At 37.3% G+C, this 144,179-nt stretch overlaps 1 protein-coding gene across 9 annotated transcripts; it reads left to right on the forward strand.

The window, feature by feature from the left end:
- Positions 1 to 4,733: 4,733 nt before the first annotated feature.
- On the forward strand, positions 4,734 to 111,768 carry UBE3A (ubiquitin protein ligase E3A). 9 transcript variants are annotated; one of them, XM_043998794.1, is made up of 14 exons: positions 4,824 to 4,901; positions 34,519 to 34,583; positions 37,559 to 37,678; positions 38,119 to 38,179; positions 39,394 to 39,602; positions 40,936 to 40,980; positions 85,334 to 86,583; positions 96,238 to 96,382; positions 100,498 to 100,703; positions 101,098 to 101,262; positions 103,652 to 103,807; positions 104,075 to 104,148; positions 109,154 to 109,297; positions 110,090 to 111,768. In XM_043998794.1, the coding sequence occupies exons 5-14, from the start codon at positions 39,455 to 39,457 to the stop codon at positions 110,208 to 110,210; spliced, it is 2,454 nt and encodes an 817-aa protein (XP_043854729.1). In that variant the 5' UTR covers positions 4,824 to 4,901; positions 34,519 to 34,583; positions 37,559 to 37,678; positions 38,119 to 38,179; positions 39,394 to 39,454; the 3' UTR covers positions 110,211 to 111,768. The 9 variants fall into 9 exon arrangements, with proteins under 9 accessions (XP_043854732.1, XP_043854729.1, XP_043854724.1 ...); XM_043998789.1 differs by lacking the exon at positions 38,119 to 38,179 and adding an exon at positions 59,032 to 59,342; XM_043998793.1 differs by lacking the exon at positions 38,119 to 38,179.
- Positions 111,769 to 144,179: the final 32,411 nt, after the last annotated feature.

A 144,179-nucleotide genomic window follows, 5' to 3' on the forward strand; every position in this document is an offset into this window, starting at 1 on the left:
TTCAGCTCAATCACCACCTTCTGTACTGTGCTGCTCAGTTGTCAGTGTACTCCTCCACACACAACATTACTTTGTATTTATCTGTGTAGACACTGCATCCTGTTTATATGTTTTGTCTTTTCATTTTCTTCACCTAAGACAATGTCTTGAACATAATATAATATTTTATAGATATATCTATTCTAAAGTTTTGCCACAGGATAGAATCAACCCTGGGTAACTGAAGGTTATAAGAGGCAGCCAAGGGGCTCTGTGGCTAGAGTGCTGGGCCTGGAGTCAGGAAGACCTGAGTTCAGATGCTGCCTCAGACACCTACTGGCTATTCGACCCTGGGCAAGTCACTTAACCTTTGTTTACCTTAATCCACTGGAGCAGGAATGGCAAACCACTCCAGCATCTCTGCCAAGAAAACCCCAAGGACAGTATTGGCATGCTATGGTTCATGGGATCATAAAGAATTGGACATGACTGAACAATAGTACTACAAAACATAATCAGAAAGCTGGGCACCAAGATAGTTGTCTATATGCATATATCATGACAACTAACCAACATATATATATATATATATATATATATATATATATATATATATATATATATATATATATATATATATATATATATATATGTGTGTGTGTGTGTGTATATAATATGCATATTCATTATATATACACATATGTTTACATATATACATATATGAACATACATATATCTAATACAACAACATAAGAAGAGGCTGTGATTTATTTCTGTTGTTAGGAGTACTTACATATAAATCATTTCTCAAATTGGGAATCTTTTAAGTATGAAATCATGTACAAAGTAGTACACATAAACTCATAGATTTAGACCTAAAAGGAACCTTAGATGTTACCAAATCCAATCCTTATTTTACAGATGAACCTGAAGCCCAGAAAGGTGAAGAGATTTGCCCAGTCACATAGTTATTAAATATCTGAGCTTGGATTTTAAATTGGGCTTTCCTGACTCCAGCTTCAATACTCAGTGCACTATACCATCCCCTTGCTTTCTTTTCTTTTTCTTTCTTTATTTCTTTCATCTCCTTGCTTTCTACAGCAGGAAATGGAGGCTCAAAGTGCTTAACTGACTAAAACATAGGGTTAGAAATTGTTTAGCTATTCCACGTATACTAAAAATGAAAATAACCCTTGACCTGGTTTAGATAGCTCAAACAAATAATTTTTAAGTGTTTGCTACATTCCAGGAACTATGTTGAGTTGGAGATTAAAAAAAAAAAGAACCTCCTGCAAAATAAAGAGATGAAATTCTAAGAGAGTAGAAATATACAGAGAATATTTACAAAATGGATACAACGTAGTTTTAGGAGAGAAGGCATTAGCAGATGGAGGATTAGGGAAGGTTTCATGTAAAAGGTGGTTGAGTAGAACTTTAAAGAAAGCAAGTTGTGGAGGTCAAGAGGGGACATTCTAGGCATGGATACAGAAGAAACAAATAGGTAAGTATAGCTGGATAGCAGAATGAGCAGCAGGGAATAATTTCCAAGACTCTAAAGGTAAGAGGGGATAGGTTATGAAGAACTTGAAGTCCAAACAACAGAGTTCATATTTGCTCCCACAGGTAATAGGGGTAATAGGGAGCCACTGGTGCTTATTGAGTTCTTGAGGGTGGCATGCTCAGACCTGTAGGAAAATCACTTTATTGGCTGTGTGGAGACTTGAAGTAGGGAGACCAACCAGGAAGATACTGCAATAGTCCAGGTGAAGATTGCTTAAATTAGGGTGGTGGCTGTAAGAGTAGAGAGAAGAGTAAATAGAACAAAGTTGTTGTGGAGCCAGAAATGGCAAGATTTGGCAACTGATTGGATTGGTGGGATTAGTGAGAGTGAGGCATCTAGGACGACAAAGTAGTTGATCTGTGTTAGATGTCAGCTCTTCCTGACTTGAAGCCCAATGCTCTGCACCACTTAGCTGCCTCAAGAGGGGTGGGTTTTGGGGAAAAAGATACTGGAGCTTATGTTCAGTAAGTTTTGTTTTAAATAGGATTCCATTATTCTGATCAAGATCTCTTTTAAACCACTAGCCTCATCTTTAAAATGAGGGGATTGGACTCTATAACCTCCAAGGTCCTCTTTCAGCTTTAATTCTATGTTCTTGGCTAGAGGTTCATCTACTTCTCCATCTTTTTTTTTTTTTTTTTTTGCGGGGCAATGAGGGTTAAGTGACTTGCTCAGGGTCACATAGCTAGTAAGTGCAAGTGTCTGAGGCTGGATTTGAACTCAGGTCCTTCTAAATCCAGGGCCTGTGCTTTATCCACTGCACTATCTAGCTGCCTCGGTTTATTTACTTCTGTAGTGATTTTCTAATGAAGTACTGGACAGCATACCTGATGAATTAAGATTTTGAGGAGTTCCAAGAGACAGTGTCTTTACCTTCTACTTTTAGTAAGCCTGAATCCTATCCTGCCATGATGAGGGAAGATAACTTATTTCTCTCTTCCATGTCACCTTCATCAAGTCTCAGCAAACCTTCTAAGTCAACAATTCAACAAGCATTTATAAAGTGCTTAATATGCACCAAGTGGGACAGTGGATAGAGCACAGTGCCTGGAGTCAGGAAGATCTGAGTTCAAATACAACCTCAGGCACTTGTTTAACTGTGGCTGGGCAAGTCACAACTCCTATTTGCCTCAGTTCCTCATCTGGAAAATGGAGACATACAGGAGAAAAAATGGCAAACCGCTCCAGTATCTTTGCCAAGAAAACCCTATGTACATATGTCCATGGGGTCAAGTAGAATCAGAGACAACAGAACAACTGTGCCAAGCACTGTGCTAAATGCTGGAGATAAAAAGAAAGAGAAAAGATACCGTTTGCCTTTAAAGACCTCCGAATCTAATGGTGGGAGATAACCTGAAAACGACAGTGTACAAATAAGATATATACAGGAAAAATTAGAAGTTATCTCAGAGGAAAGGTACTAACTTTTAGAGGAACTAGGAAAGGTTTCTCCAAGATGGGATTTTAGCTGAGACTTCAAGACTTGTGTTAGCCAGGGAGGCATGGAAAGAGAGTGTACTATTAGCCTCCTCTTTGTAAGGGACGAAGGCAGACATACAGTTCTTCAGGAAAAAAAGCTTTGCAGCCCTACCCTAGGGGGTCGCTTGTGCCTTCGTGGGCCGGGCGGGCAGAGACTTCAAAAGCCTTTAAAGCAGAGGTTAGCCATTTTTGTAGGTCGTGGCTCCCCCTGGTCGCCTGTTGGAGCCCATGGACCCTTTCCCAGAGTAAACATTAAGTACTTACTATGACCCTGTCTGTACCGTATACATTGTCTGGTGTAGATCTTATTTGTACCCAGTTGTTTGCAAGTTGTCTCCCACCACTAGCTCGTGAATCTAGGAGGGCAGGCTGGGCTAAAGCGCTGGGGAAACAAAGTCCACTTAAAGGGCAGTCCGGCTTTACGGGAGCTCACGGTCTAAAGCGGGAGACCCTGGGCAAACACCTCTATAGAATAGCCATTCACGAGATAAATCCGAAACGATCAATAGAGGAAGGGCATTAGCGTTAAGGGGAACGAGGACAGGCTTCGGGCTGAAGGTGGGATGGTAGCCTGGGCTAGATGATGTGCTGCCTACATTCATAATGGAAGGAAATGCAAACTCTCACTTAGAGGTCAGTGAAAAATCATGATGTCATTTTCCCCCCATCCAAGTTCAAGGAACACCCCCCCCCCCCTTCGGGAATCTATCCTGGGTTAAGAATCCCTGCTTGAGGAGGAGGGGATTGATTCCCCACAGGGTTTTTGGCAGGGGGGCCTCCGGGGCTTAACATTGCTCAAGGCTCCCCAGATCCTAGTGTGCCGGCCTGGTCCCCGGGGCCCCCTCTTTGCCCGACTCCAAGATGGCCGCGGGGTGCGGAGGGGCTCGGGGCTGCCCCTAAGTGGGCACCCTTTCCCAGCCGCCTCTGCACCCGGCGGTGACGACAGCGAGCCGGAGGGCAATGGGCCGGGTGAGGGAGAGAAAAGGGGAGGAACCCAGAGACTCTATGGTCCGTCCCCGCCCCCTCCGCGACTCCTCTCCTCCTCCTCCTCCTCCTCTCCCCCCTCCCCCCCCACCCTGTCCCAAGCTGCCACCGCCGCCCCGCCCCCTCCCTTTCCTCTGGGCTTCCCCCACTTTGTCCCCACCCCTCAGCTTTCCCAGGCCTGAGCCCCTGCACCCAGCCAGGCCCCGGTGGCGCACGCGTTGCCTGCCGGGATACTCCGCCCGCCCAGCCAGTCCTCCCAGCTTGCGCCGCGGCCGTGATATCCGTGTTTCTCCCAAGATGGTGGCGCTGGGTTCGGGGTGACTATAGGAGACGACAGGGCCCCTTGCCCGCCCCGACTTCCCCCCTCCCCCGACACACACCGCTGTCCTCTCCTCTCCACCTGCCCGTCCCCTCCGCCGCTGCCGCCTCCTCCACCTCCACCTCCCCCCAAGGCCGGCTCCGCCGGGCGCCAGACCCCCTCGGGCGGCGGCGGCGCTTCCTCCTCCTCTGGCTCCGGGCCCCCAGCGCGGAGCCGCCCGTCCGTCCGCTGCCCAGCACCGGCCGAGCGGACCCCTGAGCCCCCCGGGTTGGGGGAGCGGCGGCGGCTGCGGCTGGAGAAGAGCGAGGGGGCCCCGGCGGCCCCGCGGGCTCCTTTCCGTCCCCCGGGCCCCGGAGAAGGAAGCGCGGGTCCCGCATGAGCCCCGGAGGTGGCGGCAGCGAAGGGGAAAGAGGAGGCGGCGGCGGCGGGAGGAGGAGGAGGAGGAGGAGCGGGGCGGCGGCGGCGCCTGCTGCTGCTACCAGCACCACCACCACCGCTGCTGCTGCTGCTGCTGCTGCTGCTACTGCTACTGCTACTGCTACTGCGAGGGCCGCGGCCCAGCCGGGGGCACCACCACAGGTCGGTGTTGGCGGGACCGGGGCCTCTTCCCTGGGCTCCCCGGGTGGGCGGGCGGGGTGCTGGGCCCAAGGCCGCGTCCGAGCTCAGCCGGGGTTGCGTCCCCGCCGGCAGGCCCGGGCCTAACTGTCAGTTTGGGAGGCGTCCCCCCCCCCATCCCCCCGCCGCTGCCACCGCCTGGAGGGTTTTAACAGCCCCGGGCCGTGAGCCGTGGCGGCAGGGGGGGGGGGTGGCGGGAGGCGCGCACCCCAGCCTGGGTTCGCGGGGCCGGGGACTAATCAGTTGCTCAGTCCCAGGAGGAGCTGGTCCTCTTTCTCCCAAACTGTCAGATTCTTGCTTCCTTCTTCCTTCGCCGTGTTTTTAGGGTCTAATACCTGCTAAAGCAGAGTGCCAGTTTGCTTCTTGGTGGGAGGGGAGGAAAAGAGCTGTTAGATTTGATTGGGATCGGGCTCGAAACCTTGCTTTTGGACAACGTGTTTTTAGGCTCCCGCTGGTGCCCCCCCAATCCCCCCCCCCCCCAGCCCAAGTTGCGCCAGAGTTCGTGTCATTTGCTAGCGGGAGGAGCGTGTGAAATTTAGACCGGGAGATAGTTCTGACCCCCCCCCCCCAAGCTGAGTGTGAGCGCACACGCACACACTCGGAAATAGTTCTACCCCTTCACCCCCCAACTGAGTGAATGAGAGAGGACAGAATACACACACACACTCACAAAAACACACCTGGAAATAGTTCTGCTGCCTTCCCCTCCCCCAGTGGAGTGAATGAAAGAGGGAAGAAAACACGCACACAAACCAGTGCCAGGCTCTTGGCCTGTGCCTTAGACTTCGTCCCTATGGATGAAGCTGCTCTTCCGTAGGCGAAACAGGTTTAGATGAAAAGCAGACAGATAACATTCTTTCCTCTGGATTTATTTGATCGGAGAGACAGGTGTTGTCTCTTTTTTTTTTTCCTGCAAAGCTTAGAATCCTAGAAAGATGATTCATGGTCCTATTTTGTTTTCTTTTTATGACATCCTATGGGAGGACAAAAATAGAAGAGGTGTAGAACCTTATCAGGACCACATTTATTAGGTGGCCAGCAAGCAAAAATTTTAAATAGTAACACTTAGTCCCTTGTCGAATGGGAATCTAAAGTTGTGTTTGGGACAGGAAACTCTCCTTTAGCAATGAAGTTGAGGCAACTTGTCAGTGATAGATTTTGGTGACACAACTATTAATGAAACCACTTATAGGCAATCAGTGGGTAGCACCTAGACATTGCAAAACCTTAATAATTTTGAAAAAACTGGCTTCAGGGGCAGCAACTTAAACTTAAGAACTTCTAAAATATAAACTTTTGCCAAAAAAAGTTCATGATAGCGTTATATTGTCATTGTTAATGATTGCATTATGCTACATAGAACAACCACATTGCAAAAGGGCAGCTCCAGGAGTTTTCATTATCAGGTTTGAGAGATGCAAAAATTGAGTATATTTTGATCACTTGTTAAGTTTTCTTAATAGACAAAAAATAATTTCATAGCCAAAAGTAATGGTCATGGATTTGAGAACAAATCAGGCCCTATTAATCCTGCTTAGTCAGTCGAATTCAACAGATAATTTATCCAGCACCTACTGTGTGATAAGCATTGTGTGAGGATTTATGGGGTTACAAAAGAGAAGTTCTTTCCTCAGGAAGCTTAAATTATTTTAGGGAGACAAAACATAAACATGAAACATTTGAAGATAATATAATGCAGTTGAAGTGAGAATCAGAATTACAATTCTATATCACTATTTAAACTATGGTTTTTCATCAGTGTGGATACTCTTCTTGTGCAGCACATAATCCAAACTTTAGGAGACTTGTTCCTCATCTGAAGTTGAGGTTGAGATATTTCATTAGTGTAGTGATGTTTCTCCAAAGAGGTAGAACGGTCCTCATGCAACAGTTATACATCAATATACATCAATGACAAGAAGAGTAAGTATTGAAAGCCTTTTCAGACCTTCTGCTGCCCTTGCATAGCCTTCAAAAATGCGGGTCCAACTTCATGCCTAGGAGACGGCATCAGAATAGGACTATAGTGGAAATTCAGCTAATATAGACAGAAATTTTAAAGATGATTTTAAAGGATTACAACTTAAAGAGTAACCATACAGTCATCTTGTGCAGTCGACATGATGCTGGTGTATAGAGGATGCCCTAAGTTTTTGTTCAGTTTTTTGTTAATCAAAGCTTGAAACTCTTCAAGACTTTTGGGCTACGCTGTATCTGACATTGTAACCCCTTGGATCCTTAGTGGATGAGAACACACTTTTGATTGGCTTCTGCTGATCTCCTGAGATTAATAGCAGACAAGTAGTTCTGCTTTACTGTTTTAGTTCAGATTCACTCATTTGATGCTACTTGTTGGGTCTATCAGAGGTTGAATAAACCCTTAGCAAGGTGTGCACTTCAACTTTATTCTCAGAGAACTAAAATCATTATCCTATGCGTTTCAGTGGGATATAAAACACTGATGATCATGCTCCAATTTCTAATTGGTTACAGCACAGTAATTCCTTGTCATCATTTCAGTTGTAGCATAAATGTTAACACATTATAAAATATACTCTTTAGTTAATATGATACTGTGGTAACCCTTGAATAACATCCATATAGAATACTGTCTTTCACCAGTTACTTAGTTAATTACTTGAAAATTTTGTATTTGCCCAGTGATAATTTGCTATATAAACTTCCCTTCAAGTATCTGGTACAGACTCATCCTTATCCCACTTGAACATTTTCAAATTCATCAAGAACTTCTCTCATTGCTGATTAACTCTCCTCAAGCTCCTTTCCTCAAAATTTCCCCCTTCATCTCAGTAAGTACCTCACACTTCATAAACTTTAAAGGTGCTGTATAAATTTGAGTTATTATTCTTGGCATTACTTGTCCTTATTACTATATTTTAATATGCTCTATTCTTGAAGTAATACGACAGGAAAATCAGTTGAATTGTAAGATAAGGTATAAGAAGTATAAGAATATTAAATAAATATATAGTCCTTCTTCTGAAGTCTTAGACTCTAATTCCTAATTATTATGTGAAGTGACTTTGGGTTCTCTTTTGCAAGCTCTTTTAGGTCTTACTAAGGTGAAAAGGGTCCTGTGACAAACTGGCCTTGTGGTTTGAGTACCAGTTTAGTTCAGTCTAAAGAGGCTCATTAACAGAGTATTGGCCAATACGTGATGAATTTTTCAGCCACACCATCTCATGAAACATGCAAAGGTTGAGATCTTTGTCTATGGAGGGAGTACCTGAACTGATAAAATTACAGATCTTTCAGAGTATCAGAGTAAGGTACTATGTAACTACTTCAAAAGTACTGTGATTTCACTGGTATTGGTTACTGCCTCTACTGATATTTCACGAAACTTCCTAGTGACTTAGGTAGTTTACATGAGTTTCTGTGGCCAAAATCGTCCCTTGGTAGCCTGGTCGAAAAACCTTTGCTGATAAGCTTCTCTAGGCTTAGTTAGGTTGAATGATCTTTAGAGTCCTTAATTAGGGCCATATTCAGTGCCTTTCCATTGTGGTAGGCTCTGACAAAACTTCAAGCCCTGCCCTTAAGCACCGCGTCTCTACCCCCCACTCCCCAGCTTTCCCCAAGTCTTCAAGAACCCAGGGTCACCTTTGCTTCTTGGGAATAAAACTTTAGAATAATATCCAGCATTTCTGTTAAAATAATTGTGATACTTTTTTAGTCCTATGGCATTGTGACAGTTCTCTTATCTTGACTTAGAGGTATACCAATTTTTTTCCCTTGAAAATTTGGAGAATTTTTCTGATTTTACTCATATTGTAGGCAGTGGAAGTTTCCAAAACTGCTGGTCATGTTTAAATTTTAGCCTGAAACAATAGTATTTCCAGATGTTTACTTAAAAAGTTGTTGGATATGTTCTCTAGCAGCTTTCCAGGCGTATTCAGAACCATTAACATTTGCTATTTACACAAGCAGTTTCTTGTGTAAATGAACAGTTCTGTTTTCCAGTATATAGAAATGATTCCAGTATATAGAAAAGTATATAGAAATGATTTTTGAGTTAAAGTACTTGAGTAAAACCATAAAAACAATATAGGTGCAGATTTGTGGCTTTTTTCATAGTGCTTTTTATTTTTCAAAATGCAGCAACATCGCTTTCCTTTTTTTTTTTTTTTTTTTGCGCAGGGTGGTGAGGGTTAAGTGACTTGCCCAGGGTCACACAGCTAGTTTGGTATCAAGTGTCTTGAGGTTGGATTTGAACTCAAGCCCTCTGAATCCAGGGCAGATGCTTTATCCACTGTGCCACCTAGCTGCCCCTGCCTCAACACATCTTAAGAAGTTGGCATAGATTGCTGGAGGGGAGGGAATATTCCACATAAATTAATACCTAGCATATTCCAGGTACTGTGCTAAGGGCTTTTTAAAGAAAGAGACAATTGGGGTTTAGTGATTTGCCCAAGGTTACACAGCTAGTAAACTGCTGAGGCTTGATTTGAATTCTGGGCCTCCTGACTCCAAGACCTATGCTCTATCTCTTGTGCCACCTAGCTGCCTGACTAAGTATTTTTACAAATATCTCACATGATACTCAAAACAAATCCGGAGTAGGTGTTGTTAATTATCCCCATTGTACATTTGAGGAAACTGAAGCAAATTGAGTTTAAATGATTTACCCAATACCCTACAGCTAGTATGTGCCTGAGGCTGGATTTGAAGTTAGATAATTCTGACTCCAGACCCAGTGCTCTCTCTGTTGTACCACCAGCTACAAATCCAACTTTAGATAACTTACTAGCCCTGTGTATCTCTTAACCTGTCGGCCTCATGTTCCTCATCTGTAAAATGGGATATCTCTTACTTCCACTGTTGTTGCAAGGATAAAATGACATATTTTCAAAGCTCTGTGCAAACTTAAAGCAAATATTTTATCCTTTCCACCATATATACAGTGGAGAAGTGTTTTGAGACTTCTTGAAAGTTATGCCAGATCTCCTTACTTTCTACCAAGGGTTCTTTTATACTTGACTATGCTACAGGTTAAGTTTTTTCTTCCTTCTGCTTTGTTTTATCCTCTTTTGGGGGAAAGGTGGGTCAGTGTAGGGCTATGTGTGAGAAACTCCAAGTTCAGTTCAGCTATATGTTCCCATGGGAAAAGCCAACGTTGAATTTGTGTGATTACAGAGTTGCCTGGAACACTGAGAGGAAAAGTAATTTATTTAAGGTCATATGATTAGTGTCTGTTATATTTAAGCATGATTTGAACCTAGATCTTCTTGATTCACTTTGTACACGTTTCCTCTCTTGTCTTCATAGACCGTAGAATCTTCCCTTTTTTTCCCTGTACTTTAGAAAATTAAACATACGTAATTTTCAATCAATAAATTTACTGATTGTTTACTGTTATCTGCAGGACATAGTGATGGATACTAAAAGGAATATAAAGTATAAGACTGATCTCCACCTCCAAGGAGCTGGAAGACTAGTTGGAAAAACAGTCTTTCATGCTTGGCACTGTGTAAGCCTAAAATGTTATGTAGTATATAATACATTTTCAGTGAACTAGGAGATCTAGAAATAAAGGTTTTTATGTGATAGAAATGTTAATATTAGTGATGTTTGATAATCCTGTTCAAAACAGTTTTTGCCAATTCCAGTCACTCCTACCTACTTAATGAGGTCACAGTTAGTTTGATTTGGTACAGTACTTCCCAGATGTTTCACTTTGAAGGAATAATTGAAGTAGCTTGGTGTTGTGAATAGGGCTTGAGGTCAGGAAAACCTGACATTCTGACTAGTTGTGTGGTGTTTCTCAAGTCATTAAAGACCTCTGTCACCTCCGTGCCTCGGTTTCCTCATCTGTAAAAAGGGTGTTGGGACTTGATTACCTTTGAGGTCTTTTCTAATTTAAATCTAGATCATAGAACATTTATGAATTGTTTACTTGGCCAGGCTCACAAGGAATTGTGCTAAGTACTTGAAATGGAAATCAAAGCAGAAAGAAAGAAAGCCCCTGCCTTTGAAGAGCTTATATTCAGATTGCTTGACCAACTTGCTACTATTAAAAACAAAATTCTTTAAGGGCAGCCAGCATGCTTGAATTTAAGTCTAGGCTTAGTCACGTGATGCATGTCATTTTGCCCTGTGGAAGAAGCCTCAGAAGTGGAGATTAGATAGAGTTTGGGGTTTTTATTCCTGTCTGAGTTACAGAAAAGGGTGTTTTTTGTTTTTTAATGCTTTGTCCTCTAACATTACCTTTTTCCATACCTTACTCCTGATCAAAGAGTTGTAAAAACAATTTGGTTAGTTCAGCCCAGTTAAATATTTATCATCCACCTATTCTGTTATACTCTGGGTAGTTTTAGGTAGTATGTCTCCCTTCACGAGACTCACAACATACCCCAGAAAAATGACACAGTATATACATAAGTTCAAAACAAAGTCCTTTGTGATGTCTGAAAGGGAAATGCTACTTTGCCAGGGGGTGATCAAAGAAACTTAGTGGAGGAACTAGTATTTAAATTGGACATGAATTTAAGGGGAGGGAAAGGGAGCAGCATAAGCAAAAGCATCAGGTGAAAAAAGTATATGTTTCCTAGGGATAGAGTAGTACAATTTGTAGAATGTATATTACTGAATGAGTATTAATAATGAGATTAGGTTGGAAGGTTAGGGTGGCACCTCATCGTGGAGTCCCTTGAGTGCCAGGTAAAGGGGCTACTTGGATGTATTAGCTTCATGTAATAGGCAATATAGAGATACTGAAGGTAACAATTACATGTTTGACCTTGTGAATCTCTCTGGGCCTCAGTTTCTTCATCTGTAAAATGGAGGAAGGTTATCATAAGGACTAAATGAGATGTAAAGTACTTTTCATACCTTAAAGCACTATATAAATATTAGCTATTATTAAAATGAAGACTAGATGACTGCAACGATCCCCTTTAGCTTTTAGCAGAGGAATGACATGATTAGTTCTATGCATTAGGAAGATTAACCTGGCCACAGTATGAAGGGTAGATTGGAATGGGAGATGGTTGGAGGAGGCAAAACTTATTAGGGAACTATTGTAATAGTCTGGCTGAATAAGGGACTATACACTAGGGCTTTGGAGGTGTAGGATTAGAGAGGAAGGACATGATAGCATACAGAGGCAAAATCTGGAGGATTTGGGAACAGTGCTACCAGTTTATTAAATGACATTTGTGGCATCAGCATAGTCTAATACTTTCTTGATGAAATTGGTAAATTCTTTGTGGTAACCTTACTCAGAAAGCAGCATAAGCCTACTTTGGATTTTTTTTCTTTTTAAATACTTTACTGATCTTTAAAACAAAAAAAAGGACTGATAACTCCCCAAAGATTCCCCTTAACACACCTTAAGAGGTATTTTTCCTCTCCTCTATTTATCCTGTCAATAAATAAATAATCCAAAAAAACTTACACCTCCTCTTTGTAGTCAGAAGGAGGGCATGTTTTACCATATGTCCTTGAAGACATAATTTGTCACTCTGTTGATCAGACTTTTGAAGACTTTGAATATTATTTTCTTTACATTAGTGTAAGTATCCGATACATGGTTCTACTTCCCTCTGAATGATTTCATACAATATTCCATTACATTTGTATATCATCATTTACTTAACTCTCCCCCAGTTGATTGGGTACCCACTTCCTAGTTCTTTGTTCTTGCAAAAAAATTTGCTATATTTGCTATATTTTAGTATCTAAGAGTACTTTCTTTTCCTCTATCCTTATGATCAAAGTTTACTGACTTCAAGTTGGGATAGAGGCTGGACTCATGATTTCATTTAACAGGCAGCTGCTGCCAGATGAGAAGACTTCCTTTACCAATCAGTGCTGGTCATTACTTTAAAAAATTAAGTGACTGGTCCATGGTCTTCCAGAGAATATGTGTCAGAAGTGACCCAGGTTTGAACCCAGCTTTTCCTGACTTGTAGATTGGCTCTCTATCCACTATACCATGCTTCTTCTGAATTTTTAAGTATAATTCCAAATAGTTTCCCAGAATACTTAGCGCTTCCTAACCTGGCCCCTCTGCAATTCAGTGAAATTGCTCTCTGCTATTCTTCATACAAGATGCTCCAAATTCTTATTTAGGGACATTTTCAGTGGTTATTTATCATTTCTAGAACTATCTACTCATTTTACCTCCTAGCTTCCTGGGCTTCCTTCAAGTCTCAGCTAATAGCCCACCTTTTCCAAGAAGCCTTTTCCCTATTCTCCTTAATTCTGGTTCTTTCTCTCTGTGATTATCTCCAATGTAGCCTCTATATATCTTGTTGGTACGTAGTTGTTTGCATGTTGTCTCCCATTAAACTGTGTGCTAGTTCCTTGGGATCATGGACTGTTAATTTTTTTCCCCTTTCTTTGTATTCCCAGTACTTAGGACAGTGCCTGGCTCAGATTCGGTGCTTAAATTCTAGTTGACTGACTAATTCACAGGTGCACAACAGAGTTCAGTAGTGTGCCTGTCTTCCCATATCTCCTTAAATATTTCAGTATTAACATTTTCTTTTCATTTTTGTCAATCTAATGAGTGTGAGGTGAGACCTCAATGGTATTTTAATCTGCATTTTCTTATTGGTGAGTATTCTTTTGTATGATTGTTGATAGCTTGCTTTTTTTTCTCTTATAAACTGTTCATCTTCTTTGGCCACTTAATCTCTTTTAGATGACTTCTTTATATATGTATATATGCCTTCTTTATGTACTTTAGATGACTTCTTTTTATATATATGACTTCTTTATATACTTCATCAGAATTAGTTGCTATAAAGATTTTTTTAGCAATTTCCCTTCCAGTTCTAGCTGCAATGATTTTGTTTGTGCAGAACCTTTTCAATTTTGCATAATTGATATTGTCTGTTTTACTTTTTTATGATTGTTTTCTATGTCCTGTTTAGTTAAGACTTCTCCACTATTAAACCTGTGCAAAGTACTGCCTTCTATTTTCCTCTTTTCTTAATGCTGTACCTTTTTTTTTTCTTTTTTGGCTTTATAAACTACTTTCCAGTTTTCTCATTAGTTTTTGCTGAATCATGAAGGGAGTCTTTAACCCAGCATTTTTTTCCTACAGCAAGGAACCAGAAAATGAGTATCCATTGGTGTCCTTGGATTTATCAAACAGTAGGCCACGATGTTCCAGAGTTTCTGTGTCTTGCTCTCCTAATCTGTTCCAGTAATCAGAGTTAAACATTTTTTTTTTAAACCAATAATAAGTAGTGGGTTTTTGTAGGTTTGTTTTTGGTTTTTGGTGCGGTAATAAGGGTTAAATGACCTGCCCAGGGTCACACAGCTAGTAAGTGTCAAGTGTCTGGGGCCATATTTGAACTCAGGTCCTCCTGAATCCAGGGCTGGTGCTTTATCCACTGTGCCACCAAGCTGCCCCAAAGAGTGACTTTTTTTTTAATAGAAAAGTATCTCATAAACCTTAGGGATAGTTTATTTAAAATAAGATTGATTCAAACTTACTGAAAAATATTACACATTTGTACTTCTTGCTGTAAAACAATGTTTCATGATCCAGTTTTCTCTGTTTGCTTCCTCATAGTGAACAAAAGTATGAAAAAAGTTATCTTGAATTGAAACTTTTTCCTTTGAAATGAATGTGATTGTTTCCACCCTTCTTAAAGAAGCTGCTTTTGTTATCTGTGTATATTGAGTAAATTTTGGTTGCTTTTGATAGGCTTACTTAATCTTCCAATGAAAATATATATATGATGGGGAATTTGAGGAAGGGACTTTTATGGATAAGCTAGACCTCTCTCATTTTATGTTGTAAAAGGAAACTAAATCATGAATTATTTTTCCAGGCACACATCTAGTGTGCCTGTAACTGGTACTCAAATGCCAGATTATAAATACAGGTTTAATGTTTTCTAGGAATTTTACTTTCTAAAATATTGCTTTTATACATTAACTTTCCACCTAAATTTGGATCATTTGAAAGACTTAGCTTAACTAATGAACAAATGATGCATTATTTTTTATGGATTTGCAACAGGCCCCCAGTTTTTCAGTCACTTTGTTGATATGAGTTGTGTTCATCCTGCTTATAATTTACCCTGCTTATTTTAGAAAAATGGCAAGTTGGATACTTCATTGAACTGACAGGCTTAACAGGGCATAGACCCCCTTCATAGAAAAGGCAATGGCCCCATTTCCAGACTTCATTTCTAGGACCTTTGAACAGGAACTTATTGTATTTCAAATGCCATCCAGAGGAAGAAGACTGTATGTAAGACTTTGTTGCTTAGAGTCAACATTTTGGATTAGGTTATGAAATTGTTTATAGAATCAGTGTTTTGAATTAGGTTATAAAATAAATATGAAATAAATCAATGTTGGAAAATATAGAGTACTTCTGAGTTGCTTATTTCTTTAGCCAGTGAAAATATCCAATGTGGAGCCTGTTGGTATTTCTAATAGCTCAATACATTCTGAAGTTGTTACAGTTTATTCTTTAAATCTGTTGGGTGCAGCCTGGTGCAGAATTTCTCCTAATATACTCAGCAAGTTAAGAGAGCATTATCAATTAACAGGTGCTTTATTGGACTGACTCTGTATAGGTCCAAGTTCCTTTTCTGGAAGAAACTCCAGAATGGTTATGCATTTTCTTCATTCTCACAAAAGACATCACTCTTATCTGGACTAAACAGGCACTTGGTTCTGCACATCCTAAATAAAGCTCACTCTTGCCCAAACCCTTCCCTTCAGCTTAATTCCTTTGAAATTGATGAACCTGCTGCTTTTTTCCACTAGATGGGGTATTTAAATCATCAGTTACAAACCACCACGGGATCTCTTAAGGACATCAGCGTTCTCTAATTCATAAAGGGGATTTGAAGTGATTAATTGTATAGTAGTCTTTAGTCATTTTTCTAATATTCACTTCCCCATTTCTCTGCAGATTTCCAGATTTTACTGTGTTCATAGAAAATTCTACCTTTGTTGTTGTTGTTGAGTCATTTTAGTTGTGTCCGACTCTATGATCCATTTGCAGTTTTCTTGGAGAAGATACACTGGAGTGTTTGCCATTTCCTTTTCCAGCTCATTTTATAGATGAGGAAACTGAGGCAACCAGGGTGAAGTGACTTCCCCTGGGTCACATAGCCAGTAAATGTCAGAGGCCAGATTTGAACCTCAAAAAGATGAGTCTTTCTGACTCTAGGCCCCTCATTCTATCTACTTTACCTCCTAGTTGCCCTAATTCCACCATCCTGTTCTTTATAATCGGTACCCCTTTTTTTTGCATAACGTTGATTTCTTATTATTTCCTGTCTCCCCACTCCACTACCTCTATCCCCTTTCTAACTTTCACCTTTTAAAGAAAAATATAGTTCAGCAAAATCAAATCGTAGTGCATATGCCAAACTAAAATTCCATTTCCATAGGTTTCCTCCTACCCCCATCAGTGAAAGGAGGGAGGTACATTTTCTTAACTTCTCCAGTGGCAAACTTGACAGAATCACACACACTGTTTACATTTTTGTTTTTTCTTTTTCATTCAAGTTGGTGCCTTTGTCCTCTTTTCAGTGTTTCTGTGATTGAAGATTTTTTCAACCTGATAGTGAATGAACTTCTCTCAACTTAGCTAGGCTTGTACTAGGAAGGCAGGCAGACATACTGTTTCACTGGGCCTTTCAAGCTGGGCATTCCACTGACATAGTCTTTGTGAACCCAGGGTCATCCCTTCCCCCTTACATAGTAGAGTAATACATATACTTTTCTTTTTGGAGCCAGTCAAGGTTAAGTGACTTACCTAGGATCAACTGCAATACATATACTTGTGTGTGTGTGTGTGTGTGTGTGTGTGTGTGTGTGTGTGTGTGTGTGTGTGTGTGTGTAGCAATGGGGGTTAAGTGACTTGCCCAGGGTCACACAGCTAGTAAGTGTCAAGTGTCTGAGGCCAGATTTGAACTCAGGTACTCCTGAATCCAGGGCCGGTGCTTTAACCACTGTGCCATCTAGCTGCCCCCTTATACATATACTTCTTAATAAAATTTATCTATCTCCCCTTCTCCCATCTAACACAGAATACCATTGGCCCATTAGCTATCACTTCAAGAATTATTTCTCATGGGGCAGCTAGGTGGTGCAGTAGATAAAGCACCAACCCTGGATTCAGGAGGACCTGAGGTCAAATCTGGCCTCAAACACTTGACACTAGCTGTGTGACCCTGGGCAAGTCACTTAACCCTCATTCCCATCCCTCCCCCCCCCAAAAAAAAAGAATTATTTTTCTTTATACTGTTAGCATAATTATGTCTTTACAAGAGCAGACCACCCAGCTCCCATGTACTCCAACAAAACCTAAATCTGTACCATACTAAGTAATGATCAGAAAATCCATTAAGAAACTACAATAGGGGCAGCTAGGTGGCATAGTAGATAGAGCACTGGCCCTGGAGTCAGGAGTACCTGAGTTCAAAACCGGCCTCAGACACTTGACACTTACTAGCTGTGTGACCCTGGGCAAGTCACTTAACCCCAATTGCCTCACTAAAAAAAAAAAAAGAAGAAGAAGAAAAAAAAAGAAACTACAATAAATGACTTCTACCCCAGAACCAACCAAAAGTCATTCAGCTGTTGGTAGAAAAGGGGGGTGGTCAGCCAAAACCAGTGCCAGCATAGGCAGATAAACCCACCACTTCCTAGCATGATCAATGAGAGACACATATAGCCTAGAGATCTCTTTGTCTATAGGCAGCAAGAATATAGTGTTGTTCAGTTTAGGAATTCAGGCAACCCAAGATGAGACCAAGCAGGACTAAGCACCTCTTCAGTAGCAGGGGGGCTAGAACCTACTATGCCCCCTACCTCAAAGCCCAAGTTGAGGAATTAAAGCTGGAGGGATCCTTAAACCAAAGAAGATAATAACTCATAAAAAAATTATTATGGAACTAGAGATGCCAAAAATTATTGTCTAGAAGGAGAAAGTAACTCTTTAACAACTGCAAGAAGAGAGAGTTAAAGGAAAAAAAATTTTCTACAAGGACTACATGAATACTTAGAAGTGTGAGAATTAGAGCACTACTAACCTGTTGAGAAAGATACAGCAGGGAAACTCTGCCATGAAAAGAAAGCATGTGAGTTAGTGACCTTTCTGGGGTTTCAAAGGTCAGATCAGCCTCAGGAAGTGATGTCTGCCACCTGTGCATCCTGTCAATCAGTGTTACCAGCCAATTAGCTTGGAGAGGGGTGTGTGGGGGGGGCCCTGTTTCCTGTTTGAGAGGGGGCTTCTGGGAGAAGCCATGGAAGAGCTAGGTCTTTTTGTTTCCAGGCCTCTGCTTGGTGGGAGGACAAATGCTGGGCTCTCTTAGATAGTTAAATGAAGTTTGCTTTTTACATCTCTCTCTCTCTTCACTAACTTCACTTTAATAAATACTTAAAAGGCTAAACTCTTGCTAAAGCTTCTAATTTAAGGCAACCACTCATTAGATTTTGGACATAACAGTTAGAATTTTAGACCTTACAGAAGTGAAGCAGTAGATAAAAAGAAATTGTAAATCTGAAGGAAATAATTGAAAAGAAAATAGATTAGAAGGGAAAGTGATTAACCTTACCCAAGTAAGGATTCCCTGAAAAATAGATTTTAAAAAGTAAGAGAACTGATATAAAAAATGAACTGTAAAACAGTCTAAGAAGAGTTAAGTAAAAATCTTTGGAACCTCTGAAAACTATGATAATAAAGTCCAGAAACTATATTTCTGGAAATCATGAATGTAAACTGCCCATAACTATTAAAATCAGAGGGCAAGGTAAAGATAGAAAGAATATACTGAGCAGCTCTTGAAAGAAACCCCAAAAGGAAAAGTTTCTTCAGTGTCATAGCCAAAATTCAAACCTCCCATTGCAAAGAAAAAGTTTGAAAAGAAGTGAGCTGACCAGGGACTTTGAAATGCAAACATAAAAATTTAGAGAAACCTAGAGAGGTAAATTTATTCCAGTGATTTGAAGGGCTGTGTGATGATGTAGTTGCTGTTGTTGGAACATGACAGTGGGGTAATGCCATGACTTGCACTGAATTGGATTTAAGTGAGGGAGAGCTGTACAAGGTCACTGGCCTCACTCTCTCCTTCAGAGCCATCTGGGTCCAGTGGCAAGATATATATGTCAGGACAACTGAAGATGGCCTCAAATGTTTAAGGCAATTGGGGTCAAGTGATTTGCCCAGGATCACACAGCTGGTAAGTGTCTGAGGTGAGATATGGGTTTTTTGTTGTTGTTTTTTTTTTGGTGGGACAATGAAGGTTAAGTGACTTGCCCAGGGTCACACAGCTAGTAAGTGTCAAGTGTCTGAGCCCTGATTTGAACTCAGGTCCTCCTGAATCCAGGGTTGGTGCTTTATTCACTGTGCCACCTAGCTGCCCCCCCTGAGGTGAAATTTGAACTCAGGTCCTCTTGACTTCAGGGCCAGTGCTCTATCCACTGGGCCACCTAGCCGCCCTGATGATGTAGTGTTAACATTCAAATAGGGGAAGAAAAAACAAGTCTCCTTTCAGAATCTCAATATTTTCAAAGGATATTGAAGGTATTAAATAAGAAAAAAAGATATCTTAGCACTGGGTTGTATCTGTTCTGAGAGTATTAAGAGGGGAATTAGAAAGGGAAGGGGATGGATGGATAAAAGGATATACTGGTATAGAAAGGAGGAAGAAAGGCTTGATATTTATTTCTCATAATTGGGGTACATGCGAAGAGTATACAAACATGAAAGAAGGGATAGGAGGAGTGGTTGTGAGATGAATCTTACTCTGACCTGAAACACAAACACACACATACACAGGAACATAGGCACATACACACATATGCACATACGCACACCCCCTCACAACCATTGTTTGATTTAGGAAAACATCAAACTCATGTGGGAGACAAGCTGAGATAGAAGAAACGAGGAGGAAGAACGTTGGGTATGGTATAAACTTCTTGATACTAATGGAAGGATTAAAAGGACTTTGAAAAAGAACAGAGAAGCAAATAGAATCTGAGGGGTTGCCTTATATTACCTTTTAGATGATTGGAGAATGGCTGAAAAATTGTCATGAATGTAATGGTATATTATTATGCCAAATGAAAGAAAATTTCAGAATCCTTAGTATGAACTGATGTAGAGTGAATTGAGCAGAACTAGAACAGTTTATGGAAAGACAACATTGTTTAAAAAACCAACTCTGAAATATTTAATAACTGATTAATGCAACGATAAGCGACCATGGTCAGAGGGCCTGTGATAAGCGCGTCATCTCCTGACAAGAGAAGTAGAGAACACAGTGCTCAGAGATATAGATTCTTGGTCAGGGCCACTATGTAGATTCTTTTTGCCTGACTATTTGTTACAAAGTGTTTTTAATGTTGGGGGAGAGGTGTTGAACCAGACTGGGGTTAGCAGTAGTGGTGAGGACAATAGAAAGGCCAAAAAAACCCCAATAAAAGCTTAAAATAAAATATGAGCAGAAGAGAACAAGTTCAGAAGGGTCCACAGACAAGGATGACAGTGTTGAAAGTAGTGTGTAGAATTCATTATATATTTTTCAAAAAAGCAAGAGGTATGAAATAGAGATGCATTGTTTCATTATAATGTTCTCACGTGTAAATGGAAATGTTCTTTTTATTTTGATGTTTAAGTTTGGGAAAAAATTTTTTAAATGCTTCAGTGACTTAGTGATGTTCATAGCTTAACAGACAAAATTTCGTTAACAGCTAGCTAGAATTTGTAGTGCTTTTAGTGTTTTTTATTGTACTGTAGGTTTTCATAGTGCTTTAAGGTTTGCAAAGAGGAAACCATAAAATCTTGATCCTCATAAGGTAGATGATGGTATTATCCCCATTTTGCTGGGGATGATGAAATTGGGACTCAGGGAGGCTAAGACTTGCCTGAAGTCACATGTGGAGACACAAAAGCGTCATAGAACATGTAGGTAAGTAAAAAAGACAATCATCACATTAGCCATGTTGGGAAGAGGATCTTATTCTCCATCTCTGATCTTATCACCTTTGTGCTTATCTTTTGCAAACTGGTTTCTAATCTTATCACTCCTTATTGCTAAATCTTAGGGAATTTTAAAAAGTTTGTTTTATTGTACTCAAAAGTTTTGAATTATATTTCAAGTTTTATTGTATTTTAAAATGTAAAAACCATTTTTAGCTTGCACATCCTTCAGAAACAAGCCAAGGTGGATTTCACCCTCTGACCAGGTCTATGGTTTGCTTACTTTCAACCTAATTCCAATCTTACACATTACTCCCCTTCAGACAGTTTACAGTCCATTCGGTCTGACCTTCTTACTGTTTCTTGTATGTGGCACCCATTCCCATTTCTTTATCCATGTCTGTGCCTAGAATGTACATCCCCTTTGCTTTCACTTGTTGAAGTCTTCGGTTTCTTTCAGGATTGAGCTAGTGTTTATTCACCTTTACTAGTCCCCAGGTGGCTTATCTCTCTGCTCACCCCCCCCACCCCTACCATCTTGTATCTCTTTTGTATATGCCTGTATATATGTACCTGTACGTACAGTTTTCCATGAGAGAATATCACCTCCTTGAATGAAGTTAGAAACTTTTACTTTTATCTTTGTATCTGCAGTGATTAGTATTAGACCTGGCATCTTATGATTAATAAATATTTGAAGATTGATTGATGAAGCTTGGATAACTAAAGATCTTAGCACCAGAAGGCCAATTATTTTTCAAAGCTATTACTGAAACTTGGTGGGGTGGGAACTATAACTGCAATATTGTTCTGGTTGAGTATGTCTTATTCAAAAGGAATTGAGTAGGTAAAATAGAGATGAGGTGAATGGATCAAAATTGTATACACAACAGCAAGTACAATTAAGATGTTTAAGTGGTAACTTTTTAATGAATAGGGTACTGGGGTTGACATCATTAGAAATTACCTCAGACACCGACTAGCCGTTAAATGAACAAGTCATTTAACCTTTTCGGAGTTTAGGCAACTCCCTAGGATTTATTTATAAAAGTTGTTTGTGCTTGGATAGTTTTATTGATCAGTTCTTTGTGCTGAACAGCGCAGTTCCTTTCCAGAGTCATATATACTGAGACAGGAAAACCAGAAGGGGAGACCATTTGGGTGAAAATGAATTGTGGTAGAAACATAAGCAGTTATTACCATTGGTAATGTACCATTGGTGTATGCTATAGACACCCTGGATAGAAAGGTAAAGTCAAGAAATAGGTGACTGACTTGACCCAGAAGCATGAAAATATTTGTGATTTTATGTTTCAATTATCTGGACATATGATGGAGCTCTCTTTGCCAGAAGGAAAAGAGCTAATAATATCCTAGTTTATCTTAGTGATAATTTCATTCTTCCAAAGTTAGAAGAACCAGCAATTGAACATGCAGTCCTGGCTCTTATTCTTATAAACAAGGAATCATGATTGCTGAAGTAGAAATGAATTCATTGGAGTGGAAATGACCTTTTTATAATTTGTGGTAGCAGAAGAGAAAGTTGGCCATAGCCTGACATGTGATTTTGAAAAAGGTACAGAGAAAAGATAGGTTGTATCTTTTGAACTAAAATATCAGGGAGAAAACATAACTATTAGATCTCAAAAATCCTAATAAAGGCTATATGACTGCTTCTTGGGTATGTTGTATGTAGTTGGTTTTTTTATTCTGTTACAAATTAAACTAGAAGGCTTCTGAGGTTCCTCCCATCTCTAAGTTGAAAAACTAGGTTCAAAAACTTGTTCTGAAATGAATAAAATACTAGCATGGTTTACAACAATGCTGCCAATATTCAATATTTTGTGAAATGCTTTTGAAACTGTTGCCTTTATCTTTAACCTATTATCTAATTGCTTATCACTTTGGGGAGGGTAGATTGGAGGGAGGGAAGGTGGGATAGAATTTGGAACTTAAACCTTAAATAAAATATATAAAAATGTTTATTATTAATTAAAAAATGAAAATTATAACAATAGGTTCCCCAAATCTTTTTGAACAGGTTGGATTAACACTGGGAATGCAAGAATAGTCCATCATTTGGGGAACATGTAATAAATTATATTAATGAGAAAACTAAAACAATTAAGTGGAAAAAAAAAGAGAAAAACTGCTGCTTTATCTAGTTTGTGGGCCATACAAGAAGACAAATTATTATTTTGCTTTTGCATTTACAGAAGTCCAGGATATTATCATCTTATATGGGTTGAAGTGTGGGTATGGATTTTGTGGGGAGAAGTTTGTTGTTGAGGAAATTAATAAGTATACCTGATCATACTTTATTGAATGACTTATCAGGCTATAGGAATTTTATGGAAAATGATTGTTCCAATGTGTTATTTAGGTTTCTTTTTGGGCCTCAATTTCTTTATAAAATGAAAAGGTTCTATAAGTGACCTCTTAAGGATTCCTCTGGCCCTAAATGTAAATTAAATATTTGCCTTTTATACATTAGTCTCTGTCTTCTACTTTTTACGTATGATAATATTGCCTGACACATATGTTTCATTCATTTAATCTTTTTTCAAATCCCTGAAGAGAACAGATAATAATTTATGTTCTGTATTTTGTAGCAAAATAACATTATGAGAAATAATAGAAATTCATAGTTTAAAATTAAAATACTGTTGGGCTATAGATAACTTCTAATTTAAGAAAACTTGATATACTAAGCTCCATGTTTAAAATTGAAAATGGGGTGATTATTCATATTATTAATGAATTCTTTGTTTTGCAAAAAGATGAACCCTATGGATTCTTTACATAGCAAATGCTTATTTGTTTGACAGATATTTGATTTACACACTTTTATGAAACACCTCTACTGTGTAATAAGCAGTATATGTCTTCTTTTAACATTTTTTTATAAAATGTCCTCATCAAATAAACAAAGGAATGAGAACAAACTTTTTAAAAGTGCTCCTGTGTGCTGGGCACTCTGCTAAGTACTTTACAGATAGTATAGTATCTATCTCATTTGATAGACCCTTCTAACTAGACTGAGGAGATACAAAAGAGAAAGGAATCAAGTTGAAGTGATGACATTTTGCGGTTTTTTTTTGCTGTCAACTAAAAAAAGATGCAATTTGTTTTATAGACTTAAGATATTTCTTAAGTTTGCATAAAAGCTGTTAACTGTTACAAGATTAAGCGGGCAGCGTTTTGTGGTAGAAAAGACTCTGAAATCTCATGACCTGGTTTCTAGGACTGGTTTGGCCACTTTCTAGTTTTGTGACTTTGAGTAGGTCACTTAAACTTTTTAAATTTAAATTTATCTATGATTTGGTGATAATAATACTTCATTTGGTTCCTTCTCATAAGATTGTTCTAAGTATCAATCAATTTAATGTTATAAAGAACTTCCTGCACTATAAAGTGATATAAAAGGGTCCACATTTATTTTTAGGCTATTTGACCCAAAATAAAGAGTATGTGTGTATTAAAAGCACCATGTCCTTTCTTTCCTCCATTTGGTAAGGAATATGACAAAATATTATTGCCATATAAAAATTATCACATCTTATGATGTGTAAATTTACTTTTCAGAGAAAGTATCCATAAACCTCTAGTAAAGCCCTACTCCAATGCTCCATTATAGCCTTGAAATGACCCCGAGTTTTGAAAGGCTGTAACAGCAGATTACAAGCTCTGGCAAGTTGTGCCTAGCTTGAAAGGCATTTTGAGTGCAGTCCCAGAAATAGACTGTATCTGAACTCCAAAGACCAGCCTACCTTAGCATGGAAAGGCTCAGCACCAGCAAATTGGCCAGAAAATGAGTCTTTCAGCTGTGGTACTGTATGAAACATAAAATGCTATTTAGCTCACTTTCTGGTTCTTTTCCACTTCTTCAATGAAATAAGGTGGAAGACAGGCCACAGGATGGATGCTAAGAATCACATAGATTTAGACCATTGACAGGCACTGACTACCAGTACATAAAATATCAACTCCTTGTCTAGCATCCACTAAGTTGATTCAGTACTGCTCTTCTCATGTAAATGGACTGCAATACACTTAAGTGCCTACTATGTGCTACCTACTGTACACACACAAAAAAGCAAAGGAGTTATAGAGAGATGGCTCTCATGCTCTCACAGCTGCAAAAAAAAAAAAAAAAAGGAAATTTCATTTTGTTTCTAAGAAGCAGCATTCCATAATATATGTAATCATCTCTAATTGCATTGCTAATAATGAGCACAGGCAAGGGGGACCATCCAAATGAAGATAGTTGCATCTTATGTGCTATTATATGTTGCAGAGAATGAAGAAACAATAATTTTTTGAAGAACTTAAAAGATCATCCAAATTGAGTCAACATATCTTCAAACTTGGTTGCTTTAGTATTAAGGTAATCTTGTGGGAGGACACCTCCCCCTCCCTAAAGAAGGTTGATATGTATTTGACAATAATGCAAAATGAAAAGAAATGTAAAATAAAGCTGAATGCTGCATTATTTGTGATGTCTCAATTTGAGAACAGATTGATGATGTACCTCTTTTCAGTATAGAGGCCAGGGGACTTTGCATGGGGAATGTTGCATATAAGGTCAGATGTCACCAGGTTGTTTTTGCTCAACAACTTTTTACAAGGGGCTTGCTCTTCAGGGTGTATGTGTGTGTGGGGGGGGGAGGGGTACAGTGTAGAGTTATGTAGTGTAGTGTATTTCCAGAAATAATGGTACTGTTAAAGGGAAAAGCATGAACAAAACAATGAGAAAGTCATTGTTCAAAAGTACTTTTCTTGAATGATTAACGTATGTATATTTATATGGTATTTTACAAAGCATTGATTTGAGAAGTATAATAATAATAATAATAATAGTTCTTCACATGCTTTAAACTTTAGGATAAAAAAAATTCTTATAGTTAAGTGGAGTGAGCTATCTCAAGAAGTAAATGCATTTTTCATTCCTCAAGGTCTTGTCTCAGAGAATGAATGAATACTTGTTGGGAATGATCATGCAGGATCACAGATTTATAGCTATGTAGACAGAACTTACAGGCAATCTTGTCCAACTCACTCATTTTATAGATGATGAAACTGAGGCTCAATGAAGTTAAGTATCTTCCCAAAGGTTAACACAGGTAGTAAATGATGGATGTCATTCCAGTTACAACAGTTACATATTGTGTTAAGTAGATTACTTACTTTAAGGTTTTAATTTTGATTTATTTTAGCTCTCCTTGGTGTAGAAGGTTCAGCCTGTTCTTACAATTGAACTAATCTATGCTGACCCCCTCTGTGAGACTTAAATCAATAAATACATGCCAGAACAATGATAGAAAGTATATCTATTCAAAATTGGAGGGTGATTGTTACTGGATTTTGTTGGATAGGAGCCATCTATTCCAATCAGGAAGAATGCCCCTCACCAGTTAACTTAGATTAATAATAATACTACTAATGCTTTTTTGATTTTTGTAATTTGCCTCCTTTGGAGGGGTAATTGATTCTAGGAAAGTTGGCAGAAGACAAGTCTCAAAAATTATATTCTAAATATATTATGAGTTTATTTCATACAGGATCTAGCAGACACCTGTACTTGAGGGAAGTATAATTTTTAATAAAAATTGAATCCATGAAACACTTGTTAGGCTTTAGAAAATGGGTTTGAAGAATGCAGTAAAGGTCCACAAAACATAGGGAAACTGATGGGACATATTTGAACATTTCTAGAAAATTTTTCCTTGTGTGCAATTCTTTTTTTTTTTTTTTTTTTTTTGCAGGGCAATTGGGGTTAAGTGACTTGCCCAGGGTCACACAGCCAGTTAAGTGTCAAGTGTCTGAGGCCACATTTGAACTCAGGTCCTCCTGATTCCAGGGCCCGTGATCTATCCACTGTGCCATCTAGCTGCTCCTGTGTGCAATTCTTTACCCTTTATTTTCCTTTTTTCTCTTTAATGATCTCTATTAACAGGATTAAGCTTAAGGATTTTATAAGTGTGATCAGAATAATTAAAACAAATAATATTTTAGTATAATCAAGTGTAACTACCCAATTTAGTGTAACTAAAACTGGATGTGAGGGAAAAATAACATTTGCAAATATTTTAAATGTAATTTTTTTGTAAAATATTTTCTAGTCTTTTAGCTGTAACAATAGAGTTCACTTATAGTTAATTATTTTAAATCATTATCTTTAATTTCTTAGAGACTAATATTAATTGGAGTAAATAGGTTTTCCAAAAGAATATTTATTTCAAAGAGTGTCTGCTGGACATAGAGGTTTAAATGGATCTTGTGACAGTTATAAGATCTATTTTTATAAATTAAAGACTTAATGTCTCCACAGATATTTTGCAGGAAATTTAATTTTTACATGACAAAATCAGCAGAGAGATTTTCTTAAAGTGGAAAAACAAATTGGCATAATTTTGGATATAAGGGTTGGAACTCATGAAACATAAGGTAAAAAGAGCCTAAACTAATTTGAATTCTAACACTAAAATGCCCAGAGGATTATCTCAAAAAAATCATTCATCATTGTGACCAGATGGCATCCACACAATAATTTTGAAGGCACTGAAGGATGAAATTGTAGAACTTGCTGGCCAAAAACATATAACTTGTCATTGCACACTGTCACTGTACCAGAAAATTGTCATACTGCCAAAATGATTCTCATTTCTGGGGGAAAAAAAATGTTAACCCCTAGAATCTCAAAATATATTACCATGAATAAGCTTTAATATAAAGACTAATATTATGGAACAATTAAATCAGCATTAACCAACAGATGTAAGGCAACACTGTTGTAATGAGGGGAAGTAATGTTAATCTGTGAAATTCCTTGAAAGTATGAATAAAGGAAAAAAAATCAGTGGATTTGATTTATTTATACTTCCCGAAGACCTTTGACAAGTTTCCAGACCGATGGCTGTTTTGTTTTAAGAGACTGGTGATTTTATTGAGAGGACAAGTGTTTTGTCATGGAAAGGGAACAAATAGTAACTTATAAATCAGCATATTCCTGAATGGAGAAGAATTAAAGTAGTATTCTGTAGGTCAGAGGATCACAGGATAATAAATCCTAGGGCAGGAAGACATCTCTAGCCCAACTCCCTCATCTTAAACACAAGGAGACTGAGTCCCAGGGAGGTTTAAGGATTTACCCCAGCTCACTCAGGTAGTCCTGTCCAAGATGGGGTTAACCTAAACCCAGGGGCTCTGACTCCAGAGCAAATGACCTTTCTACCATATCATGCTGCCTACCTAAAAGATTTCAACATGAAAGATGGTTTATTGCTCAAGACCTTAGGATGGCTTTATGTTTTGTCAATTCTCTACTCCATTGCCTAACATCAAAGAGCATTCTCCACCAAACATCCATCTTCACTACAGCCTACCACTATTTCTAGCCTCATTACTTAACCAAGTCTCCACTAAATCCCTTCGATTCCAGCTAAATAGATCATCTTAGCTTCTGTTAACAACTTGCTGGTTTCTGACTGACTATACAGATACACCATTCTTAAATCTGGAATATATTCCTCACTCTTCTTTACCAATCCTTTTTCCTTCAACTTCAAAACATAGTTTAAAATTGATCTTGCCTTTCCTAAATGCCTTCTGTGATAAATCCCATCAAACTAATATCACTTTTACTTTTTATTCCTCAGCACTTAGTTTATACTTTATGATATAGTAAACCGTTATTCATCATGGTCGAGGAGTAGTATGTTCTTGTTCATCAAGTGGGCTGATTAACAGTGAAATAACAGATTTCCAGTTTTCAAAGAATTGACCTATAATCAAATGCACATGTTTTTCTTTTTTCTTTTCTTTTTTTTTGGGGGGGGTGGCGTGAGGCAATTGGGGTTAAGTGACTTGCCAGGGTCACACAGCTAGTAAGTGTTAAGTGTCTGAGGCAGGATTTGAACTCAGGTCCTCCTGAATCCAGGGCCAGTGCACTATCCACTGCGCCACCTAGCTGCCCCCCAAATGCACATGTTTTATTAGCAACAAGTAAACCAACTTGGATTTAAGTCCCACTTTTGACATATACTGGCCTTATGACCTTGGACATGGCACTTTGTGTGCCCCAACAAATTCTCTAAGACAACAACAAATGGCAGTAGAGTTTCTGATCAGCTTTGATAGAGGAAGTTCTTTACTATGAGCTCCCTACACCAATGAAATCATCCATATTTTAAAAATTGGAGTTATTGTTTGGTTCTCTGTTGGTTTGTTATAATTGAGAAGCATTTAATATTTTTGCAGTGTTCTGAGTTTTCCTAATAAAAATTAGGCGTAGTGTTGGTAAATTACATTCTAGTTGAGAAAACATTCTCATTAAAAGACTACTTGATAAGAAAGTCTACTGTACTTCAGTTATTGAACACAAGTGCCATTGGTAATATTCTTAATTCACTTCACAAGTGTACATTTCCAGGTAGCTCACTGAGGGTTACTATAATCACCTGCTCTTGGTTTCCCTATCTCTAGGCTTTACCCACTCCATTTCACACTACTGCTACATCAATTTTCCTAAAATGTCACTCTCGTGATCAGTTCTCTCCTTAAGAATTCACAATAGGTAATGTTTTGATGTGTTTTGCTTCATGCCTTCCTCTGGTTATGCAAATCCATCCAATAGATGGGCTCATTATTTTGAGTCTGCACTGGGTGTGTAATCTGCAGGTGTCCTCCCCCCAGCTTCTCCCAATCGGTGTTCTTTTTTTTTTTTTTTGATGGAAAATATAGCATAAGATATGCAGGTATGCATAGGTTGATATTACTTTATCTTTTTCTCAAAATTCATCCATCTTATGAATTTTGTTTTTTCCCTCTCCTCAGTCTTCTGTATTCTCTACCTCATTATTAGCCTTGCTTCCCACTTAACTAGAATTACTCTCCTAAAAGTTAGTAATGATCTCTTTATTGCCAAATCTGATGTTAAAGTATTTGACATTCTTAATCACATTCTTTTTCTAGAAAAATTAGTCTCTTTTCTCTGGGTTTTTGGGACACTTCTCTTATTCTTCTGCCTTTTGACATATTCCTTCTCTAAGTCTCCTTTGTTGGCTTATCATCCCTATCTCTTCCTCCTAACAATGAGTATAAAGTTCTGTCCTGGGCACTTTCCTCTCTTCACTTAACCTCCTGAGGGTGTATAAAGATCACCTCTGTGAAGAGGACTTACTGATCTGTATGTCCAGCTCTAATCTCCTCGGCTTTAGTCTCACATTTGGACATCTAAAATTTGATGCTATTTAGTTATCCCAACTCAGCATGTCCAAAGAACTCACCATCTTTTCTCCAAAACCCACCCTTTCTGCCTCCTCAATTTCTGTCTACTGAGGGCACCACTTTTCTTATAGTTATTCAGGTTGACAACCTTGTTGTTATCCTTGACTCCTCATTTTCCCTGACCCCACTTAGGCAATCTTGTGGTTTTGCCCTCCACAATCTTTCTTATCTGTTCCCTTCTCTACACACACAGCTACCATCCCATTTTATCTCTGGTTTGGACTAGAGGCTTCCTAATTTGTCTTTCTGCCTCAAGACTCTCCCTTCTCCAGTGCATCCTCCATACAACAGCCAAAATGATTTTTTTTAAAGCGGTCTTCTGACCATACCACTCCCCTAATCAGTAAACTCTAGTTGTGTCCTATTAATAACTCTAGGATAAAATATTATTTAATCTTTGTCTCATCCTTTTATAATTTCTGTTTCATGTAAGCTTAAAAATATACATCATTATTAGTACAGTATTACATGTATGTAATTTATAGATAAGTATATATATGTAAATTGAGGGTGTGCCCCCTAAAGTGTTTTTTTACTGGTGGGGTGTGATTTTAAAAAAATTGGGAAACCACTATAGATTATCCATTAGTTATCCCTCATTCTTGTTATCTTACCAGCCCACTTATTTTTCTGGGTGCCTTTAACTAGGACATGAAAGAAACCCAATTTAATATTTTTATCCCATTTCCTTGGTAAGATAGTTAGCTTTATTAGACTTATGTATATTATAAAATTAATTTATTTTATAATTTTTAAATTATGAAGAAAAATTCAGTTTGTTTTCACAAGTTAATTAGCAAAAATGTATTATGGACTGTTTGCGCTGTGAGGGACAAAAAGAAGTAGAAGATGTATTTTGGTATACGTTGGTATGGGTAACACTCATTTGCATATATCAGTTTGCAGATGTGTGTATAGTAAGTCATAGACTTATGCTGATTATCATACATTTATGTATGCAAAACCCACAGGAGCCATTAGATACTTTATCTGTAATTGGCTGAGCTTCATCAAATGAGGCTTAAGGTCTGAGTTTTTAGATCTCCTATAGGGTTGGTTAGTTGAAAGGAATTTGGGGAATATTTTTCCAGTCAATTTTGCTTTTAAAATGAGGATAAAAACCTTATTTAGAACATTTAAACATTATCATTAGGTAATGATATAAATTACCTTAAGAATAAACTGTTAAATAAAAACAAACACCAAGGTACCCTTTTCACTAATCCTAGGTGTTTTCATTCATCATTTGTTACTCCTAGATTTTCTCCTGCTTCAAGAAGGATATTTTAATTTATACGAAGTCTTGATACTTTGAATGATGCAGTATAATTTATAGTGTTGTCTCTCATCTGAGGATCTCTCCCAGAATCCCTTGGACAAATAACTAGCCTCTCTGAGCCTTAGTTTTACCCAGCTGCAAAATGTAGCACCAAATCTGTTGTTCAAAGCACGTCTGGAATGGTTATGCCCTTTTTTTTCTCATTAGGAGATCAGAAATGTAGGCATTACTTTGCTTCTTCAAAATCTTGTTCTTTCCACATTTGACTAGTATATGGGAAAGAAACTGACAAATGAGGAGATCCTTTAGTCTTCTGTATCTATATACAGTTGTTGCTATGAGAAGTTTGTTGAGCAGTGGTTAGAAGCTACTGACTTGTTTGTAAGAAACCCTGTGATATCTTTTCCTTAGATGATTTCTCAGCCCTTTTACTTGCTTTCTTCAGTCTTCCTCCCTTCTTCTGAATATTTTAGCTGGGAGTTATATGAAATGAAATTTACATTAATTTGTTACTATAGCTACCACTTTACTCACAAGATTAGGTGAAGTTTCTGCAAAACTACCATCTTTCTCAATTTGTTTAATTAACAAAAATCTCCCACTTTTTACCAGGACATCACACACCCTAATCAAACAGAACTTAAACATTTATTTTTTTTTAGAACTTAAACTGTGTGTGTGTGTGTGTGTGTGTGTGTGTGTGTGTGGCAGTTGGGGTTAAGTGACTTGCCTAGGGTCACACAGTAAGTGTTAAGTGTCCGAGGCTGTATTTGAACTCAGGTACTCCTGAATCTAGGGCTGTGCTCTATCCACTGCACCACCTGGCTGTCCCTAGAACTTAAAAATTTTTAAAGAGAAATATAAAAGTTGCTACCAGAGGAGTAATTTTAAAGAGATTTTTTAAAAATATATATGCCTCCCAAAGACATTTTAGTAAACTTTGTTAGAAATATATGATCATATGAAATTCTGGAAGTCTTTGCTGGTCAAGTGGACTGTGTAGTTTTCAAATTGTCATTATTTTAATTTGTAACTAATGCAGTCCAAATTTCAAAACCATGTCTATTTGCAAGTAGACAAGCATTATTTTTAGTTAAAATTTTTGAAAACATTTTTTATTATTCATGAGGAGGCAAGAAAAAGAAAAGCCAATACAAATATGTATATAGTTAAGCAAAGCAAGCTCCTCTATTAGGCATGTCAAAAACCCGTCAGTCTGTATTCTGAGTCCATCACCTCTCTTTCTAGCGGTAGACAGCATGTTTCATCATGTGTTCTCTGGAATCGTGGCTGGTCATTGTGTTGCTCAGAGTTCTTAAATTTTTAAAAGTTGTCTTTATAGTATTGTTATTGTATAAATTGTTCTGGTTCTGCTTATTTCACATTATATCAGTTCATACAAATCCTTCCCAGATTTCTATGAAACCATTCCTTTCCTCACAATCATATTCCATCATAATTCACTTACCATAACTTGTTCAACCATTCCCAAATTGATGGGTACCCCCTCAGATTTCAGTTCTTTGATGTAAATAGTGTCTATAAATATTTTTGTACATATGGATCCATTCCTTCTTTCTTTGCTCTCTAGGGTATAGACCTACTTAGCAGTATTTTTGGGTCAAAGGGTATACACAGTTTAATAGCTTTGGGGGCATAGTTTCAAATTGATTTCCAAAATGGCTGGATCAGTTCATAGTGCCATCATTAATGTATCAGTTTCCCACAGCTCCTCCAGCGTTTGTCATTTTCCTCTCTCTCTCTCTCTCTCTCTCTCTCTCTCTCTCTGCCAATCTTTTGGGTTTGAGGTAGTACTTTAGTTTTGGGTTTGTTTTTTTTTTTGGCAGGGCAATGGGGGTTAAGTGACTTGCCCAGGGTCACACAACTAGTAAGTGTCTGAGGCTGGGTTTGAACTCAGGTCCTCCTGAATCCAAGGCTGGTGCCTTATCCACTGCGCCACCTAGCTGCCCCCTGTTTTGTTTTAATTTACATTTAAATATTTAAAAATTCTATTGCTATTGATAACATAGATTTCTTCCTCTGGGAAAATGCCTATTTATATCCTTTGACCATTTATCAATTGGGAAGTGGCTCTTATTCTTATAAATTTTACCATATTCTATTTATATCTTAGAACTGGAACCTTTAACAGAGAAATTGCCCCAATTTTTCTTTGTTAGCTGCTTTTCTTCTAATTTTAGTTACATTGGTATTGTTTTACAAAACATTTTCAATTTTACATAATGAAACTTGTTCGTTGAACTTCTTCAAGAACTATTCCCTAGTCACAGATCAGACAGGTAATCTTTTCCAAAAATCATTACTTTTGAAGGGCCAGATAGTCCTTGCCCCATCAAAAAGAAGGATTTTAGGGTCAGAACAATTTTAGGGTTGTTCAAAAGCAGAGCATTCACCATACATGAATAGAATACTCCATGATGCCAATAAAAGTAGAGGGGGAAAAAGCCAATCAGTGAACTTGTGAGACATTTAAGCTCTGAGAAGTTTGCCTTAATGAGCTTAAAAAATAATGGCATTCACTTTGAAAGACAAGGAAAAAAAGTTTACATTCGAACCTGATTTTTTTTCTTCAAATTGTCCATAAATCTGTGTGTGTGTGTGTGTGTGTGTGTGTGTGTGTGTGTGTGTGTGTCCCATCTTACCACTTAGAGATAAAAATTTCTGTGTAAGAACTCTAACCATTATAAGAAATTGAGAATAAAAGACATTAAGAACATATTAGAAACAACTAAATTATTATTAGATATTATTAGATATTGTAGAATCTTTGAATAGTTTAATCATAAATTTAAAAATAATTCATCATGATGATTGAGGTAGTATATTTGAGGTCTTGTGTATTTTTATTCAGCAGCAGCAACAGCTAGAATTACTTCAACTTTTGTCATCATGCTGATTAGACAACTTAAGAAATAATAGGCTATATGGTACTCATTAAATGCATATTGCATACAATAAATGTGTATTAATAATTATTTTTATTTTAAAACATTTTATATAATGAAAATAAAGATCACATGGTTTATTGGTTAAAAATTTAAATAAGGCATGTTTTTGTATTATAGGTCAGGATTCTGTAGGAGCCTGATTTTAGAATTCACAAGATCACCTGAAGTACTAGAGAAATATGGTATGTTTGTATTTTATTTTTTTATATGCATATGAAAATGATGTCTCAATGTCAGCTTTTAACTACACTTGTGTCATTATTTGAAGATTGTTACAATCAACATGGGACACAGAAATAAAATATTTATTAAACCTATTTGGGACATAATGCTCAGACCCTTAGGGAACAGGAAGGGAGCAGTTTCTTTAATTAAAAAAATAAATACCTATAAAACGAGGAGGGAGATGTAACAGGTAATTGTCAGTAATATCCAAAATGTTTGTAACTATTAGTAAACCACTTACTCTTTAATAAATTAGTTTTATCTATCATTTTAATGTATATTTTTGTAGTAAGGTAATCCAGACTGAATAATGTAATTTCTAAGTCTAAAATGCTTTTTTGACACCACTCACTGGATCCTTTACATGAATAAAGACTGAAAAGGAGTATATTACTCCCTAGAAAATGTCTGACTACAGGGTATCCTTAAAAACCCTCAGGGTTTTGATTGGGAGATTTTTTGTAGTCTTCAGCTACTGTTGAGGTAAAACCCTAATGTAACTTCAAGAATACTTATAATAAGAAACCTACAAACCTTAGGAGGCTCAGTTCTCTCTGGGTGTGTAGATACCTATTTCTTGCCTGAATAGTATATTTGGTTGGTAATGCGTATACTGGTTAAATTTGGTAAATAGGTAGATTTGATTGGAAATTTCCTTCTAGCTGTAAATCTGTAATTCTTAGGTTTAGATTTCTTGAAGGACTAGGAATGATTCTTTGACCTCTCTTAGATAATTGTAGAGTAAAAGTTTTACATTCAGAATCCCTCTTGAAACATTAATGTTTTTTTCCCATTGTATTTTGTGAATTCATTACCTTATCATTTTACCCTGAGGCCCATACCATAAATTTCTGTCAAACTACTAGGTGTCAATTCTATTTGGCTAGAGGTGTTGGCTCTTTCTAGAGCTGTTTCCCATAGGCATGCTGTAAATTGTTGGGGCAGAGTAAAACTAGCAAACAAAGTATATATTCAAGTAGTATTTTGGACTTTATATATACTATCTGACCTAGCATGATGAGGACTCCTGGTAATTGTGAGCCCTGACATGACATCCATGGAAAGGTTGGTAATAAAGCCAACTATGGTAGTGAACAAGCAACACATTTGGAAGGAAGATCAATGTATATAAGAGGGGGGAGAGAGAGAGAGAGAGAGAGAGAGAGAGAGAGAGAGAGAGAGAGAGAGAGAGAGAGAGTGTGTGTGTGTGTGTGTGTGTGTGTGTACACATACATAGGTGTATTTTGATTAGCTTTTGGACAGTAACTTTATTAGTTTAATAAAGAATAAGGTAGCCTAAAGAGTTTGGTTCAATCCCCTTAAAGTAATCCAAGGTAGTCTTTAAGGGCTCCTGAGTGTGTCCTTAGTATTCTTTTTGGGGGGGGGGGGGCAGTGAGGGTTAAGAGACTTGCCCAGGGTCACACAGCTAGTAAGTGTTAAGAATTGAGGGCCGGATTTGAACCCAGGTCCTCCTGAATACAGGGCTGGTGCTTTATCTACTTTGACACCTAGCTGCCCCCTCAGTATTCATTTATATGTTTACATTGTTGCCTCAGGTATATGCCCAGTTAATGTTGGTCTCATTAAGCAACTACTCTAAATTTTGCTTATCTTATCTCCCACATACTCTGAACCTGTGTTCATATTCAAACATACAGGCTGTAAGCAAATTACAAATTGATAAGCTTAATTAAGAAGAAATGTAAGAAAAGAAGTTTTAAAAACCATAGCTTGAATTATCACCTCTATGCCTTTACTTTCTAAATCTCCTATAATCTATAATCTAAAATCTGTAATCTATAATCTACCTTCACCTTCCCCAAATCCCAGGCCTGTATTTCCAACTGCCTTTCATATGTCCCACCCCACCTCCAACTCAGCATGTCCCAAACTGAACTTGGTATCTTTTCCCCCAAAACTGCCACTTCTTCTAATTTACCTTTTTCTGTTGGTAGTATCCACTGATCAGTCATAGGTTCATAACCAGTCACCAGAGTCATTATTAACCATTGTTTCTCTTGCATCACTAACATCTAGTCACTTGCTAAATCCTATCAGTTTTACCTCTGCAATCTCTCCCATTCTTCACCTTATTCCCCATCTTACTGAGGGCAAGTTCAAGCCCTCTTTTCTTCTTACCTAAACTATTATATATTCCTCTCAGCAGTTCCTGCCTGTAATTTCTCCCCTCTTCAGCCTGTTCACCTTGCTGTACTAAAAAACCTTTCATTGAGTGCTGAGTAGTTGAACCTTCTTTTCCTTGCATTCAAGACCCTTCAGTATGGCTTCAATTCACTTTTCCAACCTTATCTCATATTTTCCTTTATGTATGCTGTTTCAGACAAACTAAACTGTTCTCCATTTCCCATTCAGCTCCTGCCCTCTCTGATCTCTATACCTATGCATATGGCTTTTCCCCATGGCTAGAATGGATCCCCCCCTCTCCTCAAAAGCCCTATATCTATCTCCCTTCCTTTGAAGCCCAGCTCAGTTGCCACCTCCTCCAGTAAGTTTTATCTTCTGATTTCCTTTAGCTAAAAATGTTCTTTCTGTCTTCAGATATCTCCTAGTATATTACCCGAACCTTTCCCATGCATTTGTCAGCTTATCATACTGGTTTTTTATAATTGTTTACATTTTACCACCACCACCACTACTACTCCTAACACCATTATCCCTGCTCTCCTCCCCTCCTTCTTTTCTTTGAAAGCAGGATTTTTGTTGTAGCAATCTTTCTATCTCCATCCCTATCATGGTGCCTTACTTAATAGATACTTAATAAATTGTGGGTTTTTTTTTTTTAATTGAAGATTGTAATTAGCAAGCTCTTACATTTAGGAAACAAAAGTTTTAAAGAGGAGTGCTCTAAACATTGAATTAGATTGAAATGCTAACTTCCAAGGAATTCTAACTGAAAGTTTGTTTTTATTAGAGTTATTAAGCCTACGCTCAGCTCAAGTTAGCAACTAGACTGGTGTGACAACCTGTTTTTAATCAGTGACTCAAAGCTGTGATCACCTCGATGTCACCGAATGGCCACAGCTTGTAAAAGGTAACTTTGAATGTCATTTCCTGGTCTTTGGTGGGCTATCTTCTTGTAAAGTAGGAATATGCAATGATTATTAGTACAAATAAAAAAATGTAAAATTGGTAGAAGTACAATCAAGAGTGTTGGTTCTGACATTTGACTTACCTTTTTGTATCTTTCCAAAAATTATCACTACCTTTTCCCTCTTTAAAAATGTCAGTAGCAGCCATCATTGTAAGTCTATAATGGACAAATGACAAAGCAAAGAAAGTATTTTGGTAGGGAAATGATTTCAGGTTTATGTCTCTGTAAAAATTTAATTCTGAATGTTATAGAAAATAATATTGGAAGACTTATTAGAAGTTTAGATTTTAAAATGTGCCTTTTATTTGGTGAACTTTTTATTGAAACATGACTAGAAGATTTTACAACTTTAATAAAACCAGTGTACTTTTCTCTCCTAGAGAGTTACAGTGGAGGGGAGTGGCTTGCAGGATGGAGAAGCTGCACCCAGTATTATTGGAAGTGAGCCACCATTTGAATTTGCTAGCTCATGCTGCAGTATTCAGATTAATGGGTGTCTTGTGATCACATATTCTGCAATCCAAATCAAGACTGAAAGTTCTATGAGCATTTGCTCTAAGACTTTTTATTTCTAAAATAATATGCTTATTGTTAAGTTTTAAAAATGAAAATCTTTTATAATTTTTCCCTTACCATTTTTAGTAAGAGAGTGCCCCCAAAATAATTTTTTCCTTTTGTCATGTTTTCCAAGTTTGGTAAAAAAAATATTTTTTTTTTACTGTACTCTTTAAAAATTGTAAATACTTGACATGAAAGGATAAATAGCTTCCTATTGAACAAATAGCTGTTTGATTGAATATTATTTAAGATGATTGCAAAGTACTTCTTGATATTCCAGTTTTTGAAAGTTGGACCCGACTTGGAAATTTGCTAGTTTTATTTCCTGTCCTCTCTCGCTATTTGTTTAGAAAATTAATTTATAAAATGTAATGTAAACAGGGCAACTAGAAACTTAATATATATCTGACTCAAACCATTTAAATTTTTACAAGGAAAGTTTTTCTCTTTGTTCTGTTGATACTCACTTTTCTTTTAATTAAAAACACCCACATTTATAAAATTGGCTAGAAAGATATAGGATAATCATTTAGATAAAAGATTTAAACCAAGTCTGTTTGAGGAACCTGAAACTGGCATTAATCTGTCTTTCTTTCATACTCATTTCCTTTCCTCTTTCCCCCAGTCTGGAATGATTTTCAAGTATTCGTTACTTGTAAGTGGTATTGAGCAATTGAGCAATTCACTTTGATTTTATAAATTAGTTGAGTGGTCAGTTTCCAAGACCAAGTTAATAGAACAGCCTAGTATTTTATTTAGATGTTAGTCACCCTTTTCCTCTATAGAGCCAGCAGAAATGGGAAAGTTAGACACTAATGCTAGATTGGAATGTACTTGTTATATGATAATTGTGAAAGCTTCCATCCTCTTCTAGAGTCTCACATCTCTGCAGCAATTAAATATTTTTGCTTTTAAGACTTGGATTTGTTTCCCTCCTTGCTTGTGTCTTATCTTTATACCTTTGCAGTTTTTTTTCCCCTTTTCTATGTTCTCTCTGGGTCTTCCCCTTTTCCTTTATTCCTTTATCTTTCCTGTTAATTTTGAAAGTTTTGCTGCCTAAGTGTTTGAAAGCTTCTAATCTGCCTCTCTTCCCTTAGTGCCAGCAGGTTTATTTTTTGTTTTGCAAGCCTGCTCTGCCTCCTTACAATATGACATCTGATGCTGGAGGGTCGCACTTTCAAAAATGAGTCAGCTGGTACATGGGGTTATCATCAGTTTTTAGCACTTCTGTCTGGGAGATACAAGTTTGGAAGCAATCTTGGGGTTCTTACCCACAAGGCTGGTGGAGACCAGGTGTGTCACGAAGGTGATTTGCTTGCTCCCTGGGGGAGAGGGTGGAGTGAAATTTTTGCATATGTGTCACAGCCTAGTCACTGCCACTCCAGCAGGCTATCAGTTTAGTTCTCAAAGTGATTTTCAATGAAACTTTAAAATCTAATACTACTGTATAAAGATCCTAAAATGAATTATTGAGCTGGGACCTGTTTATGATTCTTGATCTTAGCAATAGTATGAACAAACAAAGGAAAATAAAAGTTTTGAAAGTCAACTAAAGAGGAAATTCTAAAATAGTTTTAAGAAAAGTAGAAAATGCAGAATTATCCTTTTTTTCTGATGGCTCTGATTTTAAAATTCTTCTGATGTCTTTCTAATTGGGAAGTTCAAATTCACATTTTCTGGTTAATTTCTAGGTCAAGACTTGATCCCCTTTGAAAACTTAGTCTTTGCTTTAAAAAAAAAATTTCTTTTGAGTTTGCAAGTATTGGAAATACTGTTTATAATTGCTAATAAAACGAATATATTTACTGGAACTCAGTCTGTTTTCTAACAGCAGTGTATAGGGTAAGGAAGGTCATGCACCTTAGAAATGAATTAGAAAGGATTGATTTAGTAGCCTTGGAAGGATATATCGCTTCTGTTGAACAAACAAAATTCTACAAAACCACCAGTTGGCAATTTTTATACCTCTGGGCAATTCTCAGTTATCTACAACAAAGTTTTAAATTGAAGATTTAGTTTCTCCTACCACTGAAGTTTATTTCTGGCTGATAGTATCTCCTAGAACCAGCAGTTAGTATGTGTACAAGGAAACTAAAGTAATGTTGACATTGAATGGTCAATAAGAAAAAGAATAAAAATAGGAATGGTCAAACCGTTATTGGCTGATAACCTACCATGTCAACTGGGGTTCTTTTTAGACTGACTTGCAGATTTGGATTATGCATAAGTGAGTTTTTCTATAAGAGTTGTTAGTCAGGGCTTCACCCCTAGCAAACTTTGCAGTTGTGTTTTTTAGCAAATTTTTGTTCTTCAGGAATAATCTTGTTTTCGATTCCTTATACCAGTGTAGGATTCTGTATACTATTCTTAGGAAGATAACACACTAGCTTGTATTAGGTAAATTATATTTTAAGAAATCTGTGGTATGAAGCCTCTTTTATTTACTTTCCCCATGTGTTTGAATTTTTTCAATATGTATTATAAATTTGATAATTTTGACTAGCAATATGTTGTGACTTAAGAGTTTAATGTATTACTAAATTTATTTTAGAGGAATGTTATCTTCCAAAATAATTATATGCAGATATTTCTGAAAGTAGTATATTTTGTTTAATGGTTTTTTTGCTTACATCTTATAGATCACCAGGAGAACCTCACTCTGACGACATTGAAGCTAGCCGAATGTAAGTAAAATTGGTACTAATTTGGGAAATTTAGTGTAATTATACAGACCACATCAAATGGCTATTACATTTTTTTTAATATATAGCATTAGTAAAATTTATATTTTCAAAATTGACTTTAAATCAGATCTTAAAATGGCCATGAGCCAAAACATGTTTTACCTACTTTGTTCTTCTTAGCTCTTGCTGCAAATCATTGTTTCCTTTTACTCTTCTAGATGTTAGCATACCCATAGAGAGTTCTACTTTGTCAGAGTTAGAGATGGTAGCATTAGGTTTAATAACACTTTATTCCTCTGTGGCCTGAGTATCTTATTGTCTGTTCAGTCTCCCACTTGTATGGTGGAAAGGAGGAATGCAGACATGTGGAAGTGTAGTTCTAGCTCTTCACATCTCTCTCTTCCAGCTTTTCAGTCCCCCTTCCACTGGAGAGACTGGAATCTGACAGCTATTCAGTGGGGTAGGTAGGCAAATTTTTTTATTCAGTACAGGTATGCTATACTCTACAAGAACCAAATACCTGTATATGAAAATCTAAACTCATAAAATAGAGTAATAATCATATCAGAAAAAAGATTCTTGACTTTATAAAAAGGATTTACCACAGAGTTCAGTTATTATAATTAACAACAGTGATTATACCATCTTGCTTTATAGTGCTTTATAGTATTCACAGCACTTTGATCTGTATCGAAGCTTTCACGTAATGAGCTTTTTGAGTATATCTAATCAGATTTGACTTATATCCCTTTCTTGGAACACACCTGCTATGTAAAGTGAGATAATTACTGTCACAGTAGTGCCTAGTACTGTTTATTTCCTGGGGGGTGAAAGACAAAACAAAAACCATAGAGTATAGAATTTGAGATCTGGATGGGACCTTAGAGATCATTTAATCCAACCCCTCTTCACCCCCACCCCCCCACTCCCTTACCCCCTCATTTTACCATCAAGGAAAATGAGGCCTAGTGAAGTTAAGTGATATATTGCTGAAATACCCAGCCCAGGACTAAAATTGAACTGTCCTGACTCCTGGTCCTGTGTTCATTTTATCTACTTTTTAAATTATTTCAGAATCGGCTGTAAACACAGCAGGGGGTACGAACGTTTTATAAGTATTTAAAATTTAAACCCCATCAATTGCTTCACTTTAAAAAAAGAATTCTTTGTCAAATAAAATTTTCTATGTTTGGTCTCTGCAGAAAGTTGAAGAGTTTTTTGCTTGTTCTTTTCTTCCTCATAAGCTAAAGCAAGCATACTTCTGGCGACATAGCTTTAAATATATCCTGAAAAGTAGATGAGACACATGTAAAATGTGCCTTGAAATTGGGAGATTCTTGCTTCAGGTAGGTGTTGGACTAGATGATTTCTAAGGTCCCTCCAATTTTAAAATTGTCTGATTTCTCAGTTTTTAAGCAATTGACTTAATGTTTTATTTGAATGCTTAGCATGGCTATTTGAATATATGCTTTATTTTTCTTATATACTGCTTTACTTAGTAATTTGTGCTAAACATTTTTCCTTCACTACCATTAAAAATGTAGGAAGAAAAAATTTCGAAGACCAGGTTGTATAAGTGCTGGGTGAACATGAATAGTTAGAGCTATCCAAATGAGAGGTCATTCCCTTCAATCAGCTTAGGCATTATAAAATTATCTAAGGTGCTGTTATTTTTTGATTGTGGCTTTTATCTCATATGCTCAGTGATTATTATACATCAAAGATTATCCCTAGATTACCAGCTTCCTGAAACAAAAAAGTGTACTCCCTCTATGTTTTCTAGGCCTTTTCCAATACCTTCTGACATCATATTCCTCTGTCATATTGAGTTTCAAATAGTTTTTTCATATCCTTCCTGTCAGTATTGTCAGATACTAGTAGAACTGGTCAGTGGACTCTTTTAAGTTCAGAATAAAAGAACTAGTCTTCTTTTTTTGGGGCGGGGGGGGCGGGGCAATTGGGGTTAAGTGACTTGCCCAGGGTCACACAGCTAGTAAGTGTCTGAGGCCGGATTTGAACTCAGGTACTCCTGACTCCAGGGCCGGTGCTCTATCCACTGCGCCATCTAGCTGCCCCTAGTCTTCTTTTGATCAAATAAAAAATGAGATACATACAGTTAACCACATTGGTAAAATGAGGGAGATAAACTAGATAACCTCCAAGGCTATTTCCAGGTCCTATAATCTATAAATCTTCATGTGGAAGAGAAATTAAACTTGCTTTGCTTGGGCTTGGATAACAGAATTAGGATCATTTTGTATAATTATAAAATTGCAGATTTGGTTCACTGGAAAGAAAAAATTTCCTAACATCACAATTCAAAAGTGAAAAGGATTGCCTTGTGAGATGTAGTGAGTCTCACTAGTAGGGGTCCTCACACACAGTTTGAATGCTTAATTATTGGGACTGCTTTCAAATGATGTATGCATCACCCGAGGCCTGGATTGTTTGATTTCTGAAGTCCCATTTGAATTCCCAGGAATCTGTGATTCTGGAGTTAAATGATAATAATGCCTTTTGCTTTGAAAACTGAAGAAATATTCAGTAAACATCGATTTATTAAATGGTTACTATGTACAAGGCATTGTGCCAAGTGCTGTGGTAGATTGAGATATAGCATGATCCTGGCCCTCATGTGGTGTTATCTAGCAAGAGGGCTATAGCACTTTACTTAAATATATAATAATCAGTAATTAAGAAATAATAATAATAGTACTTTATATATACATAGCATATGTAATATAACAAGATCATAAGACAGGTAAAGTAGATTTGAATATATATAATAAGAATATAAGACAGGTAAAGTGGATTTGAAGTTGGAGGAAGGAGATGGGTTTTTTTGTGTTTGGGGTTTTTTTGCAGGGCAGTGGGGGTTAAGTGACTTGCCCAGGGTCACACAGCTAGTAAGTGTCAAGTGTCTGGGGCTGGATTTGAACTCAGGTACTCCTGAATCCAGGGCCAGTGCTTTTATCCGCTGCGCCACCCAGCTGCCCAGGAAGGAGCTGTTTTTAACTGGGGTGATTAATGGAAATTTGGTGGAGGAAATAGCATTTAAGAAAGGATCTGAAAGATAAGATCTTACTAGAGGAAGGATGCCAAAGGAGGTATTGTGGGTCTGGGGATTAATGTGAGCAAAGACACATGGAGGATGGATTTGTGCAAGGATAGGAAGTAGCCTGGTTTATTTGTAGTTTAGCATATATCAGTCCGTCATATATTTAGCAAGTGCAAATAATATTGGAAGGAGGGAGGTACTAGAAATAAAAAGACTAAAAAACAAAAAACCCCACAGTCTCTGCCCTCAGGGAGCTTGCCTTTCCTCATGGGAGACCATTTATCCATCCACATACATCCACACATATATATGTATGTACATACATACACACACACCTGCCTACACACATGCATACATTTATATGTATGTATAAAAGCATATTTACATAAATACATAGATACAAGATAGTTAAAAGAGGAATCAGAAAAGCCTCATGTCAAAAGTGATGTTTGACCTATCTTTGAATGAGTCAAAGATAGAGATAAGAAAGGATGCACCCCAGGCTGGGGGGTTTGGAGGGAGCGCCTGTGGATCATACAGAAAGTCAGGGAGACAGGAGTTTTTTGAGGAACACCAACAAATATGGTTTGAGTGGATTGTAGAACATGTGAAGGAGAGTGAAAGAGTAAATTAGAGCCAGCTTGTGAAGGTCATTAAATGCTAAGTAGAGAAATTTTTATTTGATCCTAAAGATGTTAGGAAGTCACTGGAGTTTATTGAGTGGTATTGTGCCATGGTCTGACTTTTTGCTTTAGAAATATCACACTGGCAATTATGCAGAGGATAGATTGGAGAGAGGGAGAGTCTCAAGGAATGAAGACACGTGAAGGAAAATAATGTGAAATTCTTGGAGTGATAGAAAGGTTTCCTTAAGCTGTGCAGTGAGACTTAACCAGGCAATAGGGAGTCATTGAATGATTTTGAACAGAAGAATGAAGTGATCAGATCTTGCTGTAACTAATATTAGTCTAACAAGCTGAATGGTTACCTTGTTAGGCCTGCCTGGTGATGTTGAATTTGAAGGGGAAGGGCAGATTTGAGAAAGATTCGGATAGCTATTCAGTGGGGTAGGTGCCAAAATATGGAAATAAAATTGAGAGGACTTGTTGAATTTATGAACATGAGAGATGGGGAAGAGAAAAAAATGCCAGATATAACACTGAAGTTTTAATGGGTGAATGAAGATAACTGTTGACCGAAGTAGAGAAATCAGCAGGGGGATTAAGTTTCATGGGTAGATAATGTTCTGTTTTAGATAGGAGTTTGAAGTATTATCAGGCCATCCAGGCAGAAATGTCCAGTAGATATTAGGGATCTAGGAGTAGATGAACAATTGATATGAATAGTCTTCTCAGAAAGTGAGCCAAACCTATTATATTTTATTAAATGAATTATATTAATGTAGCAGTAATGGCACAGTTAAATGAAAATAAGTTTGAATGAGTGTGAATACTTTTCCTGCTGTCACTTAGTGATTATCAACCATAAATTAGATATAAAGCAGGGGTACGCTGAAGCAAGTTCTTATCATTTTACTATAACCTATTATTTTAATTTTCAATATGAACATTTATACCTTTGAAATCAGCAAATGCTACAGATAAAGGCTTGCTATATTATTTTGTTGATGGTGTAGACTTAAAATGATGTAGAAAATGTTAATAATGCAGTTTTGATATAAAAGTATGTCATATGTTTTCAGAGAGCTGATTGTTAAACATTTAACAGAACAGTCCTGGTATATGGAGGCTGGAAAAAGTAATGGAAGTAATATACCCAGGTCTTCCTTCTCTCAACACACATTCTTTTCAAGATTCTTTTTTTTTTTTTTTTAGTGAGGCAATAGGGGTTAAGTGACTTGCCCAGGGTCACACAGCTAGTAAGTGTTAAGTATCTGAGGCCAGATTTGAACTCAGATACTCCTGACTCCAGGGCCGGTGCTCTATCCACTGTGCCACCTAGCTGCCCCTCTTTTCAAGATTCTTAACTAGGTTTCTAAAATTGGAGGTTAGACCAAAGTCTATTAATGGTGAGGCATGATGTTGCAAATCATTATCAGAGTTGTTGTTAGACTATACCTTAAAAACTTCTACTTAGAATCATGGAGTCATTCATACAGAGGATCATTTATTACAGATCTCAGTTACTTTGGTCTATAAAAACACAGCATTCCTTCTTTATATACCTGTGAATATGTAGTCATAATGGCTATAAATGTTTTTAAAAGATAATCCTGGGGGCAGCTAGGTGACGCAGTGGATAAAGCATCGGCCCTGGATTCAGGAGTACCTGAGTTCAAATCCGGCCTCAGACAGTTGACACTTAATAGCTGTCTGACCCTGGGCAAGTCACTTAACCTCTATTGCCCTGAAAAAAAAAAAAAGAAAGAAAGAAAAGATAATCCTTCCCCACAAGTATTTAGTTCTTAGGTTATTTTTTTTTTTGCATCATTACTTTATATCACTTATGTAACTTAGGAACAATTAGATGAAAAAAAAAGATGAAGTTTCTTTAAAATTTAAAATGCATCAAGAAAACCAGGTTTTTGTTATAATAATAAGACATTCAGAGTTCTGAATGTTTACTGTGTAAATGATGCTTTTCTAAATACCATAATATAAAACTCAGAACTTTTGCTAAAAAGAAATGTTAAAATATTATTCCTTAAGGCATATAGGTTTTTTCCCTTTTAAGTAATTTCCTTCTAAAAATCCCAATTTCTTTGTGAAATTCTTATACATAGCATTTTTATATGTTGTTTTAGCATTTTGCTAGATAGAGATATTTAAATCCATGGTTTTATTACTTATTTGAGAATCTCAAAAGTATTTTATCACTTCTAAAATCAGCATTTTACGAAAAGTAGAAGTATGCCATGCTTCATAATTCATTTCAACTCAACAAACATTTACTAAGCACCTACTGTTGCAAAGCCCTGAAGTATGTGATGGAAATACAAAGACAAAAAGGCTGTCTCCACTCTGAAAGAGATCATCATCACTAGAATTTTACATAGAGCTTTAAAGTTTGCAAAGTGATTTACAGATATTTTCACAACCCTTCTTGGAGATGGATGCTGTTATTCCCCCTTTACAGATGAAGAAACTAAGGTTGAAAGCAGTTTGGTGACTTGGCTCTGTATCACACATCTGAGCTCAGGTCTTCTTTCCAGATCTGGTACTCTTGTACCACCGAGCAGCCACTTTGAACACAGTATATGCCAGTTAGTAAATACAAGGTGATTTGAAGAGAGGAAAGCAGAAATCTCTATCCATGAAGATGTGTGAAGGCTTCACAGAGATGTGAGCCTTGGTTAAGGATGAGAAGATTCAGAGGAGTGCATTCCAAAAATGTGCAAGTATGAGTTAGGAGGGACCAGGTAGAAGAACTATGAATGCATTAATTAATTAGAGCTATTCTTATGCTTCTGGTATCGTTTCTGATCTTTTCTTTTGAACTTAGGTTTTTGAGTTGTTAATCTAAAATTACTTAATAAGCTTCATAACTGAATGTCTATATTTCAGTAAAATAAGAAATTGCTTTTTATTTTTCTTTGTGAAAGGAGTTAACTCTAATCAAGGAAAAAAATAATGCTTATGAATGAATAGGTAACAATACAGGGTCCAACTTCTTGTTGATGGTATTATTTGCTTTGCATAAATTCTTTTTTTAATACAATTTTCTTGTTGCTATGACTGCATCTCACGGAGAAGATTCTATAATATGGAAGAAAATTAGCCTCATTTTTTTTAACCCCCTGAGATCAGTTATAGGTAATATGGTTTAATTGGCTTGTTTGAAGTATTGAGTGTTTCTAGGACCTTACATATAGCGAAAGTTCCTTTAAGTCAGGGACATTCATTCCATTTTTTTCTTTGGATTTCCAACACTTTACAATAGTACCTGGCTCATAATAGACATAGTAAATGCTTGTAGATTGATCGAATGTCACTACAAAAACACGTTCCCAAGCAAAATAGAATTCACATGTGGTTTCTCCACATGGATAAGTGTCAGTACTATTCTTTATTAGCATAATTGCCAACATAACTACTCATGTAGAAAAGCTTACTACATTAAATTGAATATAGAAAAGAGAGTAAGAGAAAAACTGAAATGGTCCAAGTACAATTCCTAAAAAACAGCAGTAGTAATACCTCTCTTCTACCATAGAGGGAAGTAGAGACATATTACAAAGAGGAGTTGTTAGTTCTTGTAAGATCATAGTTAACCGTAGGTGTGTAGGTTATACCATATTTGCAGGGCTTAATTATAGCCCCATCTTATAGTACTCATATGTAAGTAATGTTTATAATAGATAACATGTGTTTAAACAGCACTAAAGAATAAATAGTAAGAGATAACTTAGAATAATTATGAAAAATTTACATCTACTTGTACATCTGTAGTAATGCTAAGTGGGCTAGCAAAGATTTCTGATATTAACATATTCGGATTTTTGGATAGGCTTAAGTGGTTTAATTTTACTCCTAGTTTTCTTTTAAACAAAACTAAAAGCAGATAACATGGTTCTAAAAGTTTTTTCTTGAATTTGTTTGATAACCCAATGAAGTCTTTAGATATTTTATATTTTAGTTACTATTTAAAAATTACAGTGAGAGATAATTTTTTTCTATCAGCTTGTTGACTATTATTTTTTTAAGAGCTTAAATACAAACATTTTAAGATAAAAGAACAAGAGCATTGCATAAGAAATTCTGAACTGTTAGTGTTGTATTTCAAAGAATTTTGTATATCAAACTAAATATGTTTAATTGTCAATGTGTGCCATGTACTGTGCTAAGCACTAGGAATATAAATGTGGAGGGAAAACAGTGCCCTCAAGGAGTTTATAAATTAAAAAAAAAAATCGAGGCAGTTAGGATTAAGTGACTTTCCCAGGGTCACACTGTCCAGTAAGTGTCTGAGGCTGGATTTGATCTCAGGTCCTCATGACTCTAAAGCTCTATCCGATGTACCGCCTGGCTGTTTTGAGCTTACTGTCAAATGGGGGAAGACCAACACACCAAAAGCTCTCTGGTAGTACTTTACACATATCCATGGTAGAGAAGTAGGAGAAGTATCATAATAGGTCAGCTAGGTAAGATGTAATATATGAGCTGAGTTCTCTCCTTAAATGGTGGTTTTAGAGTTCATGGTTTCAATCAGAGAGGCAGAGGGTGATGATGAAATAGAGTACGAAGCCTGATCAGATCTTTGCTACACTACAAAAAAAACCCAACAAACTGCTTTAAACATTTTTTGTTCTTTTCCTTTTTGCCTGGTGGTATATGCCTAGTATTGGTATTGCTACTGGGGCATAGGGTATATACATTTTATTGGATTTTGAGGGATAATTGTAATTATTTTCTTAATGGTTGAACCAGCTTACAATTCTATCAACAGTATATGCCTATTCCTTACCTCACTACCTGCCCAATAGTTACAACTAATTTATTCTTTTGTCATTTTAAGTCAACCTGATGGGTGTAAGATGAAACCTTTGATTTTTAAAAATGTATAATTCTCTTATTTGTGATTCGACCCTGATCCTCCCCGCCCCCCATGGTGTTTGATAGCTTGCATTTCTTCATTTGAAAATTGTAGCTTTGACTGCTTATCTTTTGGGGCATGGCTCATGTATTTGTATAAGTTTCTTTGAATACCTTAGTTATTGTTCCATAATCAGAAATTTTCTGTGAAGATTTTTTCCTAATTGTTTCCCTTCTGACTTTTTTTAGAATAATGTTTTATTTTCCCCCAATCGTATGTAAAAGCAATTTTGAACATTTGTTGGGTTTTTGTTTGTTTTGAGTTCCAAATAATATTTTCTCCCCCTTCCCTGAAATGATAAACAATCTGATATGTTATACAGGTGCAGTCATGTAAAACATTTCCATATTAGTCATTTTTGTGCAAGAAAACTCAAACAAAAAGAAGCAAGTGGAAAACAGTATGCTTTGATCTGTATTTAGACAACATCAGTTCTTTCTCTGTAGGTGGATAGTATTTTTCATCATGAGTCTTTTGGGATTCCCTTGAATCGATGTATTGCTAAGAATAAGCTATGTCATTCACAGTTGTTCTTGTGTAAGGAATTGTGATTTGGGTTTTCTGTGACCCCATCTTTAGTTAAGATTAGAAACCCTGTGCGCACCAACCTCATGCCAGACACCCACACTCCTGCATGGCCAAATTATACTGTAGGGAAGCCCTGCCATGACGAGAAGCCTGGTGAGGACATCAGGTGGTCTTTAGCGTCCAGAAGCTGGCCAGCTTGCATTTGTAGAGCTGCCCGTTAGTCCTGTCAGTCAGGGCTGCCACCCAATTAGCTTGGGGCTATGTGTGTGTGGATGGCCCTATTTCCTGTGGGAGAGAGAAGGGAGGAGAGAGCTCACTCTTGCATGCTCAAGAGAGGGAGAGAGACTCTGGAGTGCCAGACCTTTGGGCTGGGAAATGCTGCTCTCTTTGGAACTGTGGATTCTGGGTGGTGGTGAGATTGTGTTGAGGTGAGGCTAGCTCTTTGGAGCTAGCTGGACTGGAGGCAGGTTCAGGGTGAATCTCATTTGTGTTTTATATTTGTTCTCATTAATAAAACCTGTTTTGTTTTTTTTTTTTAAAGATGTTGTTAATCTCCTTTCTTACCCCAGTATTACAGCGAGCCACCCAATTAACTCCCCATACTAAATTTGGCCCTTAACACTTTTTGGTTTTGGGGTGTTTTTTTGGTGAGGCAATTGGGGTTAAGTGACTTGCCCAGGGTCACACAGCTAGTAAGTGTTAAGTGTCTGAGGCCGGATTTGAACTCAGGTCCTCCTGATTCCAGGGCCGACTCTCTATCCACTGTACCACCCTTACACCCTCACTGCCCCTGACCCTTACACTTTGTACAGTATTGCTGTTATTGTGTACAATGTTCTTCCAGTTCTGCTTACTTCACTTTTTATCGGTTCATATTTTTCCAGGTATTTCTGAAATTAAACCCCTTCCCTCCCCCCTTTTTCTTTTCAAAATCTCTTTGGGATACAGACCTAGCAGTGGTAATGCTGGATCAGAGGCTATGCACAATTTTATTCCCTTCTGATTCTGACTATTCACTTATCTTGGGCAGAAGCTTTTCAATTTTATGTAACCAAAATTATTCATTTTGTCTTCTTCCTTGGTTAGGTAAGGATTATTCCCCTAGCCAAAGTCATGAAAGGTTATCTCCTTTCTTTCTCCTCTATTTTTTTTTAATAATATGATCTTTTTAGGTCATGAGAGGAAAATGACCCCTGCTCAATAATTCTCTGGAACTCAATGGCAATGTGTCAAAGGCTCGTTTTTTTTTTTCATTCTCGAGAGGATTGACACTTGCAAATAAGTGCTACAGCCAACAAGTGCAAGTGCAGAGAGTGAGGGTTCACAGGCCCCTTTTTAATCCCTAGTCCCTAACTTGAAATGGACCCTCCCCTTGTTCATCACTGGCCGGATTAATTAAGGGTTACAATCTACTCAGGAAAGCTAGCTAACCGGAAAGCAGTATTCTTAACTCTAACCCTAATTTCCATAATTAATCTTTGGGTTCTCAGTCACATTTCTTTAATCTTCCCTTATATGGACACAGCCCAGAAGAGGACCTCATTGAGACCAGTTCAGGGCTACTTGAACCATGTGATCTGTTTGCTGGAGGGGAAGGAAGGGGGGACTGAGACCTTTGTCCTCAAACCGGTCTGGAGGAGTGTAATTTGAATGGTTATATCCTTATTAAGAGGAGGCCATTACCCATTTCCTTACAGGTCATATTCATTTAGAGTTTATTCTAGTATATGTTTTAACATGTTGGTTTGAACTTAATTTCTGCCAGACTGCTTTCTTGTTTTTCACGCAGTTTTTGTCAAATAGGAATGCCTTATACCAATAGTCAGCATCTTTTATTTCCGCCCAAATACTATGCCCACTGTTTGATTGCTTTTGCAGTTTGTTTGTCCCACCTCTTGCATTGATTGACTTTGCTTTTTTTAAACCAATATATTGTGTTCACTTTCTTTTTCTTTTTTTATATTTAAATTAATATGTGTGTGTGGGGGGGGTGTCTAGGTATTCCTTTTAAAAGAATGATACCCTCTCCCACACAGTTCAATTAGAATAAAATAGTCTTTTGTTTGGGCACTTAGAGAAAGTGACCAAGAGGGAAATCAGAGACTTGCCTCAATGGGAGAAAACTTAAGAGACAACTTGGTTCTCTGGGGCACATTTTTCCTCTACTAGAAGGGAGGCCAAAACCTTTATAGAGGACAGATGGTGGGGGGAATGATGGGGTGACCACCTGACTATTGAAAGTTCCCTTTGGGGATAGGGAAAGCCTGAGTGAAGAAAGGGTGGTCCTGACTTGTGGAGTTATCTCTGTCCCTTGGCTCCAATCAGGCATCAGCCAGGCCTAATGAGCTTAACTCCCTTACTTCTTAGGTGTGTCCATAAAAAGTCTCAACTGCCATGTCAGTGAACTTGAGAAACTTGAACAAAAATGATCATTTCCTTGTACAGAAAATGTAAAAAGATTAACCTTTGTTATTCTGTGAATCTCTGATCAGCTTGGTTATTAAGTTTTATATGGTAGTCCCAACACTAACCTTTCTTGTCTATATCCTCTTCTGAGCTTTCTTCTCTGCATTTTAAAATTTTTCATTTGTCCTCTATTCTTGGCATCACTGTTGTTTACTCTTCCTTTATAATTTTTTCCTCATAGCTCTCACTTCATTACTCCCCATCCCCACCAAAAGAAAGAAAGAAAGCCCTCCTTTAAAATAAGTATAGTTTAGTAAAGTAGATTCATACATTGGCCATATCTGAAAATAATGGCCATGTCTTATCCTGTATCTCTAGTCTATCACCTCTCTTTCAAGAAGTGAGAAATATGATTCATTATCAGCCTTATGGAGTAATTATTGCATTAATCACAGTTCTTAAGTTTTAAAAAAATGGTTTTCCTCTATAATATTGGAATCATATAAATTGTTCCTTTGGTTTTTCTTATTTCACCTTGTATCAGTTCATACAAATCTTAGGATTCTCTAAATCTCTTCCTTTCATTTCTCATAGCACAGTTTTATTCCATTCATGTACCATGATTTGGTTTAGCCATTCGTAAGTTGATAGGAACTGACGTTTTTCCAATTCTTTGTTGCAACAAAAGTGCTGCTATAAATTTTTTAATGTATATTGATTTCCTCAGGGTATTTACCTAGTATTTCTGGACAGAGTTTAGTAGTGACTTTTGGGTGATAGTTCCAAATTTCTTTCCATACTGGTTGGATAAATTCACATTGCCACCAGTAGTAGTATGTTAGTATTCTCTTCATTCCATGTCTTACTAACAAATGCCGTTTTCCTTTTTTTTTTTTTTTTTTTCATCTTTGCCAATCTGATAGTTGTGAGGTGGAAATCAGAGTTTTAATTTGTATTTCTCTTTTTAGTAATTTGAACCATTTTTAATAGTTATTGATAGCTTGCCTTTTTTTGTGGAATGTTCAAATTCTTTGACCATTTATTGTGAAATATCTATTGGGGGGTGGGGCAGGGCAATGAGCGTTAAGTGACTTGCCCAGGGTCACACCGCTATTAAATGTCAAGTGACTGAGGCTGGATTTGAACTCAGGTCCTCCTGAATCCAGCGCCGGTGCTTTATCCACTGTGCCACCTAGCTACCCCTGTGAAATGTCTATTATTATATATTTAAATCATTTCCCCAAATATCTTAGATATAAGATTTTTTCAGGGAAATTAAAAAAAGATTTTCTCAGTTTACTGTCTAATTTGTGCAAATCAAAATCATTTGTTTTGTCTATGATCCTTTCCTTTATTTGGTCACGAACTCTTTTCCTATCTGTACTTGGAAGGTATCTTCTTGCCTAGTCCTTTAATTTTCTTGTAACCTTCATAATGAGGTCAGAAGAGCTCAGAAAGAGGTTTAGGTAATAAACCCAATAGGGTGAAAGGTCAAGGACCTTTGTTTTTAACCATCCTTTCTGTCCCAAGCAATTAGCACAGTGTCTGGCAAATGGTGGGCACTTAATGGATTTACTTGTTACATGACTAACCATTTGATTTCATTGTTCAGTGGGAAAACATGTCAATCAACGATAGCGATGGATTCATATACAAACTCGTTTTTAAACGAGTATTAGAGAGAATGGTGGAAGATGGGGAACAATGTTTAACAGAACAGGAGGAAAAAGTGAGACTCTACTAAACCATATCCTTCTAAAGAGATAAAAAGAAAGAAGGCAACAAAGAGATAAAAATTAAACAGATTGGCTAGTGGTTCTACTATGATATGTTCTTTTCCTCCATGATAATGGAACTACTACATTTGATTTCAAATGCTCAGTACCAAAAGGCATGAAGAGTGCTTGCACCTAGCCAAAAATAGAAAATGAAATTTGTGCTAGTGATATTTTTCAAGACATTTATTTAGGAATCAATTTCAAAATATCCCAGGAATAGATTCCAAAAGAAAGGAAAAGATTCGTACAAAAAAATTTTGTTAATCAAAATTTGTGATCCTGACAATATCACCAAATGGGATAATGATTTTAAAGCACTTAGCACGGTACCTGGCACACAAAAAAACACTATATAAATGTTAGCTGTTATTGTTAGACTTTTATGAGAATTATCTGCACATATTAAGGATATCAATTGATATAATAAAGAAAGAGGTTGGCTTTTGTAAATGAGCATTTAGGTGGCATGATAGATAGAGCATTAGGTCTGATATCAGGAAGATCTGAGTTCAAATCTATATTTAAATTCATAACTAGCTTTGTGACCCTTAGCAGGTTCCTTAATCACTTAATCACTCCTTAATCCTCAGCTTGTAAAATGGGGGTAATAATAGCAGTTAACTCACAGGGTTGTTGTATCAAATGAGATAATATTTGTAGAATACTTTATCGTACCTGGAACATATAGTAGGCACTTAATAAAAATGCTTGCTCCTTTTCCTTTCCCCTATCTTCCCTCTTTCTTATAAATTATTTTCTGTATAGTATTATAGTCATTCAGTTGACTGATATGTAGAGGACACAGGATCCCATTGTTTATTGATTTTCTTTAACAAGGTGTTAAGATCACACAGGTATTCCTGATAACAACTACAGAGATAAAAAATTTCAGTCTTCTTCTGAAGTATCAGTATCAAAACATAAAATAAGAAGACATACTTATGAAGGTGTTTACCATTGTCATGGAAGACAAACTGGGCAATTTTCAAATAGAAAAGTGATTTCTTTTAGATGCTTAAGGTTCTCTAATGCTCCTGTTTGCAGAAAACCTTATGCTGATTACATTAATACCTAGAATACTTTGGGGATTGTCCAGTCACTTCCCCATATCATTCAAAAGAAATTTGCTGGGTCCATGCAAGAAAAACTAAGTAGATGAGGAATATACATTGTTGTTGTTCAGTCATGTCCAACTCTTTGTGACCCCATTTGGAGTTTTCTTGGCAGAGATACTGTAGTGGTTTGCCATTTCCTTCTCCAGGTCATTTTACAGATGAGGAAACTGAGGCAAATAGGGTAAAGTGACTTGCCCAGTGTCACACAGCTAATAAGTGTTCGAGGCCAGATTTGAACTCAGGGACATTAGTCTTCCTAATTCCAAGGCTCGGTACTCTATCCACTGATCACCTAGATGCCCTGAATATATATTACCCAAGATTAATTTCTATCATTTTATAATTCTTTTTTGTTTTTCCTTCCTCTTGGTACTACATTATCAATTGTACCTTAGAGCCAGTTAAGTACAAAAATGGATAGTTTTGTTCATTATAAATTATTAAAAGTTAATGTTGTGGGGCAGCTAGGTGGCACAATGGATAAAGCACTAGCCTTGAATTCAGGAGGACCTGAGTTCAAATTCGGCCTCAGACCCTTGACACTTATTAGCTGTGTGACCCTGGGCAAGTCACTTAACCCTCATTGCCCCAAAAAAAAGAGTTAATGTTGCAGGTACCCTATTAAAGTTATATGTTCTTGGAAAATATGTAGATGTGATCCGAGTTCAATAATTTTCCTATTCTTTAATAACTTCTCCATAAGGAACTGTTATTTAAAATTTCATATAATCAGGTGACCATATAAAAGACGTTTCTAACAAAGGAAATTTTGTGTTAATATTTCAGAGAGAGTCATTTGGGAGAGCTTTATAATTTTAACATGCTTTGGTGTTAAATAAAGAGTATATAATTTTTAACATTTTTGTCAAAAGACTGCTGGAATTTATACATCAAATTCTTATGAAAAAACATGATCTGTCTTACAGGTTTTCAGCGGGCTAAGCAGATTGGATTCAACATGGTATTAGCGAAAGCAAGGTTTTAATTTTACTCTTCAAACAATCTAGCTTAGTAAAAAAAAAATTTCATAATGGGTACAAAGACAAATCAATTTGAACCTGTCCAAATTATTACAAATTTTAAATTAGTTCCAAATTAGTTAGATTTCAGGTAGTCTGTTGTAATTAGTTTTCTGAAAATAGGTGTCAATTTTTTTCTGTATAAATTAGAATTGTAAGAAAACCTGATATTAGGCTCTGCTGTTCTGACTCTTAGAATAGGAATATTGCTTTGGGCATTTTTCTTTCCCCTTTTTTTCTCTAAACTAATAATAGCTGCTATTTATATAGTGTTTAAAGTTTACAAAGCACTTCTCATACCTCATCCTCTTTCTTCAGAGATGTCTTCTGAGGTCAGCACTGCAGGTATTTCCCTTTTTACAGATGAGGAAGTTGAGTCTTAGAGAAAGGTTCAGTGATTAGTGATTGACCCAGGGCAGCACAACAAGGATTTGAACCCAGGTCTTTCCTTATTTAAGTTTTCTTTCCACTATGCCACACTGCTTATGAAAGCAGGGACTATTATTGGAAAGGGGAGGGAGGGCTATGTATTCATGAGTTGATCTTGGTTCATGGTTTAGGAATTGCTATTCTGGATCATGGTAATAATTCTATTGCAATATTATATAGGTATGCTGAAGCCTTGCCTTGCAGGGAGTTATATTCTGCCTATTGGATACTTAATTTGTCTCATGCTGCTCTGGATAAAGAGGATTCTCAAAATGATCACTATGGCCTCAGATTAATTTGTACCAGTATAAAACTGAAGTCTTCTGAGGACCCATTATTACTTGGAAATAGCAATTCTTGAGATTTTCCACAAGGTTTCTTTGACACAATTAATTTAAGAAAGATTTCTACTTTAAGCAAATTATATAAGGTTAATATTCAGTACTACTGTGTATTCAAAGGATATTTTGGTGGACATGGGACAAAAACACATTTTCCTTAATAGGAAAAACATCTTTGTTATTTAGTTTGTTTCTTCTCCAACCTTTATAATGAATTTTAGTGGAGAAGTACATAAATGGGATTTTGTTTGTTATTCTATGTTTACTTTTGATTAAAAATAGGATCAGTAAAAACAATTTTTTAAAATAGGATCAGTAAAATGTGTATGGCTATACATTTGGCTTTTTAATCTACAGAAAGTAAGAGCATCTGTTGATCCCATTTTATTGTGCCTTGCCCTTGCTTTTTGTTAACTGTTTTGGCATGAATCATAGGTTACAAATATGCATGTATCTTTGAAGATAGAGAAGAATAAATTGGACTTGTTTTTGGATATTTTGTCACATGCCTGTGAGAAAAGATGTCTTGTAAGCTTGACAACAAAATCCTGCTTTGAAGTGCATGGTTTTCTTCATATGCCCTTTATTCATTGTATTATTTAATTATTCACAATTTTTGTACTTCTACTGTTGTGTGTGGTTACTCACATTCAAACTCCACTGCCTCTTGTCCTCTTCCTACATATATCCTCCCCACATTCCATCTCAGGAAGAAACCAAACCAAACCAAAAAATGGTTTGAGTCTTAGAGGGCCAGCACATCACTATACATATTTTATATTTAGCTTTGACTCTGTATATCTCCTAGGATATCGTACCCTATTCTGTTCCACAAACACAGAGAGTCTGTGGGCTATAATAAAATGTCTTTTTTTTTTTACTGGTCTCCTGTATTAGCCTTACTCTGCCAGAATTATAAGATCACAGAATTTTAGAGTTAGAACTGACTTCATATAGACCAGATAACTATCCCATTCAGGATCCCCTCTATAACCTCATGGGTTAGATGGTCATCCAACCTTTGTTTGAAGACTAGCATTAAGTGCCGATGGTTACAAAGTATGTAGAATATATAGTCATTATTCTTTTTGAGCTCATAATACACATTCATAAACTCAGAAGACAATATGAGATGAATTTATAAAAATATTAGCAATAGGCTTTGTGATCCGATTTCATGGTTTGAGTTTTTCAAGTCAACCAGTTCTTTTCAGAGTAGGAATAGCACAGATAATTACCTATCAATATATCTTCATGTATATAAGATGGTAAATAAATATGATGAAAAATTAAGTTTAAATGCTTCTAAGTTTTTAGCCAGTTACAAATGTCGTGTTTACAAACTGTTGCAGTCAAAATATGGTCTCTAGTAAAGGGAAATCAGAGGTGTATTTTTAAAATTTTGGAAAGTGGTTTATTTTGAAGTCAAAACATTTTAAATTATAGACCATTTTTTTAAAATTACGTTAAAAGTATGAAAGCATTCTTAGGAAGGTAGAATCCATGTAATTTTCATTAAATATTCTTAATTTATATTTCTCCTAACCTTTTTACATAAGAATGGAATAAAGCACAAAATGTTTTAGTTAAATGGAGTATCTTAAAAGCTAAGAAATTTAATTTAACCCTACTGATGACAGAACAGATGTTTTACCAGTGGCAATAAAGATTTTGGTAAAAACAGGAATCATACATATTCTTGATTTCTTTTTAATATTATATATATCATGCTTGACTAATTTTTGCTTTGCTGAAGATCTGAATGAGCTTTGTATATGAACGCCATACTAATCTTTATGCTTACTGTTTGAATGTTTGGTACAGGAAGCGAGCAGCTGCAAAGCATCTAATAGAACGCTACTACCACCAGTTAACTGAGGGCTGTGGAAATGAGGTCTGCACGAATGAGTTTTGTGCTTCCTGTCCAACATTTCTTCGTATGGATAACAATGCAGCAGCTATTAAGGCCCTCGAGCTTTATAAGATTAATGCAAAACTCTGTGATCCTCATCCCTCCAAGAAAGGAACCAGCTCAGCTTACCTTGAAAACAACTCTAAAGGTGCCCATAACAACTCCTGCACTGATAGGAAAATGAACAAGAAGGAAGTACAAGGCCCTAGAGATGACTTTAAAGGTAAGATATTCTAGAACTTTTATTTTAATTCAAATTTGTTTTTTGAAAGTGATACTAGAAATATTGTTACATTATTAAGAAATGATAAACCTTCCTTTTCAAGGATAGCACAGGCATCCATGTTAGAAGTTAACTATATTGTTTCAAGCTTTTATTATTATTCCCCAAATTTGTCAATACATAATACATTTCCCATAGAAACAATATTATAAATGGTAGTTAGGGGGCGGCTAGGTGGCGCAGTGGATAAAGAACCGGCCTTGGATTCAGGAGTACCTGAGTTCAAATCCGGCCTCAGACACTTGACTTACTAGCTGTGTGACCCTGGGTAAGTCACTTAACCCCCATTGCCCAGCAAAAAAAAAAAAAAATGGTAGTTAGGTTACCAGGCAGGCTTACACGAATTTATTTAACCCATATTGTACTTAAATTATAATTCTTGAACTGCACCCTTAGTTATAATCCTAGGAGCAAAGGGCCACATAGTACAGGAAGAGCATTCTTCCCCCTTTCTTGCATTTGCCCTAAACAAAAATTGAAAGAAATGAAGTTTAGCACTCTACTCTTTGCCTTCTTGTACTGCCTTTTCCACATCTTTTATTTATTTATTTATTTATTTTTGCGCGGGGCGATGAGGGTTAAGTGACTTGCCCAGGGTCACACAGCCAGTAAGTGTCAAGTGTCTGAGGTCAGATTTGAACTCAGATCCTCCTGAATCCAGGGCTGGTCCTCTATCCACTGCACCACCTAGCTGCCCCTGTCCCACATCTTTATGATCTTTACCCCAGTATGTCAGATCTACCTCACATAAGTGCTCTCTTCTCTAGAATTGTCAGCTTCATTCTCAAACTCCCAGACTTTGTGTTATCTTTGTATCAATAGTCTCTGCTAATCTTAAAGAATTAATTCTATTAGAAATATTTGATTTTCATAAAAGAATGCTTACTAATCCAAATGAATGTCAAATTGATGGAATAAAACAATAAAATGTAAAATTTTAGGCTTTATGTGGAGATTTTTTAAAAACTACTCTCTTCTATAGGCAAGTCCAGTGCCTATCCCTGCTTTTCATAGCTTTTCCCCTTCTACTTCTGTACCTATAAATTTCCTAGATTATCTGTTAAGTCCAGGTTTTTTTCCATAATTGTTCTCATGATAGCCAGAACTATTTGTATGCAGAGGTCATTTATAATTACAGTGTTAATAAGCTAATGACTAGCTATATATTTCTAAGGTCATATTTTTACCCAGAATGTATCCAAATCTGTATAAGTTAAACACACAGTATTTCCATGATTTTTTAAAAATGAAAAATTTATGTAACATTTATCAGAAATAAAAATATTCTGTACCTCCTTTGCTCCTCTCCCTGCCCTTCCCTCCCCCAATTACTCAAAGGATTCTTATTACTTTACTTTCTACTAATATTTATTGACTTAACAAAAGCTTGAAAAGTGATGAAAGTGGGTATCATGGAATGTCTGGACAAGACTTCCCATTTTATAGATAGGGAAACTGAAACCCACAGAAATCACATTATTTGCTCAGGATCACATAGCTCATTCATTAAACTTCATTTAAACTTAGGTTTCCAAATTCTCAGCCTAATGACAAGAGTTCTGTTCAAACTTTTTTCAATTTGATCTCAAGTTTAATTTCATTACTCACCTCTAAGAAAATGTATGTTAGTATACAAAAAATCGAATAGCTTTTCCCTTTAGGATTCAATTCCTCATAATATGTTACAGGAATTTTAAAGAAATCTCAATTGTAGGGGTACCCATATCAATTTCCCTAAACTGGGATAGAAACTCATTTCAATTTAACAACCACATATTAAGTACCTACTTTGAACAGTCTTATAGAGATAAACTTTTAACCTGAATCCCATTTTACCATGGATATAAAAAACACACATCATAGTTTATGGGATTAAACCTCCAAGTTCCAATCAGTAAAGAATATGAAAAAATAATTTACTAGATGTCAAGCTACAAAATCATTTCCAGGAATTTAATTATTATATATTTACCATATAACATGTAAGATTGGAATTAACTACAAAATCTAAGCATTCCAACATTATACACCGTGAAGACAGTGTTATATTGAGGCTGCAGTATACAAGGGTTCTGTTTAAAAGATTCTCATTAGCTACAGAAATATTTAATATTTTATGAGCTTGATGTGGCTTTGCCCATTGGAATTGAGTTGTTTCTATTTTTATTTTACTTCTTGATTCTTTGCCTTTTTTCAGATTTTTTTCAGTTGACTTTCTTCCCAGTTCTCTGTAACAACTAAAGTTAAAATTTCCTTGTTTTTCTTCTGTATTTAATCAAAAGTTCTCTTTATTATAAAGTAAGAATGCAATTAAGTATAGACCAATGGGGTCATTAACCTTTTGACCTTCAGAATGTTTTTCTGCTATCCCATTTTTCACTAAATTAGGGAAAGGGAACAGTGACAGTAATAAAACAGTTGACAATAATGTGAAAATAGGACAAATAAAGGTATGGGAAAGAAGTATATGTTTGTGATTCGAAGATTATAAGAAACCGTTTTCTGAACATGATCTAAATATATGAAATTACATAAGATGTAGCCAAAATGTAAACTATTGGATAAATAAGAAAATTATACAAATCATATAATGACATATGAGGGAGAAATCAATCTGTACCCAGAAAGTCACAAGATAGCATCAGAATAAATAATAAAGTTTAAGAAGGGAAAGAAGAAATTTTAAAGGAATTTCTTTAGGAAATTACATTTTTTTTAATTTTAATACTTGATTTAAAAGACAAATTGGGTAAAAAAAAAAGTTGTTGATATTCAACCAGTAGATAGACTGTCCTGCAGTATTCTCTAGATCAGTGGACAGTTTCAACAACAAACATCACATTAGTTCTCTTTATTTACTTTATGTTAGTTAATAATATTTTTTTAACATCTTAGAACCTTTATGTTGCCAGTTCTGAGAAGAAATATACTAGAAAGTAGAAGTCATGTGCTTCAGAAGGCAAAGTGTATTATGCTTCGACCATGACATTGAACTGTGATGTTTCCTAACATCTTTATTTGCTGTTTTAAGATTACAAAGTGCTCGGTTTGTTTTAAAATATTAACTGTTTAAGATGAAGAAATATGAGTACCTCTATAAAAGAAATTTTTCAGGTTAATTTTTTTGATGGGCGAGGAAGAGGCCTTCCTAAAGCTGTTTATTTTGTTGCTGTGTCAGTATAAGCACTTGAGTCACTTATATGTAGCAAAATCTTAATTCATACTGCTTTTGTATGAATAAGTTATGAAATTATGATTTTTTTCATATATTATAAAATGTTGTTTTGTAATCTAGTTAGTCCAGGTTGAATTTTCCTTTTGTGCTCATTTTCTTTCTGTCTCTCTCTTCCTTCTCCTTCTCTGTTTCAGTCCAGTGACTTCATGATCTTAACATTTTGCAAGTCCTTCCAACAATATAGATTGTGACCTTTCTATTTTTTTTCCATCCTGTTCATGTCTTGTCACACATAAATGTGGAGTGGGGAGGTATACACAAATCTTCCTCCTGTCCTCTTGATACTGAGGAGATACAAGTCAAGCACCACCTGGATTGTCCTTTGGCTATCTTTCATTCTCCCTCTCTCCGACTTTTTCAATTTTTTTTTGATGACATCATTCACAACACTTTCCTGCATAATTCTTGGTTTGTATTGTGTTACAGTCTGTTTATACCCATGAGGAACCTCTCCCATTTCTCTTTGGGTGATCAACTTCAGTTCTTCAAGACATAACATTACCAGATGAATGTTGGTTTTAAGAATTTAGACCTTTGTTTCAAGGAATTACTATGATGCCTTTAAAAGCTCTTTGTTACTTTCCAAAGGCCATACAGCTTATTTTCCTCTTACTGTTCATTTTTAGGTCTAGCTCATTGTCCCTTTTTTTGTCCACAATATATGTGCTAATGAGTAGTCTCTTTTTAGATTATGCCTCCAGTAGCAGTGAATATTCTTAATCTATGTAGTTTTTCCTGTGTAAAAAGTTAAACCAATGTCTTGAAAGCAATTATGAATCTAATCTAGTGGGCTATGTAATATTCTAAGATAGTATTATCAAACTCTGTGCATTTAATGTCTTTCCTCTGCCATCTTGGCTCCGCCCCATCTTTTTTTTTTTTAATTTTTAATTTTTTAAAAATTTTGCAGGGCAGTGAGGGTTAAGTGACTTGCCCAGGGGCACACAGCTAGTAAGTGTCAAGTGTCTAAGGCTGGATTTGAACTCAGGTCCTCCTGACTTCAGGGCCAATGCTCTATCCACTGCACCACCTAGCTGCCCCCAGTATTATCAAACTCAAGTAGAACTGGAATCCTGTGGGTCACAGATTTACTTGGAAAACCACAAATTATGACCATCTATATTGTATTGGACTTGATTTTATTAAATATTTCTCAGTTACCTTTTAATCTGCTCTAGACATCATTCTACCCCAGGCTCTTAACACCTCTATTCTAGGACTTCATGTAATCTGTACAGTATCATTCTCAAATTGGAGGACCTCACCATCTAGAGAGGATAACAACCCTTCAACTTAAACTCTGGACTGGTTCTCCTTCCTGAGAGCAAACAAATGTCAATCAGAAGTATATGTCTCCCTGTTTTCTTGCCTTACTTCATATTAACAATCACAATAGTATTTTATGTTCTTCTGTCTAGTCACCTTTGAAAAATAGTCTGGTTCCTCCCCACCCCGCCCCTTTTTCTTTTAGATACTTTGAAAATTGATCCCATAGTGCGCTTACCATTGTGCTTAGCTTCTTTGTCATTCCCTTGCTTCTTGAGACAGTTATGATAGAATCCAGTTGTGTCAGCTCCACTATGGTAAAAGGGTTTTTTTTTCTTTTAAAAATCTTTTTTTTGTCTTTCATTTGTTTGTTTTTCTTACAATTTCATGCCCTTACAATAATTTTAAGATGTCTCTTGCCAGCTTTCTTTTAAATTTTTTTTCCTTCCACTGCTTCTTTTGTTTTATGAGCTGATACTCTTCTCATAATCTTTCATCATCCTTCTCCATAAACTTTACAAACATGTTTACAATTTAAGTGTTGCTGTTATCTTTTTCTCCCGGATAGGTAGACCAGGTGTTACTGACTAAAATGACTTATAAGCTTTTTTGATTCACTGATTTATAGGAGTTGATTTACATTAGTTAAACTTTTATATGAGATTATTGTTGTAATTGGTGTCAGCATCATTTTCCTTCAGCCATTCTCTCCTGCCCGCAGAAAAAGCTTATTTAAATTGATGAAGTTAAGAGTTCCATTTGCATGGCATCTCTTTTCTTGTCACTTTTATTCTTCTAGTTTTGTATTCATTTTGATCTTTTTTCTCATAAGTCAGTAATCTGACAGCAAAGACTCCTGACTATGTGACTCATGTCAGTTTTGAGATGTTATGGTGCCTGTTAAAATCTATTTCATTTTTTAAAAAAGTAGATACTCATGACATCCAGTGCCTTTCTAATCCTAATCCTTTTCTCTGGAATGTATGGTATTGAGCTGTTAGGATTCTGAGTAGTCTTCAAAAGTTTCATCACTAATTCCTTAGTTCTGAACTATATTTTCTATCTGACTTTACTGTCCTCATTTCTATGCCATAGCATTGAAACTACTGAATATCCGAATCATGTGCTGATTTCATTTAGCTTATCTTATCAAACACTTCAGAGGATTTCTTTATCTCTTCTTTCTTGGCAATAGATGTTGTACATAAGCTGTAGTTGGTGGTCTTTCGACTAGTACTTATGAGTCTTGTGATAAAAGATGACCAAATATACCATAAAATAACATTTCTAGTTGCTTCTGGACTCAGGATAGAACCATCTCTGCCAACTTTATTATTTGCCCCTCCAGAGAGAATCTGTGAGCATTCTTCCACTTAGCTTCAACTTCCCTTTTGTTGTCTGGTTTTGTTTGTAGCAAGAATATTATGATTCATTCTATTTGGTTAGTTAAAGAACTTATTCAGTTATTTTCAGACTATATTCTCTCTTTGGACTACTGGACAAGGAGTTCATATATAAAGTTCTAATAACTAAGTGTTTATAGATGGATTAAAACGTGATTCTTACTACCCTCTTCCCTCTTTTCTGCCACTCTGCTGCTATCATTACAGAAATGAAATGCTGTATTTGTCTTTATTTTATGGGTGCCATTACCAAATGATATATTAGCAAGTGACCATCCTACAAAGCACTCTGTTCCAGGGTTCTGGCTTAATAGAACTTTCCGGGACTTTCTTCCACTGGCGTAACCTTCAGGAATCCCTGATTATCTTCACTCTGTGAGATAAGGCATTGGAGTAGTACTTTGTGTAGCAGTGCTGGAAATGTTTAATTGAGAAAATCAATAGCATGAGTTATATAAGGAAGGTTGTAATGAAACATAATGCCCCTCATGATGTTACTCCCTCCAGCTCCATTGAGAAGGAAAAATGTTTCTTAACTCCAGTATATTACTTCCTAGAACTATTGCTTTTGTATTTAGTTGTATTTTGCTTTTAAGAAATGATTAGAGTAATTGAAGAAATTGGAATCTTCATCTTTGCTTTAAAAAAAAGGTCAAAGGAAATATGTTTAAAGAGATGTGAATGTCAGTTAATTAAATTGACCAAGTTCTTTGAAACTGGCCACTGGTAATGAGAGAATTTGTGATCTTCTGCTTCATATTGTTAATAGCAGCCACAGTGTAAATAAATGAGCTTTTTTGCTTGTCTGCCTTTCCCTCCTACCCCCCAGATAAAATCTTCTAAAATGGAAGATGTTATTAATAAATATGAAATTTAGCAAAGAAGAGAGGCAGTGTAGCATAATGGAGAGAAAGCTTTCCTTGGCATCAGAGTGGATAATCTTGCTTCACATACCCCTTTGTGACTCTGGGTAAATCATTTAACTCTCATTTTCACAGGTAACTCCACTAGTATTGATTTCTACTCATGGAAAAATTTCCTTACCCCCAAATCTCTCCACTGGTGAAGGAGAGAAGGCTTTTGACTCACTTTTTCACCAGTTCTACTCTATTCTTTTGAGCTGTCATTCACTATAAACATCCCAAATTCATTGCTAATTGGTCTCTGTTTGACCCCACCAATAATTTGTAGCAAATGATTTAGCCTTCTAGTTTACTTACAACATTGTCTTTGAGAAGAGATTTCCCTTCTTTTCCTTCACTGCTCAAATTGTTTAGAATTATCACCCATTCTTTTTTCTTTTGCTCTCACTTCAGTCAAGTGATAGACTTATTCCTTGTTGAAGTTAATCCTGCTGTGTTTTTGTTGTTGTTGTTGTTGTGTTGTTTTGTTTTTGCAGGGCAGTGAGGGTTAAGTGACTTGCCCAGGCTCACACAGCTATTAAGTGTCAACTGTCTGAGGCCGGATTTGAACTCAGGTCCTCCTGAATCTAGGGCCAGTGCTTTTTCCACTGCGCCACCCAGCTGCCCCAATCCTGCTCTGTTCTTGATCACATACGCTCTAGAATCTTTCTCCATCTATCATCTCTTCTCTTTCATGTATCTTTAATTACTCTCTGTCTCTCTCCATCAACCCAATATCATCCTTTAACCTTTCTCTCATCTAAGTATATGTGATCTTTCTTTTTGGTTCAAGCCAAAAATCTTGAAATGTTTGTCTACACTTGGTATGAATAAATGAACTTTAAAAGCATTTATTAAGTTCTTAGTGTATGCAAAACGTTGTGCTACTTGCTGGGGCTACAAATAGAAAATCCAGAAGATCTCTTTTCAAGAGCTCACTTTTTTTTTTTTTAAAGAGCTCACATTTTAATTGAGGAAGACAATACATAGGAGGGTTCAGCTGCATGGTGAATGGAAAGATTTTGTGGTCTTTGGGGTATGGCAACAGTGCAGATGGTAATGCATGATGTTCTGGAGTATGCTGCAGTAAGGAAGATGGTAAGGCCTGGTAGTCCACAGTACTACTGGAAAGATTGTCATCGTTGACTGCCGGCACCTAGAAGCAATGTGAGCAGCTGTGTCCATCCCACATCCATGATTGGGGAATGGCATTAGTGGGGCCTAGCTCACAAAAAGTGGTAAGGGGTGTGGGTCTGGGAATTGGTATTCAGCCTGAAGCAGGAAAGAGGGAAGTGCATTGGCAGGAGGATTGTGGGGAAGAGGAAATCTCAGTGGGCTCTGGATAGGGGGCAGAGTGGGGTGTAAGTGCTTCCACAGTGTACTCCATTCAGCCCTTTGGAGTCCAGTGAGATCTTGGTAGAGGTTAGGTTAGTGGAGAGGAATGGAGGGAAGGTTCCCTGTGTGGCCTGCTTCACTATACTCTACAGAGTCACCACTTCTTCATAACCTGCTCTCTCTTTAACTTTTTGGTTTCTTGTTCTCTTAGATCAGTCAGTGCTTCATGCTATTATAAGTCCTGAGAATATAAACAAAAAAGAAACTGCTCCTTTCCTTAAGGAGTTTACATTCTAAAGGCAAGGTAGGGAAGTAAGTAATCTTAGAGATTAGAAATGGCTTTTGTTTCAGTTTATGTTTTTCCTGACTTTTTTTTTAATAGCTTTTGACATTACCAATCATGCCTTCCTTCTGGATAGTCTAAGCTTCCCTTAGCTTCAGAGATATTTTACTTTCTTGGTTCTGCTCCCTCTTTAACATGTCCTTCTCTTTTTCTTTCATTGACTCCTATTCCATTTCCTGACCTCCTTAGGGTAGTATATATCCTTGTATATATCAGTATATATCCTTGACAGTTATCTTTTCGAACATTATTTTCCTTAACAAAGAATCTCAAGGCCTGAAGATCACTTGTTGATCATCTTGTCCAACTAACCCTTACCCAAGCAAGAATCCTCTCTACAATATGCCCAACAAGCATTTGTCTATACTCTCCTTGAAGGCCTCCACTGAGAGAGAACCCACTTAACTTAGTCCATTCCACTTTTGGAAACATGTCGTTGTTAGAGTTTTTCCTTTCATTGTCCCTAAATCTGCCTCCCTCCAACTTCTATCCATGAGGTCAAACAAACCAAGTCTATTCCCTCTTCCAGAGCCTCATGCATTTCAAAACAGCTGTCATTTTTGCCTCTTTATCACCTCAGCCTTCTTTTTCCCACATATTGTTGTTCAGTCATTCAGTCATGTCCGACTCTTTGTGAACCCACGGACCATAGCGCACCAGGGCCTTATAACCACTCTCTCTAGAAGTCTGTCTAAGTTCACGTTCATTGTTTCCATGATGCTATCTATCCATCTAATCTTCTGCTGTCCCTTTTTCCTTTTACCTTCAGTCTTTCCCAGTGTCAGGGGCTTTTCCAATGAGTCCTGTCTTCTCATTACGCGGCCGGAGTATTTGAGCTTCAGTTCTAGTATTTGACCATCCAGTGAATAGGCTGAATTAGTTTCTTCCAGCATTGACTGATTTGATCTCCTTGCTGTCCAAGGGACTCTCAGTTTCCAGCACCACCATTTGAAAGCATCAGTTATGTGGCACTTAGCTTTCCTCATAATGAAACTCTGACAGCCATACATTGCTACCGGAAATACCATATCTTTGAGTATATGGACCTCTGTCAGCAAGGAAATGTCTCTACTTTTTAGTATGCTCTCCAGAGTTGCCATAGGGTTCAACCTTCCAGGAAGCAAGCATCTTTTAATTGCATGGCTACAGTCCATCTGCAGTGATCATTGAGTCCAAGAGCATAACATCTGACACTGCTTCCATTTCTTCTCCCTCTGTTTGCCAGGAAGTGATGGGACCAGTTGCCAAAATGTTCCGTTTTTTGATGTCAGGCTTTAAGCCAGCTTTTACACTCTCTTCTTTCACCCTCATCAAGAGGATTCTTAATTCTGCTTTACTTTCTGTCTTCAGAGTAGTCGTGCCTGCATATCTGAGATTGTTGATATTTCTCCTGGCAAACTTAATTCTGGCTTTTGATTCATCCAGCCTGGCAAGCCTCACATAGCACTCCATACTTCTGTTTGTGTCATATTTTGTTTTTATATATGTTCCTCTGATAGAATGTAAATTCCATGAGTGGGACTTAAGTAAGGACCATGTCTAATTTAAAATTTGCATCTACTTCTGTATGTAGCACAGGTCTCTGTGAATGAGTAGTATTGAATGGGTCAATGCATATAGGACATGAATGTTTCTTGGTACAGATTGTCCTGTACCTAATTATAAGAGATCAGCCAATATAATTGTCCACCCATCAAAGTTATATAGGCATGTTCTTGAAGCATATTCAGAGACATTTGTGCCCCAGGTACCTGAATTGCCTTTGACTTACCCATCAAAGTTATATAGGCATGTTCTTGAAGCATATTCAGAGACATTTGTGCCCCAGGTAGCTGAATTGCCTTTGACTTAACTAGAATACTTCTATTTTCCAAGTATGTATTTAGTCTGACTTCTATATTTTAAAATTTTCAAGTATTAAAGTTATCTAACATGGTGAATGGGGTTCTATTTAAGTGAACATACCCATTTACTTACCTTCTAGTGATAACCCCCTTCTAGTTTACCTAGTTTGGTCCTCTGACTAAAGATTCACAAGCTCATATTCAGTTATCTTTCCAGCTTCATGTGAGACTAGCTAAAACTTTTATTCCATTAGAATCCTTTAGAGAACCCATCAGCAATTACTTCCATTTATATGATGTTAAGCATTTCAAATATCCTGGAATTTCTTCTTGCCTTAGTTAATCTAAATTAATGAGGTTTAACCAGTTGTTAAAGGCAGCTCATAAACTTGTTTAACATACTTATCTAAATCTACATTTTACATTCTGAACTTATTAATTCTTTTGATCTTTGATAATATTTCTGGATTCTTTTTATCATACTTTAAAAGTCTTAACTATTTGAAATAAAGTCTGACATTTTACATTAAGTTTAGGAGATAAGTCTAAGTATTGCTTGCTTTTGGGGTAAGGGAGCTATCTTTAAGCTTAAGTTTCCATTAAAGCCGAAGATATTAAATTCAAGCAATTTTGTTGGGTTTTTTTTATGGTGAAAAAGTCCTTTAAAATCATTTTATAGGATTATGCTAAGCTGAAAATGCAAGTAAGGATCATCTGATAGCACAAAGTAAAATTTATTTGCCACTTCCTTAGTATACTTAAGCAGTATTGGTAATGATCAGGATATGAGGAAGATTAAATTAGCAATGTTGACTCATTTTATCTAGTACTTTGTAATATCCTCACGTTATTGTTGGGGAAATTGTTGGTTTTGTATAATTTACAGTTAACTCTTAATCATATTTAGTGAAGACAACTTAAAAATACCAGCTGTTCTCTTTTAAAGTAAAATGCTTGAGTTTTGCATTATAATGCCAAGAAACATTCGTTATTATAAAAAATTAAATGATACAACAGAGACTACTCAGTGGTAAAACATTTACAAAACTCAGTTCACTACTTAATGTGGTTTTTGTAATTGCTACTGTCATGCTGCTTAGTCATGTTCTATTGTTATAAAGCATAATACAGTCCAAGAGCACATATTTTTAGTTTTCAAAACAATTTTAATCAGAAATCATGTCTACTAGTCTTTGCTGAGGTGAATTTCAGGCTTTCGACATACTCTTCTCATTCTTGAAGTATTTTGTTAGCTTGTTTTTCTCTGCCAAGGAAGGTTCCAGCATGGTATTTAAAAAATTGGATAGCTTAACTTTTTCATCTATTATTATTGTTTATTTTTCAGTCTTCTCCAACTCTTTGTGACCCCTTTTGGGATTTCATTGGCAAAGATACTGGAGGGATATGTCATTTCCTTCTCCAGCTCTTTTTTACATTTAAGGAAACCAAGGCACAAAATTAAGTGACTTGTCCAGGGCCACACAGCTGTCAAGCCAGATTTGAACTCAGGAAGAAGAGTCTTCCAAATTTCAGGCCAGTCGCTATCTGATGCACCACCTAGCGCCCTCATTTCATTTGTGATTAGGCTTAAACTTATATATGTTTTACATTTCAGGAGGTCTTTTCTCTCATGTTTTTTTTCTTTTTTCACTTATTGGAAATTTGAATATCCATAGATCCTTTCCCCTCCATACAACATATGAATCATTCCTTTAACCCAGAAGTCATTCATATTTTTTCTAAAAAGAAAGCAATATACATGAAAAGAACAAGCAGATTTTTTTTTGGCTTCCTTAACATATAAGTAAGACAAAGCATATTTTTATCATTTTCCATAAAAGCAATTTTATGGCAGTTCAATTCAGTAAGTATTTATTAAGTACCTACTATGTGTCAAGCATTGTACTCTGCACACAAAAATAAGAAAGAATTATTTCTGCCCTCAAAGGAATTTGCATTTTATTAGATCAAAATAAAACATATATTCAAGCCAATCCACACATATTCAGTGCAATTTCTAGGGGGTGGAACTAACCACGAGAGGAGCCAAGAAGGACCTCATCGAATGAGTGTCATTGAGTTGAGCTCCTTAGGGAACTGGGAGATGCTTATGATTTCAGCCTGTTTTATAGAGGCATGGGGATTGGGGATAGGAGTGTCAAGTAGGGAAAATAGAAAACAAGCCAGTTTAGTGGGAATATAGAATAAATAAAGGTGTGTGATGTGTAGTAAGTCTGGAAAGATAGACTAGAACCAGATTGTGAAGGATTTCAAATGCCAAATAGGAGTTTATATTTTATCCTAAAAGAAATAGGGAGGCATTGAAAGTTCTTGGCAAGGGACTAATGTGGTTACACCTATGTTTTAGGAATATCAATGTGGCTGTTTGCAAGACATACTAGAAAGGGAAGATACTAGATGTAGGGAGACTAATTAGGAAAGTATTATAGAAGTCTAGGAGTGAGGTGATGAAGGCATGAACTAGCATGAGAGCCATGTGAGTGGGAATAAACAGGATAAATAGAAATATCATACATGATATGGGAATAAAATTGAGTTGTCAACAGTATGGGGATGGGGAGAGGGGAGGAGGAAAAGTGAAGAGTTGAGTCTAACCTCAAGATTGTGAGATAATTGTGTCCTTGACAAAAATAGAGAAGGTAGGAAGAGTAGTGAGTATAGTAGAAAAATCAGCAGAATTCAGCAGTGTATAGGAGCAAAAAGTTGCTTGTATCCCTGTTGAGTGCTATAACAAGGCTGATGACTGTTTAATTTTTGTAACAGGCATATTTTCTGAGCCTCTGTGCCTGGATGGTTGGAAGAGGAAGTTAGCAGAGGAAGTGGCTAATTCTCTAATGTAGTTAGTCCTCCATTTCCCATTATTGACTACTGAATTAATGTACAAACTGTTCTCTAGAATCAGAGGGTCTTTTCTTCAAACATCTTGGTTCCTTAACAAAAGTGAACATCTTGAAGGGGCACAAATGAGTCTGCCAAAGAATTTGACTCTGTTCACCACAGTATATGTGGTGAAGAGAAATGGAGGGAAGCAAAGGAATAGGAAGCCATAAAGGGTAACTGCACAGAAAGAATGTAAGATAAAGAAATAAAAGTTTGTTTTTATAACATTTTATGCAGCATATACTCACTCTTGCATAGCAGTGTAAAAGGTCTGTGGTCAAATTCTGGACTAGATGTTAAACTCTTATAATCTTAACTCTTCACTGTAAAATGTATATAATATTACTAATAATTATTTGTAAAGCATTTAAGTATATACATGTGCTTTTAAAACTTTACAAGTTTCTAAGTTTAATAAAAAGGTAAATAAACCAGGGTACCATCTCTCACAACTGTAGTCTATAGGGGAAAAAAAATTTGTCCAATTAAGTACTATTTCTTACAGGAAGCCTATTTTTTTTATCATGAATTATATTTATGATCACAGAGAAAAGGAATATTGGCTCATTGTTCAGTTTCTACCTGTGTCTATGAACCTGGAAGATAGATTTATAAGCTGAACACTTAATGAAGACCTCTTCAAGTCCTCCAAGAAAAGACTCTTCAAGGGACTCTTGGAAAAAGTGATTCTAGAAGCAGACCTCCACTTTAACCAAAAGAACTTTAAGCTCTTTGTCATAGTTTAATGCCTTCAAAAAATAAAAGCTGCAGGAGAAAGAAAAGTCGACCTGAAAAGTTTAATAATCAAAATTCAGCATGCTCAATAAAAATGTTTCTACTGCCCTGTTTACAGCCTCCATGAGGAAGACTTTCTAAATGAATATGCAATCACTGTTTCAGATAGGTAAATATTAGAATATTGTTTTAAATTGTTAAATCTAAATCTGCTTTCATAGTTATAGAGTTATTTGAAGTTTCTTATTTAGTAATATGAGAATGGTATTGTTGATGGAAACAATTACTAAGTATGTCTAGTTATAAAAATTACTGAGTGCTTTCAACTTTTTTTACCTTATCAATAAAAATTTTAGCAGGAGCCAAATTTTATATATATGAAGAAATGAGGCCTAGAGAGGGTAAGCAATTCTACTGAATTTTCTTTGTACTGATGAATCCGTGCATCAAAACCCTCTCATTCAACTAGAACAGTTTCTTAACTTTTTTTGTGTCATGGACCCAAGGGACAATCTCATGATACCTATGCATCCTTTCTCAAAATAATGTTTTTAAAATGCATAAAATAAAACACAGAGAAGTACAAAAAAACCCAAGTGTAGTGAAACATAGTTAATTTAAAATTATTTTAAAAGTTTGTAGACTCCAGGTTAAGAATTAGTGACCTAGAGAAACTTGAATTTTAATTTAAAAAAAATTTTAGCTTGCTTGTTTTGTGGGGCAATGAGGGGCAAGTGACTTGCCCAGGTCACACGGCTAGTGTCAAGCATCTGAGGCTGGACTTGAACTCAGGTCCTCCTGAATCCAAGGCTGGTACTTTATCCGCTGTGCCACCTAGCTGCCCCGAAATTTATATTTTAAAAGGAACATTGTTGTGAATCTATGTTGACTTACTAACTACCCTCTGGAGTATCTGGCATTTTAACGGAAATAAACTACAAAAATTCAGGTAATATTGAGGAAAGTATTTATTTTTGGAAAGTAGGGGTTATAAGACAGACCTGCTTAAGAAGAGTCTGTCCCTTCACCCTTCCTTAAGCTATTTCTGCTTTTCGTGGTGATTGTGGAAAGGAAGGCTTGAGGACAGCGGAGTAGCAGTTGTTTATATACATGTGTTATTTTTAATTCAGGTCCTAACAAGACTTTAAGTCTTTGGTTTATAAGCATTAATTCCAAGGGTAATTCGTCATAGACTGTGAACTGTATTTTTTAACCAGTTATAACTATTTCTCCTACTTAGCTCCCCAACCAAATCTGTGTAGCATTTCACAGTTTTCTAAGGACTTTTATCTATTTTATATCATTTGATCCTTAAAATATTAGCTAATAATAGCATTTATATAATACTTTATGATTTTAAAATAGCATGTATTATCTCATTTGATCTTTACAAACCTTTGAGGTAAGTGCTATTATTAACCCCATTTTACATATGAAGAAACTGAGGCTGACGGGCTTAAATTGACTTGCCCAGGGGTCATAAAACTATTAATTTTCTGTGACGCAAGATTTTAATTCTTGTCTTCTGACTGCAATTTCCATACTCTAACTGCTTCACCTTTTAAGAGGTAGGCAAGGCTAGCAAAATCAGCCTTTTTCAAAAGAAAATGAACTGAGACTTTAAGGAAATCAATGCAATTAAACATTTAGTAAGTACCTGTTACGTACAAGGTACTCTGCCAGAGACTGGGAATTCAAAGATAAAAATAACAGAATTTATGGGGATGAGACATGTGCACAAATAAGTATAATGCAAATGATTATAAGCATAAAGGAGATCAAACAGTGACCTGAGAAATTGAAGGGAGAGAGGAATCTATTTTGATTGGGTTTGGGGGTAGGGAAAAAGGGTAGGGGAGATTAGTGCAAAAAATTAGTGGAAAAGTTGACAGCTAGATTGACCCTGAAAGGGGAAAGGTTACAGATAATTGGAGATTGAGAGAAGGAAGTTCATTTTGAAACTAAGGATAAAGGCTTTAAAGGTGTCAGGGAAGTGGTAGCCTTTGAAGAGCTACTTACTCAGTTTGAAAGGAGCTTAAGAATGGGTTATTTAGGGTCTGAACCAAGTTGTGAAAAGCCTTCTATGTCAGCCTTCAAGGTGTGTAGGTAATGTGGGGGGTTTTTGAGCCTCTGAAGGTTTATGAGTGAGGATGATCCCTGCCTTTGCATTGCATCATTTGTGAGACATGGACCAGGGAGGCAGACACTGGAACCCCAGTGACTGATTAGAGGGGTTCTGGGTATCTTAGCAGCCTAAACTAGGGTGGTATAGCAATGGAAGTGGACATTCAGGGGATGAAAGGCAGAGGTTTTTTTGTTTTTGGGGGGGAGTTGACTGTTGGTTTCAATTTATTTTTCCAAACATATTTCACACAACTTCCTCATATACATTCTACTCTGTAGCCAGACTGAATGGCTCACTGCCTCCCAATGTACACTCTGGACTCCCTTTATTTTTAAAAATAATGATAAACACTTTTATTTAAAGTTTTGAGTTCCCGAATTCTATTCCTCCTTCCTTCCTTCCTTCCCTCCCTCCCTCCCCTTCCCCTTTCCTGAGGCAATAAGCAATCAGATATCGGTTATACATGTTAACACCAGAGATTTTTATGAATTAGGTTAAACAATTTACTAAGTTCATATAGAACACTGAGCAAGTTCTACTGATTCTTAATCCAGGGCTCTCTCATCTGGGAGACGCAGACTTGTGTATGCCTTGTCAGAGGCCCATGACAGGTAGTTTCAAGGAATTTAGTAGGAAAAGTTGGTAACAGTCACCAAGCACTTAATCTGTGCTAAGGGTTGGGGATACAAAGAAAGGCAAATGCACAGTCCCTGTCCTCCTTGAGCTCAATGTTCTTTTCACCTGCAACATATATACAGCAGAGTAGATGAAAGGGAACATCTAAGAAAAGGCACTAGCAGGGGAAGGGCCCAGGATAGGCCTTCTGCACAAAGCAGAACTTGAGGGGAGCCAGTAGTCAGAGGGAAGCCTGGAGTACACTGCATGCATGGAGGACACCCAAAGGAAAGGCACAATGCCCAAGGGAGAATGAACGAGGAGTCCGACAGAGGTGAATTGTAGAATGTATGGAGAGGAAAAAAGTGTCAGCAGCCTGGAAAAGGAGGGAAAGGCCAGATTGTGAAGGGCTTCAAAAATGAGAGAATTTTTTATTTGATCCTGCCGGTAATAGCAAGCAGGTTAAATAGCAAATCACTGAAATGGTTCCTTAAATTATTGTTTGGAGCAGAGGTTAGCAAACTTAGAGATTATCCATATTTACATAATGCTTTAAGATTGAAAGTGTTTTCCTCACAACTCTAGGAGGAAGGTAGTTACAAGTATTATTCCCATTTTACAAAAAAAACAAAAACAAAAAAAAAACCTGCTCCAAAAAGTTAAGCCCATGATCACCAACCCAGTAAATTCAAATCCATAGCTTTTCTGATTTTTGTGCTGAGGGCAACTGTCTACTCCAGCAAAAAGCAATTTAAACTCTAACCTCAACACGTTTCACCTTCCAATTCTTGGAAACCCATCACTGAAGATCTATTTTAGGGATACATATGACTAAGTGATCTTTTTGTGATAGCTTCACTCATATTTAAAGAATTAATTTTATATAGTATTATGATATGTAAATGATTATACCGATTAGGAATGATGTGGAATCCCTTGAGAGATTGTCAATATAGACCTGAGATCTTTACTGATTTTGTTTCTTAGGCCTTGCTGATTAAATAAGGACATAGAATGAAAAGTATTTTTATCTCATTTTATCCATTTTTATTATTTATTAAGTATTGTTGTAATAAGCTTTTTAGGAAAATAGTATGCTAATGTATTTTTATGAGGCTCTGTGTAAATAAGAATATAAAATTGCTGTATTGGAGATTCTGTTTCTAACAATGATACTATTTGTGGGAGAGCATCATTATTTTCCCTGGTGTCAGCTTCAGGAGGCCATATCTCCTCTTGAAAACATATTATGGCCCTGTAATAGATGGATTTACCAGACCTCATTTAAATATTTTTTAACTTGTATCAGTTCTGTTAATAAACATTTCTGTAAGTTTATTCCTTGCTATATAAATGAACATATCATTTGAATTTGTACTATTTCAAACATCACTATCCTGGTCACCACTTTTAGTGGTGAACTTTGTCAATAGCTCTTGTTCAGTCTGGACACAAAGTTTCAGATGTGATCTTCCCAAGATAACACAGTACAATTAACTCCGAGATATTTTCTATTAATGCTAAGAGACCAAGTTGCTGCAGCACAATGCTGACTTATTGCACTTTCAGTGAGCCAAATTAAAGACCGCTTTTCCAATATAAACTGTTTTCTAGCCACATAGGATCATCTCCCACTCATGTACTTATGCAAATTATTTTTTTTTAAAACTAAGTGTAGTGCTTCACATTTATCCCTATTAAATTTCTTCTGTTAACTTTATTCTACCAATTTAGCTTTTGTTAATTGGAAGTTTTTATATAGTACATTAGCTATGTTTTCCAGTTTCATATAGTCCACAAGTTAATAAAGATGGACTCTGTCTTCATCTAGCTTATTGATAAAAATGTTATACAGAACTGGGCCAAGGACAAAACCTTAGGACATTCTACCTTGGGGGGGGGGCAGGGTTCATTCATTCAGTTAGTGCCTTCTGTTTGCAGAGCACCATGGTGGACAAAAGGATGAAAGTTTAGATAGGACAGTTAATGCAAAAAAATATATAGAATGATAATGATGATGATAATAACATTTATATAGCCCCTTGTCTACTTTGTGCCAGGCACTGCGTATGCTAAGCACTTTACAAATGTTATCTCATTTGATCTACACAAAAACCCTGGGAGGGGGGTAGGTGGGTGCTATCATTATTATTATTGTTGTTGTTGTTGTTGTTGTTGTTCCTATTTTACAGTTGAGGAAACTGAGACAGTCAGGGTTGTCTCTTTTGACAAGTCACCCAGCTAGGAAAAGTCTGAGGCCACACTTGCACTCAGGTCTTTCTGGCTCCAGGCTTGGTACTCTAGAAAACAAGTTATAGTGTTGAGATTCCAGGGTGAAGGCTTTTACTAACAGGAGGAGTAAGGGAAAATTTCACGGAAATGTTGGTGCTTGAATCAAGTTTCAGAGAATAAGTAGGAATTCAATAGATGAAGGGGAGGATGAAAGAACGTTCCAGGTAGAAGGAATAATAGGAACAAAGCAGTAACATACTACTGGAGCTGGCTCATACAGCCTGACACATAGAAGCCAGTTGTTAAATTTTAGTGTGAGCAGCATTTATTTACACCTTGAAAATTGCCAAACTCTACATATCAAAGCTTGATTTATTATTTTGTTGATTCTCTGGGCTTAAGAAAGTGATGAAGGGACTGTTAGTAATGCAGATTAAATTTAAAAGTGTGCCCTGCATCTAATTTTTTTCAGAGAACTGTTAAAATATTTACCAGCTCCCCCCACTCTCCAAACCCCTGGGAAACAAAAGCACAGCAGCTGAATAGTACAGGGTCCCTTAGGGAGACGGTGTAGTCTAGTTTGACTGGAAAGTAAAATGCATGGAAATGAATGATATGAAGTAAAACTGGAAAGGTTAAATAGTAGAAGATTGTGAAGGTCCCTGAATGCAAAGTAGACGAATGTGAGTTTTATTTAGTGTTAGCTTTCAGGCCTCACTAAGGAACTAACCAAACCTGCATTTAGAAGAGGATGCTTGATGTCAATTTAATTTATCAAATATAATAAAGCCAGGGAGATTGAATAAGTTTAGATATGAGAAAAATACCTGCCTTCTTAGAACTTAGCCTATTAATCAGTAGTCTGATTCTAGTCAGTGAACCAGTTCTTCCAAACCCATTTAGTTGTGTTATCTTCTAGTTCACATCTTTCAGTAGTGTTCACAAGGGTATTGTGAGAAGCTTCGTCAATGCCCTGTTGAAATCTTAATGCATTGTGTTTAAGACATTCACCTAATATAATCTATCTACCACGTTGAGAACAAAATCAGGTTTATCTAACAAGGCTTTTTTTTAAAAGTCTGTTCTGATTTATGGTTAGGGTGAAAGATGAAATGATTGAGAAAATAAAGGTTCAGTCTTCCAAACATTGATTTTTTTTTTGGTTGTTTTTGGGGGGGGGCAATGAGGGTTAAGTGACTTGCTCAGGGTCACACAGCTAGTGTCAAGTGTCTGAGGCTGGATTTGAACTCAGGTCCTCCTGAATCCAGGGCTGGTGCTTTATCCACTGTACCACCTAGCTGCCCCCCATATTGATTTTTTAAGCAATGCATGGCAATTGCCCAACAACCCAGGACCAGACCTCCTTGCCTTCGACTTGGACCCTGAAAATAGGCAGAGACAGACTTTTATATGTTAAAAACAATTACTTAAAAGGAAACAATACAACATTAGGTAATCTGATTTCTAATTGGAGAAAGGTTAGGAACTTTCTGAATTGGGACATAGTAGTGGTGAACAGGTACGATTCCCTAAAATCAAAATAAGAAGTGTCCCACTCCCCATCAGATGTCTGTGAACATTCAAAGGAACATGGAAACAATTGATTAATCAGTATGGGGCCAGTTTTCAGATAAGATATATGGGCTGCTTGGGATGTACTGTTGTGAGAAAACTCCTTGCATCACTCTTTGGATCTGACCAGGTTTCTGGTCAGCATAACCTAAGTCCTTAGTTAAGGGTTTCTGAGCAGCATAGAGGTGGTCCAGCTTCCTAGCCATGCAGGACTAGGTTCAAACAATGCTATAAGGAAAGGGAACTGAGCTAGCTCCACAATTGAGTTATATAAGATGGAGTCAGTGTGGTTCATCCAATTCCCAGTTAACTTTGCTACCCTAATCCCTTCAGTTATATCACCTATTCCTTTTGTAAGTGCTTAATACCTTTCATAATTTGTTTTACAGTTTTATGAGGAATTGAACTTAGGTTCACAAGTTTGAAGAAAAAGGCCACTTTTCCCCTCTTTTTAAAAATTGATCTAGCATTTGTCCATCTCCAGGGATCAGTTCCTTCACCAGGAGATTTCTTAGACCCAGTATTATTAAAAAGCTCTCATTGTTGTTTTGAGGGTTTCTCAAAAGCTTCAGTTCACACTTGGGTTTTGCCTTACTGACATTCGCACAGGATTTTAACTGTTCTTTTATAGTCATCCTCAATTCACCTCTTACTTCCATCCCTTTATTATTTTTAGTATTAACAATAATAAATGCATCATCATCTTTGAGCTGATTTAAAACAAAATTTGATGCCAAGACTAACTCTATGAAAAAGACTAAGAAAGCCAAATTCAGGGAAAGAGAACAAGAGTGACTTAATAAAGCAAGTAAGGACTCTGAAGTCTAGGGACCTAGGTTCGAATCCTACCTTTGATGTTTATTACCTTTCATGGTCCTGGACAAATCATTTAACCCACTTGGGCTTCAGTTTCTTCATCACTAAAATAAGGGTACTAGATTTTGATGGCCTTTGAGGTCTCTTCCAGCTCAAATCTAGTCCTATGAAAGAGAATCCTAAGATTTATAGTCAGAAGGGAACTAGGAAATCATCTAGGGAAGCTCCCTTATTTTACATGTAAGGAAATTGAGGCCCATATGGGTTAAATGACTTGCTAAAGGTCACATCTGTTTCCCCTCTTTCTAGTCTTATGGAGGAATTTTGCTTCACAGAAATTGATACCAACTTTTGACTCATTCTACATGCTATTTTATTAGTAGTATGTTTAGTGTTCTTTATCCTTCATGGTAGTTTGTACTCTAACCTGCCATGGCCCTTGGTTATCACATTTCTACTTGACAAAGGAATTGTTTACCAGTCAAGAATTCCTGGGCCTCCTTGTTACTATTTTGCTTTGACTAAACTTTTCTGGAAAATCCATAAAGTTGATTCTTTACTTGCTCTAAATTCCCATTTTTCTGGGACTTAAGAAATTAACTCAGTTTTATTTGTTTGTTTGTTTTTTAAAGAATGGATTCCCAAATGTGTCAGTAGATAAAATGAATGGTATGCCTTTTGGTTTGCTAACAGACATCAATCAGCCATAACACTTTATTCTAACAGTTTTGAACCACATGTTTTCTTAAGTTGTAAATATATGTGTGTGTTTATGTGTATGTGTGTATATCTGTGTGTATGTACATATACTCACACATACAAAAAATACACACATACACAAACACATATTTTCTCCATAAAGTGATTGATAAACTTTTTTCTTGTGAATTACACGTTTGTTTTTTTAATGTATTTTAAGGTCTGAAACTTGGCTTCATTTTAACTATAGTGTTATTGTAATAGAGCCAAAGATTTTAAAATGTTAAATGATCTCCAGAGTTCATCCAATACAACTCCTATCCAAATTGTGAATTCCATCTGGAACCTTCCTGACAAATTGTCCTCCTATCACTGAAGACCTCTGGAGCCTGGGAACTCATTATTTTTTAGAGGCAATCAATTTTATTGTACATCAAGAAAAAAAATCTGGTTTCCTTATAATTTATACTCATGAATCTTGGCCCTCTGGGGCCAAGTACAAAAGATCTAATCCTTCTCTAAGTCAGCTTTTGTTTGTTTTTATTTGTTTTTGAGGGACATTGAGGGTTAAGTGACTTGCCCAGGGTCACCCAGCTATTAAGTGTCAAGTGTCTGAGGTCGGATTTGAACTCAGGTCCTCCTGAATCCAGGGCTGGTGTTTTAACTGCACCACCTAGCTGCCCCCTCTAAGTCAGTTTTCCCTCATCCATTCCTTCCCCTGGCTTTTCTTCTCAAGGCTAAACCCCCTCAGATCCTTTAGCCAATCCTGATATGAATTGGTAGTATTGCATTTTCTTGCCAACCTGAATATATGGATGTTAAAATACTTCACTGGATTATTTATATGGGAGAGAATTTCCTAAAATTGTACATTTTACCAGTGAGAGACAAACATTTCCAAGTTTATTTCTAGGCATGACTTTATAATTCTTAGATAATTTGATGCCACCTACATGCTGAAGCCAGGGACAAAGACTAGTCAGGAATGGGAAATAGAGACAGACTTTGCCTGGTGCAACATTTTTGAGCTTCGTATTAGATGTGACAGATTAGGATGCTTCATCCCATCCCCATAAACTCTGGCCTCTTAATACCATTACATTAATGGGCTTTCTCCTAAATGCTGGCCCAGGGGTCTGGTAAATCAGAGTAACATTTGGAGGTGGGATGAGGAGAATGAGATTCTGTCCTTGTCTGGGGACTTTTGCTACTAGAAGCAGCCACTACAGATCTCTCTGTTGAGCACTTGATGCTCATCATTTCTTTTAGTGTTCATTCTGTGATCTCTCAGGTACTTTGGGAGAAGTTTGGAGAAGAAAAGACTATATCTATAGTTCGTTCTCTCTCTCTCTCTCTCTCTCTCTCTCTCTCTCTCTCTCTCTCTCTCTCTGTGTGTGTGTGTGTGTGTGAGAGAGAGAGAGAGATGGTGGGAGGGAATGGTGGAAGCTACACTTGTCACTTTATTTCAATTAATATGTGTATAAAGTAATGTGGGTACGTCAATTTAACCACATAGTACATCCCATTTGGCTTCACAAAGAATTGGAGATGACTGGAAAACAACGACAATATTCCTTACAGCCTCCTTTGTGTTCTTGTTGCCCTCACCCTGCTATTAAATGAGATAATATCATGCAATGATTTGTAAACCTTGAATTGCCATGTAGATGCGAATGCAGCTACTATTACTACTTCTGCTTTTACTATACCTACTACTATAAAGCCCCATAACTAGTTGCCTACCTTGTAATAGCCTTCAAACTAGTAATCAAATGTAAAAGCAGAATGAACCTTAGACATCATCTCATTTCACAGGTGAGTAAATTGAGGTCTTGAGAAATTAAGTGACTCATGTAAAGTCACATAACTGCCAAGTGGTTCAGTCTTCTTGTCTTCAGTCTAATCAGTACTCCCTCTAATCTATATTTCAACATACACACACACACACACACACACACACACACACACTACCCTGCCCTCCTCTATTGACTTCGAAATAAAATCAACACTCCTTTTGTCTGATATTCAAAGCCCTCTATAGTCACGTTGACCCCTAGCTTTGGGCTGTTCCTTATAACCTGATCATAAATTATTTGCTTTTCTGTTCTTCATATATATTCAGCTCTTTCCTTCTCCATCCCTTTGCTTAGTGTTTAAACCAGTCACAGACTGTTATTCATACGACATTCTTTTTTTTTTTCTTTTTTCTTTTTTTTTTGCCTAGCAGTGAGGGTTAAGTGACTTGCCCAGGGTCACACAGCTAGTAAGTATCAAGTGTCTGAGGCCGAATTTGTACTCAGATCCTCCCGAATCCAGAGTGCTCTATCTGCTGTGCCACCTAGCTGCCCCATATAAGACATCCTTTCAGTGAAAACAACTATTTTAAAATCATCTAAAGAATTATTTATTTTAATCTTCTATTTCTATAAGCTAAACCAAGAATCAGCCCCACCCATACTCCCACTAATTACATAATAGGACATGAATTATGCATCAAAGCTCTATACTTTACCAGTATGGCCTTGAACAAATTATTTAACCTTTCTGGGCTTCAGTTTCTTCAGCTATAAAGGGATTTTGATGAGATATCATGTAAGTTCCCTTCCAGCTCAAAATCTATGATCTTATTAGTATGATGCCCTTTTGACTTGAAACTGAAGACCCTGAGGGGTAGTATAATATGGTTGAAAGAGCACTAAACTTGATATTAGGGAAACATAGTTCTAGCTTATCCTTATGAAAGTTTGGCTTTGGAAAAGTCACTTAACTTTAGTAGGTCTCATTTTCTTCATCTGTATATACTAAGGTCCTTTTCCAACTCTAAGATTCAATTTATTAAATTTATTTATTAAATTCAATTTATTAAAGTGTCATTTTCTGGAAAAGATCTGGAATAAACTAGAAAAAACCTCAGAAAATAATTATTGTGTTTTCATGTGGAAGTAGGAATGGAGCTAATAAAATATAGGGCCTTTTTTCCAGGTTGGGAGTAGGGATCTTTTTTCTGCTTCCTCCTTACATGCATAATGAAACAAGAAGATGTTATTTAGAACCTGGGGAGGAGACAAAAAAAAAGACTTGCCAAACTGGGGCTGTTTTGTGTATAAAATGAAATTTAAATATAAAATGTTTATTCAAATTCAAAATAAAATTATCTTAATATATTCTTTGATTGCAAACAGGAGTATACTAACATAGTAATTATCTCCATATTAAAAAAAAACCCTCCTGCTATTAAGTTTTAAAAAAAATAAACCTCCCAAGTTTTTGGTATTATATACTTTCAAGTTCTTTATTGTTAAAGCACTGAATGAATGGCACTGTGCTGAGGACTAGAGATATAAATACATGTAAATAAGACAGTCTGCATTCAAGGAGCTTATTATCTAATGGGGAAGAGCGCTCAAAAAGTGAGCTACAAAGGATCTAAGTTTATGAAGCCTAGAGTTCCAGGACTAGAGCCCAGGTTTCAGTGAAACGGTTTGGGAAGGATGGGTAGAACAAGCTTCATTCATCTATTCCTTCATTTGTTTAGATTTAATTTATTAAGCAGAATGAAAGTAACTTGTAATCATAAAATTTTGTTTATTTGTATTTCTGATTATACAGCCACATCCCACCTAGTGGGAATAACAAACTTCATGAAGTGGTCACATAGTAAGTCACACTAAATATTTTCATTGGGCTGCAACTAATTTCTAAATTATGCAGAATTATAACTTTGAATGGTGCAAATACAATAAACTATATTCCAGGTGGCTAAAATGTATCCTAGTATTGCAACTTTTAAAAGATTTGTTAAACAGTAACAGTGTTGAAAGTGTTTGTCTCTGCTTTTTTATTAGATTTTTAAGAAGTGAATATTTGACTTATAAAAATGTCTTTCTTTTTCTTCCCCAAACTTATAGATGTGACTTACTTAACAGAAGAAAAAGTATATGAAATTCTTGAATTATGTAGAGAGAAAGAGGATTATTCCCCTTTAATACGAGTTATTGGAAGAGTGTTTTCTAGTGCTGAGGCCTTGGTACAGAGCTTCCGTAAAGCTAAACAACATACAAAGGAAGAACTGAAATCTCTTCAAGGAAAGGATGAAGACAAGGATGAAGATGAAAAGGAAAAAGCTGCATGTTCTGCTGCTGCTATGGAGGAAGATTCGGAAGCATCATCCTCAAGGATAGGTGATAGCAACTCTCAAGGAGATAACAACTTACAAAAATTAGGCCCTGATGAAGTATCTGTAGATATTGAAGCGATCAGAAGAGTCTACAACAGATTGCTTTCTAATGAAAAAATAGAAACTGCCTTTCTTAACGCACTTGTGTACTTGTCACCTAATGTAGAGTGTGACTTGACTTATCACAATGTGTACTCTCGGGATCCTAATTATCTGAATTTGTTCATTATTGTCATGGAGAATGGCAATCTTCATAGCCCTGAATATCTGGAAATGGCTTTGCCATTGTTTTGCAAAGCAATGAGCAAGTTACCCCTTGCAGCCCAAGCAAAACTGGTCAGACTGTGGTCTAAATACAGTGCAGACCAGATTCGGCGAATGATGGAAACGTTTCAACAGCTTATTACTTACAAAGTCATAAGCAATGAATTTAATAGTCGTAATCTAGTGAACGATGATGATGCCATTGTTGCTGCTTCAAAGTGCTTGAAAATGGTTTACTATGCAAATGTAGTAGGTGGAGAGGTAGATACAGATCATAATGAAGAGGAGGATGAAGAGCCCATCCCAGAATCCAGCGAGCTGACACTTCAAGAGCTTTTGGGAGAGGAGAGAAGAAACAAGAAGGGTCCTCGAGTAGACCCACTAGAAACTGAACTTGGTGTTAAAACTATAGATTGCAGAAAACCACTTATCCCTTTTGAAGAGTTTATTAATGAACCACTGAATGATGTTCTAGAAATGGACAAAGATTATACTTTTTTCAAAGTAGAAACAGAAAACAAATTCTCTTTTATGACTTGTCCCTTTATATTGAATGCTGTCACCAAGAATCTGGGATTGTATTATGATAATAGAATCCGCATGTACAGTGAACGGCGCATTACTGTGCTCTACAGCTTAGTTCAAGGACAACAGTTGAATCCATATTTACGACTCAAAGTCAGACGTGATCATATCATAGATGATGCACTTGTCCGGGTAAGTTATGTGGTAATTTGAAATACACACTAGAATATTATCAAGTTAGTTATAGGAAAGATGGAGAAGCCAATGTGTGGATCTATATGCTGAATTCATTCTATTACTATTTGGGGGGAAAATGTATGTCATGATGGCAGCATACTGTAATATAGAAGTTATGGTGAATGTTTATAGAAACCATAGGCACAATTGAATTTCTTCTCTTGAATAATGTGTTAGTACTGTGGCTTTTGCCTATCAAATTCAAAGTTATCAATTCTATATTCTTTACAAACTAAAGATTAAAATATATGTGATTACTTTAATAGTGGCCTCTTTTACTAGAAGAGAGTAGGATTTTTCATTTCTTCAAGGACATAATAAAAGTGATCTGCTGGTCAGTTCCAAGAGTATTTTAAAAACAGAAATTAAGGAAATAGAAGATACACAAAACCAACAGGATTTTGGAATCACTGGCAAAGGCCACAAACACAAAGACCTTCGTAGGAAAGGAAGATTTGTCCCGGTATAGGCAGTTAGGAAGTATCAACGATTTGCATTAATTATTTTTCAAACTTTACTTGTAAGTTATAAGATTTAGAGTCGAAAGGGAACTTCCCATCTTGTCAAGCTCACTCAAATTACAAGAAAATTGTGGTCCAAAGAGTATAAGCCTTGCTCAAGGTCATAAAAATAGTAAACATAAAAAGCTTGGAACTGGACCTGGGTTTTCTGCCATTTGATACCATACAAACCCCACTTCCTGCAGAAAGCCTTTCCCTGTCCTCTACATTATTATACTGGCCCCTGCCTTCTGAAGTTGTTTTTCTCTGTGCGTGTGTCTCTGTCTGTCTGTCTTGTATGTACTGAGTTATTTGTATGTTTTGTCTTTCATTAGAATGTGAGCTCCTTGACAGTGAGTGGGACCATATTTTTGCCTAGTACTTAGTACAGGGCCTGGCACAGCATTAGTGCTTAATAAAATAACTGATTGATTGACTGACTGCACTCCCTCCACAGCACTAGTTTACCTAAAACCAGAGTTGCAAGTTCCCATAAACATCTATAAGTTTTTGTTGTGGTGGTTGATTTTTTGTTTGTTTGTTCGTTTTTTGGAAGGGCAGTAAGGGTTACTTGTGTGACTTGCCCAAGGTCAAACAGCTAGTAAGTGTCAAGTGTCTGAGGCCGGATTTGAACTCAGGTCCTCCCAACTCCAGGGCCAGTGCTTTTATCCACTGCACCACCTAGCTGCCCCCCATCTATAAGTTTTTATAGCTTACTTTCAATTATTTATGCCAATGAAGTACAGGGCTACTTAGTAAAGATGAATGAAAATTACAGTGAATTCCCAAATTGTGACTATCATACCAGGAAAACAAAGGCTGTGTCTTTTACCATCTTCTTCTACAAACCCTTACCTAGAAGCATGGGTACAGGAGTGTCAGTGACTTAAATATAAACATCAGGAAGAAGTGGGGAATAGGGGAGATTAGCTCCAGAATGATCGAAAATTAGCTCTACCATGTCATAGCATTTAGAAATAATAAATTTAACCTATGTTATTTTGCTTAAAGTAATAAAAAAAACAACTGTTTGAAAATATCTTTAGTGTTTTGTTTTGTTTTGTTTTTGCAGGGCAACAAGGGTTAAGTGACTTGCCCAGGGCCACACAGCTGGTTACGTACGTGTCAAGTGTCTGAAGCTGGATTTGAACTCGGATCCTCCTGAATCCAGGGCCAGTGCTTTATCCACTGTGCCACCTAGCTGCCCCCCAAATATCTTTAGTTTTCAGCATGGAAACAAAAATACTGATTTTATTCTGATTTCGAACAAGTTGAATATCTTATTACATGGATGAAAGTATAATTAATTTTCCATAGTCCACACTAATGGAATTAGGGATCTTGTAGCAAAGTTAATTTTTAAAAGTTATTTTAGACCTACTGTATGCAGTTAACCTGGTGGAAAAATAACTGTCCTTGCAGCCAGGAAGACCTTGCTTCAAGACCAGCTTCTGATGCTTAGTGGCTTTGTGACCCTGATCAAGTCACTCAGCCTCTTAGTGCTCTAGTTAACTCATATAGACCATCACTTGCAGAGAAGATGCTAACCTGCATTGATAGAGTTTAGAATTTTAACTAAATTCATTTTGGATCTTTTGGTCTTACTGATTATAAAATAAACAAGTCTCTTAATACTAAAGTGTCATTAACTTTTCAAAACACAAGTTCCTCAGACTTCTTTGCAATGCAAAAATTAGTTTGATAGGGGCAGCTAGGGGGCGTAGTGGATAAAGCACTGGCCTTGAATTCAGGAGGACCTGAGTTCAAATGCGGCCTCAGACACTTGACACTTACTAGCTGTGTGACCTTGGGCAAGTCACTTAACCCCCATTGCCCCACCAAAAAAAAAGTTTGATAGTGGCAGAAAGCCCCAGAGGGGGCAAATGACAGGAACATATGTATCTCCCTTTGAGGTTTTAACTAGCTTGCTTATTAATCTGTTTGTCTTTTTCATTTTTACCATCTGATTCAGAACCACAATAGCAGTTATTAATTTAAATAACTAATTCTCGGTCAGCAAATTCTTGCAAACTTAGAGGATTTGGATGAAGTATAGACATTGTCCACACATGTAGTATTGTGGAGTTTTTCGGGTAGATGGGTCTGCCAGAGCACAAAACTGGATACTAATACCTCTTGGTTCATTCCTTTTAGCTCTGTAAAGACTGTTCCTTATGCACTAATTATGCCTGTCCTTCAAATAACAATGAAATCTTACTGCAAAGGACTCCAAAGGATTAGAGTTAAAAACCAGTTTTCCCAACCCCCTCTCCTTACAAAATGAAGGAAGGGGCTTCAGAGACCCTCTAATACAGTTTACACTTTTAACTCTTCCAGTGAGGGTCACCTACCTCCAAAGGCATAAAATTCCACTTATGGATATTTCTAATTGTTGGACCCTTTTTTGTTATTGGTTTCCTACATTAAGCTGAAATCTTTCTGCAGCATCCACCAGTTGCTCCTTGTACTACTCCCCAGGACCAAGCAGAATAGCATAGGACAGTAGGAAAGAGTGCTGGATTTAGAACCAGAAGGACTTAACTTGGGATCTTTTATTATTCATTTCTTGTGGGACCTTGGGCAAGGTCCTCACTTAATCTCTGGATCTCACTTTCCTCATCTAAAAGTAGAGGGTCCAATTGTAACTCTACAGTCTTAGATCTATTCTAGCTTCTAAAAGATGACCCATGAGATACGTGTAAACACCAGTCATCTCAGCCCCTTTTCCAAAGTCGTATCTCAAGACTGAATATCATCAGTTCCTCCAACCAGTCCTTTAGAATGTTAGCCATCATTAGAGGAAGTGGCATGCATAAATTATATTTTCTTCTACATTCCCCTCATTCCTACCCTGTTCTGGAGGAATGAGACCAAAATCCATTTAGAAGAGGTACTTGTGCTAAATTTGCCACATTTCTTTTGCCCTTGGTTTTTTATACCTTCAGAGATTTGGGAAATAAAATTTATTACTTTGGCCAAGAAAGACCTAAAACAACAGCCTGTGGCAAAGTTAGTGTAAATATGAGGTAGTTAATTCTATTAGCAAATGACTTTCTAACCACATAAGTCGGAGTTATCTCTAGTGCTATTTGACAGTAGTATTTGAAAGTCAGTCACTTCGCAAATGACTACTTTCTAGAGTTGTAGGTGCTCTCTTTAGGTAGGTTTTATGATCTCTGTTAAAATTATTTCATTTGTATAAAAAAAGTAAACATATAGGATATCAGAAATTACTTTAAAAAATCATTTTTTTAAGCTTTGAGTTCCAAATTCTAGCCCTCCCTCCCCTCTCCCTGAGATGGTAAGCAATTCAATATAGGTTATACATATGCAATCATGTAAAACATTTCTCTATCAGTCTTTGTACAAGAAGACTTGAACAAAAAGAAGGAAAATGAAAATGGCATGCTTTCGTCTGTATTTAGACTATCAGTTCTTTTCTCTGGAGGCAGCATGCTTCATCATGAGTCCTTTGGAATCATCTTGAATCATTGTATTGCTGAGAATAGCTAAGTCATTCAGTTTGTCATCATACAATATTGCTGTGAGACGTTTCTCCTGGTTCTGCTCATTTCATTTTACATCAGTTCATGTAAGTCCAGGTTTTTCTGAAATCATTCTGCTTGTTGTTTCTTAGAACCCAGTATTATTCCATCACAACCATATGCCACAGCAACTATTCCCCAACTGATGGGCATGCCCTCAATTTCTAATTCTTAGACACCATAAAAAGAGCTGTTACAAATATTTTTGTACAAACGGGCCTTTTTTCCCCCCAATCTTTTTGGGATACAGACTTAGCAATGGTATTACTGGATCAAAGGGTATGCACAGTTTTATAGCCCTTTAGGCATAGTTAGGAATCACTTTTTTAAAAGATAAAATACACACTTCAGAAAAGTTTTAGCAAAATTTTGCCTTGCAATATATGAAGATGCTACATTTATGGGCAGCTAGGTGGCATAGTGGATAGAGCACCGGCCCTGGAATCAGGAGTACCTGAGTTCAAATCTGGCCTCAGACACTTAACACTTACTAGCTGTGTGAGCCTAGGCAAGTCACTTAACCCAAATTACCTCAGTTAAAAAAAAAAAGAAGAAGAAGATGCTACATTTATAGCTTGCATATATCTTATAAAATAAATGGAAAAGGGAATGGGGAGCCAAGTAATAATCATTAAGCCATATTCCTTCTTGAGGACATGGGTTGGTATAATGGCATTATAATTACAAAATATTTATTGTAGCACTTTAAAGTTTATTTCTCACAAAAACCTTTTGAGGTGTAGGTATTGCAGACATAGGTGATAGATTTGCTCATAATCTCATATTCCATTCTAAAGCAAAGATTGGAAGCCTGATTTCTCCAGTCTAATATGTATTGAAGTCACAGCTGAAGATGGAAGTTTTAGGAACCTGATAATTTTGAGTACTGAAAGTGTATTGAATGGCTTTAGTTACCTTAGCTTCAGTGGGAGTAGCAATAGAATTATAATTACTAGACTAAAAGAGAAGACTTTCAACAATATACCCTTAGATCTCTTTATCATGAACTTAATAAAAATCTCAACAAAGAAAACATTATCAAAATTAATTGTAATAGCTTGCTTGTACCTTGTCCCCACCTGATTTATTTCCTGCTTGTCCCCACCTGATTATTTTATGCTTACAAAATTTTGTTGTTTTTAATTTTTTTGTATACTTGTCTTCAGTGTGTATCCTAATTTTGCTTTCCTTGTTCTATATGTCCTTACATATGTTTCTGTATTTGTATTCATATTTATAATTTTTTGTATCAACAATATTTTATTACATTGATGTCCCATATTGATATAACATTTTCTAATTGTTGGCTTTGTGAGTTGTTTCCAATTTTTTCCTACTACAAATAAAGCAGCTCTGAATATTTTTGTACAGTTGATATACATTTTAGCTATAAAAAATCATCTTCATCATTTCAAGTTTACTTGTAGATAAGGCATATTAAGTCTTTATATCTAAAACGCACAAAGTAATAGTCATAGTCATACATAATGCATTATGGAAAGAAAATAATTATTTGTAATTAGTATATCATTTTATATAAATGACTGTCTCTTAATGGACTTGGAAACCATTGAATTATTCATACTTAAATGTTTTATATAATCTTTATTTTTGCTTAACAAAGCTTTGATGATGACACAGCCTGTCTAAACTGGCATAATTCCAAATCAGGTTTGACTGTACTCTCCTGATTTCCCAATTTCTGTTACCATAATTTTGTGCCCTTTTAAAATATAGGCAAATCTCACTGCATTCTCATCAGAATTTAACCTGTCTCAATGTAAACATTTAGTGTAGAGGCAATTTATGCTATTCATTGTAGATAATGGTTATTTCCTTTTTTAAAAAAGCATTGAACTGTGTTTAATGCACTGTAAACACTAGAGCATGTAAGAGAAAACACACCATTTTGTCTTTTTGGAGCTGAGACACAAGCAGGAGCGGATGGCATGGATGAACCTCGATAAGAATTACATGTACATTTATATTCAGAAAATTTAAATGCACAACTTTACATTTGGCTGACTGCCAGGTATAAGAGGATAAGGAAGATGAAACATTTAGACTAGAGAGAAATCATAGCATGAGCCTTGGTTTAGCAGAGGCCACAATTTGTAGTGGTAAATCTCAGTAGGCATGTGAAGGCTAGAACATAGATGACATGAAATTGACTAGGGAAGACTTTTTCATAACTATAAACTAAATAAGGTAGAGATGGTAAGGATGACTCTGCTGTCAGCCTCCAGAAAAAAGCTACAACAGTAGCCCTTATCCCCTGCAGCACACATTTTCTTCCCTCTTACTTGCCATCCCACCCCACTTCCCCCTCCTCTCTTTAGAGATCCTTCCTGGAAAAACTGTAGCAATATGAGCTCTGTACTATAGGTCAAAACTTGGAACTTTATCTGCAGATAGGTGAATTGTAGTGGTTACATTTTGTATGAATCCTGTGTGTGTTCAAAAGTATATTAAATGGCTGTAGGTGCCATAGCATCAGTAATAACAACCGGCATTTATATAGTACTTTAAAGTTTGCAAAGTAGTTTATATACATTATCTCACTTGAACCTCAGAACAGCCCTTTTGAAGTAAGAATTACAGGTTTTGTCCCCGTTTTATAGTTGAGGAAACTGAGTCTCAGATTTGTCTCAGAAGAGATTTTAGCAAAGTTACTTCTCACTTAAATGTCAGAATGGAAATTGAACCCAGATCTTCCATACTGTAAGTCCGTGTGTCCTTTGTGCCACATAATGCATTCATTCTCCTTGGTTGCTGCTCCTCCCATGTATTTACTTATTGATTGTGTGTTCGGGTTCCGTCAGGAATATCGAATGGCTGTCATACATTCCCGTGATTTCATAAAACTGGAATGGCAAAACAGTTAGGAGAGAGCACTTTTTCTAATAGCTTCTCATTTTCATATTACAGCACAACTGACAATCTGTTCTAACGAAAACCAGAAATAAATGCACACAGAACCACCTCTCCAGTTGCTTCAGCCTCTCCCTTTTTTTATTAACTAACAGGTTCATTTTAATGTGATTAGAGCAGTCACATAGCTTTAAGACATTTTGTATCTCTGTGTTTAAAATAGTTACAGATTAAGACCTGAGAAGTTTTATTTTATCTTAAGTATCCGTGCTCTCCCACGGACTGAGGAAATTGCTTATCTTAAATAAGCATGAATAGTGTATCAGTGTATTTCAGAGTATGTTGGGAATCATACGGAACTTAACTTAAAATCATAAGCGTACCCACATCTTCCTAGAATTCTACCAAGTCTCCCATCTCTTCCACTGTATGCCAGAGCCCTTAGAGTAAAAAGTTGCATCGTATTGTGAGCAAAAAAGCTTAATAAGTTCAATTACATATGTATCATCATTATTACATAGTCCAGAGCACTTTAAGATTTCTAGGTTGATGTGACATTCTCTTTTAGGATGCCTATAAATCTGACATTTTTATGTCAGTTATCATGATCTAAGATTTGGATATCACCCAACACACAAGTGATATGGGTCTTTACCATTTGCTTGCATGTTTGTTTTTTAAAGAAAAATATGATTTCTAGGATTTCCTGGACAGTTAAAAATCCAAATATTCAAAAACATTTTACCCATGTGCAAAATCATAATATATAAAAACTAAATTGAGGTTGCATTGAAGTCTTCTACAAAGTATGTCATTATATAATTGTAATTTTGCATTTAAACAGCTTTTAAATATGTCACATAGGGTGTTTTACCTTTACTCTTTAAAAGTCCCCCTAACTAGAAGAAATACATATATATGCAATATGTATATATGGTAGAGAAAAGCAGATAATAATAAAAACCTTATACCTCTCAGAATCCTTTTGTTTAGGTTAGACTCAAAGCAGCTTCAGCATCAGACTTTCCAAAATGTTCATTTTAGACTAGTATGTTTCAAAGTCCTTTTGATTAAGGAAATTTGTATTAGTATGTTACTGTACATTTTGTTATATAGTTTATTAGCTCTTTCATATAAATAAAGCTATCATGATATAAATCACATGCAACCTTATAAGAAGTATTAAAATATGTAAATCAGAAGGAAATGATTAATTCATGTTGCATAATAACCTGAAATTCAGAGACAGGGTACACTGTTATCTTCCTAAATTTCACAGCCATCTTAAGGATAAAAGCAGTTGTTTGCTGCATGTACCTTGTAAGGGATAGTCAGGGCTAATGGTCTCTTTACTCTGTCAGTCATTAAGCATTTTTTCAGTGTCTACTATGTTGCTGGAAACTATTTCTAATACCGAAATATTACTAACTAGAGCTTGAATGCATTGAGCAATGTAGTTGCCACTAGTTTAGATAAGGAATAAAACAAAACTAGCTTCACTGCGTCTTCCAGTTCTAGAGTAAAACCAACCTTAATGGACTTAAGACTCATAATAAATATTTTACTGAAAAGGATATTGCTATGTGCTTGATAAATGTATTACTATATGTCATTTTAATTAATCAACTATAAAATAAAATAGGCCTAACTAAAACTATTGTGAACACAACTTAATGTTTCTACAGTTCGGAGAATATTTCAATATCTTGTGCTTTACAAGGGTCAACCTTGTGAGCATTGATTCTTCTCATACTCAAGTTGTGCAGGAGTGCTGGATAAGAGACCTGATTATAAGAGCATAGATTGAAAGCCATAATGTACCTTTAGAGGTCAACTAAGTCCAAACTCCAGATTTTTGTAGATGAAGAAACTGAGGCTTAGAGGTTGTGACTTGCCCCAGATCATCCAGCTAATAAGTGTCTAAGGCATGATGATTTTAGATCTTCCTGACTATTAATTACACTATCTATTGAATCACCTCAAATGATCAAATCAGCTTCCTCAAGTGGACTATGAGCTGCTTTCTGTGAATGAATTCAAAATAAGGGAATGGATTTTGCCGGTTTCACTCATTAAAAAAAGGAACTGAGGAAGTAAAAAGGCTAATGTGAGCTAAATACATAAACTGCTCCCAGGTGGCAGACATATTAATCTTATTGTGAATTAACTTGTTCTCTAGTCTGTAAAGATTTTTTTCTTTAGTCTGTAAAAATGTATAATAATATCTGGTTCAGTTTGGAAATGTGTTTGTACTCCATTGCAAGTACTAATATTATACATGATTTGAACATTCACTTTTCTACTGTCTGCCTTTCTTCTTTCTCCTGTATCCTACCCATGACTTAGAATTAACACTCTAATTCGGATTTTTCATTACATGTTAGTTTCATTGCAAATTAGTGATCATTGTATTGACCCAAACGTAGTTTGGGTCTATTTTCCCACTTAGTTATTTCAGAAACAAGCCATCAGCAGATTGCATTTATTTTGCAAAAAAGTGACTTAGCTCCTAAGTATCTTTAAAGTATATGATTAAGATCTAGCAAGTTCATGATAAATTTGCCTTCTTTGTATTGTCTTTTTTTACCTCCCAACTTGTATTTTCCCTTCATTGCTTCCACTTTGGTTTTGTTTGATCTCCATCCTAATACTCCTAGTTAAAATTTTATCTATTTATGTTTTTCTACCACTAGCTAGAGATGATTGCCATGGAGAATCCTGCAGACTTGAAGAAGCAGTTATATGTGGAATTTGAAGGAGAACAAGGAGTTGATGAAGGAGGTGTTTCCAAAGAATTTTTTCAACTAGTTGTGGAGGAAATCTTCAACCCAGATATTGGTGTGTATTTTGAGAATGTGCTCATTCTCTTAGATCATTATTTATGTGCTATTTTTCTCCCAATTATATCTATCCTTTAGAATTGGTCATTTGACTTACCTTGAATCACCTCAAATGATCAAATCAGCTTCCTCAAGTGGACTATGAGCTGCTTTCTGTGAATGAATTCAAAATAAGGGAATGGATTTTGCTTGAGGGTCAGCATACCTATAATTCATTACTGATTCAGAAAATGAAACAAAATGTTATTATGTTTTACACATTTTATCAGTTAGTTATAAGCTAGGAACTGGCATAAAATATTTAAATCCTTTTTAAGTGATTAGGTGACCTGTTAAATATAAGAATGGTATCATTTAAATAAATCATATTTAAAACTCCTTAGGAACCATCCAAATCTGATGAAGTTGAGTTTCATCTTTTTTTTTTTCCAGCTCCCTTTTTCGTATTGTAGAAGACAGAATATTACCACCCTTCTGAGTTGAAATCTAAATTCTTCCAAATGGATAAAACAAGAGAAGGAAAAAGGATAATTCATGATATGTTGCTTTGCTTAATACAGGATTCTTTAATAATTACTAAGTTAGCATATACTAAATTAGTGAATAATATAAAAAGTGTAAGGAAGTCCTTGGATTTGTGAGGATATGTAATCCAGAATAAATTAGGTTATTTCCATTAATTTTGAGGGTTGAGTAGACAATATATAGTGTGTCCCAAAAGTTTTAGTGACATTTTAGGGTTTAATACTTTAAAAATGACTTTTAATTACTCTTTAATGGCTTCAACCTGCACTGAGCCTTTTGGGATGCTGTATGTGATGCGTTATATCTTAAGGAAAACTAAATAACTTTTCTTGTTCATTATTCCATACTAATTTTGATTTGGTGTGGTTTGATTTAATGGTTTGGACCAGTTAATCTCAAAAGAAGCCAAATTTGGGGTTTATGGGGGAAAGAAAAACATATTCAATAACTTACAGAAATCTCAATTTCATTGCACTTGTAAGTTTACAAGGTAATTCCACAATTCTGTGATGTCAGTAATATAAGTATGCTCATTTTAGAGATGAGGATAGTGAAGCTCAGAAGAAAAGCGCCTTACCCAAAGTCAAATACAGCATTAAAATGTCAGACCCCAAAACAGTTGTTTTTACCACTGCACCAATATTATGTAGAAGACATTTTGCTGTGTACCTGGTATTTAAAGATGAAACATATCATAGCCTATTCCCTCAAGGAGTTTAGAATCTTGTTTGAAGATAAGACACATAATACAAATAGAAATAGGAACAATGATTAGAAGATACAGAGGAATGGCTTTAAGGTTTATGGAAAGGAAAATTAACAATTAGAATTCTACAAAACCGAAAACCTTAGAAAGTTATGGAATCTAATTTGGATGATCCTTTAAGCACAGGCTGGTCAATCTCTGTATGGCTATATCATTCAAATATGGAGTGTACTAAAAGGTCTCTGAGCCCCCTTCCAACCCTGAGAGTGCCAAGACAGGGAAGAATATCAAGCACAGGTTAGGCAACAATAATCAGTAATAAGGCAAGGCCAAGGAAGTTGAGAACCAATAAGGGCTATTGAATTGGACCATTCAATTCCATTGGTAACCCTGCTATTAGAGTATTTTCAATGTAATTGTAGTATGGTAACCAACTTGATGAGTGTTTGAGAAGTAAAGGGGTGATGAATAGTCAGCAAATATTGACAACTCTTTCTAGAAGATAGTGTAGGAAAGGAGAAAGATGGGACTATAGTTCACGGGTAACAGGATCAAAGGGAAGGTTTTTTGGTTTTTGGTTTTTTTTGGGGGGGGGGCCAGTGAGGGTTAATTGACTTGCCCAGGGTCACACAGCTAGTAAGTGATAAGTATCTGAGGCCGGATTTGAACTCAGGTCCTGCTGAATCCAGGGCCAGTGCTCTATCCACTGCACCACCTAGCTGCCCCAAGGTTTTTATTTTTAAAGACTAGATGAGACATAAGCATGTTCCTTGATATCAGGAAGGTACTAGTGGAGAGAGTGATTGAAGATCAGTGAGAAAGACAGAATAATCAATGAAATAGGATCCCAGAGTAAAGAGAAGGGGATGGTATCCAGGGCATATTTGAAAGGATTAACTAGGGACAGGGGAGGGCCATTTCATCTATCTCTTGGAGAGAACTGGGAAAGACAAGAGATATTAAGGGCCCTTTAGACTTCTTTGTTTGATAAAAGATACATGGGGGGGGGGGCGTGGAATTGGATGCTTGAAATGAGATTATCTAGAAATAGGCACTGTGGGGAATTGATAAAGGATCATTAAGAGATGATGAATAGGGGCAGCTACGTGGCAGAGTGGATAAAGCACTGGCCCTGGAGTCAGGAGGACCTGAGTTCAAACCCGGCCTCAGACACTTAACACTTACTAGCTGTGTGACCCTAGGCAAGTCACTTAACCCCAATTGCCTCACCAAAAAAACAAAAAAGCAAAACAAAAGAGATGATGAATAAGGAATAACCTGCAAAGTGAGGATCTACTTTAACAATAGAAATTATGACTGCAGTGAACTCTGCATGGTTTCTGCCTTCATGTTGATATTTAGCCATGAGAATGTCAATTTAAATCAATCACGTTTTTAAATGTTCTTTCCCATCTTTGAGGCAATAGCATTTTGTTCTATATGGTCACTTAGGAAAGATCCAATAACAGCAATTAGAAGTGTTTTTACCCTTTGAATGTGAGATTTCTTGTTATTTTGATTGTAGTCACATTAGTTTACTGATAATATTGTGAAAGATCCTTTTAAGTTAGTAGCTGGTTGTTGAATAGTGATCATCTGCATGGGTATACAATCTATAGATTCAAATATGTATGTTTAGAAATTCTGCATGGCATGGTACAGGTTTGTGTTTACATTTTAAGTGCCAACATAAACAATTCTTTAAAAATCTGACTTTTGAAATGCCATGTTAAGTGCAATAAAAATTTTATTGTAGAAGCAGATCTCTTTAATGAAATCCCAAGATATTCCTAAAATACCAAACAAATTATGCCAAGGATATATGAAAGCCTCTTCTCTTTCCATGTACAAAGATCACACTGCTGGCCAACAGTCAGTAAGATGGGGGGTTTTTGAGTTATTTTTCCAGCGGTAGTGGATTTGTACATATCACTGTTATCTTTAAGACAAAAGTTCTACAAGACTTAAGAGAGAAGAAAGATTGTGTGGAGCTAAAAAAAAGTAGGCTATAACTATACATTTAGATTTGCTTTTCTTATCAATTGATATATCCTTACATGAAAGATAATGTAGCTAAATTGATCAGCTATCCAAATTTAATAAGAAGAATAATGACAATAATAATTATCCCCATTTTAGAGATGGGGAAACTGAGACAACAGAGGTTAAGTGATTTGCCTAGGGCCACACAATTAGTAAGTGTCTGAAACTGGATTTGAACTCATCTTCCTGACTACAGGTCCAATATTCGAACCTCTCTGCTATCTAGCAGCCCTGTAAGCTTGAATACATTTATGAGCTTAAATACATATGCCTGTATTTACGTTACAAGAATGAAACTCCCATGTGCTGCTTTATAATTGATATTTAAAATAACACTGATTAAATATTGCTGTTAGAATTATTCAGTGATTTTTTTTTTTTAACCATACAAAATATTTTACGTTCTTGTCTTTTTCCAGAAATGCATTATTTTTCGTATTCGGTCACTGCAGCAGGAATAGACCTAGAGCTTTGAAATATGAAAATGAGACTTTTTTCCCCTCTGTGTAAATGGAATATTATAAAATGCAAATTTGAGGAAAATCCCCCTCCTATCATAGCAAGGTCCATTGGAACTGTTTATTCTTGCATGCTACGTTAGCTTCCTGAAATTATATGCTACCACTTTTTCAATTCCATGCTTGCAACATATTCTAAAATTTGCCCTTTTGGTTTTTTAAATGATAATTTTTTTATGTGTAAACACGAATTTCCCTACTCTTGTACAAATCAGTTTGATATTTGTTATGATTAAATTTTATACTTGTTTTATTTTTTTCCAGTCATAAATCGTTACTTAAAGAAAATAAATAATGTCTGTTTAAAATCATTTCTTATAGGTATGTTCACATATGATGAATCTACAAAACTGTTTTGGTTTAATCCATCCTCTTTTGAAACTGAGGGTCAGTTTACCCTGATTGGCATAGTACTGGGTCTGGCTATTTACAATAACTGTATACTGGATGTGCATTTTCCCATGGTTGTCTACAGGAAACTAATGGGGAAAAAAGGAACTTTCCGTGATCTGGCAGACTCTCACCCAGTAAGTTTTCTTTTGACTTTATCCCTTACACTTGATATAAATGTAAGAATTCAGTTGCTAGTAAAAATATTTATGTTTAACATTTTAAAAGTATCTAGTTACTTTTTAAAATGTTAACTACAATGGTGGTATTATTATTAATGTTGTAAAAAATGTTTTAACTTGATTGAAGCTCACTCATAGTGTAGCTGAAAGACCTCAGAAGGAAACAAGAAAGTGTTGCTATCACGTAGTGGCAGCCCTCTCACTATTCCAAACGTGGGCTATTTTACTGAGCTCTGCCTAGTATGACACGGCAGACCTGTTTTCAAGAGAAGTAGTTAACTATTTATTACTATCTACAATTCACATGGGCTCACTTGTCAGGGTATTGTTTTTCTTCTTGAATTTTTAGGTTCTCTATCAGAGTTTAAAAGATTTGTTGGAGTATGAGGGAAGTGTGGAAGATGACATGATGATCACTTTCCAGATATCTCAGACAGATCTCTTTGGTAATCCAATGATGTATGATCTAAAGGAAAATGGTGATAAGATTCCCATTACAAATGAAAACAGAAAGGTAATTCATGCTTTGAGTTCTTCATTGCTTTTTATTTTGTACATTACAGAATGTCTGTCATGTATTTGGGATATTTTCAGATCAGTATCTAAACCTACATCTAAAAGCTAAATGATCAAGTAACCAATCTCATTTAAGTTTTAGAGTGCACATTTTCTAATCCTTTGAGTAATTCAGGGCAATTTATACCATCTTTCAAAGGGATTTTATAATAAGCATATAGTCTTGTTTCTTTATAAACGGTGAGCTACAATTTGTATTTTTATAGAAACACTTCTGAATTTTATGTCTCTATTTCGTGTGTGTGTGTGTGTGTGTGTGTGTGTGTGTGTGTGTGTGTGTGTGTGTGTGTGTGTGTGTGTGTAGGAGTTACAAGGAGATATTTATTCATTCAATTGGTGAAACTTTGATAATATACTTAGGAGCACCACATAGCTAAACTTTTCATAAAAGCTTATGACAGGAGAGCTACCAGCGTTTGTACTTATGATTCAGGTAGAGGTGAAGAGTGAACATAAAGTGATCCAGAGAAATTTGAGAGACTGATGACCACCAAAGGGATTTGGAAGGGCATAAAGGAGACTGTGCTCAGAAGACAAACTTTGAAAACATTACAATTTTACCCAGGACTTAGGTCATGTTTTCATTCTTTGAAAAGGAAAAAAAAGCTGTATGCAAGATATTTTTGTCACACATTTGCAAACTCAGGCAGTGCTGCCTAATGTGATTATCAAGATTTTTGTAATTTTGTTTGTTTGTTTTCACACAGCTGACTTAATTGATAGGTGTTCTAAATCATCTGGTCAACAAGTATTAAGTTCCTACTATGTGTGGGCCACTGTGCCAGACCCTGGAGATGTAAATACAAAGAATCAAACATACTTCATCCCAAGGAGTAAGGAAGGAGACTACAAGGCTAATTACAAGGAAGTCATTAGAGTTGGAGAGATTAGGAAAGGATTATTTTAGGTGGTATACAGTGCAGAATTTTGTGAAAGGAACAGAGAGGTCAGTTTGTCAGAATTATAGGGTGCAGTAAGGCAGAATAATGTACAAGGAGACCAAGGATGGGTAGGGAAGAGGCCAGGTGGTGAAAGGATTTACCAGCTAAACCAACACATATTTTATCCTGGAGGTAATAAGGAGTCACTGGAAGTTATTGAGTAATGGGAGTGATATTGTCCAGGGGAGGGAGGAAGGGAGAGAACAAGAGCGTGTGTGTAAAATAATTTTGGCAGCAATGTGTAGGGTGGACTAGAATGGTGAGACTAGAGGCACGGGGACCATTAAGGATGCTATTGTATAATATACAACACTGTATAACATAATCCAGCTGAGAATGAGTATAGAGAAGGTTCGATAGGAGAGGTGCTGTAAAACTTTGTTCACTGTGTGTTCACATCAACAAAATGATACCTGTGTACTTTGTCTTCGTGCATCTCTTTATAGAGTAAATATGTTTATGTAAAGTTTTCTGTATCACAATCCAGCATTCCTTCAGTAACACAGAAAGAAAAGAATTTTAAACAAAGTAGCAACATCTGAAATAAGTCATGTGATATTTAATCTATACAGTTAATTTTATGTTTTAGTACCGTATCTTATGGGCCTTATAGAAGAAATAATAACAAGAAGGCAGTAGGGTACAATGGAAAGAGCACTATCTCTGGAATCAGAAGACCTGGGTTCAGATCCTGTCTCTGGTACTTACTATCTATATGATCTTGGGCAAGTCACTTAATTTCCCTATGCATGTTTCTTCAGGTATGAAATGAGAGGGTTGGACTAGATGGCGTAAGAGGTCCTCTCCACCTCTAGATACACATGATCCTGTGAACAGAAAAGGACTAAGGAAAAATCACCTAGCTTCCCAAGTGTTTTACAGGAAAATAGCATGTAATTCTCTGCTTGCTTAGACCCCATGAATACCATTTTGTGGAAGCCACTAACTTTTTATAGCAAATACTCTAATTTACAAAAAGATAGGGAGAGACATAAAAAGATAAGAGAAGACAACGACTTAGCACATTAACAGAAATACCCAGCTGAGGAGACTTCAGTATTTTGTAAAAACCAAGACTTAATGTGCTTTAGATTGAGTTAGCTTTCTGATTTGTAAATTGTTTTAATTTCTGTATGTTGAATTTGTATGAAGTAGAATTTGTGAGATAATGAGGTGTCTATCATATTTGTCATCATTTCATACAGGATATGCCAGAAACATTAAGAAAAAATTATGAAATATGATTTTTCATATCTATGAACATTATATTGAGTTTTTACAATTTTCTTCAACCTGATTTTCTTTGGGAAAAAATATACTACCCAAATGTTTTGCCTTTTGTTTTCATTGCTATAATAAATTCCTTTGATTAATGTCTTCCTTCAGGAATTTGTCAGTCTCTATGCTGATTATATTCTCAATAAATCAGTAGAAAAGCAGTTCAAGGCCTTTCGGAGAGGTTTTCATATGGTGACCAATGAGTCTCCCTTGAAGTACTTATTCAGACCAGAGGAAATTGAATTGCTTATCTGTGGAAGCCGGGTAAGAAAGCAGGCACATATGTTTTTTTAAAAAAGTAAAACTCGGGGCAGCTAGGTGGCGCAGTGGATAAAGCACCAGCCGTGGATTCAGGAGGACCTGAGTTCAAATCCGCCCTCAGATACTTGACACTTACTAGCTGTGTGACCCTGGGCAAGTCACTTAACCCCAATTGCCTCACCAAAAAAAAAAAGTAAAACTCATTTATTCACTGATTCATTCCAAAGAAGCTAGTCCAGAAGATGTTAATAGATACTCTTTTGTTTTCAGAATCTAGACTTCCAAGCATTAGAAGAAACCACAGAATATGATGGCGGCTATACCAGGGACTCTCTTATTATTAGGTAAGATGCTCTGTCTAAACTGGCACCATTTTATCCATTTACTGGGGGCTGGAGGGCATTGCATGTTTAGGTCCCTTTTTGTATTCTTTAACAGTAAATGACCTAATCTTTAAAATTAGAGTCACTCTTTTTAAAAGTCAGGGCTTTGATTTATTGCATAAATAGATCCAGTACATTATGTTTAGGCCAAATATTTTAGTCTATGTTTGGAATATACATTTTCTAATATTTTTAGTGACACTGCCAGCTGAAAATGGAGAAAACTTCTACATTAGTTCTATTCTTCTTTTCTATGCTGTAAAGAGAGGAAAACTTGACTTAAGGCCATGGTCAGTTCCAGCTTGGCTAAACAGGACCTTGACCTCAGGGCATTTCCCTCTCCCTTCTGCTCAGTAGCATTAGAAATGGTAGGTATAAGATGTAAATTTCAGGGAATGGGGAAAAACCATTAACTTCCTGTCTCTGCTAAATGAGCATTGTTAGTATGGGTATGAAACCATGACTAGATATCCTAAAGTTATCCACACTTTTCAGTGTGACCCCCATTCCTGCTTCCTCTAGGAAAATTTTCCAGTCAGCATCTCTGCTTCTTCACCTACGACAGGAATCTCAAGGACAAAATAGCTTCTTAACAGAAAAGATTTGGGAACTTAATGAAGTCCTCATGTTTCTAAGAAACTCCATAAGTTTGAAGGAAGTGGATTATTTTTGTTTTGTTCTTCATTAACAGAAGAGTCTACTTTCTTCTAAATAAATGAGTTAATAGTGTTTTCACTACTCAGTCGTCTACCATTTAAGTACTTCCTCTAGGATAGAAATCATCCATTTAAGATTTTATTCGTCCAATAGAATTCACTCTCTGAGCCCTATTTCCACCAGATGTTGCCAAAACAGGGATCTCACTCCCAATTAGTTGCTTTTTGTAGTAGGTGTATAAAATAATAAAGGAGCGAGGTTGATTCTGAGGGTTCCCATTTTTTTGCCCATTAGGAGTTGTTCAGATAATAGGAGCAGGTGAGAAACCTGTTTTGGGGTTAGGGTGTGGGACACTCTCCATTGTAACCAGCATTCAATATGACCTCCTGCTTAGAGAGACCATAGAAATGTGGTTCAACCTCTTTATTTTACAGCTCAAGAAACTGAGACGGAGAGAGGTTAAGTGACTCACCTTAGGTCACAGGCAGTGAAGAGCAATCAGGATCCAAACCCATTTTTTAAAACTCTAAATCCAGTGCTTTTTCTGTTCCATCTTCCTGCCCATCATTTGGTATTTAGATGGTATGAATTTTCATAGAAGATAAGCATAGGGGGTGGCTAGGTGGTGCAGTGGATTAAGCACGGGCCCTGGATTCAGGAGTACCTGAGTTCAAATCCGGCCTCAGACACTTGACACTTACTAGCTGTGTGACCCTGGGCAAGTCACTTAACCCCCATTGCCCCGCAAAAAAAAAAGAAGAAGAAGAAGAAGATAAGCATAGAGAGATGGATGGACAGATAGATGGACGAACAAACACATATATACACATCCATATCTCCATGACTCTCTTCTATGAAGATATAGATAAACAGACAGATGTATATACACACACACACGTATATCCCAAAGCCAACTAAAAGAGATTTTTCACCCCTGAAATGTCAGATTACTTAATTACTGCCACTGCTTACTTCCACTTGAATGGATAATGAAAAGTTACTCTGATATGTTGTGTTATTCCTCTTATAACTTTTATTACAGGGCCTTTTATTTATGGCCTTTTATTACAGGGAATCGAATATATTATCCAAATGATACCCACCAAATATAACTGTAATACAATTTTCGTAAGTCTGAAACATGTTAAGGTTTCTCTTCAACCCAATACCAACATCATAAAAGGGATTCTACTGTATTTAGAATGTTCATACCTTTGTTTTGAGGGAATTTTATGCACAAAACCTTTTCGAGAGTATTTTTACAGTGTGCTATGTTTGCAGATTGTGTTGATACATTGGTACTTAGACTTATGAACTCATTGATGTGCATCAGCAGCCTCTCTGCTCTGTCAGGCTGTGTGATTCTTTTCCATGTTCTCCCATAAAGGTATGGGACCTTCTTCTGTATCTCTTGATATTGTATGGGTACCAATAGAATATACGCGCAGTTCATCAGTCATCCTTTGGTCTCATCATGTGATAACTATCCCAGCATCCTTCCAATCTCAAACTCTTTGATAAAGCTGTCTGTACTCACTGCCTTCACTTCCTCTCCTCAACCCTTTGCAGTCTGACTTCTTGCTTCATCACTCAACTCAAACTGATCTCTCTGAAGTTACCTCTTAATTACCATATCTAATTATCTTTTCTCTGTCTTCCTTCTCCCTATTCTATGTCTTTATTTCAGACTGTTGACCACCCTCTCTTCTTTGATAATCACTCCTTTGTGTTTTCCTGACACTGCTATGCTGCTTTGTATCCAGCCTTGTCTGACCGATCTATCTCTTTTGCTGGTTCATCATGTCTGACCCTAAATGTGGATGATCTCCAAGATTCTGTTCTCTCTTTCCCCCCTCTCCCCACTCTTTTCCTTCCATCCTTCTCCTTTTCCTTTTCCCTCCCCCTTCTCTTTCCTTCCCTCCCGCCTCATCTTTGTCTCCTCTCATTTCCTCTCTCTTCACCCCACTTCACCTCATTTTCTCCTATGTGTTTAACTTTCATCTCTATACAGATAGCTTACAGATCTATTTATATAACCTCAGTCTTTCTTTGTAATTTCAGTCTCACATCAAGAGTTGCCTATTAGATATTTTAAAGAGGGGGTCTTAGAGACATCTCAAACACCAGATCTACAAAATTGATCTCATCTTCTTCCCCACCCACACTTTCAAAATTCCCCCTTTCTCTTGAAGGCACTATCATCCTCCAGTCTCATAACCTTGGCATTATTCTCAAATTCACATTCTTCCTTACCCAGTATATTGAGTCATTTGCCAAATCTTGCTGTTTTCACCTCCACAATTTCTCTTGCTTATTTTCCCTTCTCTCTTTTCACATAGCTATAGACTTTAGTTCAAGCCCTTATCTCTCACCTGGATTATTATAACTTCCTTATTGTTCTCCCTACCATAAGTTTCACCACTGTAGTCTACCTTACACTCTGCTGCCCAAGTAATTTTATGTACAGATCTTTCCGTGTCACTCCTACTCAGTAAACTCAAGTTGACTCCTTGTTGCTTCCAGAATAAAACATAAACTCCTGTTTATTTTTTTTAAGTGTTTTTTACCACCTGTCCCTTCTTTTTCCACCCCTCCACCCCTGTCTATATTTCCCATCTCAGAATGCATCACTCTCCCTCCCTACTCTTTATAACAACCTGTCTGGACTTCTCTTGTGCTTTCACATGACCCTCCATCTCTCTGCCTTTGTACTGGCCATCCTCAGTGCCTGGAATGAACTCGCTCAAACATCACCATCTACATGAAAATTCCTGACCTCTCATACACATATATAATATACATATGTATATGTGTGTATGTGTATCTTATATTTTTTTTATTTAGTCCCTTTATATTTGTGCTTTATGGGTCATAGCTATACAACCTCACCAGAAGAATATTGATGTTAAAAAGAAAGACCTTTGTTTCAAAGAGAAGGTTTGGGTCTTTCTAAGTACAGCAGTTTCCCAAAGGCAATCCAGTGTTATCCTCCAGTTCAATTCTTTATCCAGTTCATTTTCCATATGTAGTTTCTGTTCAAGTTATATGTTATACCGTTCAAGTTATATTGATGGAGCATCCATCTGTGGATTATTCATCCAAGTACATGTCACAGTTAAAAGAATAGACTTAATTATCCATCATTTTTTCCTTTTGAATACCTAAGCTGAATTCTTTTGAGTGATTATCAGTCTCATTTAGAAAGTTGTTCAGTATTCTGGGGGTCAATACAGTCAGCACATTGTCAAGTACATATAGGAATATCTGGAGGACATCACCTATTAAACCTTTCTTGTTTTATTTAGACTCTGTATTGAATATATTTAATTGTGTGCTGCCTCCTTTGCCAAGTATATATTTTACTCTGTTGTGTTTCTCATCATACACATAATCAGAGAGTTATAGAACAAAAGTATCTGTTATATCTTTCAAGGAATCTCATGATTTTACATGGACATATGAAGCAGTTTGTTGTATAAAGGCCTTTAAGGGTATATTCAGCTATTCCAATGCAAATGTTTTAAAAAACAGTCAATAAACAAAACTACAGTAGTATTTTGCATTCTCTATACTTTTCTCTTAATATGCTTTAAGAAAGTCTTCCTCTTTCCTGTTCCTACTTTGGAGGTATTTTCAATGTGTGTGAATGTTATTGTCATAAAAATTTTGTGAAAATTACTCTACCTTGGGTAGTTTTTAATATTTTATCACTTTTTATTTGCTAGCAGAATGGTCTGAAATTTTGTTCACTTTTTTTCCCTATTCAGAATTGATTCATCGGTGCCTTCAAAATTGTCACCCTCAGCTTTGGATTTTGCTGTGTCTAGTTGGTCTAGTCCAACTGATAATTCCAATTTTGTTTTCTTTAATATTGTTTCAGCTTCCTCCAACAGAACCCGAAATTGTTGTGTTCAAAAATAAATGCGGTACATAACACTCATTAGTAAAGAAAAGTTTGTTAATGAGAGTTTTTACAGATCTGTTCAGTTTTTCATCTGTTTGCCATCCTCCTACCTGCCTCATCCTTAAATACCCAAAGAATAATTTTGCTTTTGTCTAGAAATGTGTTGTATGATAATTGTTTTATGAGACCTCTCACTACCTTCTATGGGATTTTACAGATGAATTCTAAACTAGCATGACTCATGACTGCTATATTTCTTGGCAGGTAAATCATGTTTGAGATAGTGTTTTTTATGCAATAGCTTTTTCATAGAAAACATATACTATTAAGCTCATAAATGTAGTCCTATAGCCAGTGGCATAATTTTAAAATAGAATCTACCATTACATCTTCTCCCCTTTTTAGAGAGTTCTGGGAAATCGTCCATTCGTTTACAGATGAGCAGAAAAGACTCTTCTTGCAGTTTACAACAGGTACAGACAGAGCACCTGTGGGAGGACTAGGAAAATTAAAGATGATTATAGCCAAAAATGGCCCAGACACAGAAAGGTAATTATGGAATTCATGAATATACAGTACCTTTTATCATGTTCCAAAAATTTACCTTATCGAAGTATAAACATAATGCTCCAAAACAATTCTACAATGATATTCAAGGATTTGTTTAAAGAAATTATGATTTTGGTTCAGTTTAGGTATTTTTCAAAAAGTATTTTGAAGTTGCAGTTTGTATTGTTTTATAATAAGTGTGTAGCTTCATTTTTATTATTATTCATTGAAATTTTGGTTCACCTTTCAGCTCAATAAAATATTAACTTTTTGTCTCAGCAAATTATTGTGGTTCATTCACCTTTTTTTTTTCTTCCATTTACAGTGTGGGTCTGTTCAAGTCCCTGGTTAGGTAATAAATAATTCTTTCAGAAATAGTTAAACACAGAACAGGAATTTGGCCATTTTCCATTACATCTTGAGTTTCTAATAGGGAAATGGAATTACCATACTCCCAGTTGTGTACTCGTGGCCCTAAATAGCATTTCTTCCCAGATATAGATTAGTATCTAATTTAAAATTGATTTTAAAACTATGTATAGTATTGAATAAGTTACAGGTAGTTAAACAGAAAAAAACTCTTTGGAGCTTGCATATTTTTAAGCCAGAGGATCTCATGTGTATAATTTAAATCCAGAAGCAGAAATTCATTGTTATGCTTTGATTTAATATGAATTATTATTGGTAAACCAACTTGATGGAATATACATCTTTCACAGGTTGTAACGTGTTTATACTGTATTTTCCCATGACTTAATACTTTTCCATTTTTTCCTTTTTCTTCTCATTTAGGTTACCTACATCTCACACTTGCTTTAATGTCCTTTTGCTTCCGGAATACTCCAGCAAAGAAAAACTTAAAGAAAGATTGTTGAAGGCCATCACATATGCCAAAGGATTTGGCATGCTGTAAAAAAAAAAAAATTAATTAATAAATATAACAAAAGGGATAAAAATTGGTGGTGATGATGTCCCTGTACAAAAAAGGCCATAAGATAGTGAGCTACAGTAGTCACCCGTGTTTGTGCCTCCCTTCTTTACTGGGGACATTAGGGCTGGAACAGCAGATTTCAGCTACTTGTATGAACAAATTCTTTATTTTTTTCTTTTCACGTGAAAGTGTTACATATTCTTTCACTTGTATGTACAGAGAGGTTTTCCTGAATATTTATTTTAAGGGTTAAATCACTTTTGCTTGTGTTTATTACTGCTTGAAGTTGAGCCTTTTTGAGTATTTAAGAAAAAATACCAACAAACTATACTTTCCCAAGGAAAATATTGCCATCACTTGTAGCCCATGTAACCTCCAAGTATGTGCTATTTTTTTGTCCCTGTATCTACTCAAAATCAGGAACTGTACTTTTTTGAACAGTTTGCTTTTAAAACTTGAAGTCCTGGAAACAGTGTGATGCAATTACTGCTGTTCTGGCCCCCAAAGAGTTTTCTGTGCAAAATCTTGAGAATCAATAAAGATGGAAGGGAGAACTTGGAATGTTTGAACTGCAGCCCTGAGAACTTTACTTTAGTCACAGCACAACAAATTAAAAAACAAAACTCACGCCACTGTATGTTGTCTTCACATTCTTGCAATATACTGTTTCAGTAGCCAGTCCTGTTTGTTAGTATATGAAAGGGTAGAGATTTTAGGTTGTGGGATTTGATTTGGCTTTTTTTATTTGTTTTGTTTTGTTTTGTTTTGAACATTTACTGGGGAAAAGTGCATATTCAGCCAAATGGTAGTGAGTCAAGTGTATTGCAAAAAAGATAGGAAATTTGTTAGACAAAGCATGTGGAAGTGCACTTAAAATTAAGTTTTATTAATTGCCTATTACATTGATTTTAAAATTGACAATCCAAAGTCTTCCCTACATGATGTCATCATCCTGTTTAATGAACTGTTGCTCCTTTATCAAGGCACATGATCAGTGTTGCAACATAATCAAAAAAGATGGCTACTGTTCCTTGTTTTATTGAATCTAACAATAAGCAAACCTGGAAATGAATGAAACCATTGATCTTAAGGCCTGTTTCTCTTGTATGTCCCCAACCATTCAATATAATTTTAAAAAGTAAATGCTAAAAATGACTTTATGTATTACAGAAAATAAACAATAGGTTTTTCGATTTAAATGACAATTCAGAAGTAGTTTTCCCCTTTCCTAGTCTTCTGTGTCTGTAATGTTAATTTACAATAAAGGGATTGTGTATTTTTAACGAAGGGGACATTTTACTACAAGCTATAGCTGTTGTGCAGAGCTGAGCTTGTGCCTTGACAATTATTTTAACTGACTTCTACAGATCAAATCAGCTTGATGCTTTGTGTGAAATTGGCAGGAAAAGGACAAGTCTTGAAATCATTGGAGGGGGGAAGATGTCTTTCAGGATTATTTTAATAAATTCTTTCTAGTAATAGAAATAGAACTGTTATGTAACTATAATGCCGAATAAAACAGTGACCTTTTTCACCATGACCTAGTGGAGAAATAAGACAAGTGATTTCCTTACTTTGATAAGTTAAATTGGGTGTAATTTGGGCTCACATGTTTTGGAATATTGTTACAGTATATATACTACATGGCCATGAACACTCAAGATAATACATTTTTCTAAAGGACTCACCCATGCATTCTGGGTGTACAGTAAAAGTGAGAATTTGGGAGACCCCAAATGCCACTGGGTATTTTATATAATAAATGAGTGAAGCAGCTTGAAGCTATTCAGTTATTTTCTTAAATTCTGTTATCACTTTACTTCTGGAGTCCTGCCATTTTAATGATGTTTCTCTGACAAGCCTTTGAATAATGGCTCTAGCAGATTTAAAGCACTAGGTGTACTGTTTTAAAACTTTAAGAATTTAAAAGAAAATCTACATTGAGGAAGGCTGTAAGAAAGAAAAACTGCTACACTAGCTATTCTCTAAGGAGTTTATTTTCTTGTATGCTACAACTTCTTTCCACATGCCTATAATTTTCCATTGCTAATTAGTACTAAAAGATAGACTGGGCAGGTAGGAGTGGAATAAAATATAAGACGGTTATTTGCTCTCTGTATAATAACTCTTGGTTTGGTGTCTCAAGAGCTTGGATGAAACCAGGGATTTAATTGGGACTATATTTCTCTGAATTTTAGCCCATTTAAATTTACTTTTGCTCATAAAGAATTTTTGTAACTCAATCTGAAAAACTAGGTTGTGGCATCAGTGAAGCTCAGATAGACAATACTTTGATTAAAACCTCACTTCCCAGAACTGACCTTTTTTTGGAACACTAACAGAAAGAATTGTCTTTTTAAATGGGATAAGTCCAATTTTAGCTTTTTTATTTTCTGAACTTTATTGGGGGGGGGGCAGGGCAATGAGGGTTAAATGACTTGCCCAAAGTCTCACAGCTAGTGTCAAGCATCTGAGGCCTGATTTGAAATCAGGTCCTCCTGAATCCAGGGCCAGTGCTTGATCCACTGCACCACTTACCTGCCCCTATTTTCTGAACTTTATAATTGTATAAAACCACCAGTTAACTCACTTTAAAAAAAAAATCCAAATAGAATTTAGGGTTTCTCATTTTGAAGAGTTATCACATCATTTTTGCCCTCTTGGTAGTAACAAAATTACCTTTTGCTTAAACTACTAATTTCTGATTAGATCATCAATGTTTATGACTGCTGTTTTTTAAAATGGCATAGTATTATACAGTCACCTGAGGAAAGAAGACTTGTCTCCATGTAATTATCCATTTTTATTTTGTTTTCTATAAAGGTGGTTTGCTTCTTCTAAGACTATATTCAGGCCTTTTAAACTTTGGTTGTAATTTCTGGAATTTTGTTAATTAGCTGTCTTTCCTTGAGCAATTCATTTAACTTCTCTTGGCTTCATTAAGTTTCCTTTTCTGTAAATTGAGGTGTTGGACAATAAGTTTAGAGGTTCTTTTCACTTCTACAATTCTGTGGGTTTGTTTTTTTGCTTTTTTGGGTTTTTGGGTTTTGGGGGTTTTTTTTTGAGAAAGACAGATTTAGAACTGATATGGGAGCTGCTAACTGCACAAAGAATGCAAAATGCTTGACTTGTATATCTATGGGAATGGGGTTTTTCATATATTCAGACACTGCCATAATGACATTTTTATCACCCTTTAGTAAAAGTAACTGGAATTAATCAACTTTGAATAAAAAGGTTAATGTTTTATTTTTATTATGCTATTTACTCAATAGTATAATTTGTCTTATGATCACATTAGCTCCAAAGAAGGTAAGAATACATAAACTTATTAAGGCCTTCCATGTAAACTATAGCAACTTAACATACAACAATATGCTTTTCCCTCTCCCTTTACAACCTGCTTGAAAATTTTTATATTTTATAAGTAATTTTTCATTCCCCTATAATATTGGCATTGGGCTATTTTATGATTGACAGGTATACATTATATTCTCTTTTTTGTCATTAACATATTTTATTTTTTTTACCATATAAATATTTTATCATTTTCCAGTTACATGTAGAGATCATTTTCAGCATTTGTTTTATAAGACTTCTTGTTTCAAATTTTTCTTCCTCCCCCCCCTCCCCAAGACAGCAAGTAATCTGATATAGGTTATATATGGTATACATTATATTCTTCCCTTATATGAAACAATCCTTATATTTCATTACCTCTCAGTTACAAACAAGTACAGCATGAAATAACCTGGTACTGAAACACCCAGAAAGGTTTATGCTGTATTGTACTGCACCTCAATAATCTTTGCACACTATAAAATTTTTTTCACAAAGACTCTACTAGTATTTAACAAATTTAAAGATCTAAGGCTGAGCATGGAATGCAAAGACAATGTTTCTTTGCGATCATGTCTTTTAAATGTGGGATTTTTTTTATCTAGAAGTTGATATTTTGGTAATTGAAATAGGAACAAAGCCAGAATAAAATGGCAGATTATACAATATGTTTTAAACTCTAATTTGGTTGTATGTTACCTCTATTTTCTTTTTGCCCTTGTTAGAGCTAGATCAGAGGCACCTTAAAAAATCATCAGATTCACACTTAGCTTGTCATAAGAAATTATCCCATAAGGAATACAACTATCTCCACCCACTGAAAGAGAAATTTTAAGGCTGGAAAAAAGTAATCAATTTACATAAAGTTTGTCTTGTATCCCAACTAAATACAACTTACATAAGGGACTGTTAATACATAATACACCACGTATGAAGCCTCTACTATGCAAATAGAACTGTCCTGGGGGAGATCCAAGAGCTCTGGGGCAGCTAGGTGGCACAGTGGATAAAACACTGGCCCTGGATTCAGGAGGACCTGAGTTCAAGTCCAGGCTCAGGCACTTGACACTTACTAGCTGTGTGACCCTGGGCAAGTCACTTAACCCTCATTGCCTAGCCAAAAGAAAAGAAAAGAAAAGAAAAAGATCTAAGAGCTCCAAGTCTGGTAGAGAAATAAGACACCAAGCTCAGTAGCTGCAATACACAATATGATCTAATTAGTGCTTCAGAAAGTTACAAGATGAGCTCTGGGGGAAGGTTGTTATCAAACTGGGGAGCCTGGGGAGGCTTTCAAGAAGAGATGGCATCTGACAAGATTTAAAGAGCAGCTAGGAATTTAATAGGCAAAAGGAGGGGAAGATGATTCTAGGCTTAGGGAACAACCCAAGAAAAGCTTTGGAGATTAGAAAGCATGGTGTGTGATGAAGGGTCCCAGAGTTGGCCAATGTAGCTCAAGTGGAGATTATGTGAAAGTGGTAGTGCACTGGGTTGAGGGGGACCAGGAATGCTGCTAGGGAAATGCAAACATTATTCACAGTTCAATAGGAAACCACTGATTTTTTTTTTTAATAAAAAGAAAAATGATCAAATCTGTGCATAAGAACATTAGTCTAGCAGTGGTATGAGGGTTGGATTGGAGGAAAGGCAAGAATGATGGTTTAGTTGTAGAAGCCCTGGAATTGACGTTTGAAGGGGTCCTGGGTTTGAATTCCAGTTCTGTTACTAGCTGTACTTAGAACTTTAATTTCTGTATCTGTAAATGGGGATGATAATCATTTTAGATATCTCCCAGCCTTGTTAAGGAGGATCAAATAAGGTAGTCAATAATAACCTAAAGTACTAGAAACAAGTCAGTTATTAATCATAATTAAAAGACCTAGAGAAGATAACACAATGAGGCCCAACCAGTTGTTTTATATTGAAGAACTTAGGGAGAAAATTCTCATTTTAAGCAAAAAGAAATGGCCCTATAATTCTAATAAAAATTATCCAATTTGCCTCAGATGTTAATGTTTATTAAGTATATTTTCCAAACACTTGTAATGATTGGAATGATGCCACCTACTGGAGACTTGCCGTGGGAAAGCTCCACCATGAGGAGAATGCCTCAGAGGCATTGTGGCTTTTCCTTGGCGTCAAGAAATGACGTTTGCTCATGGGTGCTGTCTATCAAGGCTACCAGCCAATCAACTTGAGGAGCCTCCTATTTTCTGGGAGGAGACAGGAAGGAGGAGAGGGAGCCTGCACGGAGAGCTCTTGTGCTTTTGGGTTCCTGACTTGGTGGTGGTGGCGGCAGAGGACTTCACAGCAAATTTGAGGAAAGATAGGAATGCCAGGCTGTTGGAATTCTGTTCTCAATCTTTTTCTTTCTATTTTCCAATAAACCCTTAAAAACCTAAACTCGTTTTATCAGTGATTTTAGTCAGTTTCCCCCAAAACTGGGGGAACAGATTAGAATCTACATTTAGAATCTTAAATTACACAATTTATGGGGGGAAATTATAATCAATAAGGCATAAATCTTTTTGAGCTTCTCTGCAGCCCCTATTTAGTCTTTGGAGAAGGGCATGTGTTGTGTTAAGAAAATCAATGATGTGTTGTTGACTCTTCATGCTGTTTACTACTCTGGGGACATCGTCATACTGATTTACTTACAGGTTCCATTGCCAGCACTTAAAGACATGTCTTGGATGGATTTTTATGTTATAGGAAGGATTTCAAAAATCCCGAAAGGGATGACCCAAAGGACAATAGTGGGCTTGTATAGGCTATGACACATTTCAAACATCTATTAAAGAGGACCAGGGTCATTTAAGAAAAGTCTGAGTGAAAAAGATGATGGGCTGGTCTTATGGTAAGATTGGGAAATGATTCATGGGATAGTCCATTGTTACTCTTTTGATGTCAAGTGAAAGCAAAGAAGGTTGTCAGCTTTGAGCAAAATCCTTCCCCTTCTCCGCCCTGTGGCCACCTTGTGGGAGGACATGGATAAGACCCACACAGGCTGGGCAGGCATGACTAGATTGTGGTCTGCATCATATAAAAGAATACCCACACTGATGAGATCATCAATACATTTCAGTATGAGGTACATAATTATACATGGGTTTGTTTGCTTTTAGTGCAAGTTATCCCTTCACCCCAGCATTTTCATGGAAATCACTGAAAACAGCTTGACGTCCATTGTGCAAGGTGATATCTGAAACTCATTTACTCTCAGTGATGAAATTAGTGAAGGACTTTATTATATTGGGTACATCTATGGGATTTTCCTCCTTTGGGGAAGCTAGAATGGGATTATGAACTGATGTTTGTACATATACATAATAGCACTTATAGCACTGTATAAATATCCTCACACCAACTCTGGAAATAGATGCTATTTTCTCTATTTTATAGGTGAAGAAACTGAAGCAAAAAAAACTTGAATGAAACAACTTAACCCAGGGTCACACAGCTAGTAAATATCTGAGGCACTGTAACTCTATATGTGTGTGTATGCATAAGATTTTCATGACCACTAACTAGGGCAGTTTAAGATAACTAGAATTTATTTCTTCATCACACAGTTTAATGTGGGGGCATATGCATTGCTAGTGGCAAAGCCCCTAAATAAAGGATGAATTCTATAAGAGCAAATTTCCTAGTCTTCTGGACCCCACTGTCCTGTATTCAGAACTCTGTTTCTATGCCTGTGTGAGGTAATGCTATTTTCTTCCCTGAATGGCTTATAGTCTCTTTGCATAGCCCCATATCATCCTGTTCTATCCTGCCATACAAAGAAGCCAGGACAACTCTTGAGTTGTTCTTGGAACTCCCAACCAAATTCTCAGACCCACATTATGGTGAACTTGAATTCCGAGAACTGACTTAGTTTTTCAAGATTGCTCTAGAAAGTGTTGAAGGCAGCTTGGCACAATGGGAAGTGTACTAGGTTTGGAGACAGAAGACCTGAATTCCAATTCCAGCTTTGTTATTTAGTAGCTGAGTGACTTTGGGCAAATCCCAACCTATTTGGGCCAATTTCTCACTGGAAATCATTCCCATGAGATGTTTGGATTAGAAGACTTTTAAGATCCCTTCTAAATCTGTCTATGAGCCAATGAATAATGTGGAATAAGGTAAAATTGTGCACACCTTGCATCTTTAAGGCCCTGGGCATAATTTAGGAAAGAAAGTTAATTACAACATATGGAATGACTTCACTTTGGAATGTCCAGAACACCTATTTTAGGGATGTTCCTAAAATTATCAGATGGTATTTAACAGGCAAAATTGGGGGAAGGGATTCACAAGAGCTATGACAAAAATCCAATAATAAGCAAATATCTTTTCTAAAGGTGAACAAAGAAGAACCTCTTTGTGAGCTACTTTGCATCTTTAGCATATATGATTTTGATGACCACAGTACATCCTAAATTATTCTGTGCAAATCTGTTGTTTGAAGTTGGGCTGTTTAACCTAGAGAAGACCAGGGGCTGGGAAATGAAGGGATTTGAAGACTTGAGAGAGCAATTAAAACCTGGTCTATGATACTGGGTAATTGGGTTGATGTTATACAAAAGTGGTTTTTAGATTACTGTAAGAAACGTGTTAACAATTAGAATTGCCTGAAAGAATGGGATGCCCCATCACTTGAGGTGTTTGGGTACAAAGGAGATTCATGCTTGATTGGACTCCCCATGTCGCATCATATTTTGATAATTATTTTAAGACAGTTGCTAGGCTCTTGATATTATTTTTCTACTGGAATAACATGTAATCTCGCTCCATAGGTTGTTGATGTTCCTTGACATTTTCTAAATATCACTTTATATTACACCCTAAACTGTCTCCAAAAAGCACAAAAGTCAATGAGATGAGTTGGAGAGAATTCATTTTTGAATGCTGCTACTTCCAGGTATATGCTGAAAAGGCAACTCTGCTGTCTGATGTTATATCAGAATTTTCCTATATAATCATCCTTTGAAATGTATTCGTTTCATCATTAGTGAATGGGAAATGAGAGCAGTGGAGTAAACTTTCAGGAAGAATTCAGAAATTAATCCTCTACCAAATTCCAACATCAAATGAGCTGTTCTACATGAGACTTCCAAATATTTGAAATTAAACATACCAAGGACAAACATTTTTACAGAAATATTCCTAAAATGTATATATCATAAAACTTCCCGGTCTTAATAAACAGTACACTAATACCTCTTATTGAGGATATGTTCTGACTATACCACCACCAACACACACACACACACACACACACACACACACGCTCACACGCTTTTTTTTGGTCAGAAACTTCACTATTAGAAATAGTACAGGGGCAGCTAGGTGGCACAGTGGATAAAGTACCAGCCCTGGAATCAGGAGGACCTGAGTTCAAATTCGGTCTCAGACACTTGACACTTACTAGCTGTGTGACCCTGGGCAAGTCACTTAACCCTCATTGTAAAAGAAAGAAGAGTACAACGAAGTATACAAATTCTAGTAGAAAGAAAAGCCCTGCCCTCAAGGAACTGAAATCTAATGGGGATGGGGAGAGTGGTAGGTGTCAAGAGTGCAGCCTAGGTACCCTCCTTAAATAAGATACAGGGGTGAAAGATATGTTGAATGTATGAATTCCAGAATTGAAGTGATGCTTCAGGATGATGCATAGGAGACATCATAAGGATGCATCTCAGAGTGTAAAAAAAAGTGTGTGCTTGGGGCAGCTAGGTGGCATAGTGGATAGAGCACCAGCCCTGGATTCAAGAGGACCTGAGTTCAAATTTAGTCTCAGACACTTGACACTTACTAGCTGTGTGACCCTGGGCAAGTCACTTAACCCTCATTGCCCTGGAGCCAGCTCATACTGGAGATCCAGTTATTAAATCTTCAGTGTGAGCATTTACATTTCAGAAATGGGCAAATGCTACAAATCAGGGCTTGATTCATTCTTTTGTTGATTGTCCAGACAAAGTGATAAAGAAAAATGTTAATAATGCAGATTTAATCTTAAGATTTTTTTCCCCTCCTCCTGGAGAGCTGGTTGTTAAATATTTACCATCACACCATTTGTTGTTATACTAGAAAAATTAACATAACATTGAGAAAACAACCTACATGTTGGAGTCTGAGTATAGGGAGGGGAAGAATTGAAGTTAGGGAATGAAGGAAGGAATCCAGTCTGTCTTCAGGCATTAAAGACAAGATCCTGTTGATTTCCTGTGCAGCTCCCATACTCCTATCCTCCTCAACCCAATTTAATTTCCCCTTAATGTCACTCTCAAGATCTACTCATTCCTTCCACTGTGCTCCCAATAATGCCTATTCCATAATTAGTCAACTTTGATCTTTCACCTGTCACCCTTTCACCTTCTGGCATTTCCTAAGACCTAGCTCCTTCCTGACAACAATGAATCCCCTGCCACTCTTTCTAGTACTGGCTTCATGTTCACTCATACCCATCCATCATGGGGGAATCAGAATACTTTGCCCCCTATTTTGACTTCCAGACTTTCCCTTTACCATCATCATTCAGCAATCTCTCTTTTGAGGATATCTATTGACCCACCCTCACTATATTCTCATTCCTTAATGAACTCATTTTCTGGCTCATAACCTCCACCCGAACTCCTGCCCTCATAATAAGAGATTTAAATATACATATTTGCACTACCTCAAATACCCTAACTTCCTGTTCCTCAACCCCATGACCACCTCTGTCCCTCCCCACCTCAGCTAGACTCAGATGGTCAGCCCCTTGATTTCTGCCAAGTTATCCAACTTCCATTTATGAACTCAAAAATGTCTTGCATCATAATCTTTTATCATTCCATCTTCACCCTATGCTTATGACCCCTTAGCCCTGTTTTTCCCTCTTCATGATCTACAGTACCTCCACTGCTCATGGCTTTCATGTGCAGCCTTTATTCCATCCTCTCCTGATGTCTTCTTTTCTTTTTTTTTTTTTTTGGATGAGGCAATTGGGATTAAGTGACTTGCCCAGGGTCACACAGCTAGTGTCAAGTGTCTGAGGTCGGATTTGAACTCAGGTCCTCCTGACTCCAGGGCCAGGGCTCTATCCACTGCGCCACCTAGCTGCCCCTGACAAGGTTGTTTTTTGGTTGTTTTTGGTGGGGCAATGAGGGTTAAGTGACTTGCCTAGGGTCACACAGCTAGTAAGTGTCAAGTGTCTGAGGTCAGATTTGAACTCAGATCCTCCTGAATCCAGGGCCAGTGCTCTATCCACTGCTCCACCTATCTGCCCCTTCTCCTGACTTCTTTAGCAGATTGCTCCCATTGTCATCCATACTCTCTAATCTTTAATCTCTCCCTATCTAATGGCTCCTTCCCTGGTACCTACAAAAGTGCTTCTCTCTCCTTGGGGTTTGGTGGGGAAGGTCACTTGATCCTCCCATCCCTGCTAGCATCCTTTATCTTTCCTACTATCCTCAGGAATTTCCTTGAGAAAGTGCCTCCATTTCTTTTCCTTTCAGTCACTTCTAAATCCTCTTCAACCTGCCTTTCAATTTCATTATTCAACTGAGACAGTTTTCTGTAAAGTTATCAGTGGTCTCAACTGAAAATCGAACAGGCTTTTAAAATTTTCATCCTTCTTCACCTACCTGTTCTTTTCACAGTGGATCATTCTCTTTTACTCAATATTCGTGCCTCTAGGTTATCATGATGTGGCTCTCTCCTGATTCACTTCCTGTAATTTACTCCTTGCCAGATCTTAATCCAGGTCATGTCCACAAATAGTGATTGTACCTCAAGATTCTGCCCTGTGTCCTCTTCTGCTTCTCTCATATTGCTTGACAATGTCATGAGCTCTCACAGATTCAATGAGCATTTCTATGCAGATGATTCTCACATTTATATAACCAGCCCAAATCTGATATTAATTCTCACATCATGAACTGACTTTTGGACGTTTCGAATTATATGCCAACAACACTCAGTAGGGATTAATGATCACATTCATACCCATAATAGGGAGGTGGGATCAAAGTTCTCATCACTTTATCATCCCCATCAAGTTGTTCAGTCTCCCCTGATTAATCTTTAATAAATCTGGGGGCAGCTAGGTGGCGCAGTGGATAAAGCACCAGCCCTGGATCCAGGAGGACCTGAGTTCAAATTTGGCTTCAGACACTTGAAACATTACTAGCTATGTGACCCTGGGCAAGTCACTTAACCCTCATGGCCCTGCCCCCCCAAAAAAAAACCCACAAAAAAACTAATAAATCCTCCAAGCATTTATCTAGTGCCTACTGTGTACAAGGCATTGGACTAGGCAAGGAGATTAAAATCTCCAGAGATCCTGAAGGGTTAGAACAGTGGACCAAACTGAGTAAGATGAAATTCAGTGGAGAAGAGGAAAATTGTTAGTTAAGTTCCTTAAAAAAAAAAAAACATTCAATTGTATAGTATGGGATGGGAAAGGAGAGGCTTAATAGCCATTAATTAAGGAAAAAAAGACCTGCAAATTTTTATAAATTGCAAGTTCAATCGAATGGCCTTGTTTATTTTGTCTGACTCTTTATGACCCCTTTTGGGGTTTTCTTGATGAAAATAACAGAGCAGTTTGTTATTTCCTTCTCCTGCTCATTTTATTGTTGAGGAGACTGAGGCAAACAGGGTGAAGTGACTTGCCCAGGGTCATACAGCTTGTAAGTTTCTGAGGCCAGATTTGAACTCGGGAAGATGAGTCTTCCTGACTCTAGGCCCAGCGATCTATCCCCTGCACCATGTCTCTGCCTGCAATCATATGCCCGCAAGAGCTAAGATGATTCCCAGGTTGCTTTCATAGTCCAGAAGAAGGGGCAAAATAGTCCCGCTACTTGAAATGCCCCGTAATTTAGCCAACAGATTGCTGGTATTGGCATCAAGAGAGGCTTAGGTTCAAATCCTCCTACACTTACTATAGATTGGACAGTGAGCTTTACTCCTTATCCACCTTAAATATGTTTATGTCCTGTCCTTTGCCTAAGAAATAGGGAAGTCTACTTTATTCTCTCAACTCTCTTCTCAATTTGTTGAGGGACTTTATTTGCTATTCTGTAGGGCAGGTAGTAGATTGGAGAATATGTGAGTATGATTTTTTTGGACATGCAATCCCTTAGGATCTTTGATTTAGAGCTTAAAAAAACCTTTGAGATCATATGGTCCATCTTCATTTTACAAATAAGGGATCTCAGACCTAGAATGGTTAAGTCCAAGATCATGCAGGTAGGAAGGTGGTACAGGGGAAAGAGCACCAAGACTGGAGTCAGGAAGATCTGAGTTCAAATCCAATTTCAGACACTGAATGTGGGACCCTGAGCAAGTCACTTAACACTACATGAAGACTGGATATTATAATACGCAAGTTAGTTTTGAGACATGGAGGTGATTAGGGGAAAATTGTTCTTTGTCCTTCATTTTTTTGTTTGGTTTTATTTTATTTTGTTTTTGTGGGGCAATGAGGGTTAAGTGACTTGCCCAGGGTCACACAGCTAGTAAGTGTTAAGTGTCTGAGGCCGGATTTGAACTCAGGTACTCCTGACTCCAGAGCCTGTGCTCTATCCGCTGTGCCACCTAACTGCCCCTCTTTCCAAACAAAATGAATCCTAATCCTATGAAATACCCTTTCATTCTTGTAGTAACAATGGCAGAATGGTAAGAAAGGGGGAAGAAAGTGCTAACCATCTTAGAGTTTTCATATTGCCTTTTAATTTAACTGTTAGTACTATGAGATCTTAGTGCAATAGTCATTAAGTGGCCATGTTTCTAGAGGAATTCAACCATTGATAGGGATATGCTAGCTGTAACTGAGATCAGAAGATATGAGAAAACTGATGCTAATTGGAAGTAAGTTTTACTTTAGAAATGTACTCAAAGGGCAATAAGAAACAGTATTTGATGGGACATTTGGCCACCTCATCCTACAGTGCTCATGATGAGCTTAAGAAAAGAGATCACCATGAAGGAAATTGCATCTCTGCACCGAAATCTATGGTAGAGCATGAGGAGGGAGGAAAATCCTACCAAGAATTTGATAAGATCGTCCCAACTAGGTTACTACCTACCTTAGGGACAGCTAGATGGCACAGTAGATAGAGCGCTGACCCTGAAATTGGGAAGACCTGAATTCAATTCTCACCTCAGACACTTACTAGCTGTGTGACCCTGGGCAAGTCACTTAACCCTAATAATTGCCTTAAATATCCAGGCCCATCTTCAGTCATCCTGATCTATATCTTACTACTGGACCCAGATGGCTCTGGAGGAGAGAATGAGGTTGGTGACCTTGCACAGCCCTCTGTCACTTAAATCCAATTCAGTGCAAATCATAGCATCACCTGATATCATGATCCTCTTCAGGAATGAAGGACAAACAACCACATACCTTAATATTAAATGACTACAGGACAAAGATGAGCTTATGGGAGGATGCTGAGATATATTTTGGAAAATATAGTTCAGAAATTAGAAAGAAAACAAAGGCTTGTAAGCTACAAAGAAGACATTTATTTATTATAAAGGGAAGATTGTCTTTCAGAAAACTGGTCACGAAAGCTATCTCTACACATAACTGGAAAATAATAAAATACTTTTTTGATGAAAAAAAAGAAAACTGGTCATGATGCCTACCTGGTAAATCCTTAGTCTAATAAATGCAGAAGAGTTTGAGCCTGGAGGATTTCCCCTTCACCTAGATGGTTCAATTCCAAAATATGGTTCCTTCATAGAGAAGGTCTTGATCCATAATCTAGGACACTAGATCCTAGAGTTGGTCTCTACAGAAGAAAAGGAAATCTAGGATGGAAGGTTTTCCAAAGACAGTAATTCCAAACCTCTGGGTTTTAGTATGTTATCAAGAATAGGGTCCAACTAAAGGAGACTCCTATAATCATGATCAGAACTAGGTCTGCAAGGGCCATTAAAGATCATTTGGCATTGGGGCAGCTAGCTGGCACAGTAGATAGAGCACTAGCCCTGGATTCAAATTCAAATTCAAATTCGGCCTCAGACACTTGACACTTATTAGCTGTGTGGCCCTGGGCAAGTCACTTAACCCCCATTGCCTCACCAAAAAAAAAAAAATCATTTGGTGCAAACCTTTTATTTTATAGATAAAGAAATGGAGGCCCAGAGAAATTAAGTGACTTGCCTAAGGTTATAAAAGTGGGCCGAGCCTGGGTTAAAACTAACGTCTTCTGAAAATAAATCCAGAGCTAAAGCTGTTAACAGTTACAAGTGAAAACATTTTTGTGATTCCCTAATAGATTTGACCTTGGCACAGAAACTCCACAAAGACTCTATTTTCAAGGGAATACTGTGGATAGAAGGATGTGTGCCGCTTCTCAAATTCACAATGTATCCCTATATGCCCATTTCAGAAATTAATTCCTACAAAACTTTGTGGTTCAGTTGTGTCCAACTTCTTCCTGACCCCATTTGGGGTTTTCTTGGTAAAGATACTGGATTGGTTTGCCATTTTCTTCTCCAGCTGTTTTTACAGATGAGGAGACTGAGGCAAACAGGGTTAAATGACTTGCCCAGAGTCACACAGCTATTAAGTGTCTGAGGCCAGATTTGAACTCAGGAAGATGAGTTTTCCTGACTTCAGGTGCTCTATCCACTGAGCCACCTAGCTACCCCTACAAAACAAGGAGTTGGATTTATGAAAAAGGTTTCCTAGTCATTGAAGATACAGCAACTTGTTTGAATAATATATGTAGAAAACCACCCTTTATGCCCTGTCTGTGATTGTATTTATTAGACTTAAGAATATGATGATTTTTGGATAAGGGATAGCCTTTGAAAGTATAAAATATACCTTCTCAGTGACTGGGGGAAGTGGCAACTATTTGATCCAGGTTTTATCATGACTTATTTTAAGTTGCCTATTATCTGTAAAATGATTACAGCAATACACCTTCATTGTGATGGTTTAGCATAAAATAGGGTTATATATTAAATATTATATATTGAATCACCCTGTTCCTGTTGGTGTCGGTGATATGTCAGTGGTATTTTCCTTAAGAAAATAATTTTGGTCCCCAAACCTAAATGTCCAGCCAACCTTCCCATTCCCTCCCTCCAACACAGACAAATCACACTTGGGAGACCCAACATCAGTTAATGGAACTTTTTTTTTTTTTGCGTGTGTAATATATACCATACATGCACATGATCTTCCCAAACAATTCACCCAAGGAGTCGTTTAAATCAGCATACCACAGGATCTTTCACAGTCATTTGAGAACCTTAGATGTGTTGGAACTTTAGTTTCAGGGGACAGGAATGACCTGTTTTATCATTTAACTGTGTCAAAGTCATATACCATATACACGCCAGTGGCAACACCATATAAAAAGATTCCTGAAATGTTAGTCAGGAGACCTAGGATCAAATCCCAGCTGTGCCACCACTTGTGAGATTATGAGCAAGAAAATCCCTCATTTGTGAAATTAGAGAATTTTGGACCATGGAGGTAATTTAGTTCAACCCCCTTATTCTACAGATAAGGAAACTGAGTCCCAGAGAGGTTAAAAGTCTTGGTTAAGGTTAAACACATTGTAAGGAGCAGAGGCAAGTTTTGAATCTTGACTCCTAACCAAGTGACCTTTCCCATGCAGTACATGCATTATTATCCCATGTTTTAAATGAAAAACTAAGTTTAAATAACTTGTCCAAAGTCACATAGCTAGTTGGTATTAGAACACGAACTCAGATCAACCTTTCCCCTGGTTCCAAATCCAGTGGTCTTTCCACTATACTATAATGTTCCATAGAGGTAAAGAGATTTTAATAACCTAATGGCACAAAGAAAAAAAAGGTCTTAATTTTGTTTAAGCAATGAGGAATGTTTAGGGTCATAGATTAAGAGCTGCCAGGAGGGGCAGCTAGGTGGTACAGTGGAAAGAGCACCGGTCCTGGATTCAGGACAACCTGAGTTCAAATCTGACCTCAGACACTTGATACTTACTAGCTGTATGACCCTGGGCAAGTCACTTAACCCCAAATGCCCCGCAAAAAAAAAAAAAAGAAACAAAGAAAAGAAACAAAACAAAAAAGAGCTACCAGAGATCAATTTGTGTTGGTTTGTTTGTTTGTTTTGGTTTTTTGTGGGGCAATGAGGGTTAAGTGACTTGTCCAGGGTCACACAGCTAGTAAGTGTCAAGTGACACTCAGGTCTTCCTGAATCCAGGGCTGGTGTTTATCCACTGTGCCACCTAGCTGCCCCAATCACCACCTAGCTTCCCCTATCAATTTCAATAGTTTGTATAAAGCAGAGAAACTTCAAGATTGAGCATTGAGTTTATACAAATGACTGTCTCTTGCTTTCCCTTGTATACTCACATCGCCTTACTAGCATAAGGTTTCTCAAGATCATTGGATTCCTAGAAATCCTTCCTAAGATGAGGGTTTTGCAGTATTGAACTGCAGGGCCCACAGACGAAGATGGGTCTGGACCATCTCAAGCATTCCCAGCCATAGCCCATTAAGGTGATGCCTCTTTGGGGGGGGGGCAGGGCAATGAGAGTTAAGTGACTTGCCCAGGGTCACACAGCTAGTTAAGTGTCAAGTGTCTGAGGCTGGATTTGAACTCAGGTCCTGCTCAATCCAAGGCCAGTGCACCACCTAGCTGCCCCCAGGTGATGCCTTTTAAGGTGAAAAGTTCCTCTTCCCTGGATCTGAGTGGTCATGACTTCTCACCAATCTGAGAGAAGATAGATTCAGTTCCCCGGGATCCGATTTTCAACAATGGTTGGGCCCAGCTTCTTGGGGAAATTTTGGGGAAAATTTAGGGCAGTTTGGTGGTCGAGCAGGAAGGGTTCTGATGGAACCACTTTCTCTTCACCTGGTTTTCTTTGGTGAGGATTGCATTGTAACTCTCTATGAGAAGGATCTCTGGGGAGACGGCCTTTGGAACAAAGCACCAGTCGAGCTTCTTCAAGGTAATGCTTCGTGAACTGGATTCTGGTCCCACCGGGAGCCATTTCCTCCACTCTTGCTCTGGGTCGGCTTTTGAATCACAGACACAACAGGGATCTTGCCCACCCCTCTCTTGGAGGTCTTTGGTGTAATGGTCCCCTGAGAGAAGAGCTCGCCGGGGTGGGATCGCCACTTTCCGAAGGTAGTGCTTGACTTTCTCTTTAAAATGTGGTTTCTGATTCATCATGGCTTGAATTTCCGCCTGGAAGGACATGTATGATGTTGCCCCTTCCTCACCCAACAAGACCTTTCTCGAGCTGGGTCTCGATTCGGTTAAGTAACTGCTTTCTCTGCTACCACTGTAACGAAGACATCCTAGGGACTTGTCCTCTGCTCTGCCACTGGCTGTGTCTTGTCCCTCTACCCCCACATGCCGCCCAGTGTGGGCGGTAGCTGGGCGCTGCTGATTTGAAGGACTCTGTAGTCTTCGGTTAAAATGAGATCGATAGTCAGCAGAGAGGGATTTGCTTTTCTCCCCCTCCCGTTCTTTACCCTTCTGGGACGTCTGGACATAAAACTGGATTTGCTTGTCCATACGACCCCATTCCTGATGGGATGATAACTTTCTCCTTCCCAAATTCATTTTCAAGATGCTTTGCTTTGGATCTGGATTTAGTTTTCTCTTAAAAGCTTCCAAAGACCCATTCGGGTCTTTCTTGCTTTCCTTCTCCCTCCCCAACAAACTACTATTGGTAGCAAGGGAGAAGCCATCCTTGTTGGCGCCAAGAGGGCCCGGTACTGGCGTCTTCCTTGCATCTCTCCGGTTCTGCACTATAGCCATCAACACTGACTCACCACCCGCTGTCCCAGGGCTGTGGGAGCCAGGGAACCTGCATCTGGTGAGCTGGCTGACAAGGTCCTTGTTGCCTAGCAACCTGGCATGGGCCAATTCCGACCTCCAGAGCTTCTCACAGTATTGGCTGTACAGAGCTCTCTGTTCCACCAGCCGGGTTCTGGCTTCATGTTTTTGCAGGGATTCCAAAAGATGGAGTCTTTTCTTAAGCAGGCTCTCCTCTTTCCAGTTGAAAGCAAGGGTTGAGTAAGACTTTTCCAAATATTTGATTTTCATCTTTGCCCTGGCTCAGGAACCGTTCCCTCCAGATCCGGAGGGTCCTATGTGGGAAGCGTCCAAAGAGCCCCACCCCAGGGGTCTCTCCGTGTAGCTGTGTGCTCCCAAGCTCCGCTGTGCCATTCTCAGGTCCCTGGCTGAGTTCTGCTTTGAACAAAATAAGGAGGCCAAGATCCTGGCGTGGTTAGTTACCTGTGGCTGATACTCCCACCCACCAGGGCATTCTGTTCAGGCAACCCAGAGTTTGTTGTTGACACTTGCCATGGAGTGCTTTGTGGGTTGCTAGGACATTGGATCCTCTTCCTCCATGGAAAAAGACGGGAGACTATGTTAGGAGGCTCCCGCCGGTGGTTTGTTGATTTTGGAATCCAGACAGAAAGGCCACACAGAGCTGCAAACACGGACATGAACGTTGACACTGCTTCCTCTGACAGCTGAGTCCTGCACCAAAGAGGGGGGTCCCCAAGCCTCACACGCTTATATGTGCTTTTCCTGGGAACCCAGCTCACGTGACAGGATAAGAAGCATGATGAGAGCCAGGTGGGTGGGTTTGCCTTTGGAACTAATGATATTTCCACTCGTGGAGTATAATTTTATCTGATTGTATTGGAACAAACATAACCCTCTCACTCTAAGGGGAACTTAAAGATCTTCCTGACTCCAGGCCTTGCACTCTATCCAAGGAGCCATTTAGGAATTATGGATCTTTAGACTAGAGAAGAGAAAGCTCAGGAAGGATAGGGTATCTACCTTTAATTATTATTCCCCTCCCCACCACCACCATAGGCAGGTTTATTTGGCATCTTACTTTCCCCCAATTGCATGTAAAAACAATTTTTAACATCCATTTAAAAAACTTTATGTTGGGGCAGCTGGGTGGCCCAGTGGATAAAGCACCAGCCTGGGATTCAGGAGGACTTGAGTTCAAATCCAGCCTCAGACACTTGACACTTACTAGCTCCATGACCCTGGGCAAATCACTTAACCCTTATTGTCTCCCACCTCCCCCCCCCCAAAAAAAAAGCAACTTTGTGTTCCAAATTCTCTACCTTTACTTATTTTAAAGGCTGTCATTTGGAAAAAGAGATGGACTTATTCTGTTTGGTCTCAGAAGGAAGAAAGAGTAGCAATGGGTGCAGGTGAAAAGAAGCAAATTTGGGCTTCATGTCAGGAAAACTTCTGAAGAATCCAAATTATTCCAAAAGGGAATGAGCTGCTTTTAGGGGCATTGGGTTGGTTACTCCTCATTTGAGATCTTTAGGCTGACATCCTTTGTCAGGTATATTATACTGAGGCTTCTTTGGGGGTAGAAGAGTTGAATTAGATGTTTTCCTCCACCCCACCCCCAGCCCGACTCTTGTGCTTTTGTGACTATGGAAGTGCAGAGAAGGGAGCCAGCCACTACAATGGGTTGGAGCAATTGGGGAGAAGAGAGAACTATAGTCTCTGTGGACTTATCAAGTGTAGAAAGGACTGAAGGTAGGACATTCCCACAGAGGGCCTGAAAGGGTTTGGGGTGTATTCACAGGTATACGCTAATGTGTTGTAGTATGAATTAATGAGAATCTCTCCAAGTCAGGAAAAGTCAGGAAGAAAGGAGGTTTGGGCTGTGTTGCTCCAAGGAAGGGCTGCCCTTGGGGCTAAAGTAGATGCTTCACCCATGGGGGATTTCCATTTGTTATGTTTGGACCCTGGGGCAGAATTAAAAGCAGTGGAAGGATGTTATAAAAAGACAGCCGTAGATTAGACATAAAGGAAAACAAGTCATTCTCATGACAGAGTTGTACAAAAAAGCAATGAGCTGCATTAGAGGAGAATTTCCCATTACAGGAGGTCTTCAAGAAGAGACCGACCACCAGCCAGATGTAGAGAAGATTTGGATGCAGGCCCACAAGACCAGGTTTCCTTTTGCTCAGAGGAGAGGGTATGTGATTCAGTCAACAAGCATTTGTTAAACACCTTCTCTGTGCTAGGCCCTAGGGATCTCAAGACAAAAATTGAAAACAGTCTCTGCCTTCTAGAATTTTACATTCCATTGAGAAGAAAGAACATATACTTAGAAAACAAAATACAAGCTTATAAACGAAGTCATTTCCAGGAGGGGGACACTAGCAATTGGGGGGCAGGGAGGTTGGGGAAAGTGCTGGAGAAGGGATCTGAATAAACTTCATTTAGGAGGAAATGCTAAAGCTGAGTTTTGAAGAAAGCTTGGGGTTCTAAGAGGTGGGAGCAAGGAGGGGATGCATTCCAGACATGGGAATCTGATGTGCAAAAGACACAGAGAGAGGAAACGACTGTCACACATGGAGGGGAAAAGCAAGCCAATAGTCTAAAGGAAAGATAGAGGGCGCAAAGGAGCACGTGCTAGCTCCTCTCCTCTCTGTGGGACACTCAGTCTCCTTTGCTGGTTCATACAGATCTTACTCCAGATGAAGTCTAATGAGGGTAGTGTGAAGTGGGATGAAACTTTGCATCTCTTTAAGCTGCCCATCATCACATTAGGGCTACCACTTAGCCTCTGAACCCTTTGAAATCTGCTTTCCCAAAATTGGGGGGAAATCATGTCAGACTATGTTCAGATTTCCTCTCTTCCATCACAGAATCTAGGAGGGAGCAATTACTTCCTCCCAAAGTTCTCATCACTTCCATCCCAGTGATCAGCTCCTCTCTGGAGCATAGAGCTACTCTCTTCCTGCTCCTCCCCTTAGTCTTGACTTCACCTTTTCTATGATTCCTGGTGAATGGGGGCAATGGGTTTCTTTAACTGGTTGGGAGGCTAGGGAAGATAACAGGGGAGAGAGGGAGTTCTCCTGCTTCTACTTACCAAGCCTCCTCCCACCAGAACACTGGTGACTCATTTATATCCAGGGAAATCCAGGATGGTCTGCATTCATTTAATCTTCTCCCTTCTTTAGGAAAGCTATAATAATATGTATCAATAAATCTCTTTGGTTCATGTTGGCCCCCTAGACAGTAATCCCAGTAATTAGAAACATAATTGTCTTTTTTGGTGCTCTTGAGAGACTATTATCTCACTCAACTACTGTCAATTTCCCACCAAGGGCAAGGATGCACACAAACGAAAGACCTTGTAGAAAAACCTTTCTTTTTCTTCTTTTTTAAAAAATTCAATTTTATTTTATTTTCAGTTCTAGATTCTCTCCCTCCAGCCTTCCACCCCTTCTTTCCTCTTTGAAAAGACAAGAAATACAGGGGGTGGCTAGGTGGTGCAGTGGATAAAGCACTGGCCCTGGAGTCAGGAGTACCTGAGTTCAAATCCGGCCTCAGACACTTGACACTTACTAGCTGTGTGACCCTGGGCAAGTCACTTAACCCTCATTGCCCTGAAAAAAAAAAGAAAAGAAAAGACAAGAAATACAAAACCCATTACAAATACATCGTGTGAAACCATTTTCCTCATTGGTAATGGTGAAGGGGGCAGGGAGAAAGAAAAACAAAAGAAAACAATGTGCTTCATTCTGCATCTGAGTCCATCTCTATCTGCAGATGGATAGCATTTTTTCATTTTGAATCCTTTGGAATTATGGTGGGCCATTGTGTTGATCAGAGTTACTAAATCTTTCACATTTGATTATTTTTACTATATTGTTAAAATATAAATGGTTCTCCTGGTTCTGCTCACTTCATTTTTTATCAGTTCATATAAGGCTTCCCAGATTTTTCTGAAACTATCCCCTTCATCATTTCTTACAGAACAATAGTATTCTATCACATTCATATACCACAACTTGCTCAGCCATTCCCCAATTAATGGGCATTCCCTCAGTTTCAATTTTCTGATGCCACCAAAAGAGCTGTTATGAATAGTTTTGTCCATATGGGTCATTTCTCTTTTTCTTTTAACTCTTTAGGGTATAGACCAAGTTGTGGTATCACTGGATCAAAGAATATGCATGTTTTTATAGCCCTTTGGGCATAGTTCCAAATTGCTGTTAGGAGGAGATAAACACATATGGAGGGACAGCTAGATGATGCAGTGCTTGGAATCAGGAAGACTCATCTTCCTGAGTTCAAATCTGACCTCAGACTCATTTTTTTTTTTAGTGAGGCAATTGGGGTTAAGTGACTTGCCCAGGGTCACACAGCTAGTGTTAAGTGTCTGAGGCTGGATTTGAACTCAGGTACTCCTGAATCCGGGGCCAGTGCTCTATCCACTTTGCCACCTAGCTGCCCCCTGACCTCAGACTCTTAATAGCTGTGTGACCCTGGGTAACTCACTTAACCCTCTTTGCCTCATTTTCCTCATCTGTAAAAGGAGCTAGAGAAGGAAATGGCAAACCAGTCCAATACATTTGCCCAAACAATCCCAAAATGGGGTCATGGAAAGTCAGACACTACTGAACAGCAAAAACACATGGGAAGTTTCAGCTCCAAATCAGTTGGAAAGGCCCAGTGGTCTTTAGGGTGCAGGGGCAAACTAGATAATAATGAATCTTTTAAAATGTCATTTCCATTAATAAAATCATATGCATCTCTGGTGCTGAGTTATTTTAAGAATGAGAAGTTTCTTTTCCTAGTTTTCAGTAGCTATGGTTTCTGAGGAGGCTGGGGCTACAGCACCCTCAGGGGCAGTTATTGGTTCACATGTCCACAGATCTCCTGGAAGACATCCTCAGGATGACAGCTGTGGGAGGCAGGGCTGGAAGCAGGATTGGTGGTCTAGAGGCCATTGCTATTCCCGGGACTCTTGGGCTCAGGGTCCTAGGCTCTCTCCACTGGGGTCTGAAAGGAGGTGATGGTAAAGTTGCTGCAGGTGATTTGATTTTCCTGGTCCAGGTTACTTGCTGGTGAGTAAGCAGGTGATTTATTCTTCAGCCAGGCTAGCTTATCTATTTCATGGGTGATAATGGTCTGCAGAGGACAGCCTCCGTCAGTAGAGGGAATACCAATGCCAACGATGCCACACATCCTTAGAGTATCAGAATGTTAAGGTAAGTTTCTTAATAAATATATAATGTGCTAGAAACAGAGCCATCTCTAGCTTAGGGCCAATGCCGACAACTGACCTGACCCTGAACATTGGCAAACAGCTGGGCAGTGCCTGAGGAAGGTGGAGGTTGTTTTTCTGAAGGGTATTAAAATAGACTCAAGGCTCATTCAATCAGGACACTTAACACCAGCCTACTCCAACTATGGCCAACTGTGACCACAGAATGACTAACCTTCTCTCCTTCCATAATAATAACAGTCAATATAGTGTTTTACTTACTATTATATTTAGAATTTTTCTCCAATTACATGTAAAAATAATTTTTAACATCCATTTTTTAAAACTTTATGTTCCAAATTCTCTTCTTCCCTCCCCACCTCCCCTTAAGAATGCAAGCTATTCAATATTAATTATACATATGTAGTCATGCAAAACATTTCCATATTAGTCAGTTTGTGAAAGAAAACAAAAAAACTCAAGAAAAATAAACTTTTAAAAATTATGCTTCAATTTCTATCAGACACCACCAGTACTTTCTCTGCAAATGGATCTCATTTTTCAAAAGTCCTTCAGAGTTGTCTTGAATCATTGTATTGCTGAGAATACCCAAGTCATTCACAGCTGATCATCTTACAATATTGCTGTTACTTTGTATACAATACATTTCACTTTGCATCAACTCATGTAAGTCTTTCCAGGTTTCTCTGAGAGCATCCTGCTCATCATTTCTCACAGCACAATAGTGTTCCATCATAATCTCATCCCACAATTTGTTCAGCTATTCCTCAATTGATGGGCATCTCCTCAATTTCAAATTCTTTGCACCAGAAAAGGGCTGCCATAAATATTTTTGTTCATATGGGTACTTTAACTTTTTGGTTTTTATCTCTTTTTAGGATACTGACCTAGTAGTGATATTGCTAGGTCAAAGAGTATGCATGATTTTATAGTCCTTTGGCCAGGCTTTTTTTCTTTTTCGAAATTTTTATTGCTATACTTTGTTTTTCACATAACCTTTATTTCTTGATATCTTCCTTCCTCCCCCATGCAGGAAGCTATAGCTTGTAATGAAATATACAATAGAAAGAGGAGAAAAAAATTCAAACAAAATTAAACAACACATCAACAAAGTCTGACATTATATGCAATATTATACACTATAGTCTCCCACCTTTATAGAGAAGTTAAGGATATGCATTTTCTTTTTAAAAATCTATTATTTTCTCAATTACATGTAAAACAATTTTAACATTTGTATTTTAAAATTTTGAGTTCCAAATTCTTTCCCTTGCTTCCAACCACCCTCCTTGTGAAGGCAAGCAATTCGATATGGATTGTACATGTGCAGTCATGCAAAACGTATTTCCCCATTAGCCACGTTACAAAAGAAAACAAAGACCAATAAAACATAGAAAAATAAAGTGTTTTTTTTTTAAGTATGCTTTGATCTGTATTCAGTCTCCATTAGTTCTTTGGAAGAGGTGGGTGGTATTTTTCATCATAAAGGAACATGTATTTTCTCAACTCTTCTCTGGGGCCAAACTTAGTCATGAACTCATATGGTGATTAATAGTTGACCAAGCATCATCTTCCTCATAACAGCCCTATAAGAGGGGGCAGCTAGGTGGCACAGTGGATAAAGCGCCGGCCCTGGATTCAGGAGTTCCTGAGTTCAAATCCGGCCTCAGATACTTGACACTTACTGGCTGTATGACCCTGGGCAAGTCACTTAACCCCCATTGCTCCGCAAAAAATAAATATAAATAAATAAATAAATAATAACAGCCCTATAATATAAATATACTTGTCTCCATTTTATAGATGAGGTATCCAAGGTTCATAGTTCAGTGACTTGCTTAAGACCTGAGACAGGCCTTCAACCCCAATCTCCTGATTCTAAGGCATATACTGTTTGTCATCCATCTTTCATATAGCCTCTTCCACCAATGCAACCCCCTTGGACTGTATATCATCATTTTTTGTACTTATTTTCTCTTGACTCTGAATCACCCATATGAAATTGTTAGTGGTATGGAAATTGTTAGTTAGTGGCCAGGCCCCAAGCCTGGCATCCTGCCTCCCAAGGAATGACCCTGGGTGGAAATTGTCAACTCCTGAAATAAATCAAAACCATGAGTTGAGGAGTAAAGCATCTTTAATTGAGATAACAGGGTAGCAGATACGCCACCCTGGAGAATGTCCAGTGAATTTCCCAACCAAAGAGGCCCATGGAAAAATTTTTCTAGTTTTAGGAAGAAAGGAGGAGGAGATGGCATGAGGTAGCAAGGCCTGGTCATGAGATCCCAGTGGCCTTTGGCAATCCAGGCAAGGAAAATCACTTCATTCTGGCTGTTTTGCCCTTCATGCCATGAATCCCAATGAAAGGGGGACAAGGACACTAGAGGCTGAGATCCAGCTTGAGTTGGGCTCCCCAAAAGGCAAATTCCCTGGGGTGTGGTTCAGCTCAACCCAATCAAGAGTAAATATCTTAAGAGTAGGAATGTAAAGACATTTCTGAAATTCTGACATTACATCTGAAGGAGAGGCAAGTAACATTCCATTTGGTATTAACGATTTCTGTGCTTATGTTAACAATTTTCTGTCAAGATGTTCTGTAAATTCAAATTCATGAAAATGCCAGGGGGTCATGAAATCAGCGCTTGCAGGGGGAGCTGGAATGTTAAGTGGCCTTGGAGTGTTAAGAGGAGAGAATCAAAAACATATATGGCATGTCAAGAAAAAAGCCTTAGCTGTGCCTCCTTTGGGAAGAAGAGAAAACAGGAGCTGATCAGAGCACGTCTATATACAAAGACCATGAGACTATATTGTAAAAGCCAAAACATTTTAAAAATAGCTAAAAGCAGACAGAAATATGCTCCTAGTTTAACCAGAGGAAAAGAAGGGGGGAAAAAAGCCCCATCCAGTTCTTTGCTCCAAAGAAATGATTGCATTTATTTTTTTCAACTGCAAATGTTGATTTGATTAAATGTTAATGCTTTGGCAAGTCATTTGCATGGAGAAGGGAGAAGATTCATGCAGATCAATTCAAACCTTGCCTTCACATTCCTATTGACAAGAATTAAGCTGTTTTATCCACAGTATTCACTATCTCTTTATGTTAACCTCCCCATGGAGCTGGCTAAGGTGTCCTTTGCAATCAGAATATAATAATAGAAATAGCCTTTATACAGTGTTGTAGAGTTTGCTAAGGCATTACATATGTCATCTCATTTGATTCTCACAATCACCCTGGGAGGTAGGTGCTCTTATGCCTAATGTATAGATGATGAAACTGAGGCAGACATTGGGTGACTTGTCCAGGGTTACACAGGTAGTGTCTGAGACTGTATTTGAACTCAGGTTTTCCTGACTCAAAGCCTAGCACGATACCTACTGTACTAACTCACTGCTTCAATTTCATATTTCATTATCTCCTTAAATACAGGGAAGGTGTGACTCCTCACCCCCAATGCATTAAAGGTAGAGAGGAAGCCACTCAGCTCAGGTTGACCCTTGCACCAACCAGTGTGAGAAGTGATGCTATCCAGCATGCAGGGGAGGGGAAGAATTCTGACTGTGTATGTTAGGGTGTTGGGTGTGGAATGAGCTGAAGATTGGAAAGCTAGACAGATTTTTAGCTTCTCCTTAGTTAAAATATTCATGTAAATAGTTGTGGATGACCGGAGTATCACATGCAACTACATCTGAATTCAATGCAATGAACCAATCCAGTAAGCAAAGGAGTGCCTACTATGTGTCAAGAACTATCGTAGGTGCTGAAAACAAAAGGTAAGATCTTCAGTGGCCACAGAGATAGCGTTGTGTGTGTGTGACTACCAGCCAGAAGTGTTGAGTTACAGGGTTTCCTGTCTGCATATTGAGGGTTAGAAACACTAGGGAGAAGGCTATATGCCAGTGCAGTCACATCCTTGCACTTACTTAACTCACAGAATCACATAGTGGAAAGACGATTGGGCTTTTACAGATAAAGAAACTGAGGACAATGAGAATAACTGACATTTACAGAGCACTCTACAAATAGTACTGTTATTTTATTTTAGCCTTGGAAATAGCCCTGGGAGGCTATGATAATATAGGTATTATTATCCCTAATTAAAAAATAATAAATCTGAAACGTGGTGACAAAAAGTAACCTTACTCATGACCAAACAGCTTTATGAATGTCAGAGGTAGGATTTGAACCCAAGTTTTTTCCTGACTCCAGGTCTGTTGCTCTCACCATTAGACCATGTTTCCTGTCAAAACTTATATTTTGTAATACCTCCCTCACAGAGTCTTTGTGAGCTTGGAGTTTAAAGGGACCTTCATGGCCACCTAGAAGGGCACACAGCTAATAAATAGCAGAGGTTTCATCTGAACTCTAACCACAGAGGAAACAATTGGCAGAATTCAATTTCAGATCCTGCTACTCCAGTTTTAGCACTCTGTCCATTCCCTAGGTGGCACAATGGATTGAGCACTGGGCTTGGAATTAGAAAGACTCATCTTCATGAGTTTAAATTCAGCCTCAGACACTTACTAACTGTGTGACCCTGGGCAAGTTACTTTTATCTGTAAAATGAGCTGGAGAAAGAAATGGCAAGCCACTCCAGTATCTTTGCCAAGAAAACCCCAAATGGGGTCATGAAATTGGAAATGACTGAACAACAGCTAAATCCACTGTATCACTTTGTAAATAACTATAATCATGATATTATAATATTATTATAAATTATTATAGAACTAGGAATAGTTTACATTATTTTAAAATATTTGTTTATACTATAGAAATAAATGACTATGAATGATTATTATTTATAATATAACAGAATCAGAAGGCCCAGTGCTTCTACTTGGCAGTCATAAGAAAACCATTTTAATTTTTTTTTTTTTTGGTGGGGCATTGAGGGTTAAGTGACTTACCCAGGGTCACATAGCTAGTAAGTGTCAAGTGTCTGAGGCCATATTTGAACTCAAGTCCTCCTGAATCCAGGGCCAGTGCTTTATCCACTGTGCCACCTAGCTGCCCCCTATTTTTAAAGAAATCTTGGAGTTCAATAGGATAGGGACTGTCTTTTGCCTCTTTTTGTGTACCAAGCACATTACACAGTGCTTGGCACATAGTAGGCACTTCATAAACGTTTCCTGATTGTTTGATTGATTGGTCTGCCATTTTGAATCCTTTGTATTCCTCCATTAGGGTCAAAAATTGAGAGTCAGCTATTTTGAGAGAGTGAGTTTTCTACAGATAATGGAATTTTATCCCAATCTTCTACACAGATCCTTTCACATGTAAATATTTGATACTGTGCTATTTAGAGCTTCTGGCTATGAATGCTTAGTGCCCCCAAATTGCCTCAAGCAAAAGGTGGTAAACTTGCCTGGATGAACCATTAGCATTTCATAAACTGACACCAATGGTCTTAGTCCTGTTTTATATTCCTTATCCCTGGGACAGGTTTATTTTAGACTGGTCCAGGGGCCAATTTGAGATCTGGAAGAGAACAGAAACATTATTGGTCATCTCAATATTTCATCAGCATCTGTTGCATGTACTATAACAAGACCAAGGAGGGAATAAGGGCTCTAAAGTAGAGGCTTACACCTAATTTAGTTTTTCAAAATTAGTTTTATTGTTGTCTTTTGTTTTTAAATGATAGTAATTTTCTGTTATAGCCCTACCCCTCCCACCTCCAAACACACAAGGTAACAATTCCCCACCTTTTGTTACAACAAAAAAAATCTTTAAGCAAAACTAACACAAAGACCTCACATCTAACACCAAACATAACATTCCATACCCAAAGCCCCCCACTTCTGCACCAAAGGAGTAGATATGTTTCATGGTCTATACTATTAGGCCAAGTAGTTGGCTTAGAATTGACTTAACTCTGTTTTTGTATTCTTTTCATTTACACTATTAGAGTCATCATTTAATGGGCAGCTAGGCAGCACAGTAGATAGAGCATTGGGCCAGGAGTCAGGAATACCTGAGTTCAAATCCAGCCTCAGACACTTACTAGCTGTGTAACTCTGAAGAAGTCACTTAACCCTGTTTGGCTTAGTTTCTTTATCTGTAAAATGAGCTGGAGAAGGAAATGGTAAACCAATTCAGTGGCTTTGCCCAGAAAACCCCAAAAGGAGTCACAAAGAGTCAGACACAACTGAACAATAACAACAAAAGTCATCATTTATAATGTTCTCCTTTCACTAAGTGGCAGTTCACAGAAATTATCCCATGATTCTCTAAATTCCTTATATTTATTGTTTCTTAGGGTACAATAATATTCCATTATATGTACATTATTATACACCACAATTTCTTTAGCCTTTCTTAAATATATAGAGAACCACTTGGTTTTGTGGGGGTTTTTTTTAGCATTTTTGGTACCACAAAAATGAAGCTATGAATATTTTGGTACATATAGACCCTTTCCTTTCGTCTTTGGCCTCCTTAGGGTACATATACCCAGTAGAGGGATCTCTAGTGTCAAAAGGTAGGAATAACTGAGTTACTTTTCTCTTCTTCTTCTTCTTCTTCTTCTTCTTCTTCTTCTTCTTCTTCTTCTTCTTCTTTTTTGCACAGGGCTATGGGGGTTAGGTGACTTGCCCAGGGTCACACAGCTAGTAAGTGTCAAGTGTCTGAGGCCGGATTTGAACTCAGGTACTCCTGAATCCAGGGCCAGTGCTTTATCCACTGTGCCACCTAGCTGGTCCCTTTGTTACTTTTCTTACAAGTCTCAATTGGTGTACACAATGGTTGGGTCTGTTCACATCTCCATCAGTAGCGTATTGTGGTGCCTTTCTTTCCACAGCACTTCCTTTTTTTGTTTTTATTTTTATTTTTTGGTGAGGCAATGAGGGTTAAGTGACTTGCCCAGGGTCACACAGCTAGTAAGTATCAAGTGTCTGAGGCTGGATCTGAACTCAGGTGCTCCTGAATAAAGGGCTGGTGCTTTATCCACTGTACCACTTTGCTGTCCCCCACAGCACTTCCTACCTTCACTGCTTCTATCTTTTGTTATCTTTGCCAATTTGTCAGATGTGAGGTGAATCATCAGAATTCATATTTCCCTGATTATTAGTGACTCAGTGCCATTTTTCATATGGGTGTTGCTCATTTTCCCCCATTTGTTTCTTTTCTTATTCTAGCTTTATTGATTTTGTTTGTGCTTTTTTTTTGGGAATGTTTCTATAACTTCTTGATATTGGTTTTTAAATCATTTATATTTTTAAAAATATATCCCTTCTATCTTCCCTACCTAGTGAACCATCCTTTGTAACAAAGATTAAAAAAGAGAATATCCCATACCAAGTCCCCTAAGTCAGCAAAGAAAGAAGTATTGTATCCATTTTAATAAGATCCTTTGTCCCCTCCCCTTCTTTCCCCAGCACCAGGGCTTATGCCACTTTCAAATATAGCCCAAATGGACAAACACAGCATAAGGTTCTGGCTTATCAGTGTTAAACTCTTGAACATTAAGGACCAGTTTGATAAATTAAACCTTACTAAATCAGAACAGTTGTGGAGACAACCAGTAGAAAATTCATGAAATGTAGTGTTATTGCTTATGTGAGCTAATTCCAACTAAGCTAACAAAATATTGCCTAAATAGAAAGCCTTAGGAGGCCTGTTTCAGATTAAGTAAAGACTACTTGCAATTTGATTCAATAAGTTGTTGTAGTCCTGCTGTGTGCTCAGCCTGGCACTTGACACTGTAGGATTGGGGAGGAGGGGGGAAGGCATGTTCTCTAACCATGAGAGACTTGCCTTCCAGTATGGAAGGTTAGATGTACCAAGAGAACAAGATGAGTGACAACAGCATAGTGAACCGGACAGCTCCCTGTGTGGGTAGTCACAGCTCTGTTGATTATATTACCTGTATGGCCTTGAGCAATTCATCCCCAGCTTTCTCATCCATAAGATAAAGGGGTAAAACCAAATAATCTATAAGCTTCCTCTCAAACCTAAATCCTATAAGGCAGAGGTTCCCAACTTGGAATACATGTACCCTGAGGGAGACATTGGGAGGTTTTTTTTTGTTTTGTTTTAGTGAGGCAATTGGGGTTAAGTGACTTGCCCAGGGTCACACAGCTAGTAAGTGTTAAGTGTCTGAGGTCGGATTTGAACTCAGGTCCTCCTGACTCCAGGGCCGGTGCTCTATGCACTGCACCACCTAGCTGCCCCCGACATTGGGAGTTTTTTAAGTGAGTATGAGAGATATTTGATAAATTACTATATTATCCTATCGAAATAATCCCAAAGTAGCAGTGTAAGTGAAAAGAAATGATATCTTATAACTTTGTGATACTAAAAAATTATATACTGAATAAAATTTTTTATTAAAAAAATAATCTCCTGATTTTATTTCTTATATGCAAAATAAATTCTAGAATATATTTCCTTTTATATTTCACATTGAATACAGGAAGGTTTTTCTGGGAGTCGGAGGTATGGGAACTGAAAAAGATTAAGAAGCCTTTTCTATAAGGCAAAAGTGAAAGTTTGTCTACCTTGCTCGAAGGAGGAAGGAAACAAACACTAATTATTTTCCAGACACTGTGCTAAGTGCTTTACAAATATCATCTCATTTGATTCTTGCAACAACTCTGGGAAGGAGGTGCTATTATTATCTCAAATTTATAGTTGTTGAAGCTTACAGTGGTTAAGTGACTTATCAAGGGTCATACAGCTAGTAAATGTCTGAGGCTGGAAAAAATAATAATGATTAATAATAATAATAGCTAACATTTATATAGGTCATACTATGTGCCAGGCACTGTGTTAAGCACTTGGAATTATCATCTCATTCAATTCCCACAACAACCCTGCGATCCCCTTTTTGCAGAAGAGGAAACTGAGGCAAACAGAAGTTAAGTAACTTTCTCAGGGTCACACAGCTTAGTAAGTATCTGAAGCCAAATTTGAACTGAGGTTTTCCTGACTCCAGGCCTAGCATTCCATGCACTGCATCATCTAGTGACAGAAAAGAAAAAGATGTCTTGCTTAGGCTGACAACCAATGTGAAGCCTCTTTTTGGATGTAGTCTGGTAACCTTTCCCCTCGAGGAAAAAAAAAAAACATGGAAAACCAGGAAGGAAATTTTAAAAGGCAAAAAATATAAGGGAGTGAAGTTGATTTTTTGGTGGGGAGGGGCAGGGCAATGAGGGTTAAGTGACTTGCCCAGGGTCACACAGCTAGTAGGTGTCAATTGTCTGAGGCTGGATTTTAACTCAGGTCCTCCTGAATCCAGGGCTGGTGCTTTATCCACTGCATCACCTGGCTGCCCCCTAAAGTTGATTTTTTATGAAGACAGACAAAAAATTGCTAAACTTTCTCAATAATGTTATCTGGCACCATAAGTCTTTAGAGTAGGAAGTTAGAGGCCATCTACTCTCACCCTGCCATTTTAAACATAAGGAAGATGAGATTCAGGTTATTGATGTGGTCAAGGTCACATAGCTAGGTAGGGACATATCAGGGATGAGATGAGGGATCTCAGGGCTTTGGCACTTTTGTAAGTGATTATCAATTCCTGCATTGCTATCAATGCCCATCAACTCCTATTTCTTTCTGCCCAGTGGATGGTAGCCCTTGACCCAAGAGAAGAGATCCTGGTTACTTCTGGTTGATCCAGACTCAGCCCCTGCAAAATCAGACTACAAGTGATCAGGCGATCCTGCCCCACCTACCCACGACTTTCAAGCCCAGGCCTGAGTGGCAGGTTTGTTTCAGGACAGGTGCTTGGATTTGGGTCGGCAGAGCATATGTGTACTTATCTGTATCCTGGCAACCCTCTTTGAAGATGAAAGAAAATCTGTCTTACAACCTTCAGAAGCTTTAAAAGCGCAGAGGAAGGTAAACTTTGCATGGTAAGTAAGCAGATAAATGATCATTAAATGGCCTCTCCCTTCGGAAGGGAGAAAAACTCAACTAAAATCTTCACTTACAACCCAGCCGGTGAACTTGATCTGCAAATCATTTGGATTTTTAAAAAAAAAATTTTCATAAGCTGCTCACTTAAATGAAGCCAAAGAAATTTTCAAAATTTCAAATCACTGTCTAATATTTCCTTTTAGGAAAATTATTTTGGAGCACTATCAATAAATCATCAAATAGGGGGCAGCTAGATGGCACAGTGGATAAAGCTTGGGCCCTAGATTCAGGAGGACCCGAGTTCAAATCCGGCCTCAGACACTTGACACTTACTAGCTGTGTGACCCTGGGCAAGTCACTTAACCCTCATTCCCCCAGAAAAAAATAAATTAAATGAATCACCAAATAGTTATTAAGAACCTACTATGTGCTGGGCACTGAGCCAAATGCTGAAGAACAAAGAAATAATCCCTCCTCTCTAGAAGTTTACATTCTTTCTTTTTTCTTTTTTTTTTCGGGGCAATAAGGGTTAAGTAATTTTCCCAAGGTCACACAGCTAATAAGTGTCAAGTGTCTGAGGTCACATTTGAACTCAGGTCCTCCTGAATCCAGGGCCGGTGCTTTATCCACTGCACCACCTGCCCCTTAGAAGTTTACATTTTACCAGAAAAGACAACTCACATATATATGTGTGTGTATAAATATATATATATAATATATACATATTTATCTGTGTGTATGTATATATGA

The sequence above is a fragment of the Dromiciops gliroides genome, chromosome 3, assembly GCF_019393635.1.
Source record: "Dromiciops gliroides isolate mDroGli1 chromosome 3, mDroGli1.pri, whole genome shotgun sequence".
In the NCBI taxonomy this organism is placed as follows: Eukaryota; Metazoa; Chordata; class Mammalia; order Microbiotheria; family Microbiotheriidae; genus Dromiciops; species Dromiciops gliroides.

Coding starts and splice junctions, on each gene's coding strand:
- UBE3A (XM_043998789.1), top strand. CDS start 39,496: ATGGGGTTATCATCAGTTTTTAGCACTTCTGTCTGGGAGATACAAGTT. Junction 40,981..59,031: donor GACATTGAAGCTAGCCGAAT/GTAAGTAAAATT, acceptor TGTTTGGTACAG/GAAGCGAGCAGCTGCAAAGC. Junction 104,149..109,153: donor AGGGACTCTCTTATTATTAG/GTAAGATGCTCT, acceptor TCCCCTTTTTAG/AGAGTTCTGGGAAATCGTCC.